The following is a 117,172-nucleotide window of genomic DNA, read 5'->3' as shown; positions in this document are numbered from 1 at the left end:
AGGCCGAGGCGGGTGGATCACCTGAGGTCAGGAGTTCGAGACCAGCCTGACCAGTATGGTGAAACCCCTACTCTACTAAAACTACAAAAATTAGCCAGGCATGGTGGCAGGTGCCTATAGTCCCAGCTACTCGGGAGGCTGAGGCTGGAGAATTGCTTGAACCCAGGAGGCGGAGGTTGCAGTTAGCCAAGATCGTGCCACTGCACTCCAGCCTGGGCGACAGAGGGAGATTCCATCTCACAAAAGAAAAAAGAAAAAACAAAAGGGGCCAGGCGCGGTGGCCCACGCCTGTAATCCCAGCACTTTGGGAGGCCGAGGTGGGCAGATTACGAGGTCAGGAGATTCACCTGCCTAACATGGTGAAACCCCGTCTCTACTAAAAAATACAGAAAATTAGCTGAGCGTGGTGGCAGGCGCCTGTAGTCCCAGCTACTTGGGAGGCTGAGGCATGAGAATGGCGTGAACCTGGGAGGCAGAGCTTGCAGTGAGTCGAGATCGTGCCACTGCACGCCAGCCTGGGCGACAGAGCGAGACTCCGTCTCAAAAAAAAAAACAAAAAACAGTTAAGGAACAGTCCCAAAACTTGAATTTGCATCAGATTTGGAGTTACTTACATCAGATTTGGAGTCAGCCACCTGTGGACTGAAGTCCAACTACATTGTGTCTCAGGCTCTGACTCTACCTTTATGTAACCCAGGCAGGGATGAGACTTAATTCACTGTGGTCTTGCAGTGGCAAAGTAGAAGCATGGAGACCAAGCCTTTAAAACTTTCTGACTTTGGTGTTAACGTTCTGTTCCTCGTTTTCCCTTCTGTGATATAGTGATGATGCTGCATGCTCTAGTTATATTTTTATTTTTATTTTTTTGATACAGGGTCTCACTCTGTCACCCAGGCTGAGCGAGGTGGCGCGATCACAGCTCCCTACAGCCTCAAACTCCCGGGTTCAAGCAATCCTCCCACCTCAGCCTCCTGAATAGCTGGGACCACAGGCATGTGTCACCACGCCCGGCTAATTTTATGTTTTACTGCTCTTTGCAGAGCAGGGCTACCCCATAGGCAGCGTGCCTAGAGTGGCCAAACCTAGCTAAGTTTTGATTTTTTTTTTTTTCTAGAGACAGGGTCTCGCTAATGTTGCCCAGGATGGCCTCAAACTCCTGCACGCAAGCAAGCCTTGGCCTCCCAAAGTGCTGAGTTTACAGGCGTGAGCCACCGCGCCCGGCTTCTAGTTATCTTTACAGAATTATTTGCAGCATATATTAGTGACTCTAATTGCCTTGATATAAAAAGCACTTTTTTTTTCTCGAAACTCTGTTGCCCAAGCTGGAGTGCAGTGAGGCAATCTCGGCTCACTGCCACCTCCACCTCGCAGGTTCAAGCGATTCTCCTGCCTCAGCCTCTCGAGTAGCTGGGACTACCGGCACGCGCCACCACGCCCGGCTACTTTTTGTATTTTTAGTGGAGACGGGGTTTCCCCATGTTGGCCAAGCTGGTCTCAAACTCCTGACCTCAGGTATCCACCCGCCTCGGCCTCCCCAAGTGCTGGGATTACAGGCGTGAGCCACCGTGCCTGGCCAAAAAAGCACTTTTAAAAGGTAAAAGATGGCCGGGCACGGTGGCTCACGCCTGTAATCCCAGCACTTTGGAAGGCCGAGGCGGGTGGATACCTGAGGTCAGCAGTTTGAGACCAGCCTGGCCAACATGGTGAAACCCCGTCTCTACTAAAAATACAAAAATTAGCTGGGCATGGTGATGCACGTCTGTAATCCCAGCTACTTGGGAGGCTGAGGCAGGAGAATCGGTTGAACTCGGGAGGCAGAGGTTGCAGTGCGTCGAGATCGCGCCACTGCACTCCAGCCTGCGCGACAGAGCGAAACTCCGCCTCAAAAAAAAAAAAAGGGTAAAAGATGCCATTGAAATACGTATCAGTGGTTTGATTATTGTTAGACTTTTTTTTTTTTTTTTTTTTTTGAGACGGAGTATTGCTCTATCGCCCAGGCTGAAGTGCAGTGGCACGATCTCGGCTCACTGCAAGCTCCGCCTCCCGGGTTCACGCCATTCTCCTGCCTCAGCCTCCCGAGTAGCTGGGATTATAGGCGCCCACCGTGCGGGTTTCACCGTGTTAGCCAGGATGATAGTCTCGATCTCCTGACCTCTTGATCCGCCTACCTCGGCCTCCCAAAGTGTTGGGGTTACAGGCGTGAGCCACTGCGCCCGGCCTATTAGACTCTTAATCAAGCCTGACTTTTGGGTTTAGCTCTGGCTCCAGCAGAGCAACTCTGGCGGTTGGTTCTTTATTTCTCTTTCTCATCTCCTTGTCCCCAAGCATCCACCAGAGGACGCAGCTCCCCCAAAACTTTCCACCCAGTGCTTGGCTGGAGGAACTCAGTCCACGCTTCTCTGCTAGTCTAGGCCCGCGGTTAAGTCAATGCAACCCGAGACCCGGCTGCCCGTTGCCATGGGGACGGAAAGCTATGATGTCACCACCGTCCGGGTGGGTGTGCTGGGGTTCACCCTCCCATTTCCCCAAGACCCCCTGCCAGGACACGGGCGGAGGCGGGAGAGAAAACCAAAAAGGCTCCCTCCTTCCCCTTAGCATCTCTCTCCCGCCGTGTTCAGGAAGTGGATGGCTGCCCCAGCTCTTGTCCGCACTGGTACACCTGCGTGCACGCGTGGATACACAGCAGGCCTGAGCTTCGCGCTTGTGCCGCTCACATTCTACCCCTAAGAACTTCGCTTGAACTCTGCCCTGCCCTTATCTCCGAGAAAGTCAAATAAGCCCGGTTCGGCCTGTCCCAAACCGGCAGGGGCCCCTCAGACCACACCGGCGTGCTGGACTCCGGCTCTGGGGCCTCTGTTCCCAGGGCTCCGCCCAGATCTGCTGGGCCCCGCCCCCCGGCTGCGCGGGTGGGAGGCGGGGCCGGGGGGCGCGGCCGCCTGGCTGGGGGCGGGGCGGAGGGGGGGGCCGCGGCCCCGGGGCGGGGGCTCGGCGCGGGCCCGCGAGATGCCGGTGTTGGCGGCCCGAGCGGCTGCAGCTGCAGCGGCGGGGGAGGCGGAGGCAGAGGCGGCGGCGGGACCCGGGAGGGGGGTGGCGTGGGGGACCGGCGCGTAGCCGGGACCATGGAGGGGCAGAGCGGCCGCTGCAAGATCGTGGTGGTGGGAGACGCAGAGTGCGGCAAGACGGCGCTGCTGCAGGTGTTCGCCAAGGACGCCTATCCCGGGGTGAGGGACCTGCGTCTTGGGAAGGGGACGCTAAGGCTGCTGGGGGGTGGGTGACAGGGGCCCTGGGGACGGATGGGAATGGGTACTCGGGTAACCAGGGACAAGAGACAGGGGGTCGGAGGACGCGGGGAGGCCTTGAGGGCTCAGGAAGGACTGCAGAGGATTGGGGTGGGAGGAATTAGGGAGCAGGGTGAGATGGATGGGGTTTGGGAGAACCAGAGCATCCGGGAGGGAGGGCGAGGGGAATGTTGGAGGTCCTGGGCAATGGAGAGGGGAAGAACTAGGGGGCTGAAGGGACCAGAAGGGAACAGGAGGAGGTCTGGGAGCCTAGCAGAGATTCTGCGGGGGGGCAGGAGCTCCCGGGATCTCCCCTTTGCCCAATCCCAGACCAACTTGTGTCCAGGGGCTGGGCTGGACGGGGTGTGGGAGTGAGGAGGGCATTTATCTGGGGTGAGGACTTGGAGAAAGGGTCTCATCTGGATCCATCCGTGTCTGCAGAGTTATGTCCCCACCGTGTTTGAGAACTACACCGCGAGCTTTGAGATCGACAAGCGCCGCATTGAGCTCAACATGTGGGACACTTCAGGTAGCCAAGTCCCTGGGGGTCACCCTGACTTCCAAGGCGGCCCACTCTGTCCCGTCCCTTGGCTAGACCCTTAGGTTCCAGGTCAGCCCAGCCCATCCATCCAATTCCAACAGGAAGGAAAAATCAATTTTCTGCTAAAAGCCAGGGAAACTGAGGCAGAACTTGCAGAGTGTGACAGAAACCATGTCCTGAAGGAGAAAGCCTAGGATCTGAGCCCCTCAGCTGGGTCCTGCCTACCTGGGAAAGTTGGGAAGGAATGGCTTTTAATTTGGAACATGTTTCTTCCGAGATAAGACTGGGTTTAGAAAAGACATTTAGAGGCCTGGCACGGTGGCTCACGCCTGTAATCCTAGCACTTTGGGAGGCTGGGGTGGGCAGATCACCTGAGGTCAGGAGTTTGAGACCAGCTTGGCCAATATGGTTGAAACTCCGTCTCTACTAAAAATACAAAAATTAGTCAGGCGTGTGGCACGCGGCTGTAATCTCAGCTACCAGGAGGCTGAGGCAAGAGAATCGCTGGAACCTGGGAGGCGGAGGCTGCAGTGAGCCGAGATCATGCTGCTGCACTCCAGCCTGAGCGATAGAGCAAGACTCCGTCTCAAAAAATAAAAAAAAAAAAAGAAAAGACATTTAGAATGTCTTGAGTGAGGGGTGGTCAGGGGGCTGTTTCTCTCCATTGAACTAGAGAAATCTGAGGTCAAGTCCCAGGAGAATGGGAGAGTGCTCTCCCTGCCACTGCTCTTTTCCTCCTCCCAACATAAGGAGGGTTTTTATTTTTACAAGAGTTCCCTTCGGGGCTTTAGACTGCCAAAGCCCAGAAAGCACATGCAACATTTTAAGAGAATGTCTGTAGATTTTATGAGCTTCTCAAAGGGGTCTAAACCTCAGTCAAGAATAAAAATTATTACTTTTTAAACCACTAGGGAAGCAGAGAGCTGTTTCCCACCATCTGACCTCCCTTCTGCCCGCTCCCCCACTTGGAAAACCCAGACTCCATGATGGGTATTAATGATGGGTATTAATGGTTGCTCTTTTCCATTCTCTGTTCCCAGCATCCCTTGACCAGGATCTGTAAGGTCTCCCATTCCCTTCCAGGCCTCCCATCCACTCAGGACCCTCATGCCCTGTCTTCCTTCAGGTTCCTCTTACTATGATAATGTCCGGCCTCTGGCCTATCCTGATTCTGATGCTGTGCTCATCTGCTTCGACATTAGCCGACCAGAAACACTGGACAGTGTTCTCAAGAAGGTGGGAGCCTGGGGAAATAGGGCAGCTAGACTGAGGGGGACCAGACACCATGGTCCTGACATAACATGGGCCAGGAGGAGGGAGTGATGGCTGGGGTATGGCCATCAGCTGGTTAGCGAGTGAAGCTCTCATTCCTGCCACCCCTGCCTCCAGCCCCCATCCCTCCCAGCCACCCGTTCCTGAAAGTCCTCAGAGCTGGATACAGCAGCTAGGGGAGGTGGGGGAGTGAAGGGAGAAGCACTCACAGGATTCCTTCTCTGCTCTTCCAACTCTTTTGGCAGTGGGAGTCCCAGATGGAGGGGATGGGATGGGAAGGCTGATCCTGGAGCTCAGGAAAGCCCTGTGGCCTCCTCTCCAGGCCCCAGTTTCCATGAGAAAAGCCAGGGGTGAATGGACAGAAGTCAGCTAGGGCAGTCCCAGTTCCTAGGTGGGGGAGGGGAGGGTGGGATAAATTTGTTCCCAGGAGAGAGTATGGGAAAGGTGAGTGGGAATGGGAAGTTTCCAGGCTGGCAGACCCTTCATAGCCACTGAGGGAGAAGAGTCCGCAGGCCCACGCTAGCCCTCTCCTCCCTGCTGCTTCTCTCTCACCCCATCCTGCTCTCAACCCAAGCCTAACATTCTCACCTCCTTCCTCATGTGGGAGAGTCCTGAGGGATACATGGTTTCTGCATGCTGTGAGGAAGAGAGGGCACACTGCTGGCATGGTGCAAAGGCTCACGCTGTGCCTCCCTCCACCCCTCCACAATTCTCTTTTCTTCTCCTACATAGTGGCAAGGAGAGACTCAAGAGTTCTGCCCCAATGCCAAGGTTGTGCTGGTTGGCTGTAAACTGGACATGCGGACTGACCTGGCCACATTGAGGGAGCTGTCCAAGCAGAGGCTTATCCCTGTTACACATGAGCAGGTGGGACCCTTGACGTCTGACCTCATCCCAGCCTAGACCTGTCACCTCTGCCCCTTCAGTCTCTGATTTGAGAACACCTTACCTGGCTCATCCTTTGTTCTGGCCTGTGACCTCTGACCTGATCCCTTGACTGCCCCCAGCCTTGACATTCAACCCCAGCCCACAGCCTCCATGCCCCTTTCTAAGCTGCAGGCTAAGACCTATAACTTTCTCCCATGCACTCCTTCCTTTTCCAGGGCACTGTGCTGGCCAAGCAGGTGGGGGCTGTGTCCTACGTTGAGTGCTCCTCCCGGTCCTCTGAGCGCAGCGTCAGGGATGTCTTCCATGTGGCTACAGTGGCCTCCCTTGGCCGTGGCCATAGGCAGCTGCGCCGAACTGACTCACGCCGGGGAATGCAGCGATCCGCTCAGCTGTCAGGACGGCCAGACCGGGGGAATGAGGGCGAGATACACAAGGATCGAGCCAAGAGCTGCAACCTCATGTGAGGGGCTAGGAGAGGGCAGAGTGTGAAGAGGGATGGTGAGGGACACAATTGTTCCCCTGCCTGCGCCCGGGCTTCCTGACCTCCTGATCCTGGCTGGGAAGTCAGGGCAGGCAGAGCGAGCAATTCTTCTGGGCAGGGGAGCTGGAGGGCAGAAGGGTATTATCATTTCTCATCTCCTCCTCCCTCCTCTTCTCCAGTGGATGTTGAGGGAGCTAACAGGGCTGGCATCTGAGGCATGAACTGGGATGGGGCAGGTGGGGGTTAGGGAAGCTGGTATCAAATAGTGACCTTCGTGGAGTCTCCTATGTGAAGAGTACCCTCCCTCTCCACCCCCAGTCCCCATATCCTGGTTCTGGCCCAAGGAAAATGTCCATTCTATGACCTTCTCTTTTCCTCTCCTCTCACTTCTGCAGCTATTCTCACACATCTAACCTCTAGGCAACATGCACTAAACTCAAAAGCAAGGAGAAGCCCCTGCCCCCCATCAATCCACCAGCCCTAGAACCTCCCTTGCCTCAACAGTCACCCAATAAAGCCCACGTCCATGGAAAACGGCTGTGGCTATAGTTTTATTGCTTTTTTAAAAAATCAATCTACCAATCTCTAGCAGTAAGAGGGAAACTGGAGAACTTTCCTGTCCATGTCCACAGATAGAGCAGAGGACAAAGCCATAGGTTGGATCAGAAGTGTCCTTTTAGGAGTCAGAGTTGGGAGAAGGAGACATCCTGGGACTGTTCACCCTAGTTAATGAAGTGGGCAATTCTCAGGCCATTAGGGGGTTTTAGAGCAGACTGACATGCAATTAGTCAGCATTTCTCAGCCCAGCCAGGCCTGCTGCTAGTGTGGGAGGGGTCCTGCTCACCATCCGTACCCCTGGCTTGGAGCCTGCTGGTGCCCTGGGGGTTGTGGGGATAAGGAGGCATCAGGTCGGGCGCGGTGGCTCATGCCTGTAATCCCAGCACTTTGGGAGGCCGAGGCGGGCAGATCACAAGGTCAGGAGATCGAGACCATCCTGGCTAACACGGTGAAACCCCCGTCTCTACTAAAAATACAAAAAATTAGCTGGGCATGGTGGCAGTGCCTGTAGTCCCAGCTACTCAGGAGGCTGAGGCAGGAGAATAGCATGAACCCGGGAGGCGGAGCTTGCAGTGAGCTGAGATTGCGCCACTGCACTCTAGCCTGGGTGACAGAGGGAGACTCCGTCTCCAAAAAAAAAAAAAAAAAAGAAGGCATCAAAAGCTTCCACATCACAGAAGCTACCCCTGTACAGCGTGAAGTTTCCTGAGAGGTCAGTAGTTTGATTCTGGGGTCTCCTTAGAGGCTCAGGCCAGGGACCTTTCTCTCCTTCCATGCTGAGTTCCGTCATGACTTTCAGGGGAGCATCAGCTGTTAGAGTCACCCCTACCCTGTCCCTTAAAGGAAAGATAGTGGAGAGGACGGCTCAGCGCCTGTTGTCAGGAAAGACAGTGCTGGTCTGTTTTCTCGGGAGTCTGGTTTCAGATTGTCCTGTATTCCCTCCCTGGCTCTGGTCCCACTGGCCTCTTTTCGGTGACATTCTCCCCCAGGAACCATCCCTGGCCCTTCCCTCCCCGAGCCCCAGCCCTAGCCAGTTCTCCCAGACACACTGGAAGAGAACACTGACCTTACCCAACTATCTGCTGGGATCCCACCCAAATTTATAGCCCATTCCTCCCTCATTCATTCATTCATTCATTCAGCAAGTATGTACTAACACCAACTGTGTGGCATACACTGGCTTGGGAGATTGCAAGGACCAGTCTCTAAGCTTCTGGAGGCCAGCCCAGTGTGGAAGAGAGGTACCCCAGGTGTGAGGGTGCCATGGCTGAGGGATATTTGTACATGTATGGGGTGCTATGGGAGCTCCTTGCAGCCTGAGAAGCCAGTCCTGTGAGCCAAGTCCTGAGGGTTGAAGAGTTTTCCAGGCAGGGAAGGGGTAGTAAAGACACTCTGGGCAGAGGGTACAGCATGTGTAAACACGTGGAGATGAGAACGAGCATAGCACTGTTGGGGCTCCCATGGCTGGGAGAATAGAAGACAAGGCTAGGAAGGTACACTGAGGCTACTGCAGGGTCCACAGAGGAACCAGGATTTCATTCTGAGGATGAATGAAGTCATCCTCAGAGGATGAAACCACCAGGAATTTCAGGCAGAGTGAAGTGATCAGAGTTGTTTTTTGGATAGATGGTTATCTGGATGTGGTGCTGGGGCTGGGAGATTTGCCTCTGAGGTGTGTCATTTAAAATAGCTTCTCGGCAGTGGCTCACACCTATAATCCCAGTCAAGATTCCTCCTTTGGAAGGCCAAGCTGGGAGGATTGCTTGAGGCCAGGAGTTCGAGACTACAGTGAGCTATGATCATGCCATTGTCTTCCAGCCTGAGTGTCAGAGTGAGACCCTGTCTCTAAAATAAATAAATAAATAAATAAATAAATAAATAAAAAATAGCTTCTCCTTTCCCTTATGCCAGGTTCCAGTCTTGAGAGGAAAGGAATCCCCACCCACCACTCCCTGGCTCATCAGATATCCCTATTCCAACCTCTCCTATGGGACTAGTTCATCTCAGCCAGTCTCAAAAGATTCTAGGATAACTTCAATGGCATTTGAAATTATCTAAGTGCCCTTGGATAACCACCCCCTCAAACTGAGACCTGGTTAGGGACTGACTCAAGGACCCTGAGTCCTCAGCTAAGGGTATAGGAGAGGGTAGGGGCTCCAGGCCCAGCTAGGTGGATCTCCATCTGTCTCTGAGTACTGACCCTTTCCCCACAAGGACCTGCCATAAAAATCGACTTGCGATTTTTAGCTGAGTGGCTTCTCTTTTCCACTTTGGACTTCTCAGTGCATAGCAGGTTCAAGCCTGCAACCACCAAAGTGTAGAGTGTGGAGTGTTTGTGCCCCCTCTTTCCTCCGACCTTCATCTCCTGCCATGTGAGCTCAGGGAATGCAAACGCATTTAAATATCCATCTAAAGCAAACATAATTAGAAAAATCAATCAGCTGGAGGACCCCCCAAAGTTTAATACATTTTCAATACCACCAGGAATGGATTTTTGGTCCCTTTCTGCAGGTCTGGGTTGCCAGACATTTTGTTTCTGGGGAGGAGGGCTCTGGACTGAGGAGCTCAGTGGGCGGGAGGAGGGAATGGGACAGTTTCTGATCCTCAAAGGCCTCTGTAGGATGGAGGGAGGGGACCTTACTCCCTTCCCCACCCCAGATGCAGGAGTCACCCAGCTTCCTTCTCTGCAGCTGTTTCCCTCACAAATTAGACACTGGTTTGGGAAACAACGTAGCCTCGTTAAACATTTAATGAAATAAACAACTAATCACACTGTGATGGCTGCCAGTGTTTCTGTTTTTTTTTTTTTGAGACTGAGTTTCACTCTGTCATTCAGGCTGGAGTGCAGTGGCACCATCTCGGCTCACTGCAACCTCCGCCTTCTGGGTTCAAGCGATTCTCCTGCCTCAGCCTCCTGAGTAGCTGGGACTACAGGCACGTGCCACCATGCGCAGCTAATTTTAGTGTTTTTTTTTTTTTTGAAACAGAGTTTCACTCTTATTACCCAGGCTGGAGTGCACTGGCACAATCTCGGCTCACAGCAACCTCACCTCCTGGGTTCAAGTGATTCTCCTGCCTCAGCCTCCTGAAGTAGCTGGGATTACAGCCATGTGCCACCATGCCTGGCTAATTTTGTATTTTTAGTAGAGACGGGGGTTTCTCCATGTTGGTCAGGCTAGTCTTGAACTCCCAGCCTCAGGTGATCCACCCACCTCGGCCTCCCAAAGTGCTGGGACTATAGGCATGAGCCACCGTGCCCAGCCATTTTTGTATTTTTAGTAGAGACAGGGTTTCACCATGTGGGCCAGGATGGTCTCGATCTCTTGACCTCATGATCTGTCTGCTTCAGTCTCCCAAAGTGCTGGGATTACAGGCATGAGCCATCGCGCCTGACCTAATTTTTGTATTTTTAGTAGAGATGGGGTTTCACCATGTTGGCCAGGCTGGTCTCGAACTCCTGACCTCAGGTGATCCACCCACCTTGGCCTCCCAAAGTGTTGGGATTACAGGCATGAGCCACCGCGCCCAGACTAGTGTTTCTTTTTTTTTTTGAGAGTCTCGCTCTATTGCCCAGGCTGGAGTGCAGTGGCCCAATCTTGGCTCACTGCAAGCTCCGCCTCCCGGGTTCACGCCATTCTCCTGCCTCAGCCGCCCCAGTAACTGGGACCACAGGCGCCCACCACCACGCCTGGCTAATTTTTTTTTTTTTTGAGACGGAGTCTCGCTCTGTCGCCCAGGCTGGAGTGCAGTGGCGTGATCTCGGCTCACTGCAAGCTCCGCCTCCTGGATTCATGCCATTCTCCTGCCTCAGCCCCCGAGTAGCTGGGACTACAGGCACCTGCCACCACGTCCGACTAATTTTTTGTATTTTTAGTAGAGATGGGGTTTCACTGTGTTACCCAGGATGGTCTTGATCTCCTGACCTCGTGGTCCGCCTGTCTTGGCCTCCCAAAGTGCTGGGATTACATGCATAAGCCACTGCGCCCGGCCTAATTTTTTGTATTTTTAGTAGAGACGAGGTTTCACCGTGTTAGCCAGGATGGTCTCAATCTCCTGACCTAGTGATCCGCCTGCCTCGGCCTCCCAAAGTGCTGGGATTACAGGCGTGAGCCACCTCGCCCAGACTAGTGTTTCTTAACCTAGGCAATCAGCCTGCCTAGGAGGGAGGAGGGGGAAGGACAGGGTGGATGGGAAGAGAGGACTCAATCAACTCCTGAAACACTTCAGCTGACAAGGGTCCTCCCCTTGTGACTCTGGCCCTCCCAGGAGGTACAGTCCGTGGGAGGAGCTTCAGGTTCTGAGGCAGAAGTCCCAGGGCCTGGGTTGAACTCTGATGCTTCTTCCCTGGGGAGTCTTTGGTGAGGCCCAGCACCTCTCCGAACCTCAGTTTTTGCACCTAGAAAAGGGGGCTGATCACCACATCTACCTCATTGTGTTGCTGAGCTGATGTCAACTTTTATTCTTTACAACCAAGACACCAAGGCTTAAGTGCTTCTAAGCTGGGCCTGAGGCAGTCGGGAAAGGCTTCTTGGAGGGGTATTTTCTGCTGGGACTTGAAGACTGGATGAAGACAGAAGACAGAAAGCAGGAGGTAGTTATGTCTTGTTCCCACACCTATCCTGGGGCCTGAAGAGAGCTTTAGTGACTCCTCCAAAGATTGAGGTCCCTTGGTCTCCATTTTCCTGAACTCCTCTTATTACTTTTTCTGCAGTCTCTGGGTGAGGACTTCATGTTGCCATAGTGACCCTCCCCCTGCTTCAGATGCACTCAGACTTGTCCTGCAGGCTGAGGAAGGTGTGGGGGGAGGGGTCATGTCCCTGAGATTCCCAGTGGGGCAGGCACTCTTGGCACAGCTCTCTCCCCCAACTCCACATTCTCTTCCCCAGGAAAGGGTTTAGCGTTTTGCTCTGAGTTTGTTCTACACAAGGCAGCTCCTCTTCTGCTTCCTTCCTTCCAGCCAGGTTCCCAGATATCCCTCCATCTCTGTCTGGTCAATCCCTTACTTGCTGTCCTCAAAGCTGTGAGTGAGGGTCAGAGAGATGGGAGGCTCCAGGTCGGGAGGTGTGGGATGATTCCTGAGTAGCTACCCCCTAGCAGCGGAGAGACAAGAGAGCCATGTACACTAGTGCCCCTCCCCACAAGAAAATGCCTCTGCTGTTGACTCCTAAATAACAGATGTCTGTCTGCATATTAATGAGATTGGATGAATAATTGGTGAGTTTTTCATTCAGTGTCAGAATGAACCCGGAGGCCTTATGTTCATGCACACAGACACCCACTCACCCCTGACTCTCCCCTTCCCCCACAGCACAATGAAACAGACACAGACGCCAGCAGGCTTGACCCATAAAGGGGAGGGGCAGATGGGGAACCACCGGGAGGGCTGTTAGGGAGGAGTGTTAACAGGAGGGAGACCCCCATGGTTGGTCTGGGTTTGTCAGGTTTCTTTCTTGATCACTGCCTCCCCACCTCCCCGGGGGCAAAAGCTTGCATTTGTGAGATTTCGCCACCCTGCAGAAGGGGCTCAGAGAAGGAGGGGGCTCTGGGGGGACGCAGTCGCTGCCTAGAGGGCAGCAACAAAACAGTGGTCTCCTTCAGTGACTTTGTGCCTCCCTTGAGCCTGGAATCAATGAGCCCCTTACCCTGCATTAGACCCTGTGCCAGGGTGTGAGATGGAAGAACAGAGGTTTTGGAGTCAGGTAACTACAATTTGCTAGCTGGGTGCCCTTGCACAAGTTACTTAACCTCTCTGAGCCTCACCCTTTTTGTCTCTAAGAACACCTACCTTGCAAGATTGAAAGGATGAAATGAGATAAAGTGTGTTATGTGTCTGTCTTAGTGCCTGGTTTATAACAGGCCCCAACACATATTTTTCTCTCCCCACCTATCCCCAAAACAAACCAAGGCACTTGCTAAATTGCTGCCTCTTATGCCAGACCCACCTTTGTTAGGGCAGGGGTTAATTAAAAGTCTAGTAATTATCCTAGCTGCCTAGAAACCAAGAGGAAAAGATACAAAGAGGAACAGAAACAGAGAAAAAGAAATAGACACAGGAGACAGAATGATGGAAACGAAGGCCCCGGGAACAGGAGACCACAGAGATGGGAATGGGGGCACAGAGAAGGTATTGTGGGGAAACGAAGTGAACCCTCAAATGACAGTTTAGAATCCAGGCCTGGTGCAGTGGCTCACACTTGTAATCCCAGCTATTCAGGAGGCTGAGGTGGGAGGATCACTTGAACCCAGGTGAGACCAGCCTGGGCAACATAGGGAAACACTGTTTCTAGAAAAAATAAAAAGAAATAAAAATTAGCTAAGCGTGGTGGCACATACTTGTAGTCCTATCTACTCAGGAGGCTGAGGTGGGAGGATCACTTGAACCAGGAGTGCGAGGCTGTAGTGAGCAGTGATCATACCACTGCACTCTAGCCTGGATGACAGAGTGGAACCCTATCTCAAAAAAACAAAACAAAACAAAAACCAAACAGGCCCAGTGCTGTGGATCACACCTGTAATCCTAGCACTTTGGGAGGCCAAGGCTGGTGGATCACTTGAGCCCAGGAGTTCGAGAAAAATGTGGGCAACACAGTGAGACCTTGTCTCTACAAAAAATTAGCCAGGTGTCGTGGCCCACAGAAAGTTGAGGTGGGGGGATCACTTGAGCTTGGAAGGTAGAGGTTGCAGTGAGCTGAGATCGTGCCACTGTACTTACTCCAGCCTGGGTGACAGAGCAAGACCTTGTCTCAAAGAAAAAGGATCCAGAGGTTAGAGTTTAAAGTGCTTAGTTTTGCTATGTTCTCACTGTTTGACCACAGCAAGTCTCACCTCCTCTCAGCACCTGTCTCTTCTATAAAGTGAAGCGGTGATTTGCTCTCTAAGGTCCCTTCTCATTGTGTGAAAACAAGAGTCCCAGTGGCCTGGGAGCACACGGGAGGGGAGGCGGCTGCCCACCCTTCGACACTATTACCCATCGGTCACTTGTGCTCTGTCTCCTCTCTCCCTTGGTAAATGGATCTGCTGCGCCAGCAAACAACTGTCCATTGTGTCCTAATGAGGGACGAGCAGGGAAAACCAATCACTTATGATGCAAATGAGCCGACGGCTGCAGCCTCCTCACATTCACTGAGTGCTTCTCTTCTGCCCAGAGCCCGGCGCTGCCCCAGTTGGGCCTTTCTCCCTAGCCCCAGTTCCCATCTGGTCCTGGAGGAGGAGTGGGGAGGCCCAGACTGGCCTCCCCATTGTCGTTCGTTGCACTCCCTGCAAGGAGTTTCAACCCTCAAATCCTCAGAGCCTGGCCCAGCTCTTCTCCCCACCCCAAAGGTGGCTCAGTTTGATTTTTTAAAAAAATCGATTGAAATTCACATAACGTACAATTAGCCATTTTAAAATGTACAATTCAGGGGCATTTAGTGCATTCACAATGTTGTGCAACCACCACCTCTGGGCTCAGGTTTTATGCCCTCTGCCCGTTCTTTCTTTTTTTTTTTTTTTGAGATGGAGTTTTGCTCTGTCGCCCAGGCTGAGGTGCAGTGGCAGGATCTCGGCTCACTGCAAGCTCCGCCTCCCGGGTTCACGCCATTCTCCTGCCTCAGCCTCCTGAGTAGCTGGGACTACAGGCACCTACCACCGCGCCTGGCTAATTTTTTGTATTTTTAGTAGAGACGGGGTTTCACCGTGTTAGCCAGGATGGTCTTGATCTCCTGACCTCGTGATCCACCCGCCTCGGCCTCCCAAAGTGCTGGGGTTACAGGCTTAAGCCACCACGCCCGGCCTGCCCTCTGCCCATTCTATGCCTCACAGCCTTCAGTGGGACTCGGAAGCTGCTGAGGCCTCAGCAGAGCTGAGGACTAATGGAGGCTGATGAATAGGCTGAGAAAAGCCCAGAGCTGGCCTGAGATGAAGAGGTGATTCCCACACTTTAGGATGACGTTAGAAGGTTTGGGCTTTGGTGGGAGGGGGACGTCACTGCCTTAGCCAGCACAGACCTGTGGCCACGTTGTAGAACTTTTTTTTTTTTTTTTTGAGATGGAGTTTTGCTCTTGTTGCCTGGGCTGGAGTGCAATGGCATGATCTCAGCTCGCTGCAACCTCCCGCTCCCGGGTTCAAGTGATTCTCTGGCCTCAGCCTCCTGAGTAGCTGGGATTACAGGTGCACGCCACCACGCCCGGCTAATTTTCTATTTTTAGTAGAGACGGGGTTTCACCATGTTGACCAGGCTGGTCTTGAACTTCTGACCTTAGGTGATTGGCCTTCCAAAGTGCTGGGATTACAGGTATGAGCCACCGTGCCCGGCCCCAGAACATTCTTGCATTCTTGAATTTCCATGGGAATTTTTTTTTTCCATCTTAATTTCTTAGGCATTAGAAACCAGAAGTGGCTCCTGTACAGATCTTGGTTTCCATAGCTTTCAGAGCTTCTGTGGGCTTAGGGATGATCCCGTCGGCAGGCTTCTCAGCAGCTGCAGAAGGCCCTGAGACAGCCCCACAGTCCTTTGCCTCCAGGAAAGACCTCCCGCCACCAGGCTCTAGGAACAATCCTAGACTTTCTACCTAATTTGTACTAGCTTATTCCAGAGTTATATAGCCTAACAGTTGGGAAGAGCCTCCTAAGTTGAGTTTCTCCTGCTGATATACACTGTCATTTGGTTTTATATGACTTTCAAGAGAAGATGGCAAACATCTGCTTACCTGTGTGTCTGTGTTACCTTGGATTCACCCTCTCTTCCCTCATCTAGGATGTGCGATAATGCTTTAAACACACACAGACACACGCACACACACACACACACCCTCTGGAATTAACCAGTGCCAACTGCTGCAGCATTGCAGAGAAAAACACTCTATAGTCACAAACTTATCTTCCAGTGCATATCTCCATTTAACTGGAGTCCAGTTAGTTGACTCTCACGCAGACATAGCCCAGACAGCATAATGAGGGCATTTCCATCTGTGGCCTAATGAATAGGGACTCCTAGGCTAGTTATTTCCAGGTCTGCCACCAGCTCACTGAGTGACCTTTGACAAGGCCCTGGACCTGTTTTAGCACCTATAAAGTGGGGTTAGCAATTTTATCCTAGTGAAGTGGGAGAGATAATGGCTGGGGTAGTGCTTTTTTTTTTTTTTTTTTTTTTTTTTTGAGACGGAGTCTCGCTCTCTCACCCAGGCTGGAGTGCCGTGGCGCGCTCTCGGCTCGCTGCAAGCTCTGCCTCCCGGGTTCACACCATTCTCCTGCCTCAGCCTCTCCGAGTAGCTGGGACTACAGGCGCCCGCCACCACGCCTGGCTAATTTTTTTGTACTTTTAGTAGAGACGGGGTTTCACCGTGGTCTCGATCTCCTGACATCGTGATCCGCCCACCTCGGCCTCCCAAAGTGCTGGGATTACAAGCGTGAGCCACCGCGCCCGGCCTGGGCTAGTGCTTTGAACCTGCAAAGAAATCATCATGAACACCACAATTATTTCCCCAGTTATTGCAGCAGCAGTCTCTCTGTCTGCCTTGAATGTCCATCATGGAGAAGACCTCGCTGATGGATAGGGGAAAATGTTATTCTTTCTGGGTGGACATTGGTCTAATTAATTACAAAGGGGTAGACTTCATAATAGGCAAAAGAGAATCAAAAAGGTCGGGTGCGGTGGCTCATGCCTGTAATCCCAGCACTTTGGGAGGCCAAGGTGGGTGGATCACCTGAGGTCAGGAGTTCGAGACCAGCCTGGCCAACGTGGTGAAACCCTGTCTCTACTAAAAATACAAAAATTAGCTGGGTGTGGTGGCAGGCGCCTGTAATCTCAGCTACTTGGGAGGGTGAGACAGGGAGAATAACTTGAACCCTGGAGGCGGAGGTTGCAGTGAGCTGAGATCACACCATTGCACTCCAGCCTGGGCAACGACAGTGAAACTCTGTCTCAAAAAAAAAAAAAAAAAAAAAGAGAGAGAGAGAGAAAATCCTTAGGTGTGTGTTTAGAAGGAGTCATTCTTGGACACTTAGATCCCTTATATTGTTTTTGGAGTAAATCAGGATCATAGAAAAATGGGCGAAAGGCATTGAAGGGAATTAGCATTCCAGAACATGGCTAGTTTTCCAAAGGTCTTCAGAGTGGAACCAGTAGTTGGATAAGCCCTTCAATGCACTGAGTCCGTTCATTCATCCTTTACTTCATTCATTTAGGAAAAACTCATTGGGTGCCTAACAAAGTATCTGCTAGTTACAGAGCTGGGTTATATCAAAGATAAAATAATTATGGTCATAAAGGATTATAAGGACCTTCTAGTCAAATAGAGAGGATAAAATACGCACACAAGTAACTTCAATTGAATAAAGTCTCACAAATAAAGCAAAACTTCTGGAGTATTCTAAGTGGGGAGAGATTCTGGCCTAGAAAACCTGGAGAAGGCTCTGTAGGGATGAGGGGGCAGGATTGGGGCCTGTGGAGATGACAGATCAGGACTTGCCTAGTAGAACATAGAGTATGAGCAAAATTTATGGGTTCCTACATTTGGTGGCCAGGGTGCCTGAAAAGGAGCAGCAGGTAAGGAATTGGAAAGGTTGTGTTTGGGCTTGGGATGGAAGGTCTGGGGAGACTGGGTGGGGACAAAGGGTCAGAGATATGTATCCTTTCAGGACTCTCTTGTCTTCTCTCATCTCTCTGAATCAGGTGCTCCTTCCTCCAATTCTAGCAGCTGGAGGCTCTCACCTGGGCCTGTGGAATCTCCAGCTTTCCTTTTCATCTGGCTAAATTTTACTTAAGGCCCAAGGCCCAGCTGAGATGTCTCCACCAGAAGTCTCCCACAACAGGCAGAGCCTGGCCCCACCACACGGCCCCAAAAGAACTTTTACACCAGAATTCTGCAAGTTTTCTTTGGCTTTCTTTTCTTGCGTTACTCATTGGATAGTAACCAATTTGAAGGTCAGAAATGGAGGTTTTCACCCTCTTTTCCAGTTACATACATACACACACACACAGACACACGCATGCCCAGAATACCACAGAACTGGGCACAAAGCGTCCCCTCATCATTAACCTTATCGTTTTGTTTTTTTGTTTTTTGAGACGGACTCTCACTCTGTCGCCTAGGTTGGAGTGCAGTAGCGCGATCATGGCTCACTGCAAGCTCTGCCTCCCAGGTTCATGCCATTCTCCTGCCTCAGCCTCCTGAGTAGCTGGGACTACAGGTGCCCGACACCATGCCCGGCTAATTTTTTTGTATTTTTAGTGCAGACAGGGTTTCACCATGTTAGCCAGGATGGTCTCGATCTCCTGACCTCGTGATCTGCCCGCCTCGGCCTCCCAAAGTGCTGGGATTACAGGCGTGAACCACTGTGCCCGGCCCATTAACCTTATTGTTATTCACTGCCTCCCTGGACTGGTTCCCAGCATAATGCACCGGAAAGTGCACAGGGCTTCAGCCTCACACAAATCGTTGTTTGAATCTGGGCTCTGCCCCCTCCTTTTGTTGTGTCCTTGGGTAAGTTGCTTGACCTCTCAAAGCTTCATTTTCCTCATTTGTATGTGGGGAATAGTGCATGGCACTTAGTAGGAGTGTGGCAAATGATAGTCATTAATGATTATTGTTGTTGCTGCTGAGAGCCAGCAAGATCAGATGGTCTACAGGACCCAGGGCTGGGTTTTCATTTTCCTTCCCTTTTAATTTAGTTGTCTTCTTCTCCCATCTGCCCGCTCTGTGGCTTTCCTGTCACCCGTCTATGGGTCAGCCTGCCTCTCCCTCCAGGCTAACTTTCTCGTCTCTCCTCAGAGAGCTCAGCTGTTGCTGACTCTCACAGGGTATGGGCTGTGCCTTGCGCACCATCAGTCAATAAAGATAAATTACAAAATCATTTGTTTTATTTGTTCTTGTTACCTTGAGGGCTGTCTGAAATTGCCTTTCTTTTGAAAGCCACATTTGCATATCTCTATGCGGAGTCAAAGGCTGCAGCTGTGGTTTCAGTACAATTTAAACATTAATAAAACCTCCTAAACCTTTAGCTGTTTTTTAAAAAAGCAGTCTTGCCCTTCTGCTCCTAGATTGCTAATATAATTTAATCTTTGTCCTTTGCATTGTACAGCAGTCCCCCCTTATCTGCGGGGCATATGTTCCAAGACCACAAGTGGATGCCTGAACCCTCGGATAGTACCAAACCCTATATATATTATGTTTTTCCCTATACATACATACCTATGATAAAATTTATAAATTGGGCACAGTAAGAGATTAACAACAATAACTAATAATAAAATAGAACAAGTCAAACAATACTTAGAATGGCGTACAATTTAAAACGTATGACTGGTTTCCGGAATTTTCCTTTTAATATTTTTGGACCATGGTTGACCATAAGTAATTGAAATCAAAACCATGGATGAGTGGGGGGACTACTGTCTTTGCTTTAAAGGGCCTTTTTGAAGTTAACTGAAGCCAGCTGTTGCAACCTTGTAGCGAAGAACCACTTAACAGCCCACAAACCTTATTTATCCTTAACAAGCCCAATATTCAGGCTGGGCGCGGTGGCTCACACTTGTAATCCCAGCACTTTGGGAGGCCGAGGCGGGCGGATCACGAGGTCAGGAGATCGAGACCACGGTGAAACCCCGTCTCTACTAAAAAATACAAAAAATTAGCTGGGCGTGGTGGCGGGCGCCTGTAGTCCCAGCTACTCGGAGAGGCTGAGGCAGGAGAATGGCGTGAACCCGGGAGGTGGAGCTTGCAGTGAGCCGAGATCGCGCCACTGCACTCCAGCCTGGGCGACAGAGCGAGACTCCGTCTCAAAAAAAAAAAATAAATAAAAAATAAAAAAATAACAAGCCCAATATTCACTACAGACAAAATAATAGACCACAGGTAACATTTTATACCAATTAGCAGCCCCTTACACTAAGTCATTTGTTCTCAAACTTGAGCCTGTTGCAGAATCACAGGTTGCTGGCCCCACCTAAGTCTGGGATTCAGTGGGTCTGGGAATTTGCATATCTAACAAATTCCTAGGTGATGGTGTTGCCCCCTCACACTCCTATCAGGGGATCATGCTTTGAGAGCCTCTGCACTGAACTGTAAATGTTAAGCTGTCATATAATTTTGAGTCCTTGAAACCATGTCTCCACAGTTCATATTCCCCAGCCACCAGAATCGGGAGGATCTCTCTCCAGATCTTGATTCCTTCCAGTCCCTTAAACAATTGCTTACATTTTCCTGATCCTCCAGACATTCAGGATCAGCCCCTCTACACCTCCCCAATCCCTGCTCTCCATAGGAGCTGTTTCTAATTTTCCTTTTCTTTTTTTTTTTTTGGAGACAGAGTGTCGCTCTGTCGCCCAGGCTGGAGTGCAGTGGCGCAATCTCGGCTTACTGCAAGCTCCACCTCCCGGGTTCACGCCATTCTCCTGCCTCAGCCTCTCTGAGTAGCTGGGACTACAGGCGCCCGCCACCACGCCCGGCTAATTTTTTGTATTTTTAGTAGAGACGGGGTTTCACCGTGGTCTCGATCTCCTGACCTCGTGATCCGCCCGCCTCGGCCTCCCAAAGTGCTGGGATTACAAGCGTGAGCCACCGCACCCAGCCAGTTTTCCTTAATTTTCTATTTGGCCAGATGTGTTGCTTTAATTTTCTCCTTGTTACAGGCAGAGTTACAGGCTGTTCAAGAGAACGAGGCATCACCGTAGTGGAGGGGGTTGCCGGCTCAGCCATTTTCCAGTAGTCTTTGATAAGTGAGCCCCCACATTCCCTGGGCAGCAGGCCCCATTCTCTGGGGCTTCTTTGCATAAATCTGCAGCTCCCCCTCATCCTGCCATTCTCTGTGTGCCGTCTGCCTCTGGGGCTGACCTTATTTGCCCCTCGCAGCCTTCAGAGGACACATTCTGGGCAGTTTGGCTCCTTCTGCTCCAACCACCCCAACACTGATTCCTTTCTTTTTCTCCTGCATGTTTTTGAGGCGATACTTTGTTGATGATTCTGGTTGCATTTTTTAAGAGGGACATAATCTGCCAGAGCTCTTCTCTAGGCCCCCTCCCTGTGCCTGCATGATGATCCTTTCTCCTCTTTCCTTTCCAGCTTCTTTGTAGAAGTTTGTTTTGTAAAATGAGATAAAGGCAGTACAGGAACTAGTTCCCAAGTGCTGCTGTGCCCAGAGAGGGCTAGAGATTGTGGGGTGGAAAAGTGGGAGGACATCTTAAAGTCAGAGGTCAAAGGAATGTGGATTAACTCCATCATCAGGTAGCACTCTTAACCTGGGCCAGGCACCATGAGGCCAGGGCCTGAACTTGACTTCTGGGAAAAGTTATGCAGAGCTTGAAACAGATGGGGTATATATTTGTTGGGAGACCTTAGAGACAATTACAGAAAACTTTAATGTATTTTAGTCATCTTTGCTTTCACTCACTATTCCTGAAAAGGCAGGCTGTACTAGATGGATACTGCTTTTCCTATTAACCCATCAGTGATGGGGTCAGAAGGCTGAGGCCTGGCTTACCCACAAGGTCCAGTAGCACTTCTGCTTGCTTCCCACCTGCCTTTACTGCTAACACTGAGACTCATCAACTCGCTGGCAGGTAGACAGGGAGCTGGCATGGGCCCTAGGGAAGTCAAGCTGTAGGTGAGGATGAACTGGAAGGCTTTGACAACTAAGATACACAGTCATAAGCTGGGAAGCCAGAGAGAAGTGGAAATAGCAGCCATGATCCACTCCTATAAGACCCTTTGCCTGATATGGGGTTGCTTTTACTGTCTCCTACTATGGCCCAAAAGGGAAGTGAGTGCGAGTTCCCCTCAAAATCTAGCTCTCTCTCCAAATTCCCTTAAGGCTTGAACCTTCTGTCCCGAGGTCAGTGACAGAGGCAGATGGAAAGCTGATGATGGGAACAGAAAGCTGGCTTTGGATCTCCATGTAGTCATTTATTAGCTGTGCAAATCTGAGTAAAATCTTACAAACAAGGAACTTGAGATTCAACTCCCATTTTTCCAATGAGGTAACAAATATCCACTTCATAGGGCTATGATGAAGACTGATATAAAATGTAATATTGGCAGTTAGCTCCATTTTCTCTATCTTCCTTCACTGTTTCCAGCAAATACAGCAGGACTGAATTATGTGATGACTTCATTCTCTTTGCTCAAAAAGGATTCCAATCTCTGAGCAGTGTGAGGACCAGGAAATAATGGTAGAGAGTGTCATCTGTGGATTAAGCATGTTAGATACAAGTGGTAGGCAGAATTCTAAAGATGTCCTCCCTTGATTGCTGTCTTCTGGTTATTCAATCCAACACTAATCTAGGTACTGCTGTGAAGGGACTTCGCAGCTATAATTAAGGCTATGGACCTTAAGATATGAAGATCACTTTGGATTACCAAGTGGGTGCAATCTAATCACTTGAGCCCTTAGAAACAGAGAAATGTCTCTGGCAGGAGTTAGAAAGATGCAACAGTCAGCAAGATTCAGTGTGAGAAAAACTTGACCACCCATTGCTGGTTTTGAAGATGGAGGCAGACAGGCCAGGAGCCTAGGAATGTGGGGAGCCTCAAGAAGCTGAGAATGATGCCCAGCCAACAGCCGGCGGGAAACAGGGATCTTAGTCCTAAAACTGCAAGGACCCAGAGCCTCTAGAAGGGAACACGCCCTGCGAACACCTTTATTTTGGCCTCATGAAACCTGAAACAAAGAAACAGTTGAGCCACCTCAGACTTCTGACCTTGCAACAATTTGTTTTGGCAGCAACAGGAAACACAAAAGGTATTTAAGCTGCCTCAATAAATCCTAGGAGGTAGATACTATCATTACCCCCATTTTACAGAGTGGGAGACTGAAGCACAGTGAAAAGGCTCTGAGAAAGTCGGCTGGCCTAAGTCTCAAGAACAGTCATTCATGGTGGAAGTGTTTGCTACCAAGTTTATTTGCAGTGTTAACAGCACAACATTTACAAAACGTATTTTGTACAATCAAGTCTTCACTGCCCTTGCACACTGAGGGGGCTAGGGAAGACCTAGTCCTTCCAACAGCTATAAACAGTCCTAGATAATGAGTTTATGAAAAACACTTTTTCTTCCTTCAGCAAGCAAAATTATTTATGAAGCTGTATGGTTCAGCAATAGGGAGCAAAGGGAAAAAAATCACCTCAAAGAAAGCAACAGCTTCCTTCCTGGCTCACCAGGAATAATCCATTTTATAGATATGAAATATTCATGCCAGAGGTCTCACATTTTAAGAGGAATGGGTTATATACCAGAGCTACAACAATAAACATTTTACTTATTACTAATGAGGAATTAGAAGACTGTCTTTGGAAACCGGTTCTTGAAAATCTTCTGCTGTTTTAGAACACATTCTTTAGAAATCTAGCAAATATATCTCGACTTTTAGAAATCTCTTCTAGTTTCATTTTCCTTTTTTTTTTTTTTTTGAGCCACAGTCTCACTGTCACCCAGGCTGGAGTGCCGTGGCATGATCTTGGCTCACTGCAACCCCCACCTCCCGGGCTGAAGCGATTCTCCTGCCTTAGCCACCCGAGTAGCTGGGATTACAGGCGTCCACCACCATGCATGGCTAATTTCTGTATTTTTAGTAAAGATGGGGTTTCACCATGTTGGCCAGGCTGGTTTCGAACTCCTGACCTCCAGTGATCCGCCCACCTCGGCCTCCCAAAGTGCTGGGATTATAGGCGTGAGCCACCATGCCCAGCCTTCAAGTTTCCTTTTCATTTCTAATACCTGCCTCAGAATTTTCTCCCCAGTGTTCCACTCCAACATTTGAGAACTGCCCAAGGACTATTCTGATTTTAAGTCACATAATCGACCCCAAGCCCTCTCCTTCCATTGAAGGGTCTGACTCTCTGCCTTTGTGAACATAGGGTTTTAGAGAAGCAAATTTAGGGAAACCAGCTATTCTCTTGAGGCCAAGCCACTCTGTGCTTCCAGCCCTAAGCCAACAGCCCGAATAGAAAGAATAGGGCTGATAAATAATGAATCACCATCTTGCTCAATTGGTGGCGTTTAAATGGTTTTAAAATCTTCTCAGGTGAAAAATTACCATAATTTTGTGCTCATGGCAGATTTCAAAGGGAGACTTCAAGCAGAAAATCTTTAAGGGACCCTTGCATAGCCAGAAGTCCTTTTAAGGCTGATGTACATAAAATATTTAGTAGCCAGGACAGTGGAAGGACTGAAGAGTGAGAGGAGCTCCCAGGGCCTGGAAAGGCCACTTTGTAAGCTCATTCTTGGGGTCCTGTGGCTCTGTACCTGTGGCTGGCTGCAGTCAGTAGTGGCTGTGGGGGATCTGGGGTATCAGGTAGGTATCCAGCTCCTGGCACTGGTAGAGTGCTACACTGTCCAACACCCACTCTCGGGTCACCACAGGTGCCTCACACATCTGCCCAATTGCTGGAGACAGAGAACACAAGCAGAGATTAGTGTCAATTCATTCTCCTGGACCAGGCTCTCATCAATCTACTCCAGGGTCCTGGTTTTATGAGTTCTTAGGATTAATGAGGTAGAAGCCAGTTTTTTCTTTTTTTTTTTTTTTTGAGACGGAGTCTTGCTCTGTCGCCCAGGCTAGAGCGCAATGGTGCAATCTCGGCTCATTCAACCTCTGCCTCCCGGGTTCAAGCAATTCTCCTGTCTCTGCCTCCTGAGTAGCTGGAATTACAGGCACATGCCATCACACCCAGCTAATTTTTGTATTTTTAGTAGAGACAGGGTTTCACCATGTTGGCCAGGCTGGTCTCCAAGTCCTGACCTCAGGTGATCCACCCACCTTGGCCTCCCAAAATGCTGGGATTACAGGCGTGAGCCACTGCGCCTGGCCTTTTTTTTTTTTTTGAGACGGAGTCTTGCTCTTGTTGCTCAGCCTGGAATGCAATGGCACGATCTCGGCTCACTGCAACCTCCACCTCCCGGGTTCAAGCAATTCTCCTGCCTCAGCCTCCCAAGTAGCAGGGATTACAGGTGCCTGCCACCACGCCAGGCTAATTGTTTTTTTCTTTTTTTTCAGATGGAGTCTTGCTCTGTCACTCAGGCTGGATTGTGATGGTGCAATCTCAGCTCACTGCAACCTCAACATCCTGGGTTCAAGCGATTATCCTGCCTCAGTCTCCCAAGTAGCTGGGACTACAGGTGCGTGCCACCATACCTGGCTAATTTTTTTTAGTACTTTTAGTAGAGATGGGGTTTCGCCATGTTGGCCAGGCTGGTCTCAAACTCCTGATGTCAGGTGATCTGCCCTGAGGCTGAGGCAGGAGAATCATTTAAACCCAGGAGGCGAAGGTTGCAGTGAGCCAAGACTGGGCCACTGCACTCCAGCCTGCTAGGTGACAGAGTGAGACTCCACCTCAAAAAAAAAAAAAAAAAAAAAAAAAAAAAAAAAAAAAAAAGGCAATGCTTCCGGACATAAGGCCTTGCTCTGAAGAGGCCATAGGAGTGACTGCTGGTGATGGTGAAAGCCCACAGCCTCTGGCAACTGTATTAACATGAACTTCAATCTGTTAAAGGAAAGCCACCAGGAAAACAGCATTGTAATTTAACAATGTGGAAAAATGTATGTAATATCTCAAGGAAAAAAGCAAAACAGTGTAATTATGATTACATTTTATAAAATACACATGTGTATATATACGCACATATGCCTGGTGGAATTTTATGGTGATCATCTCCAAGTGGTGGAATTACTGGGATTATTTTATTGTTTTTGTGTAAATTTGTACTTTCTTTTTTCTTTCTGAGACACGGTCTCGCTCTGTCGCCCAGGCTGGAATGCAGTGGTGTGATCGTGGCTCACTGAAGCATTGACTTCTTGAGCTCAAGTGATCCTCCCACCTCAGCTTCCCAAGTAGCTGTGACTACAGGCATCTGCCACCACACCCAGCTGCTTTTTAAATTTGTTGTACAGATGAAGTCTCCTTATGTTGCCCAGGCTGGTCTCGAACTTCTAGGCTCCCACCTTGGCCTCCATCTTGACCTCCCAAAGTGCTGGAATTATAGGCATGAGCCACCATGCTCGGCCTTGATTTATATTTTTGTGATGAACATTCATATCTTACTCCCACCCCATGGAAACAGTTCATGTATTACTTTTACAATATAAAATAAACAACAATAAAAATGTCAAAAAGACATTTTAGCCATTCATTCGACAAATATTTAAAATGTGCCAAGAACTGTGCTACTCAAGCACCAGGTAATGAGTGATAAACCAAACCCATGCAAAAGGACCCCATATAGCACAGGTACGTGCAGGCACCTTACCATGGAAGCCATTGTCCTCTGTCCAGGCATCTGGCTGCACAACCACAATTGGGTGGACACCCTGGATCCCCAGGAAGGAAAGAGCATTGAAAGTGTCAGAGGGGGACTACTGGAACTGTCACTTCATCATTTTTTTTTTTTGTTTTTGAGACAGGGTCTTGCTCTATCACCCAGGCTGGAGTGCAGTGGTGTGATCTTAGCTCACTGCAACCTCTGCCTCCTGGGCTCAAGCAATCCTTCCACCTCAGCCTCCCAAGTAGCTGGAACTACAGACGCGTACCACCACCTCTGGCTAATTTTTTTGTCTTTTTGGTAGAGACAGGGTTTTGCCATGTTGCCCAGGCTGGTCTCAAACTCCTGGGCTCAACTTCACCCCCGGGATTATAGGCATGATCCACCGCACCCGGCCTTGGCTAATTTTTCATAATTTTTTTGTAGACATGAGGTCCTACTGTATTGCCCAGGCTGGTCTTTAGCTCCCAGGCTCAAGCGATTCTCCCACCTTGGCTTCCCAGTGTTGTGATTACAGGGGTGAGGCACTAGGCCCAGCCCATCATTTCTCTTTTTTTTTTTTTGAGACGGAGTCTCGCTCTGTCGCCCGGGCTGGAGTACAGTGGCACGATCTTGGCTCATTGCAACCTCCACCTCCGGGGTTCAAGTGATTCTCCTGCCCCAGCCTCTCAAGTAGCTGGGACTACAGGCATGCACCACTACGCCCAGCTAATTTTTGTATTTTCAGTAGGGATGGGGTTTCACCATATTGGTTGGCCAGGATGGTCTCGATCTCTTGACCTCGTGATCTGCCCACCTCAGCCTCCCAAAGTGCTGAGATCACAGGCGTGAGCCACTGCGCCTAGCTTTTTTCTCTCTCTTTTTTTTTTTTAGACAAAGTCTTACTCTGTCACCCAGTCTGGAGTGCAGTGGTGAAATCTTGGCTCACTGCAACCTCTGCCTCTCAGGTTCAAGCGATGCTCACACCTCAACTTCCCAAGTAGCTGGCATTACAGGCATGCTCCACCAGGCCCGGCTACTTTTTGTTTTGGTTTGTTTTGTTTTTAGTAGAGATGGAGTTTCACCATGTTGGCCAGGCTGGTCTCAAACTCCTGACAAGTGATCCACCTGCCTCGGCCTCCCAAAGTGCTGGGATTACAGGCATGAGCCACCATGCCCAGCCTCCAGCCCATCATTTCTTGATGATTTGTTGAAACACAGTATGCTGGGGCAGTCACAGAGAGGAGGGGGAGGGACATATGGCAAAAAGAGAGGGAAAGAGTCTGCCCTCAGTATATTTAATATGTGCAGTTCTCAAATCCTTAACATCCCTTATAGGTGGAGTCTTCTGGCACAGGTATGTGGGCAGAGAAGGCTTCTGAGGCTACAGTAGGGGCATCCATAGGGACTGACAGGTGTCAGTCTTGCTCAATCACAGGAGAGAATATTGTGTCCTCCCTCTCTGACAGGGCACCCAATACTTACTGTGCCAAGGGTGAATGATGAAAGCTCCTTCACCACAGAAGCACCACACAGCTGTACCATCCACTCCAGTTGATCTAAACAGGATATTCAGATGTAAAATCACTGCAGTAATCTGCGTACTTAACCCAGGCCCTCTACCCTACACTCTCAGGATGAAGGCTTATAGCAAGACCTCTCAATGGGAGAGTCTGTCTCTCTGCTCCAAAGGACAATGGTCTTAAAATAGTAGGGGTATGGATTTTAAGTCAATTTGCCACTGATATGCCATGTACTCTGGTTATCAGTCTCCATAAGTCCACTTGGTATAAGCTTTGATAGTCTCTCAAATAAAATGCTTGAAAGAAAAAAAAAATCGAAGATCTAATTTCCATTAATTGCTAAATTGCTGGCTAAGACACTGTGTGAAAAAACACCCACCTTCCTTCCCTCCCTTCCTCCCTTCCTCCTAATTCTGTGTTGGTTGATAATCACAGCCACTGAAAATACCATACTTGGTGGTAATTACTGTAAATGTCAAGAGATGGGAATATAATTCATCCAGTCAAAAAAATACACGTTATCCTGGTTAGAGACTCAGCAGGGAAAGGCTACATGCTGAGCTGGAATCCATATACTCAGGGGAATAGAAATCAGAGGAGACTGTGGAGATGTTCTCTGTGTACCTGGAAAATCAGAACTGCCCAATGGGCTCTGTTGGATGTGTTCTTCAAGACATTCATGTATGTTGCTCTTTACCATCAGCCCGTTTCTGGGAATTGCTGAGGTGCTCCTGTCTGTCTGACTGAACGAAGGTTGACTAACTCACCCCCAAAATAATACTTCCTGGCAACCCTGGTTTCCACTATACCAAAGTAAAAAAACACTGAGAAATCCTTGAGTGGAACTTGGAAATTTCATAAAAATCCAATTGATAACTAATAGAGGATGGAAGCAAAATTACATTGCAGCCAGGTTTTCTTGCTGTCACTGATCTGCCTGTGACCAGACGCTAAGGCCTTCCTCTAAGGTGTAAGAGGACCTAAGTCCCTGGGCAGAAGCAGGCACAGGAGGCAAAGGTGGGTAGCTTTTGCTATGAAAAGAACAAACCAAATTTATATACACACCAAGGCCTTTGTGCTGCGCAACTCCAGAGGTGAGCTTTATAGCAGTCCTAAGCATAACATTGTATTCAGTGTCAAGTTTAATTAGAAAATGTTCACGGAGAGGGCTGGGCACAGTGGCTCACACCTGTAATCCTAGCACTTTGGGAGGCTGAGGAGGGTGGATCATGAGGTCAGGAGATCGGGACCATATTGGCTAACATGGTGAAACCCCGTCTCTACTAAAAAAAAAATACAAAAAATTAGCCAGGCGTGGTGGCACACGCCTGTAGTCTCAGCTATTTGGGAGGCTGAGGCAGGAGAATCACTTGAACCTGGGAGGTGGAGGTTGCAGTGAGCCGAGATCGCGCCACTGCACTCTAGCCTGGGCGATAGAGACTCGACCTCAAAAAAAAAAAGAAAAAGAAAAGAAAATGTTCACCGAGAATCTTCCCCTGCTCTGGGCCTGTTCATGGTGGGCCAGCTGCTGTGCTTTCTTCTATGTAAGTAAATGAAGATGGTTTAGGAAGAGGAGAACTCCTTCTTGATTTTTACCTATCCAAAGGTATTTTCTCACTAACATGTTGGCACTAACAGCAGCTAAACGCTATCTGAACACGTAACATACTGAATCCTAACTATTCACCACCTTCATGCTCTTGAGAAGGGGGCAAGGTATGGCTTTTTTTTTTGCCACAGGATAACATTTAGGTGCTGTTTTGTTTGGAGGGTGGTAGAGAAATAGAATAGCCTCTAGAACATCTCAGCAATCTGAGGAACCCCCATCGTGGGATCTTGCTTATAATACCACACTATGTAAGACAAAGGCTGGTGCTGGAACTCTGGAGTTCTCCCAGGCTCTTACCTGTGGGCATGTTGGTGAAGGGCCCATAGCAACAGATTTCTAGCCCTCTGAAGATCTGGAAGAAGAGAGGAAGAGTGAGGGACAGGGGAATGGAGAGAAGGAAAATCTAGTTATAAAAGAATATTGGCTTTTATTCAAAAAACACACTTTCAAAAAGGAAGAGCTTTTCTTTTTCTTCTGTTCACCACCTGATGATTTCTGCTGCTACTTCCCAGGGACAAGCAGTCCAATGTCCAGAACACTACAGGATTTCAGAAGATCTTTTTGAAGTGCATATGTAGTTGACCTGCACTCTACAGGCATTCTTTGTCATTCAAGGACTGAGCATCTCACTTTTGCCACCAATCAGGCCAAGGCTCCTCCCTAATGATCTCTGCAGGTGCTTTTACTTGTTAGATGCAAGGGAAAAAATGTCCTTCTGTATGTTTAATAAGAGGCTTGGATGGCTAGAAACTCAAAGTTATTGGCTGAAGTTTGATGTTTATCCAGACTTGGTACCTCAAGTACTCACCATGACCCCATCAACAGAGTGGTCTATGTTGATTTTAGGTGTACACGCTCCTTGTCTCCTCTGTTTTTTTTTTTTTTTTTTGAGACGGAGTCTTTCTCTGTCACCTAGGCTGGAGTGTAGTGGTGCGATCTGGGCTCACTGCAACCTCTGCCTCCAGGGTTCAAGCGATTCTCCTGCCTTAGCCTCCTAAGTAGCTAGGATTACAGGCGCACACAACCACGCCTGGCTAATTTTTGTATTTTTAGTAGAGACAGGGTTTCACCATGTTGGTCAGGCTGGTCTCGAACTCCTGACCTCGTGATCTGCCCGTCTCGGCCTTCCAAAGTGTTGGGATTACAGGCATGAGCCACTGCGCCCGGCCCTCTCTGACTTTCTTCTAGCCCCCTAAACATCTGTTCCTTCTTTCTCACTACTCTGAGAATGGCCATTGTATCTTTAGGCCACCTAAGCAGTTTTTAATCTAGAAGTGAAGCCAGGTTCTGCCTCTCCTCATTGAACTAGCCTGACTGCCTGGTTTCCTGAAGACACAGATCACACTGCACCGCTTCTTCCACTTACAGGGCTGGGCAACACTGTTCAAAACAACTTTCTGTGATAGTCACAATGTTCTATATCTATGCTAATAAGGTAGCCATGAGTTACATATAGTTATTGAGCATTGGAGATGTGGTTAGGGTGAATGAAGAACTAAACTTCATATTTTAATTTTTTTCTTTTTTTTTTTTGAAGAGATGAGGTCTCATTCTGTCACTCAGGCTGGAGTAAAGTGGCACGATCATAGCTTGCTGCAGTATTGAACTCCTGGGCTCAAGCGATCCTCTTGCCTCAGCCTCCTAAGTAGCTGGGATTACAGGTGCACACCACCACGACTGGCTAATTTGTAAAATTTAAATTTAAACAGTCCCATGTGGCTGGTGGCAACAGTGTGGGACAGTGCAAATTCTCATATACACACTGGCATAGGTTCTTAGCAAATAACTTGGGTATCACTTAAAAATAAACCCTAAAATTGTATCATTTGGATGGATATGTTTTAGGTGACTCTCAGTGTCTTGACCTTCCCATTGCAATAAAAAGAAAAGTGCCGAGGCCTAAAATTCACCTGGCTTCAAAGAGACTGCGATAGAGAAAAAAATCAGGAAACTAAAAATACACAGATGGCCTTTCAGAAAGTGGTCACCCTCCCCCTTGACAGACAGACTGACGGACGTACACACACACACACACACACACTCTTACTTTACCGCCAGAGGGAAAAGAAAGGGCAGCAGGACAAGTCTGTGTTTTTTTTTTTTTTTTTTTTTTTGAGACGGGGTCTCGCACTGTCGCCTGGGCTGGAGTGCAATGGCGCCATCTCGGCTCACTGCAACCTCCACCTCCTGGGTTCAAGCGATTCTCCTGCCTCAGCCTCCCCAGTAGCTGGGATTACAGGTGCACACCACCACACCCAGCTAATTTTTTGTATTTTTAGTAGAGACAGGGGTTTCACTATGTTGGCCAGGCTGGTCTTGAACTCCTGACCTCATGATCCACCCGCCTCGGCCTCCCAAAGACAAGTCTGCTTGTTTTAAGGGACAGCATCCATCTGTGCCACTCTCACTATCTGCATGAATAAACTGCACCCCCAACCTGTTGATAGGACCTACATGCTCATAATGCTAGAAGTTCTCCCCAGGCAGCCAGCTGGAGCCAAATGCGGACATGAAAAGTACAAAAGATTAGGAATGTTTATATCCAGGCTAACACTCAGTGATGAGGATGTCTAGTTATGAGATAAGAAATTTGAAGTTTCGGGCTTGGTGTAGTGGCTCACACCTATAATTCCAGCACTTTGGGAGGCTGAGGCAGGCGGATCACGAGGTCAAGAGATGGAGACCATCCTGTCTAACATGGTGAAAACCCATCTCTACTAAAAATACAAAAAATTAGCTGGGCATGGTGGCGGGCACCTGTAGTCCCAGCTACTCAGGAGGCTGAGGCAGGAGAATGGTGTGAACCCAGGAGGTGGAGCTGGTAGTGAGCCGAGACCGCGCCACTGCCCTCCAGCCTGGGTGACATAGCGAGACTCTGTCTCAAAAAACAAAAAAAAGAAATTTGAAGTTTTGGGCCGGGTGTGGTGGCCTGTAATCCCAGCACTTTGGGAGGCCGAAGTGGGTGGATCACTTGAGGTCGGGAGTTCAAGACCAGCCTGACCAACATGGAGAAACCCCATCTCTACTAAAAATACAAAATTAGCTGGGTGTGGTGGCACATGCCTGTAATCCTAGCTCCTTGGGAGGCTGAGGCAGGAGAATCACTTGAACCCAGGAGGCAGAGATTGCAGTGAGCTGAGATCCTGCCATTGTACTCCAGCCTGGGCAAGAAGAGCGAAACTTCATCTTAAAAAAAAAAAGAAATTTGAAGTTTCACCTGTACATATACATTTCTCTTCCAGAGAAAAATACTATGACATTTAGTATCTTCAGAATGTCATTACTTTGACCACATACTTTCCATTATTGCTATTCTGCATGGAGGAAAAAATCCAAAGCACTAGAATTTCTTTTTAAAGAGGGGAAGAATCTGGTGCTAATACTACCTAGCATACAGTGGAGGAAAAACAGAGGACTGGCTCACATGGCGCTCCCCTGTGGTAAAGGCAGAAGCAGAAATAAGGCCAGCAGCTTTTCTTGGCATCTGGAACAATTACTTGATAGGCTCAGAAGGTAAAAACAGGCTGACCTCAAGAGTTCAAAACTCCAGGCTTGATTTGTGATCATGTCCCAAAGCAGTTTTCCTTAGGAAATTACCTCTACTGGTTCCCTCTTAAGTTTCTATAAAGGGACAGAAAGTGCTCAGTAGAAGGATGTTTTGTTTTGTTTTGAGACAAGGTCTCATAATGTTGGCCAGGCTGGAGTGCAGTAGCACCATCATGGCTCACTGCAGCCTCGACCTCCCAGACTCAAGCATTCTTCTCACCTCAGCCTTCTGAGTAGCTGGGAATACAGGAGTGCGCTACAACACCCAATTAATTTTTAAATTTTTTTGCAGAGACAGGGTTTTACTATGTTGCCCAGGCTAGTCTTGAACTCCTGGGTTCAAGTGATCCTCCTGCCTTGGCCTCCTAAAGTGCTGGGATTACAGAAGTGAGCCGTTGCGCCCAGCTGGGATTTTTTTTTTTTTGAGATGAAGTCTCCCTCTTGTCCCCAGGCTGGAGTGCAGTGGTGCAATCTTGGCTCACTGCAACCTCCGCCTCCCAGGTTCAACCGATTCTCTAGCCTCAGCCTCCCGAGTAATCCCGAGCTGGGATTACAGGTGCCTACCACCATGCCCAGCTAATTTTTGTATTTTTAGTAGAGATGGGGTTTCACCATGTTGGCCAGGCTGGTCTTGAACTCCTGACCTCAGGTGATCCACCCGCCTTGGGCTCCCAAAGTGCTGGGATTAGAGGCATGAGCCACCGCGACCAGCCTGGGATGTTCTGAAATGCCTGGTAGTGCACACTTGAAAAAGGAAGAAAAGCAGACTGGGAACATAGCACTTAGGGAGCTGAGAAAGCAGCCAGCTCAGGCCTGACAGGTAGGTGTGAAATCTTGCAGAGTTCTCCCTGAGAGGTAGTCAGAGTTCTGGCTAAGTCATCTGCTACAATATGATCAGGAGAAAGTCATTGAGTCTTCTTGGGTCTCATCTGCAAAGTTGTTAGAATGCTCCATTTATTTTCCCTCCGTGAAGCCTTCAACAACTTTTCAAGAAACTATAGTATTGTTTTTAAGAGTTTAGACTTGGAGGCCGGGTGCAGTGGCTCATGCCTGTAATCCCAGCACTTTGGGAGGCCGAGGCGGGTGGATCACTGGAGGCCAGGAGATCAAGGCCAGCCTGGCCAACATGGCAAAACCTCATCTCTAATAAAAACATAAAAATTAAGGCTGGGCGTGGTGGCTCACCCCTGTAATCCCAGCACTTTGGGAGCCTGAGGCGGGCGGATCATCTGAGGTCAGGAATTTGAGACCAGCCTGGCCAACATGTTGAAACCCTGTTTCTACTAAAAATACAAAAAATTATCTGGGTGTGGTGGCATGTGCCTGTAATCCCAGCTATTTGGGAGGCTAAGGCACAAGAATCATTTGAACCTGGGAGCTGGAGGCTGCAGTGAGCTGAGATTGCGCCACTGCACTCCAGACTGGCCAACAGAATCAGACAAAAAATTAGCTAGTTGTTGTGCCACATGCCTGTAATCCTAGCCACGTGGGAGGCCAAGGCACAAGAATTGCTTGAACTTGGGAGGTGAAGGTCGCAGTGAGCAGAGATAGCGGCACTGCACTCCAGCCTGGATGACAGAATAAGACTCTGGCCCGAAAAATAAATTAACAAAGAATTTAGACTTGGAGCTAGACTTCCTGAGTTCAACTTCTAGTTCCATCACTTATTAGCTGTGTAACTTTGAGCAACTTATCCAACCTCTCTGAGCCTCAATTTTCACATCTGTAATATAGGCATAATTACAGTACATAACTCATAGAGTTGTCATAAAATTGTTAATTAGTTAAAACATGGTTGGGCCTTTAGAGCAGTCCCGGCATAGAGTGATCTTTTTTTTTTTTTTTTTGAGACCTTCTGTCTGTCGTCCAGGCTGGAGTGCAGTGGCGCAATCTCCGTTCACTGCAGTCCCCACCTCTTGGGCTCAAGAGATACTCTCAACTCAGCCTTCCGAGTAGCTGGAACTACAAGTACATGCCACCACGCCTGGCTAATTTTTGTATTTTTTTTTTGGTAGAGATGGGGTTTTTCCATGTTTCCCAGGCTGGTATCAAACTCCTTGGCTCAAGAGATCTGCCTGCCTCAGCCTCCCAAAGTTCTGGGATAACAGGAATGAGCCACTGTGCCTGGCCTAGTGAACATTATATAAATTTTAGCTATTATTGGCCGGGCACAGTGGCTCACGCCTATCCAGCACTTGAGGAGGCCAAGGCGGGTGGATCACAAGGTCAGGGGTTCAAGACCAGCCTGGGCAAGATGGTGAAACCCTGTCTCTACTAAAAACTACAAAAATTAGCTGGGCGTGGAGGCAGGTGCCTGTCATCCCAGCTACTCAGGAGGCTGAGGCAGGAGAATCGGTTGAACCTAGGCGGCAGAGGTTGCAGTGAGCTGAGATTGTGCCACTGCACTCCAGCCTGGGCGACTGAGACTTCGTCTCAACAACAACAACAACAAAAAATTTAGCTATTATTAATCACTTCCTCTTCTATGCTTCCACAGACAGCACTATGTATGGCCTGCTCACAGCATTTACCACAGTGCTTTAGAGAAAGACACCCTTGGCCGGGCGCGGTGGCTCACGCTTGTAATCCCAGCACTTTGGGAGGCCGAGGCGGGTGGATCACGAGGTCAGGAGATCGAGACCACCGTGAAACCCCGTCTCTACTAAAAAATACAAAAAATTAGCCGGGCGTGGTGGCGGGTGCCTGTAGTCCCAGCTACTCGGAGAGGCTGAGGCAGGAGAATGGCATGAACCCGGGAGGCGGAGCTTGCAGTGAGCCGAGACTGCGCCACTGCACTCCAGCCTGGGCCACAGAGCAAGACTCCATCTCAAAAAAAAAAAAAAGAGAGAGAGACACCCTAGGCTGGGCGTAGTGGCTAATGTCTATAATCCTAGCACTTTGGGAGGCTAAGTTGGGGGGGAATCACCTGAGGTCTGGAGTTCGAGACCAGCCTGGCCAACAAGGTGAAACCCTGTCTCTACTAACAATACAAAAAATGAGCCCAGTGTGGTGGCGCATGACTATATTCCCAGCTACTTGACATGCTGAGGCGGGAGAATCACTTGAACCCGGGAAGCGGAGTTTTCACTGAGCTGAGATTGCACCACTGCACTCTGGCCTGGGCAACGGAGTGAGACCCCATCTTGGAAAAAAAAAAAAGAGAGAGAGAGAGAAAGACACCCCAGTGAAGTGAAAAGAGCAAAGGCTTTAGATTCTCATCTGCTTAAAGTCCCAGCTCTTCCACTTATCAGCTGAGATCTGAACCCCATACAGGAATCCAAATTACTCAGCCTCTCTAAATCTCTTAGTTCTATCATTCATAAAGTAGAGACAATACTTATTTATGTGGTTGGGATGGAAGAGTGAAAAAAGAACCTGTGTGAAAGTATCTAGCATTGTGTATGTATGTAGTAAGTCTTACAAGATGAAGCGGCCCATCTCTGCAAAGGGGACTGGAATACAGAGTGGTGGGGTGAGATTTTTGTCAACTTGAGGGAGGGAGCTTTACCTTTCTGTCCTGGGATTCTCTTGCTCGCTTTGGACCTTGGTGGTTTCTTCCATTGACCACATCTCCTCTGACTTCAAAATCATGCTGAAAGAAACCAAACACAAACCATCAGGATCAGAGAAAGAGAAGCTTCCTTCAGTGGAAGTGGAGCAGACACGTCATATTTAAGGCATTCAGGCCGGGAGCAGTGGCTCACCCCTGTAATCCTAGCACTTTGGGAGACTGAGGCGGGCAGATCACTTGAGGTCAGGAGTTCGCCACCAGTCTGACCAACATGGTGAAACCTCATCTCTACTAAAAATACAAAAAATTAGTTGGGTGTGGTGGCAGGCGCCCGTAATCCCAGCTACTTGGGAGGCTGAGGCAGGAGAATCTTTTGAACCCAGGAGGTGGAGGTTGCAGTGAGCTGAGATGGTGCCACTGCACTCCAGCCTGGGTAATAGAGTGAGACTCCATTTTGCATCTCAAAAAATCAAAAATAAAATAAAATAAAAAAACAAAAACTAGGCCGGGCGCGGTGGCTCACGCCTGTAATCCCAGGGCTTTGGGAGGCCGAGACAGGCGGATCACGAGGTCAGGAGATTGAGACCATCCTGGCTAACACGGTGAAACCCCGTCTCTACTTAAAATACAAAAAAATTAGCCAGGCGTAGTGGCAGGCGCCTGTAGTCCCAGCTACTCGGGAGGCTGAGGCAGGAGAATGGCATGAACCCGGGAGGCGGAGCTTGCAGTGAGCCGAGATCGTGCCACTGTACTCCAGCCTGGGTGACTGAGTGAGACTCCGTCTCAAAAAAAAAAAAAAAAAACAAAAACAAAAACCAAACCCCGCCCCCCCACAAAAAAAAAAACAAAAATTAGCTGGGCATGGTGGCGTGCGCCTGTAGTCCTAGCTACTCGGGAGGCTGAGGCGTGAGAATTGCTTGAATCCGGGAGGTGGAGGTTGCAGTGAGCCAAGATCATGCCACTGCACTCCAGCCTGGGTGACAGAGTGAAACTCTGTCTCAAAAAAAAAAAAAAAAAAAAAAAAAATTTAAGGCATTCAGAATTGCCAGGCAGGCAGTAGCTGGGCACCAATGGCTCACACCTATAACCCTAGCACTTTGGGAGGCTGAGGCAGGATAGCTTGAGACCAGGAGCTCGAGACCCACCTGGGCAACACAGTGAGACCCCTTCTCTACAAAAAAGATACATAAAACTTCAGCCAGGCACAGTTGCATGTGCCTGCAGTCCCAATTTCTTGAAAAGGTGAAGCTGGAGGATCACTTGAGCCCAGGAGTTGGAGGCTGCAGTGAACTATGATCATACCACCACACTCCCGCCTGGGTGACAAAGTGAGACCCTACTAAAAAAAACACACACACACACACACAAAAAAAACAAAAGAAAGAAAGAAAAAAAAAGAATTGCTGGGCATAGGTTTGACCAAAAGCAAGTATAATCATTCTTTTTGGTAGACCAAGTGAAATGACTAGGATCTCAGCTGTTGAAATCAATTCACTGAAGCAAATCTTTTGTGTGCAGAAATTAACAATTGGCTTTTCACCTCACTGGGACTTAATGTATTTTAATTTTCAACATCTATCTCCTCTTAAAACATTCACTTAGCATTTAGATTAGACTGCTAATACTGTGCTGTTATAAAGGTAACTGAAAAATTCCCCATCTCCTAAATCAATTGTATATTATCATCTAAGGAAATAAAGGCTTTTCAGATTTCCACTGAGAGATTTACAGTTAACACACCAAAATGATAAAATATACATTCAATACACTAAAGAAAGAGGTTTTTCATAATTACTATTATGACTGGTCACGGACATGAGAATAAAAAATAATGAGACTGGGGAGAAATTTGAGGAAGAATGCTCAGAAACAATTCTGACTGAAACTCAGATTGTAGGAAAGGGTTATGCGTTGCCAAGAGTATTGTGAAGAAAAATAAAGGCAAGAGTATAACCACTGGCTATTACTAGGGGAAGAATATCTGACATTTCCTAGTTACTTGAATGAGGAGTCTAGTGATAAATTTGTCAGAAGACTCCCATGTTTATAGTCCTCCTTGTACCCCTGAGCTTCATACAATGTGTCCAACTGCCTACTTAACTTCTCTATCCAGATATCTAGTATACATCTCAAAATTCATGTATCTGGCTGGGCACAGTGGCTCATACCTGTAATCCCAGCACTTTGGGAGGCCGAGGTGGGTGGATCACCTGAGGTCAGGAGTTCAAGACCAGCCTGGCCAACATGGTGAAACCCCATCTCTACTAAAAATACAAGTATTAGCCAGGCATTGTGGCAGGTGCCTGTAATCCCAGCTACTCGGGAGGCTGAGGCAAGAAAATCACTTGAACCGGGAGGCGGAGGCTGCAGTGAACTGAGATCATGCTACCGCACTCCATGCACTCTAGCCTGGGCAACAGAACGAGAGGCTGTCTCAACAACAACAACAACAACAACAACAACAACAAATTCTCGCATCTAAAACAGAGTTCCTGGTTCCATTCCTGCTTCCTGCCTTTCCCACTCCCCTATATTCCCTACCATGCCTTCTTTATCTAATTTAATATTACTAACAAAATCTATTGTTCAAGCCAAAACCCAAGTGTCACTCCTTCAATTTCTCTTTACCTTATCCTCCAAATTTAATCCATTAGCAAGTCCTCTCTTCAAACACATCCCAAACCAACCTTGTTTTGTTTTTTTTTTAGATGGATTCTCGCTCTGTCGCCCAGGCTGGAATGCAGTGGCGCAGTCTCGGCTCACTGCAAGCTCCGCCTCCCGGGTTCACGCCATTCTCCTGCCTCAGTCTCTCGGAGTAGCTGGGACTACAGGCGCCCGCCACCACACCCGGCTAATTTTTTGTATTTTTTAGTAGAGACGGGGTTTCACCGTGGTCTCGATATCCTGACCTTGTGATCCGCCCGCCTCGGCCTCCCAAAGTGCTGGGATTACAAGCGTGAGCCACCGCGCCTGGCCCCAACCTTGTTTTTAACCATCTCCACACCACCAATTACCACAAGGATAAAATCTGAATTCCTTACCACCAAATACTATGTGATCTGGCCCTCATCTATGACCTTCTCCCATTCCTTGTCTAATCTCTGCCTCCACACATAATTTGCAAATTACTCCAGCTACACTGGCCTATATATTATTATTATTTTTTTTTTTTGAGACAGAGTCTTGCTCTGTCGCCCAGCCTGGAGTGCAGTGGCGCAATCTCGGCTCACTGCAATCTCCGCCTCCTGGGTTCAAACGATTCTCCTGCCCCAGCCTCCCAAGTAGCTGTGATTACAGGCACGTGCCACCATTCACAGCTAATTTTTTTGTTGTTGTTTTTGAGATGGAGTTTCACTTGTGTTGCCCAGGCTGGAGTGCAATGGTGTGATCTCGGCTCACCGCAACCTCCACCTCCCTGGTTGAAGTGATTCTCGTCTCAGCCTCCCGTGTAGCTGGGATTACAGGCACGCGCCACCACACCGGGCAAATTTTTGTATTTTTAGTAGAGACAGGGTTTCTACCTCAGGTGATCTGTCTTCCTTGGCCTCCCAAAGTGCTGGGATTACAGGCATGAGCCACCACACCCAGCCGTGCCCAGCTAATTTTTGCATTTTTTAGTAGAGATGGGGTTTTGCCATGTTGGCCAGGCTGGTCTCAAACTCCTGACCTCAGGGGATCCGCCTGCCTTGGCCTCCCAGAGTGCTGGAATTACAGATGTGAGCCACTGTGCCCGACCCTTTTATCATTATTATTTCTTGAGATGGGAGTCTTGCTCTGTTGTTCAGGCTGGAGTGCAGTGGTGCGATCTCAGCTCACTGTAACCCCAACCTTTCGGTTCAAGTGATTCTCCTGCCTCAGCCTCTGGAGTAGCTGGGATTACAGGTGCTGGGATTACAGGCACACACCACCACACTGCACTAGTTTTTTGTATTTTTAGTAGAGATGGGGTTTCACCATGTTGGCCAGGCTGATCTTGAACTCCTGACCTCAAGTAATTGGCCTGCCTTGGCCTCCCAAAGTGCTGGGATTACAGGCATGAGCCACCACACACAGCCAACATTGGCCTATCTTTTAAAAAATAAGCCAAGCTCTGGCTGGGCGCGGTGGCTCACACCTGTAATCCCAGCACTTTGGGAGGTTGAGGTGGGTGGATCACTTGAGTTCAGGAGTTTGAGACCAGCCTGGCCAACATGGTAAAACCCCATCTCTACTAAAAATAAAAACTAGTCTGGTGTGGTAGCATGCGTGCCTGCAATCCCGTCTACTCAGGAGGCCAAGGCAAGAGAATCGCTTGAACCCAGGAGACAGAGTTTGCAGTGAGCCAAGATTGTGCCACTGCACTCCAGCCTGGGGGATAGAGGGAGACACCATCTCAAAAAAACCAAAATACAGAAATCAAAAAACCACGCTCATTATTACCTCAAGACCTTTATGTTTGCTATTCCTCTGCCTATAAGATGCATTCCCTCCATTTTTCAAGGACAATTCTTTCCTGTTATTTAGGTCTCAGCTCAATTTTTTCAGAAAGGCTTTCCCTGGCCTCCTTAAACGAACGTAATCAACAACCTTTATTGCCGGCTAATACTATTCCACTGTTCTGTATATTTCTCCATAGCATTTTAATTTTTTTTTTTTTTTTTGGAGACGGAGTCTTGCTCTGTCGCCCAGGCTGGAGTGCTGTGGCGCAATCTCGGCTCACTGCAAGCTCTGCCTCCCGGGTTTGCGCCATTATCCTGCCTCAGCCTCCCAAGTAGCTGGGACTACAGGCACCCGCCACCACACTTGGCTAATTTTTTTTTGTATTTTTAGTAGAGATGGGGTTTCACCGTGTTAGCCAGGATGGTCTCAATCTCCTGACCTCGTGATCCGCCCGCCTCGGCCTCCCAAAGTGCTGGGATTACAAGTGTGAGCCACCGCGCCCAGCCTTTTTTTTCTTTTTTTTAAGACGGAGTCTCGCTCTGTCGCGAGGTTGGAGTGCAGTGGCGTGATCTTGGCTCATTGCAACCTCCGCCTCCCGGGTTCAAGCGATTCTTCTGCCTCAGCCTCCTGAGTAGCTGGGACGAAAGGCGCACGCCACCACGCCGAGTAATTTTTTGTATTTTAGTAGAGACGGGGTTTCACCATGTTGCCCAGGCTGATCTCGAACTCCTGAGCTCAGGCAATCTGCCTGTCTTGGCCTCCCACAGTGTTAGGATTACAGGCATGAGCTACTGCACCCGATTTTTTTTTTCTTTTGATGGAGTTTTGCTCTTGTTGCCCAGGTTAGAGTGCAATGACGCGATCTCAGCTCACTGCAAGCCCCGCCTCCCAGGTTCAAGTGATTCTCCTGCCTCAGCCTCCCGAGTAGCTGGGATTACAGGCATGTGCCACCAAGCCTGGCTAATTTTGTATTTTTAGTAGAAATGGGGTTTCTCCATGTTGGTCATGCTGGTCTTGAACTCCTGACCTCAGGTGATCCAAGCGCCTCAGCCTCCCAAAGTGCTGGGATTATAGGTGTGAGCCACCGTGCTGGCCTGCGTAATTCTTGATAATCCTCATTATCATGGAAAATTTGTGCATTGTTAAGGAAAGTGGTGCATTGATGGAAGGAAGCAAATACATTTTTTTTTTTTTTTTTTGAGACAGAGTCTCGCTCTGTCGCCCAGGCTGGAGTGCAGTGGCGCAATCTCGGCTCACTGCAAGCTCCGCCTCCCGGGTTCATGCCATTCTCCTGCCTCAGCCTCTCTGAGTAGCTGGGACTACAGGCGCCCGCCACCACGCCCGGCTAATTTTTTTGTATTTTTAGTAGAGACGGGGTTTCACCGTCTTAGCCAGGATGGTCTCGATCTCCTGACCTCGTGATCCGCCCGCCTCGGCCTCCCAAAGTGCTGGGATTACAAGCGTGAGCCACCGCGCCCGGCCACAAATACATTTTTAACTATATGACTGAATGAATATCTTTGGTTAGTTTGTAACATCAAGTACTTACCTCATTCAGCATTTTTCTTTCTTTAATAGACTGGGTCACCCCTAAGGAGATCATAGAAAAGACACGTTACATACAGCAGAAGAACATGCTCTTTTCATGGAGATGGAGAGGTCAGCGATTCACAAAAGAGCACAGGAAGAATGACAGAGGAGAGGTCCTTCCCTCTAAAGCCACAGCCCTTTAATAAGGCTTGTAGCAGCAGTTTCCTTCTGGAGACACAGTTGATGTTTAATTTAAACATTGTAAGTTTGCCTGCTGCGCATGGATTCCTGCCGACTATTAAATAAATCCCTAGCTCATATGCTAACATTGCTAGGAGCAGATTAGGTCTTATTAGTTATAAAAGAGACCCATTTTCCCAGCATCACCAGCTTATCTAACAAAGTGATATTAAAGATAAAGGTAGTTTAGTGTTACAATTAAAGACCTTTTGGTAACTCAGACTCAGCATCAGCAAAAACCTAGGGGTTATATGTTAGGTGTAAAAATGCAATTCTGAGGTGTTAAAGGGAGGAGGGGAGAAATAGTATTATACTTACAGAAATAGCTAACTACCCATTTTCCTCCCGCAATTCCTAGGAAATATTTCAGTGTCCGTTCACACACAAACTCAGCATCTGCAGAATGAAAAACATTCAAAGGATTAGAAGTTGAAAACAAAATCAGGAAGTGCTGTCCTAAGAAGCTAAAGAGCCTCAGTTTTTTACACTCCCAAGATCAATCTGGATTTATGATTCTAAAACCCCTGGTGACAGAATCAGAGGCTGAAAACACCACTGATTAGAACCAGCAGGTGTAGATATTTGGAAGTCTAGGGGAGGCTGATATGAAGTTAAGACCAGAGGAAATGTCTGTCCACTCCCTCTTCTCAACACCCATCTTCTAGATGCCAAGGCTAGCTATAGATTTCCATTACAGTGTTCAAGTAATTAGGAATTATCCATGTCAATAGTTTTGATTAATGTGGACGGAGAACATCTATATTACTAGATGGCAATATGTGAAAGAAGAAAACAGTATTGTTGAAAACCTAAATCTGAAATGTCAATGTAATGACAAATTTTCACCCCTAGAATGTCTACCTGGGGAGTTCTAACCCTCTAATATTCCCCTGAGAGGGATAGGAGAATACAATGCAGAGCTTTTATATAAGTATTTCAGAAAGCAGTAGCTAAAGAATCACTTGTTTATTTCCCAGTGTTTTAAAGGCCCTTCTGAAGAACTAAACAAACTAAGGAAAGACCATTTAGTTTTAAACAGGAGAAATGTATTTAACTAAATCCTAAACACAGCAGGCTATCTGCAAGCAGCAGCAGCAGCCATGATCCCTCACAGAATTCTTACAATTTTTGAAGTTTTTTGTTTAACTGCTACAAAAGCCAATTTAATAATATGCATTAAACTTAAAAACTTTGGTTCATTTGTACTTCAAAGCAAATGTACTGGCTTTGAGTTTAAAGACTGAACTACTTTAGATTTGATTTGCATTTTTTTTTTTTTTTGAGATGGAGTCTTGCTCTGTCGCCCAGGCTGGAGTGCAGTGGCTGGATCTCAGCTCACTGCAAGCTCCGCCTCCTGCGTTCATGCCATTCTCCTGCCTCAGCCTCCTGAGTAGCTGGGAGTACAGGCGCCCGCCACCATGCCCGGCTAATTTTTTGTATTTTTACTAGAGACGGGGTTTCACCGTGTTAGCCAGGATGGTCTCGATCTCCTGACCTCGTGATCTGCCCGTCTCGGCCTCCCAAAGTGCTGGGATTACAGGCCTGAGCCACCACGCTTGGCATCTTTTTACCTTTCATTAGCTTTGATGTAAACCTATAGCTTAAGGTATCTTAAACTTTAATGACATTTTTCTTTAAAATAGTAGTTTGTAATAACTTGTTCTGGCACCTGGCTCCAATGAGCACTACCCTCTGACCCTGTGGTATAATTTTCATGAGTAAATGGAAACCTAAGATCTTAGAAGTTCTATGGCAATGTGTCCAAGGGGTTTAGATCCTCTCCTCAAGTGCCTGTATCTCTGTGAAAAGAATCATCATGGGCTGGGCGTGATGGCTCATGCCTGTAATCCGAGCACTTTGGGAGGCTGAGGTGGGTGCATCACCTGAGGTCGGGAGTTCAAGACCAGCCTGACCGACATGGAAAAACCCTGCCTCTACTAAAAATACAAAATTAGGTATGGTGGTGCATGCCTATAATCTCAGCTACTCAGGAGGCTGAGGCAGGAGAATCGCTTGAACCCGGGAGGGGGAGGTTGCAGCAAGCCAAGATCGTGCCATTGCACTTCAGCAGCCTGGGCAACAAGAGTAAAACTCCACCTCAAAAAAAAAAAAAAAAAAAAAAAAAAAAAGAAGAATCATCATCAAGTGAACTGGAACACATCCAGATAACTAATTTTGTTACAAAGATTTTAGAGTTGAGCCACACAATCTGCATCTTCTGCATCCTCCATGCACTCGTCTGCTTTCTGGAGCCCCATGAGTGAGTCTTACTCCTGTTCCAGATAACAGTTCTCTTCTGGGTAACAGTTCTTCAGATACTTGAAGACAGTGTCTTATTTCCTTAAATCTTCTCATTTCTTCTTCAAAAGACATTATTTCAAGTTACTTTTCTGCATCTTTACCATCTACCTCTGGATAAACACTCTCCGGTTTGTCAGTGACCATGTTAAAAACCAAGCACGGTGCTTAAAACTGACATCATCTTTCAGGCAGTCACTCCATTGGAGAATACAGTGGGGCTCCGGATCTGTACTTCACTTGCTCCAGACCCTATGCTTGTGTTAATACGGGCCAGTTTCAAATAAGCATTTTTAGCAGCCCTGAAATGTTTACTCAGATTTAGTTTATAGTCAACTAAAAACTCCCAGAGGTCTCCCGTATTACACAAGTTATAATTAAAACCTTAAAAGAGAAAGGTATAGGACAAATGATCTGTCCCCTTCCTTTTTTGCTTTTTCATATGTTAAGACTATCTCGGAGCTGTTATCAGACTTTTTTCCTGAAAAACTCTCAACAATACTCAAACTAGGTGTTACAAGAAGCTGAGGTCTCCAGGTTTTGCCTCACTTGTTCTTTCTTTTGTTGTTGTTGAGACAGAGTCTCACTCTGTCACCAGGCTGGAGTGCAGTGGCACGATCTCAGCTCACTGCAACCTCAGCCTCCAGGGTTCAAGCAATTCTTCTGCGTCAGCCTCCCAAGTAGCTGGGATTACGGGTGCACACCACCACGCCCGGTCACTTTTTGTATTTTTAGTAGAGACTGGGTTTTACCATATTGGCCAGGCTGGTCTTGAACTCCTGACCTTGTAATCTGCCCGCCTCAGGCTCCCAAAGGGCTGGGATTACTGGCACGAGCCACCGTGTCTGGCTGCCTCACTTGTTGTTTTAGGACTTAGGCTCCACGTCACCAGTGTAGTCCAGGCAGGTAGATAGGAGTTAATAGTTGACTATTTCAGCTCACCACCCTCCAAACCTTTTTTTTTTGAGACAAAATCTCGCTCTTGTCCCCAGGCTGGAGTGCAATGGTGCGATCTTGGGTCACTGCAACCTCCACCTCCTGGGTTCAAGCGATTCTGCTGCCTCAGCCTCCTGAGTAGCTGGGATTACTCACCACGCCCACCTAATTTTTATATTTTTAGTAGAGACGGGGTTTCAACACGTTGGCCAGGCTGGTCTTGAACTCCTGACCTCAGGTGGTCTGCCCGCCCGCCTTGGCCTCCCAAAGTGCTGAGATTATAGGTGTGAGCCACTGCGCCTGGCCCAGACTCCAAATCTTTTTTTTTTTTTTTTTTTTTTTTTTTTTGAGACAGAGTCTTGCTCTGTCCCCCAGGCTGGAGGGCAGTGGCGCGATCTCGGCTCACTGCAAGCTCCGCCTCCCGGGTTCACACCATTCTCCTGCCTCAGCCTCCCGAGCAGCTGGGACTACAGGCGCCCGCCACCACGCCCGGCTAATTTTTTGTGTTTTTAGTAGAGACGGGGTTTCACCGTGTTAGCCAGGATGGTCTCGATCTCCTGACCTCGTAACCCGCCCGCCTCGGCCTCCCAAAGTGCTGGGATTACAGGCTTGAGCCACCGCGCTTGGCCCACACTCCAAATCTTAAACCAAAACAAAAGGAGGTAACAAAGCAGCAAAACTCTTATTTGTCTTTCATAAAGTAATTGATTGACTATTAGAAGACTATCATCCATGCTATGCTCAACAAATATTCTTATTTTTTCACGGTTTTTTTTTTTTTTTTTGAGACGGAGTCTTGCTCTGTTGCCAGGCTGGAGTGCAGTGGCATGATCTTGGCTCACTGCAACCTCCGTCTCCCTGGTTCAAGTGATTCTCCTGCCTTAGCCTCAAGAGTAGCTGGGACTACAGGTGCACGCGACCACACCCAGCTAATTTTTTTATTTTTTAGCAGAGACGGGGTTTCACCATGCTGGCCAGGATGGTCTCGATCTCCTAATCTCGTGATCTGCCCACCTTGGCCTCCCAAAGTGCTGCAATTACAGACATGCACCACCGTGCCTCACCTCATGTGGTTTTATGCAGCAGATGCAAAGTATTCTGTAAAGGTTTTTGGTATACCTGTTTTCATAACAACATGAGTAGTCTCTTCAGTAATTAGATTAGTTAAAGTGATGTGGTGTTTTCTGGCAAAGTTGTACACGAGCATCTGAAATTAAATCAAATATTCCATTATCATGAGTCACCTCTAGTACACAGCTCAGAATACTAGTTATCCCACCATGGCATACATTTACCTACGTAACAATCCTGCACGTTCTGCACATGTGTCCTGGAACTATTTAAAGTGAATTTTTTTTTTTTTTTTTAGAGAGTCTTTCTCTTTTACCCAGGCTGAAGGTAAAATTAAAAAAAAAAAAAAAAAAAAGAATAGCAGTTATCCTAGCTTTAAGTCTCTGTTTTTCTCAGAAAGGGTACATTTAAAAAATTCTAAGATACCTGAAGTCTCGGCTGGGCGCAGTGGCTCATGCCTGTAATCCCAGCACTTTCGGAGGCCGAGGCGGGCAGATCACAAGGTCAGGAGATCGAGACCATCCTGGCTAACATGGTGAAACCCCGTCTCTACTAAAAATACAAAAAATTAGCCAGGCATGGTGGCGGGCGCCTGTAGTCTCAGCTACTCGGGAGGCTGAGGCAGGAGAATGGTGTGAACCCAGGAGGCAGAGCTTGCAGTAAGCCGAGATGGCGCCACTGCACTCTAGCCTGGGCGAGAGTGCGAGACTCCGTCTCAAAAAAAAAAAAAAAAAAAGATACCTGAAGTCTCAAATACATAGTTTAATAAAAATTATGTACACATCAGCAGACATAGAATTACAACTAAGGATTCAAAATAATATTATACACCTATGACGTACCACAAAACTTAAAACTTAAAAAAATATATATTGGGCCAGACACGGCGGCTCATGCCTATGATCCCAGCACTTTGGGAAGCTGAGGTGGGAGGACTGCTTGAGCTCAAGAGTCTGAGACCAAGACCAGCCTGGGCAATACAGTGAGATCTCATGTCTTTAAAAAAAAAATAAATAAATAAAAGTAAAAAGAAAAAATATATATTAATTTTGCTTTAATAGCAGATATCATTTGATTCCCTAAGACAGTTTCTTTGCATAGTGACACTCTACTGTACTATAAATTTATCAGCCTACACTTTATAAGCTGAGAGGTAACTAGCTTACACAGAAAGTTATGCTACAGACATACATGGCTTAAAACCAAGACTCAACCCTCTGATAGTCACAAAACACTGAAATCTGGATGTTACTAAAGGTCAGTGCAAAAGCGATCAATTCTCTCGTAAGAAGGCTTAGAAGTGGTTCATATTCTTCCCCAAAGAAATTTAGAGTCATCTAGCTATTATCTATCAACCAAATAAAAATCAATAGGCAGCAAAAGAAATTAACCAGATCAATTATGGGCACAGTTGACCTAGCTGGTAGGTATTGTCTGATAAATAACTTTGTTTACCAAGGGCCATCATTTACTAGCCATAGCCACAGCCACCCACACCAGTATGTACGTGTTGCACAATACTGCCATGAAGGTCAGGCCATCTTTCTTTCATGTTGCCTCACTCCGTATTGCCACAGGGCACTGAAAAAAGGCAGGCTAGAGAAGCTAATGACATCCTCCCCTTTTTGCCACCACCCTCCACCAGGATCATTAGCAATTCTGAACTGATTAATTGCTGAAATCCCAGCCTTGAAACTGTTCAGTTAGAAGAGCAATGCTGAACTGCTGAAAAGATCATCTTAATATGGGCTTCAGAATTAACCATGTGTAATACAGTCAGTAGCTTTCATCATAAATTTACCACACTTCACCAAGTCTGAATAGAGCTCAAAGTTTTCCTCTTCGCTTGTTTAAAGACAACATGTACCCAAGCCATTTGTAGTCTAATCTGCAGCTCAGAACTGCCTTTGCCAAGAAAGATTAGACCATTTTAGCCATCTCTAAAAAGCTGAACTTGCAAAACAAAGGGATAAAGAACACTAATTTTCAATGAATAAATAAGGAATTCTGGATGTGCAGGCAAGTGATCAAGAGCCATTGAAACAGACACAGGTAAGAGCTTTCAGAGCAAATTGCTGGTCTGGACATGGGATTATGAGATGAAAACATTTATAGCCATCAATGTGCATGTACTCGTTGTATCTACCAGGGCAGCCACAGCTTACTTTGCCTTTTTAGTAGTGGGATACATCTGGCCACAGAGATGTTATGCTAAGTCACTACCTATGGAGAAGTTAGGATGAAAAATCCTACGAAGGATATATTAAGAAAGATATTTCAGAATGACTTGGTCATCTCTTAGTGTGCAATAAATGGCACACCCACTACTGAATCCATTTGATAATCTGGTATGCTATCTCATCATAGTTTTAAAGAAATATTCACGCAATTCTTCTTCTTATTATTACTATTATTATTTTGAGACAGAGTTTCGCTCTTGTTGGCCAGGCTGGAGTGCAATGGTACAATCTCGGCTCACCACAACCTCTGCCTCACGGATTCAAGCAATTCTCCTGCCTCAGCCTCCTGAGTAGCTGGTGTTAGGTAACAGGGGTACCTTAATGGCGCCGGTTCCGGGTTCTTCTCCCCTCCTTGACCGGGCACTGTCTGAACCCGCCAAAGGAGGGCCAATCAGAAAGAAGCATTTCCTGCCTTCCCTTGGGCCCGCCCGACGTAGGCCCAAGGGATATAAAACCCAGCACACCAGCAGCTCTCTCTCTTCTCTTCTCTCTCTCCCCCGCGCGACCTGACCTCTACCTCTCCAACAAAGATCTCTTGGCTGCCACCGGTGTCGTCTCTGACTAGCCTGTCGCCCTTCAGCTGGGATTATAGGCATGCACCACCACACCCGGCTAATTGTGTATTTTTAGTAAAGACGGGGTTTCTTCATGTTGGTCAGGCTGGTCTTGAACTCCCGACCTCAGGCGATCTGACCGCCTCAGCCTCCCAAAGTGCTGGGATCACAGGCTTGAGCCACCATGCCCGGCCATGCAATTATTTTTATTATGAAGTGATGACAATGACAATTAATTACAGGGGTGGTAAACTTCTCAGGATGTCTGAAATCTACAAATAGCCCAAGCAGAAACGAGGTTTTACTGGTCTTAATATTTTAATGGGTATTTTTCCACAGTGTGAAGCAATTCCCATTTCTGGCATTAAGGACCCAAGGTGATGCTAAAATCCTAATAGCAAGGGATGTTGCAGGGCAGAAGTGGCAGGGCAGTCTTACAAGCCAGGATGAAAACAAACACTAGAGAAATGCTACTGTCTGGCAGTATGTTTGGAACCAGTCTGAATTTAGTTAAATATGCTGGTAAATTCACCCATGCGAGACAAGGGGGGAAAAAAGATGCCTTCTGGGGAATAAAGCTATACCTACTTGCTTTTACAGATAGAAAGGAAAATTCAAATTCAAAAGTCCTATATCATACCCAAAGTATAGCTTTTCTGCTAATATTTAATAATTATTTTCTCAAGTAAATATATATAAAATAATCCACACTATAGCTTTATCTAGATCTAAATTTTCATAAATTAGTAATCGAAATTAAATTACACAGAACTGTGATTGTTTCCTAGATTTCTTCCTCTAGGTTATTAATACCTACATAAAACTCTTTCCAGAATGTTGTTAAGTCTTAGTCATTAGGGAGATACATATGGATATACTCACAAATTCTTCTGGGGTCAGGCCAGACACCACCATGGACATTCTTTTGTTGACCCTTTCTGTTGAAGCTGTCAATTCTGGCTTCTCCCTGCTCACACTTTCTTCCATTGCATTATACCCAGCAGTATTAGTAGTATGAGCAGCAGCTGGACTCTGGGCAGATTCAGCAACTTTCAACTGGGGTACTTTCAATGCAGAGGTTGAAGATGGTATATTGCCAACATGAGCTGACTCTGGGGCTCTGTCTGCCGAAGGATCAGATTCAGAGTCATCAGAGAAGAGGCTGATTCCAGATTCCAAGTAAGGGGTTCCCTCTGAAAGGAATGGGAGAAATTTAATTTTACACAACGATGAATGTTGAATTACAAAGTTCTGGTCTCTGTTAAGAAGTAAAAAGACCAATGAAGTTAGATTAAGAGAAAAATGGGTACATGAATACAGTGTTGGTGGAAATCCAAAGTAGCTTAGTTTCCTAAAAAGGAAATATGGCATTATGTAGCAAACACCTTAACACGTGTTTACACTTTCAGTCAACAATGCTAGTTTTAGAAATATATCCTAGGGAGATAAAAGATGTATGCAAAGGTTTAGTCATAGGAATGTTCACTGTAACAATGCTTGTAATAGTATAATTTTAGAAACAATGTAGTTGTCCAATAATAGGAGATTAAATTATGATATACGTAGTCCAACGGAGTACTCTTCACCCATTAATTTGAATATAAATGTTGATGTACAATAAAACAGAAATGTTACTAATATATTAAAGAAGACACCTAAGCAATATTATTTATCATGACATTATTTTAAAAATAAAAGTTTATGGGCCGAGCACGGTGGCTCACGCCTGTAATCCCAGCACTTTGGGAGGCCGAGACGGGTGGATCATGAGGTCAGGAGATCAAGACCGTCCTGGCTAACACAGTGAAACCCCGTCTCTACTGAAAATACAGAAAAAAAATTAGCTGGGCGTGGTGGCAGGCGCCTGTAGTCCCGGCTACTCGGGAGGCTGAGGCAGGGGAATGGCGTGAACCTGGGAGGCGGAGCTTGCAGTGAGCTGAGATTGCACCATTGCACTCCAGCCTGGGCGACAGAGCGAGACTCCGTCTCAAAAAATAAAAATAAAAATAAAAATTAAAATACATAAATAAATAAATAAAAGTTTATCTAAAATGACTAAAGAAACACAGAAATATTTTATTTTTAAGAAAAAGAGTACAGGCCGGGTGTGGTGGCTCAGGCCTGTAATCCCAGCACTTTGGGAGGCCGAGGTGGGCAGATCACCTGAGGTCAAGAGGTCGAGACCAGTCCGACCAACACGGAGAAACCCTGTCTCTACTAAAAATACAAAAAATTAGCCGGGCGTGGTGGTGCATGCCTGTAATCCCAGCTACTCGGGAGACTGAAGCAGGAGAATCGCTTGAACCCAGGAGGCGGAGGTTGCGCTGAGCCGAGATTGTGCCATTGCACTCCAGCCTGGGCAACAAGAGTGAAACTCCATCTCAAAAAAGAGCATGGGTAATATTTTTTTTTTGAGAAGGGTCTCGGTCTGTCATCCAGGCTGCAGTGCAGTGGCACAAACATGGCTCACCTGCAGCCTTGACCTCCCGGACTCAAGTGATCTTCCTGTCTCAGCCTCCTGAGTAGCTGGGACCACAGGTGTTTGCACCTTCCACCTAATTTTTTTTTTTTTTTTGAGATGGAGTTTCCCTCTTGTTGCCCAGGCTAGAGTGCAATGGCGTGATCTCGGCTCACTGAAACCTCTGCCTCCCAGGTTCAAGCGATTTTCCTGCCTCAGCCTCCTGAGTAGCTGGGACTATAGGCATGAGCCACCACGCCTGGCTAATTTTGTATTTTTAGTAGAGACAGGGTTTCTCCATATTGGTCAGGTTGGTCTTGAACTCCTGCCCTCAGGTGATCTGCCTGCCTCGGCCTCCCAAAGTGCTGAGATTACAGGCATGCACCACCACACCCAGCTAATTTTTGTATTTTTAGTAGAGACGGGGTTTCACCAGGCTGGTCTTGAACTCCCCACCTCAGGCCATCTGCCCGCCTCGGCCTCCCAAAGTGCTGGGATTACAGGCGTAAGCCACCACGCCTGGCCCCAGCTAGTTTTTTTTTTTTTTTTTTTTTACTTTTTGTAGAGATCAGGTCTTGCTACATTGCCCAGGCTGGTCTTGAACTCTTGGCCTCGAGCAATCCTCCCACCTTGGCCTCCCAAAGTACTGAGATTACAGGCATGAGCCACTGCACCTGTCCTTATTTTATCTTTTAAGAGGTGGCATCTCAGCTTGGTGAAGTGGCTCACACCTATAATCCCAGCACTTGGGGAGGCCAAGGCAGGAAGATTGCATGAAGCCAGGAGTTAGAGACCAGCCTGGGCAACATAACAAGACTCGTGTCTAACCCCACTCCAAATTATCTTTTTTATTCCCTATATTGTCCAATTTGGGGGCAATGAGCATATAGTAATTTTGTAAGAAAGGAAAAAAAAGTTGAAAAATGTAGCAAATGCTTTATTTTTGTTTCTTCATCCAAGGTAATGACACCATTACTTTTTTCACTTAATAAATCAGCAGATATCATTACCAAATTAAAAACAGCAGAGATGTCATCCTGGAAACATTTCAGAAAATGCCATGGTGTCAGGAATTAAGCATAGCTAAGTAGAATGTATGAGATTCCTAAAATGACTCTAATGAACATGGTCGAATACCACACTTGATGCCAAACAGTGTCTTTTATGATAATGTGTTTTTGAGGATTAAAAACTTTCTTTACTGATTAAAACTCTGATTTACAAGCCATAAAACACCATTCATTAAAAGTAATTTTTAAGGCATAAAATATGTAGTCATTTATATTCATTAACTCATAAAAAAAAAACTTGCTTTGGGATTTGACTCATTTTCTAATAAAGGATTGGCCTAAAACTTTATTCTTTGGCCTTCGGACTCTTGTCTAACAGTTGAAATAAAATATATGTGTGTGTGTATATATATATATATATATTTTTTTTTTTTTTTTTTTTTTTTTTGAGATGGAGTCTTGCTCTGTCACCCAGACTGGAGTGCAGTGGTGTGATCTTGGCTCACCGCAACCTCCGCCTCCCAGGTTCAAGCGATTCTGCTGCCTCAGCCTCCAGAGTAGCTAGGATTACAGGCATGCACTAGCACACCCAGTTAATGTTTTTGTATTGTTAGTAGAGACAGGGTTTCACCGTGTTGGCCAGACAGATCTTGAACTCCTGACCTCAGCTGATCCACCTGCCTCGGCCTCCTGGAGTACTGGGATTACAGGCGTGAGCCACCATGCCTGGCCTGAAATAATATACTTAGAGTACACCAAGACTCCCTCATCCTCAAAATCATTAGTTAAACCATTAATTAAAACATAGATGAACAGTTTCAATAATTTTCAAGTAAACCTTGATTAACACTTGAGCTATTTTTCTAAAATGGGCTTAATTAAGTATAACAAAAGTGTCCATGATAGACTAGTACATCTAAAAGTTGGTTAACCAGAATATCTTTATGTAGGATTGAGAGTAAAATCAAAGTGTTTGTTCCATTACAGCAGATGAAATATTACCTAGATCTTGCCTTGGCAAGTAAGATGGTTCCGTCAAATCGTGTGGCCCAGACTCTTCCAGCTGTTGCTCCTCCACATCAACAACCTTAATGAGCTCCTCTTGAGATGGGTAGTTTCCATTCTGAAGACTCCCAGAGCAACTGTGCATGTACCACCTATCATCTAATGACTGGCATTTAGAAGGGGATGACCTAGAAAGATAAATGGAAGGAGAAAACCATCGCCACCAATTGTGAAAGAACAAATCATACTTCCTGGGCAGCCAAAGCATAAATGAAACAGCTCATGTCAGAGAGATCAGAAATGACTGGCAAAAAAGAGCCCACATGACAGCCTAGAAGTCTGGATTCATGTTGCCTGCCAATATGTCGGGGTTGACATATAACATCTCCCCCAAGGGGTTGGGTTAGTCTGAGGCACCATATCTCCTAGCTGTTTAAAAGCAGGTCAGTAGCTGGGTGTGGTGGCTGGCGCCTGTAACCTCAGCTATTCCAGAGGCTGAGGCAGGAAAATTGCTTGAACTTGGGAGGCAGAGGTTGCCGTGAGCCAAGATCGTGCCACTGCACTCCAGCCTCAGTGACAGAGCAAGACTCTGTCAGGAAAGAAAGGAAAGGAAAGAAAGAAAGGAAAGGAAAGGAAGGAAAGGAAGGAAGGAAGGAAAGAAAGGAGGAAAGAAAGGAAAGAAAGAAGGAAAGAAGGAAGGAAGGACGAGAGGGAAGGGAAAGGAAAGGAAAGGATGGAAAGAAGGAAGGAAGGAAAGGAAGAAAGGAAGAAAGAATAAAAGCAGATCAGCAAATTTTTACCAAATTACTCACTGCCACTCACTCTATACACAATATTATACTTGAGTCTAAATGGATATGTTAGAATCAGATCTCTTATGAAGATAGAAAGTTGATCAATGTCGACATCTCTACACTCATTCTTTCTACTCAGTTTTAGCAGAATTCACAGAATCATCCCTATTGCCTGCCTTTTCAATGTCCAAATTCATTCTAAAAACAAAAGCCAGCTATAAAATATTGTTAGAAAAGTATACACACCCAGTAAATAGTTCCTCTACTCTTCCAAGTGCTTAGGACTTTGCAAAATAAGATACTTATCAATAGATTTAAAGGGCCTCAGAGGTTAATTAATTAATTTAAACAATTATTGGGTGCTTACTATGGGTCAAATACTAAGGCTAGGCCCCCTGGATTGAAGATGGGTGAGACCTGAATTACTGCTTTCTTTTTTTTTTTTTTTTTGAGACGGAGTCTTTTTTTTTTTTGAGACGGAGTCTCGCTCTGTCGCCCAGGCTGGAGTGCAGTGGTGCGATCTCGGCTCACTGCAAGCGCCGCCTCCCGGGTTCACGCCATTCTCCTGCCTCAGCCTCTCCGACTAGCTGGGACTACAGGTGCCCGCCACCACGCCCGGCTAATTTTTTGTATTTTTTTTTAGTAGAGACGGGGTTTCACCGTGGTCTCGATCTCCTGACCTCGTGATCCGCCCGCCTCGGCCTCCCAAAGTGCTGGGATTACAAGCGTGAGCCACCGCACCCGGCTGAGACGGAGTCTTGCTCTGTCGCCCAGGCTGGAGTGCAATGGCACGGTCTCGGCTCACTGCAACCTCTGCCTCCCAGGTTCAAACAATTCTCCTGCCTCAGCCTCCTGAGGAGCTGGGATTACAGGCACCTGCCACCACGCCTGGCCCTCCAGTAAGGAAAAGAATGGTACTGGACTACATAGTCCAGTACTGGACTGCTATACAGTCCTGTATTAATAGTGGTGTAAATACACATCTCTGAAAGATACTCTAAATGTTTTCTGGCTTTGGGAGGGCAAGGCGGGCGGACTACTTGAATCCAGGAATTTGAGACCCACCTGGGAAACAAGGTAAAACTCCATTTCTACCAAAAATACAAAAACTTAGTGGGTGTGGTGGCGCATGCTTGTGGACCCAGCTACTCAGGAGGCTAAGGTGGGAGGATTGCTCGAGCCTGAAAAACAGAGGATGCAGTGAGCTATGATTGCGCCACTGCAATCTAGGTGACAGAGGGAGACCCTGTCTCAAAAAAAAAAAAAAAATTATTATTATTATTTTCTGTGGTAAATCAACAGCTAGACTTTTTCTAGAAAGACAAGAATTTTAATTAGGGCAAGGGCTGCCTTGAAGAAGTCTACCATCAGTTTCCAAGCTTGTTCAGGTTTTACCTCCATTATATTTTTTTCTGACCTTCAGAAGGGACATATCTATCTAACTGCACATTTCTCATGTTGTAGCTTATGTTATAGGTTCAAAAAACCTACATAGGATTAAACAAAAGAAGTATCCTAGAGCAATAAAAGTTTATAAATGCCCGTATACAAAAAACTGGAGAAAGTATGGTGAAAAAAATTAACAGTAAGAGTTCAATATAAATAAAGATGTCAGATACCACAGCATCTTTACATTGATGTTTCTTACCTTTCCACTCCTGGTTCTTTATTTTTACTGGTAGAACTATCTGCAGACACCTCAAACTTGTCAGCAAAAAGGCCTTCTGGATTCTGGCTTATAGGGTATGCACTACTTTTCTGTGAAGTTAATACTGCTTTAAATGGAATGAGAAAACAAATCTACTTTACTGCTTTGTTCTGATAGTGATAATTCAGGTTAGAATACTGATTTTTTTCAAAAGCATCAATCTATGATACACAAATTGGTTTTTAAACAAGTATATCAGGCAGAATTTTATAAACACAAGTAATGCAACAGACAGATGCTAGCACCAAATGGAATTCAATGATTAAAAAATAATAATGATAATAAAAGGAACACTTTAAGACAGGGTAAATAAAGACACCCAGCTGAGACAAGGCTGAAAAAAAAATTTATATTCCTTGGTCCTGAATGATAAAAAAAATATATATAACAAATTTTTATCTCTGCAGCAAAATTATGCCCAAATCCCCTCAGACAATAGGAAAGAAAGAGTACCAGAAAGCACAAAGTACATTATTTTCTCCATCCCCACTGCCTCCACATTAAAGACTGTATGAAATGGGGATTTCAGCTTCTGCATGTCGGGGGTAAACAAGACATGAGTGTCAGACATGAAAGAAAAAACAGGTGACGTTTTGCTTCACATTTTCAATTACTGAAAAAAAAGAAAAAAACAAACCCCCTAAACCAACACATAAACAAAAAAATCCCAAGGTGCTGGTTGATAAGAAATCTTAAATAATACGTGGAACTAATGATGAAATGGCACAAGAAGGGAAAAATCACAAAACATACTGAAGGCAAAGTTCTGGCATGTTAGTTCATTTTTTTTTTTTTTTTTGAGACGGAGTCTCACTCTGTCGCACAAGCTGGAGTGCAATGGTGCAATCTCGGCTCACTGCAACCTCCACCTCCTGGGTTCAAGCGATTCTCCTGCCTCAGCCTTCCTAGTAGCTGAGATTACAGGTGCCTGCCACCACGCCCAGCTAGTTTTTTTGGTATTTTTAGTAGAGACAGGATTTTACTATATTGGTCAGGCTAGTCTCGAACTCCTGACCTCAAGTGATCCACCAACCTTGGCCTCCCAAAGTGTGGGGATTACAGACATGAGCCACTGCGCCCGGCCTAATTCATTTTGTAATATATTTATTCCTCCAAATGTATCACTTTGTGCCACTGCCTTCTAGGAAGTGGCTTAAAGGCAGAAGTGGCCGGGCCCGGTGGCTCACGCCTGTAATCCCAGAACTTTGGGAGGCCGAGGCGGGCGGATCATGAGGTCAGGAGATCGAGACCATCCTGGCTAACAAGGTGAAACCCCATCTCTACTAAAACTACAATACAAAAAAATTAGCCGGGCGTGGTAACGGGCGCCTGTAGTCCCAGCTACTCGGGAGGCTGAGGCAGAAGAATGAATGGCTTGAACCTGGGAGGCGGAGCTTGCAGCGAGCCGAGATCATGCCACTGAACTCCAGCCTGGGCAACAGAGCGAGACTCCAACTCAAAAAAAAAAAAAAAATACTTATTTATTTTTATTTATTTATTTATTTTGAGACGGAGTTTCGCTCTTGTTGCCCAGGCTGCAGTGCAATGGCGTGATCTTGGCTTCCCACAACCTCTGCCTCCCAGGTTCAAGCTATTCTCCTGCCTCAGCCTCCCAAGTAGCTGGGATTACAGGCATGCACCACCACGCCTGACTAATTTTGTATTTTAGTAGAGATGGGTTTCTCCATGTTGGTCAGGCTGGTCTCGAACTCCCGACCTCAGGTGATCTGCCTGCCTTGGCCTCCCAAAGTGCTGGGATTACAGGTGTGAGCCACCGTGCCCGACCGTTATTTAATTTTTCAAAGAGATGGGTGTCTTGCTGTGTTGACCAGGCTGGTTTCAAACTCTTTTTTTTGAGACAGAGTCTTGCTCTGTTACCCAGGCTGGAATACAGTGGCATGATCTCGGCTCACTGCAACCTCCGCCTCCAGGTTCAAGCGATTCTCCTGCCTTAGCCTCCCAAGAAGATGGGATTATAGGTGCCCGCCACCACCCCTTGGCTAATTTTTATATTTTTTGTAGAGATGGGGTTTTACCATGTTGGCCAGGCTGGTCCTAAATTCCTGACTTCAGGTGATCCGCCAACCTTGGCCTCACAAAGTGCTGGAATTATAGGCATGAGCCACCATACCCAGCCTGGTCTAGAACTCTTAAGCTGAAGTGATCCTCCTGCCTTGGCATCTCACAGTGCTGGGATTATAGGCATGAGCCACCATGCCCGGCCAAGGCAGAAATATTTAATAAGTAAAAACAAATGGTTAAAAATTGCAAATGTTGGCCGGGCGCGGTGGCTCACGCCTGTAATCCCAGCACTTTGGGAGGCTGAGGCGGGTGGATCACGAGGTCAGGAGATTGAGACCATCCTGGCTAGCACGGTGAAACCCCGTCTCTACTAAAAATACAAAAAATTAGCCGGGTCCGGTGGCGGGTGCCTGTAGTCCCAGCTACTCGGGAGGCTGAGGCAGGAGAATGGCGTGAACCCGGGAGGCGGAGCTTGCAGTGAGCGGAGATCGCGCCACTGCACTCCAGCCTGGGCGACAGAGCGAGACTCCGCCTCAAAAAAAAAAAAAAAAAAATTGCAAATGTCTTCTACTCATTAAAAAGTCACTGATGACTAATTCATTCTGAGCTTTTATTAGAAAAGCTAAAAGCCATAAATATAGGTAGAAAATTGAAACAAAAGATTGTATTAATTAAACTGTTTTTTTAAGACACTGGGTAGCCTGGGGGGAAATAATCATTGATTTCCTGAGTTAGTCTTCAAATGCATTATTTATAGTTTCCTTTATGCTTGTCTTTTCTGGACCTGTGAGTTTCTAGGATCGTTAAGAACTCTGTTGGCCGGGCGCGGTGGCTCACGCCTGTAATCCCAGCACTTTGGGAGGCCGAGGCGGGCAGATCACGAGGTCAGGAGATCGAGACCATCCTGCCTAACACGGTGAAACCCCGTCTCTACTAAAAAACACAAAAAATTAGCCGGGTGAGGTGGTGGGCGCCTGTAGTCCCAGCTACGCGGGAGGCTGAGGCAGGAGAATGGCGTGAACCCCGGGGGGCGGAGCGTGCAGTGAGCCGAAATCGCACCACTGCACTCCAGCCTGGGTGAAAGAGCGAGACTCCGTCTCAAAAAAAAAAAAAAAAAAAAAAAGGAACTCTGTTGAAAGTAAGCAGGATCTAACTATGAAGAGAGGTATCATCCTCCCCACCCCCAGTACACGGTGATAATTGATAAAGGGTAATATGCAAGCTCCAAGGAATCATATCAAACGGAATTAACCATTGGAAACAGTTAAAAAAAAAAAAAAAAAAAAAAAAAACGGCCGGGTGATGTGGCTCACGCCTATAATCCGAGCACTTTGAGAGGCCAAGGTAGGTGGATCACCTGAGGTCAGGAGTTTGAGACCAGGCTGGCCAACATGGTGAAACCCTGTCTCTACTAAAAATACAAAAATTAGCTGGGCGTGGTGGTGGGTGCCTGTAATCCCAGCTACTCGGGAGGCTGAGGCAGACATTGTAGTGAGCCGAAATCACGCCATTGCACTCCAGCCTGGGCAACAAGAGTGAAACTTCATCTCAAACAAAACAAAACAAAAAAAGTGAAAGGCAGAGGGAAGGCTCAGATACAAACACAGCTATTAAAAAGTCATTCCTCCTTTTGGCCAGAACCACCATCTTTCAGTAATTCGCCAAAATGACGAACACAAAGGGAAAGAGGAGAGGCACCAGATATATGTTCTCTAGGCCTTTTAGAAAACATGGAGTTGTTCCTTTGGCCACATATATGCGAGTCTATAAGAAAGGTGATATTGCAGACATCAAGGGAACGGGTACTGTTCAAAAAGGAATGCCCCACAAGTGTTACCATGGCAAAACTGGAAGAGTCTACAATGTGACCCAGCATGCTGTTGGTATTGCTGTAAACAAGTTAAGGGCAAGATTCTTGCCAAGAGAATTAATGTGCGTATTGAGCACATTAAACACTCTAAGAGCCGAGACAGCTTCCTGAAACGCGTGAAGGAAAATGATCAGAAAAAGAAAGAAGCCAAAGAGAAAGGTATGTGGGTTCGACTGAAGCACTAGGCTGCTCCACCCAGAGAAGCACACTTTGTGAGAACCAATGGGAAGGAGCCTGAGCAGCTGGAACCTATTCCCTATGAATTCATGGCATAATAGGTGTTAAAAAAAAAAAAGACCTTTGGACTGTAAAAAAAAAAGAAAAGTCATTCTATCACCAGAACATTTAGCAAATAAATTCCTCTTCTTACTACAATGGGCCTCACACAATGAAGCAAATAAGATAACTTGAGTTAGAAGTCAATAACTCAATACAACCTGAAAAACAGAGCAAAACCTTTCTGCTTTTTTTTCTCCTTAATCCTTAATTCATTCTCTGAACAGCAAGCCCAACCTAGGCCTTGTGACATGATGATCTACTTGCTGGCTGGTTTAGGAAAGTCTAAATGCCAAGATCCAGAGCCCAAGTTTCAGAATATTATTGTAGTTCCTCTTAAATCATTCCCTCATCTAGATGTCTTAACATGTTACATTCTTCGTGGATAGGAAGTATGGGCCACATCAAACATTTAATAAACTTACAGACTGCCCACTGTGTGCTAAGCATTGTACAGGGTATTGTGAAGAACTAAGGAAGACACTGGAAGACAACAGATATTAAGAAATAATAAACTAGGCCGGGCACCATGGCTCCCAAGTAGCTGGGATTACAGGCATGTGCCACCACACCTGGCTAATTTTTTGTAGTTTTAGTAGAGATGCGGTTTCTCCATGTTGGTCAGGCTGGTCTCGAACTCCTGACCTCAGGTGATTCGCCTGCCTTGGCCTCCCAAAGTGCTGGGATTACAGGAGTGAGCCACCGCACCTGGAAACAATATTCTTTCTACTAGAAGTTCTGGCCAGGTGCCATGGCTCACACCTGTAACCCCAGCACTTTGGGAGGCTGAGGTGAGAGGACTGCTTGAGTCTAGGAGTTTGAGACCAACTTGGGCAACATAGGGAGACCTTGTCTCTACAAAAAATAAAAAAAAAAATTAGCTGGGTATGGTGGTGGACGCCTATAGTCCCAGCTACTTGGGAGGCTAAGGCAGGAGGATCGCTTGAGGAGGTCGAGAGGCTGCAGTGAGCTGTGATTATGCCACTGCCCTCCAGCTTGGGCAACAGAGCAAGACCCTCTCTAAAAAGGTGAGGCTGAGGTGTGGGAGGATTGCTCAAGATCAGGAGTTCAAGACCAGCCTAGTTAACAGTGCGTCCCAGTCTCTACTTAAAAAAAAGTTAAAGAAAAGAAAAAATTATTTTTAAAAAGTTCATTTGAGTTTCAGTTAGACTCACACCAGATTTAGGGAGGAAAAGGCTCAAAATTTATGTTGGTATTAAGTTGTGATATCCAAAACAATTCAGAAATTAAGCATTTCAGTTACAGATCTCTAGAAAAAAATAAACACATGTATACACCAAAGAGGAGATAGTAGATTTACACAGATATTCAAAGTCACACATAATAACATTTTATATCTTACACATTAGAATTGAAAGTCTAGTCTGTGTTTAGACTGAAGATGGTGAAAGTACCCCAAAGAAGAGTATTATACTGGGGATGGGACTCTGATCTGTCATTATCTGAGAGATGAACTAAATGAAGATAGTTGCAAAGAAAGCATTTAAGGAAATACATTTTGAAGCACTGCTATAGCAACAGAGTTTCTAGCTAGCTTCTTTATCCAAGAGCTACTGTTTCTTCCTGAACACAAAAATACTGCAAGGCACAACTGGGGACCAAAGCCACTGTTCTGTATAAGTAGCAGACTTGAGTTCCTAGAAAGACTCCAAGAAAGGTCTTAAAGTCCCCAGTTGGACTGTGGAACAGGGTGCTGAAGAAGGAACTTAAACACTCAGATAAGAATCACCGAGCTAGGAATGAAGTGTACTTTGGGAGCACTCACCACCCCTGCATGTTTCTAAGCAGCATCCTAGTGGGGACCCCATGCCTAGCATCTCCTATGTGTCTGTGTGTTTGCCCCTATTTAAAAACCTGCCTGATGTATTGTCTTTCCAATTAAAAACTCAAATTTCCATCTCACTTTCCTTCATTTATGCCATTATTCCTCAGCTCAGTGCTCACTTCTTATAGGAAGTCAGCTCTGATCAACTGCACCTGCCTGGTTACTCCAATGGCATCCTCTCAGAGGTCCATCTGGATTTTTTTTGATAACTGTAACATTGCTGTAAAGCACTTGACTCTATTGCATAATTAGGCTCTCTGTGTTGTTCTTTTCTTTTCCTTTTGAACTAACAGGAGCTCCATCACTAGGCTTTCTGTGGATCAAAGTGCAGTTCCTGAAGTATAGGATGTCTCTCCCTATAAATCAGAGCACATTAAATAGGTCTGTGATGTGACACCAGTGTTATAAGGAATATGTCTGAGTATTTTTTCATAGCTTTCTGAAATTATGGGGTTGCCTGTCACCAATTTCTCCCATTCCACTTAGCTTCCAATGGAGCAAGAGCTATGTTGTATACCATGTATCTTCCATGGGCTCCCCACAGCACCTACTTGTTGTAGGTACTCAAATGACAACATGAATGACTGCCTTGGGTCCCTCTGACTGGTATATTAGTTGTGAGCAGGGACAAGAACCAAGGTTCCATAATTACCCATGTGCTGAGCAAGGATCATAAAATGTTGGAGCTAGGTCCTTACTTTTCAGAAGGAGATAAAGGGGAAGGAAAGAATTTTGCTTAAGATATCAGTGTTTGGCCAACAATACACACCTTTTTCTGATGTGCTTTGTTCTGGATTTTGCAGGTCCTCAAGGGCAGAAGAGTCACTTATGATGGAAGGGTAGCTGTGAGAAGGCTGGCTCCCATGCTGTTCTAACACAGCTTCTAGTTCAGCCATTTCCTGCTGGAGCTTTATCAGGTTATCTTGCATGGTATCCCTCTGCTGCAAAAACGATAAATGGCACAAAGAAAATGAAATACTTTGAGAAGCTTTCCATTTAATGAAAATATGTCATACAAATTAATTTTAGCACAGGAATTGAAATCACCTAGTATGGAACTATAAGTTCTGGCTGAACACCTTTTAATCTAACCACATTCATGCAATTAATGCCCATGAAATTATTTCCAAATGATGTTAGTGAGGGAAAAAATCCTCAAACTCCCCCAAATAGACTTGATTTATTGTGATGCCCTTTTCAAGTTGGTTATTTTCTTTTAAAGCTAGGGAGTGAAAAGATAATTAAGGTATTTAAACACTATCGATATTTAAAATAAGCATGAATCTGTTAACATTTTATTTATACGGGCACATTTCAAAGACTTGGTGTTGTGAGATTCATCAGACATTTAGGTTAGTTCATATAAAAATGTGTGACTTTTAGACTGATGTAATGTTGAAAAAAGCCCTCTATCTATGGCATTTTATAAAAATACAACAAATATAAAAATACTATCAGTAATCCTGCCTAGATTACTGGCTTGTGAGGACTCTTCCTTTTCTGGGGTTTTTTGAACCTTTAGTTTCTTTTCTTTTTTTCTTTCTTTTTTTTTTTTAAGTCTCCCTCTGTCACCCAGGCTGGCACCATCTTGGCTTACTGCAACGCACTCCTCCTCCCAGGTTCAAGCGATTCTCCCACCTCAGCCTCTCAAGTAGCTGGCATTACAGGTGCTTGCCAGGATACCCGGTTAATTTTGGTAATTTTAGTAGAGACAGGGTTTTACCATGTTGGCCAGGCTGGTCTTGAACTCCTGACCTCAAGTGATCAGCCCGCCTCGGCCTCCCAAAGTGCTGGGATTACAGACATGAGCCATTGTGCCTGACCTGAACCTTTCTTTAGTTTCTAACAGAAAAAACAAAAAGCTAATTCATGAATCTATCTGTTTGCTCAGTTAATTAGACAACTATTTACTATCTATTAAGCACCAGGCGCTGTCCTAGTACTGAGGATATAGCCCTCATGGTGCTGCCATTCTAGACAGGGACATCTCATCTAGAATGTGTCCACCTAGAGATCATTAGCAAGGACCTGTGAGAGGGAAGGATCCAACAGAAAGAGCCCTGAGAAAGCCTGTAAGGATAGTTACTGTTTTTAAAATAATGGGTTCTTTTTGCTTATGGGCTCCTGTTTTTTATTGGTCCATTTCAAAGAAGAATGTGCTAAGCCCAAGTATTTGATAAAGAATTTAGGTATGTAAGGGGTTTTCCAAAATATCCTTTTTAAGAATTTATTTTATTTTATTTATTTATTTTTTTGAGACCGTCTTGCTCTGTTGCCCCAGGCTGGAGTGCAGTGGTGCGATCTTGGCTCACTGCAACCTCTGCCTACCTGGTTCAAGCAATTCTCCCTGCCTCAGCCTCCCAAGTAGCTGGGATTACAGGCACCTGTTACCATGCCCGACTAATTTTTTTTTTTTTTTTTGAGACGGAGTCTTACTTTGTTGCCCAGGCTGGAGTACAGTGGCACAATCTCGGTTCACTGCAAGCTCCACCTCCCAGGTTCAAGCCGTTCTTCTGCTTCAGCCTCCTGAGTAGCTGGGATTACAGGCGCCCGCCACCATGCCCAGCTAATTTTTTGTATTTTTAGTAGAAACGGTGTTTCACTGTGTTAGCCAGGATGGTCTGGATCTCCTGACCACATGATCCTCCTGCCTCGGCCTCCCAAAGTGCTGGGATTACAGGTGTGAGCCACCGCGCCTGGCCTAATTTTTGTATTTTTAGTAGAGACGGGGTTTCGCCATGTTGTCCAGGCTGGTCTTGAATTCCTGACCTCAGGTGATCTGTCCACCTCGGCCTCCCAAAGTGTGGGGATTACAGGTGTGAGCCACTGTGCCTGGCTTCAAAATATACATGTTTAAAAATCACTTTTAGAAGGAACATCAATGGTTGCCAAAAAGTCCAGTGGGGGAGTGGGGCAGGAACACATTGTTTCACTCTCCATTTCTTCTTCTGATCCTTAAAAATGACTTTGCCCTTTACTAAAAACAAGCCATCTTCTTTCTTCTGCTACACTGAGTTCACAATTTTCAGGAGGTTTTTATGACCAGAATATGTATTCCTAGCTTCACAAAGGTTTCCACTGCTACTCTAACACTGCTTTGCTGCTAAGGTCTGCAGCAACGCCATTGCCACCACGTGGTACTCATGAGTAGTTACATCACTGATCAAACCCTAGCCAAAGTCTTGCCTCAGTTAACCTGGAATGAAAGCACATAGATATCTGACCAAAGTGCTTCACAGGCTGTATTAGTCACTACTGTCATAACCATCACATCTAACCTCTACATGGCCATTACATAAATCAGAACAAGTAGTGGGGTAATTATTAATAGATAACTTTCCTTTGGGTTTCCCAAAGGAATTATTTTTTATAACTTAGACAAATTCCCCAGCAGGCAAGTGGCCAAATACATTAAGGAGAATAAAACCAACAGGTTTCTAAGACTTCTTGATTCTAATTCTGAAGTGCTCCTTCAATTAGCTCTAGTCTTCGTCTTCTACTATGCTGCTCTGATCTCTACTTTTAATACAGCTACATTACTGTAGAAGTTCCCTAAAAGCCCTGTTTATCATGTCTTTTTCTTCCATAAAGACCCTGAGTGCTCCATCTTGGCCATCACAGTGAAACCCTGGCTGAGGCAGGAGAATCACTTGAACCCGGGTGGCAGAGGTTGCAGTGAGCCGAGATCGTGCCACGGCACTCCAGCCTGGGCAATAGAGCAAGACTCTGTCTCAAAAAAAAAAAAAACCTTAGTGGTATACCACTGCTGAGTTATACTTTTTGAACACTGTATAATTGTTAGTCATTACTGCCATTAGGATAAAGTCCAAATTCCTAAACATAGCATTCAAAAGGCCCTTTACACCCTGGTATTATCTCTCATTTCTCCCAACACCCCTCACACAAGTTGTTTTCCTATAACACATGACAACTTTATGTTTCCTGGGAATTCCATGACTCTGTACCTTTACCTTACGTTCTGCCACTCCTCTTTTTCCACTTGGAAAAATTCTTATCTTTCAAGGCCTAGTTTGAATGTCTCCTTAAGTCCCCACCAGGAGGAGTTGTGAAATATGAGAAGTAAGGGCAAGTGGGCAGAATGTGGCTAATTCTAATAAGACTCCTGAAATGTGCAGCACAGCAGCCGGAACTGGTCTGGAGGGAAGCAGAGTGTATATCTGACCCTTGTTTGTTCACATTCATTACATATAAATATATATATAAAACCTTCCCATAAAACATGTGTATTTAATGAGTTAAAACTATTTCTAATGTTCCTACTACTACATAATAAGCCTAATCCAAATACAAGCTGAAGTCTTGGCACAAATAGTGGCTTTATCATGCTAGTTTTGTTGACATGTTGTGAATATTTTCAAATATACAGAAAACTTGAAGCAACTTTGCAATGAATGTTTATGTATCTACTACTTAGAATCTATAATTAACATTTCCTATATTTACTTTATCACACACACACACACACACACACACACACACACACACACACACACAGAAATCCCCACCAATAATCCATCTCCTATCGGGAACAGATGATCTCTCACTACTTGATTTACATTGCTAATGCATTAGTATACCCAAATGGAACACATGACCTTGATAGAAGGAATCTTCCCTTAATCACTTTTGTCTCCCTAATGCCTAGCAGACAGTAAGCACTCAGCAAGTGTTTATTAATGAGAAGATAAATTAATAAATAAGTATAGTTAATCAGTCTTCTGTAAAAACAAACAAAAACCCAGATATCAATGATATCAAATTAGGAATTCTCTATCATCTATATACTTTTTCTCGGTTCAGTACAAAAAGGGAAAAAAAATCCCACTTCAATAGTTTTTCCTGCCTGTGCTACTTTAGACATAAGATAGCCTGAAATCTGACTTCAACTGTTTTGGGTAGATGCTTAGTAAAAACACGTTGCAAAATGAATCCTGAACAAATAGACACATCTCTGGGAATAAGATTAGAAATACAGAAAAACAAGGACATTGTATATTGAATGTCAAATATAATATAGTATGGCTAAGGCAGATGTAATCAGAAATTGCAACCTTAAACTTTAAAACACAATGGACAGAATTAGATGATGGGTATATTGACAGAGTCCCAAACCCACATCCAAAAAGGATCATAGGAATTGCAAACAGAGAAAAGGCCTCCTAAATCTTTTCATCAATTTAGTTGCCATGGCAATCCTGAAGAAGTGGAGAATACTGGTGGCAGCTCAGATACAAAGTGGGGAGTCATCTCAAAGGTTTCTTGACTACTCCAAGGGGCTTCAGGTCTAGAGGGATTTGCTCTGTACAGAGAATGGGCAGTAGAAGATAAGCCCTCTCTAATTGTAGTTCTCATAGCAATGCAAGATTTAGATTTTAAAACTGGATATCACTCAGTGTTGGCAAGGTACAGGAAAATGGGAACTATCATACACCACAGGGGCTGGAAGAGCACAAACTGGTTTAATCTTTCTAAAAAACAATTTAGTAACATGTATCAAACACCATAATCCTAGTCCCAGTAATGTAGACTAAGGAAATAATCAGGGATGTAGGCAAATATTTAGCTACCAGGATGCCACTATAGTGATGTACGTAATAGCAAACTGTGCCTCTTACCCTCAAACCTCCAACATTCAGCAATAGGTCAAATAAATCAGGATACACTGGAAAGATAGAATCCCATACAGTAATTAAAAATGAAGTTGCTTAAGAATTTTAATAACCCAGGCTGAGTGCGGTGGCTCACGCCTGTAATCCCAGCACTTTGGGAGGCCGAGGCGGGTGGATCACTTGAGGTCAGGAGTTTGAGACCAGCCTGACCAACATGGAGAAACCCTGTCTCTACTAAAAATACAAAATTAGCTGGGCGTGGTGGCACATGCCTGTAATCCCAGCTACTCAGGGGGCTGAGGCAGGAGAATCGCTTGAACACAGGAGTCAGGAGGCAGAGGATGCAGTGAGCCGAGGTCGCACCATTGCACTCCAGCCTGGGCAACAAGAGTGAAACTCCATCTCAGAAAAAAAAAAAAAAAAAAGAAAAAAGAATTTTAATGATCCAGTAAAAGCTAGATTACAATGTACAGAATTATCTGGATTTCTTGTTTTTGAGACAGGGTCTCACCATATCACCCACGCTGGAGTGCCGTGGCACCATCATGGCTCACCACGGCCTCAACTTGCTGGGATCAAGCAATCCTACCCCAGCCTCTCAAGTAGCTGAGACTACAGGTGTGCACCACTAAGACTCACTAATTTTTTTTTTTTCAGACAGGGGTTGCCCAGAACGGAGTGCAGTAGTGTGATCACAACTCACTGCAGCCTTGACCTCCGGGGCTCAGGCAATCTTCCTGCCTCGGCCTCCCAAAGTGCTGGGATTACAGGTGTAAGCCACTGTGCCTGGCTTCCTGGATATATTTTAAAGATAAAGTATATACAAGCCCCCCTGTGCACATACAGGAATACTAAAAGAATATACACCAATAAATTGGTAACCATTTCTGGATAACACAAATTGCAATTAACTTACCATTTTAATCATTTTAAGTGTACAGCTCAGTGGCATTAAGCATTTTCACACTGTTGTGTTACCATTGCCACTATCTATCTCCAGAACTTTTTCATCATCCCAAACTGAAATCTGTACTCATCAAACAGTAACTCCCCATTTCCCCCTCCCCAAGTCCCTAGTAACCACTATTCTACCTTCTGTCCTATGAATTTATCTCTTTTTTTTTTTTTTTACTGCTCCTTGTGGAGCAAGGCTTATCTATAGGCAATGTACCCAGAGTAACCAAATGTAACTATTCTAGGTATCTCATATAAGTGGAAGCATATAACATGTGTCCTTTGGTGTCCAGTTTATTTCAGTTAACACAATGTCTTCAAGGTTCATCCATGGATGATTTTTGTTTATCTGTATTTCCTAAGTTTTCTATGATGCACATATATAACTTTATAAGAATATCAGGCTTTTCTCAACTTCATCTAATCTGACTTCAGAAAGTTCACAAAAAAACATCATTCACTTACTAGCAGCTAAAAGGGTATTTAAGACTTAGGTGGGAAAAAGAAGCCACAGCAGGATGATTCAAGGGGGTCTGAACAGCTTCATTTTAAGAACGTGCCTACGGCAGGTGAGAGAACATAAGCAAACTGTCTAAGATCATATAGCCCAGTACAGAACTCTCACCAATATTATTGCCAGCAATTGCTGTGTGTGTATTCTGCATAGAACCCTGTGCTAGGAATACAAAGAACCAACCTAATTATTAGAATTTGTCAATTTAGTGGGAGATAAATAAATGAAAAAAATTAACTTAGATGAGCCTGAATTTTTGCATGAGAACTTGGAAAATTTTGGTGCCACTTCTACAAATAAAAATTAGGAGGCCAGGCCTGGTGGCTCACGCCTGTAATCTCAGCACTTTGGGAGGCTGAGACGGGTGGATTATTTGAGTTCAGGAGTTCAAGACGAGCCTGGCCATGGTGAAACCCTCTCTCTACTAAAAAAATACAAAAAAATGAGCTGGGCATGGTGGCAGTCACCTGCAATCCCATTTACTTAGAAGGCTGAAGCACGAAAATCACTTGAACCTGAACCTGGGAGGCGAAGGTTGCAGTGAGCCAAGATTGTGCCACTGCACTCCAGCCTGGGTGACAGAGCAAAACTCCATCTCAAAAAAAAAAAAATTAGGAGACAGTGCCTGGTTCTGTAATGAAGATGATGTTAATTTTTAGATGTTGTGATACAGAATGTTTTTTCTAGACTATTCTGCCTTTAGTACATAAACATTTCACATTACCAAATGGTCATATATATGGTAACGCTTTTATTTACTTCATAGGTGACCAAATTATTGGCCTTGACCATTAGGTCCAGAAAGTAAGATTGTGTACTTTCTTTTTTTTTTTTTTTTTTGAGATGGAGTTTCACTCTTGTTGCCCAGGCTGGAGAGCAGCAGCATGATCTCAGCTGACTGCAACCTCCGCTTCCTGGGTTCAAGTGATTCTCCTGCTTTAGCCTCCCATCTTTCTTTTTTAAAGAAAAAAGATGATTAATGAGCAATTAAAAAAAACAGGCCAGGCGTGGTTGCACACGCCTGTAATCCCAGCATTTTGGGAGGCTGAGGTGGGATCACTTGACCCAGGAGTTTGAGACCAGCCTGGGCAACATAGTGAGATGTTGTCTCTAGTAAAAACTTAAAAATTAGCTGGAAGTGTTGGTGGGCGCATGTGGTCCCAGCTACTTGGGAAGCTGAGGTAGGAGGATCACTTGAGCCCAGGAAGTCAAAGCTACAGTGAACCATGATTGCACTACTCCATTCCAGCCTGGGTGACAGAGTAAGAGACCCTGTGTCAGAGAAACCAAAAAGAAAAAAATAACTAGATTTTAAAAGGAAAAAAAAAAAAGAAGAGAAAGAAGTATCCACAAAACAGTGAAAGGCTAGATGGTCTCTATTAGGAAGAGAACCCTATAGTCTCCAACTTGGTACCAAGAATAAACACCAAAATTGCAATTGCTGGCAATAATATTGGTCAGAGTTCTGTATCTGGCTGTGTGGCCTTAGGCAGTTTGCTTACCTTCTCTGACCTGCAGTAGGCATATTCTTAAAATGGAGCTATGCAGAGCCCCTTGAATCATCCTGCTGTGGCTCCTTTTTCTCACCTCTTTTGATACAGTAAGTGCTGTCATGTTTTTGCTATAGGGGAAATGATGTGTTTTTGTTTGTTTTTGAGATGGAGTCTCACTTTGTCACCCAGGCTGGAGTGCAGTGGTACAATCCTGGCTCAGTGCAACCTCCGCCTCCCAGGTTCAGGCGATTCTCCTGTCTCAGCCTCCAGAGTAGCTGGGATTACAAGGCATTGGCCACCACGCCCAGCTAATTTTTGTATTTTTAGTAGATGTGGGGTTTCACCATGTTGGCCAGGCTGGTCTCAAACTTCTGACCTGAGGTGATCCACCCACCTTGGCCTCCCAAAGTGCTGGGATTAGCAAATGGGTTTCGAAGGTTTAGCTTATTCATTAAAATCAGTATTTAGTATGCTACAATGAGCTAGGCAGTGTGTGTATGTGTGTGTGCGTGTGTGTGTGTGAAATAAAAGGTAGTATGAGTTCCATCAAGGTGCTTACAGTCTAATTTAAGGAGACAATGAATCACAAACTATTGTGCCATTAATTCAAAGAGATGATGTCAGCAAACCCAAGAATGTGGGATACATACTACTGAATGCAAAGGACACCACACACACGCGGGCGCGCGTGGGCACACACACACACACACACACTTTTTACCTGAGTGGTTAAAATGTCACTCTGAGAGGATAGCCCTGAGCAGTCTTCAGAGACGCTTGTTTCACTCGCATACCCAGATGCTGCTTCACCTAAAATAACAACAAAAACAGAGGTTCAGATGTACAAGCAGACTATAAACACTGCAACTTGCTGTGTCTTTTTCTTATTGGCAGGACTGGATTTACTTTCATGTCACACAAAATGATTAAATTCCTTGCTTTGGGACACTGGGATTTCCTTTTATAAAATGAAACCAGAAGTAAGTCCACAAGTAATTAGGATGTTAAAGCTCATTCAGTCAAAGATGACGTCCTAGCTATGTGAAGGACTTTTTTCTATGAAAAGCACCTTAGGAGGAACATGTTTCAAGTTTGAGAAGCAGTTCCTTTAACTATACTTGGAAATTTGTAAAATGTGCTCCCCAAAAGTATAAACATTTAGCTCATTTCTATAAATAGACTGGGGCAAACACAAAAACCTGGTTCCAATACCTAAGTTTGAATCCACGCTTTGCTCTTCTTGATTATTTTCTTCCAAGCCTGTTCCTCTTTCTTCATCACCTGAAACCAATTCCTTGTCACTCAGACCAACTCCCTGGCTTTCAGAATGATGCCTCATTTGTTTGGAAGAACCAATCAAGAAAGGATCCTGGGTGTTTGTATTTGCGGTCAAGTCTTCCAGTTCACTGCACTGTGAAGAAAACAAGCTACCAGAACATTTTGTTTCCTCACTAAGGTGATGTTCCTGGGATGCCTTTGCCAATATTACCTGGTTACTGCAGTCATTTAAGCTATTCTTCAGTGATAATAAATTCTCCTCTGTGTTCTTAGACAGACACTCGGTAGCAACGGTGCTATGCCTAGTAGACTGAGAAGGTATATTGCTTACTTTACCAAATAACAAGTGTTGGAAGCAGGGAAGCTCTTCATCCTCACTAGATAAGTTCTCTTCTGAGGACTCTAATTTCTTGGCCCCTCTTCGGTAACCCTGAGCCAAATGTGTGTGGGTGAAAGGGCTAGGACTCCTGCTAAGCTCTCCTCTCTGGACGCTTTTGCTAAAAACAGCAGAACTTTCCTTAATGTCATTTTCAGCAAAACTAGTATCTTCCTTTATTTCACCATCATCTAACAGGTCATCAGGTGTCTCAGAACAAACCTGAGATGCATGACTACTTCCCATAGGCTGTTCTAGGTTATCTGAAATCACACATGGAGAGAAGTCTGTATTAACAGTCTGAACTACTTCTTCATATTCTTGCCTTTTTATTTCAGGATGCTTACAATTACTTCTAGGAAGACTTTGTTTATAGACCTCAGGTTGCAAAACCCCTAATCTAAGCATAGCATTCAATTTTGGCCCTCTGTTTCTACCTAGTTCTGCCTGAATGTTTTCATCACTGGAACCTACTTCATTAATACTGGAGCCCACTTCATTAGTACTGGAACCTACTTCATTAATATTGCTTGAGCTGGCTTCTTTAAAAGCACTTTCTCTAATGTTATTACGGCTAATTGTGCTCACTGTACTTGGAATGTTCTCGTTTCCCATTTCTCTTTCAGGTGACATTGAATGTTCCTCAGAGTTTTCCTCTAGCAGGTTTTTCTTACATTTAGTTTTAACAATTGACTTGATGGGAAAAAGTGGTGGTATATGATATGGGTTTTGTAAAAGTCCATGTTTATTTGGAGTAATGAGTCCAGTTTTGTTGCCTCTGAACTGAGATGATAGACAAAACCTAGAGCCTCCTTTGATACTACATTTGGCATAATCAACTGGCTTATCTTTCTGACAAACCACAGGAAAGCCTGCAGAGATATTAACTGTCTGTACAGGCTTGATATTAGACTTATTCTTTCCTTGATTTTCTTCCTTTTGTTCACATTCAAAAGTGACTTTTGGATTTCGTTTCTTTAAGGACCTAGACTGGGCAGAGAATGTTGCATATTCCTCTTCTGGATTTCCTGGATTTGAAAACAGAGCAAATGACTGGCGCTTTGAAACCTTGAATGTATTCTGCAAATACTGAGTATCAAGTTCACTTTCTTCCATTTCTATGCTTGTTTCCTGACTGTGGTTAACTTCATGTCCCAATGGATACTTAAAGCCTTCTGTGTCATTTCTAGTATCTTTGGAACAACCATGAATTAGTTCCTTGGGGTTTTCAAATGCTGCACACTGACTCACACATTTATTTGGTTCTGTTTTTGCCTTCCCTAGAGTGCTAACTTCCAGCAACGAGATACTTTCCTGAGTGCCATAATCAGTACCAGGTACCAATGAAATACTGCTACTCTCTACAGATCTTTCAGTTTGCAAAACCCTTTCTCCACTTAACATGAGATCTTTGGGGTCTTTGGCATTATTAGACACTTTAACTGTTTCTAGTTTCTCTTCTTTTTCTTCTCTTGGAAGGCTAGGATTGACAAATTCTTTAAGTTCACTGGTATTTGAACAGTTAGTGAAAGAACCAGGTGCATTTGTTAACTTCAGCTCTGGGAAAGTATCGCTGTCAGGTCTTTTACTTGTCTGTTCATTTGGCTTGTTACTCTTCTTACCTCCAGTTGCAGGTTCTTTATCTTCCATGAGTTGTAGGTTTCTGCTGTGCCTGACTGGCATTTGGTTGTACTTTTTTTTCTTTTTCTCTTCACTGCTAGAACAACTATCAATTTGTAATTCAGTACAATTAGGTGGACTTAGATTTCTACTGACTACTAGTTCAAGCGCATGAATATGCCTGGTAGAAGACTTCCTCCTCAGCCTATTCTTTTTAGGTGCTTTTGAATTGTGGATATTTAATTCGAGTTCCATATTGCTTATACTGCTGCTTATAGGTTCAGTTTTCGCTTTGAAAGCAGATTCTTTTTCGAGTGATTCTATTGGGTTAGGATTTTTCTCATTCTGAATAGAATCACGTATTGTTTTATTCTCATGACCACTATTAGTAATATTCATCACTTGAACATTCTGCTCCATTTGGTTAGTTCCCTGATTTATCATTTCAGGAGTCTTTTGAACTGCCAAATCTGCTTTCTTGATAAAATCCTCAGGATGAAGGCCTGATGTAGCTCTCCTTTTATGCTTTAATTTATTTGTGAGGGGACGCTCTTGTATTATGTGTGGCTCAGTAACAAATGCTCCTATAATTAGATTTTCAGTTACATGGCTTAAGTTGGGGAGGCTTGCCTTCCTCCGATAGGTTTTCCCAAATATTTTGTCTTCAATATTACTCTCTACTGATTTGGAGTGAACTCTTTCACTTTTACATATTAAAGACTCATGAGGATCACTGGCCAGTAAGTCTATTTTCTCTGAAGAACCAGAATATTCGTCTACCTCATTTAGAACGTCCAATACATCAGCTACTTTGGCATTTGATTCAGACCCCCCATCATGTGAGTCATCAGAACTTAACAGTTCATCACTTCTGGAAAACCACTCATTAACTTTCTGAATGCTGCTATTTAGTGTTATCCAAGGAACATCTTCAGTATCTGTAGGATTCTCTGAGCATGGCAGTTTCTGCTTATTCCATTCTTTTCTCTCACACAGGGGATCAGCATTCAGATCTACCTTTTTCTCTGTGCTGGGAGTCTGCCTATCATTACATGTTTCCTTACTTCCAGCCCATCTGTTATGTTGGCTCCTTGCTAAGCCAGGCTGTTTGCTTTTATTACAGAATTCAGCCTTTTCTACATTCATTCTGTCTTTAGTGAGTAATAAACTGCTGTTCTCATGCTGTAATGAGCTGGCATGAGTATTTGTGCCACATAGCTCCACATGCAAGTTTGAAACAGAACTACCCTGATACTTTTCTGGATGCCTCTCAGTTGCACGCTTCTCAGTGGTGTTCAAATCGTTATTACTGGGTTGTTGATGTTCAGTATTTGTTACATCCGTCTCAGAAAATTCACAAGCAGCTGAAAATATACAAAAATAACAAGGTACTCAAAAACTGAATTGTCATTAAAAAAATACATACTTCATATACCTTGGAGGTGGAAATCAACCAACTGGCTATATTTAGAGAAACTAACCTCATAAACTACCAAGTATACTGAAGATGTAGCTCATACTCTTTCATTTAATTCCTATTTACCTAGATTATTTCCACTTAGGATCCATTAAATTTTTAATTTCAGAATTTTCCCTATGCAGAAACCATACCTCCTATTTCTCTAACGTCTAAGAGTGAATTCAAAGCAGATTGGCCATCAGAAAACCCGTTCTGATATACTCTAAAGATTACTGGCCATTAAGTCTACTTAATACTCTGTTCTATCTACAGACTTACCACTCCCTATATTAAAAAACCAGCAGGCAAAAGATGAAACACAAATACACCAATTAAAAGTAAAGGGCAGGCCAGGTACAGTGGCTCAAGCCTGTAACTGCAGCACTTTGGGAGGCTGAAGTAGGCAGACCGCTTGAGTCCAGGAGTTTGAGACCAGCCTCGGTAACATGGTGAAACCCCATCTCTATAAAACCACAAAAAACTAACCGGGTGTGGCTACTCAGGAGGCTGAAGTGGGAGGATAGCTTGAGCCTTGGAGGTGGAGGTTGCAGTGAGCCAAGATTGCATCACTGCACTCCAGCCTGGGCAACAAAGTGAGACCCCATCTCAAAAACAAAAAACAAAAAACGAAAGGGCAACAATCAGTTACAGAAGGTCTTATTATAGCTACATTAGTCTAGTACCATTTAAATCTATCAGACCACACCATGACATTTGACAAAGAATGATACTCTAACTCTGCCAAGAGATTTTGTGGATTGTAAAGGTCCCAAATGGTCTTCAGAATAATCTAATTACAGTACTGTATCTACCCACTCTCTCTTCAGTGCCTGTTAAGTTGGCAAACTTTGCCATTACCCTTTTTTGCAGAATCCAAACTGATTTCATCCCTGGTTCCTTGAGGGGTGATTTGTAACAATTCTTGATCTCCCACACTATAAAGAAAAGACAGAGTCCTAATGAGAAACACTAGTTATATGTATGCAGAACTGTCAAATGACCAAGATCAAATATTTTAGCTCTTTCAGTTACAGAAAGCTGACCAATCTTACTTAGTTAGTGAAAGCTGCTCTCTCCTTTAGAAACTTCTAGTTGAAATGAAATGGTTGCTGGGCATGGTGGCTCACGCCTGTAATTCCAGCACTTTGGGAGGCCGAGGCGGGTGGACCACTTGAGGTCATGAGTTCAAGACCAGCCTGGCCAACATGGTGAAACCCCGTCTCTACTAAAAATACAAAAATTAGCCGGGTGTGGTGGCGCACGCCTGTAGTCCCAGCTACTAGAGAGGCTGAGGCAGGAGTATGGCTTGAACCCCCGGGAGGCAGAGGTTGCAGAGAGGTGAGATCACACCTCTGTACTCCAGCCTGGGCAACAGAGCAAGACTCTGTCTCAAAAAAAAAAAAAAAAAAAAAAAAGAAAGAAATGGAATGGTCAAATAACCAGGCGTGGTGGTGTATACCTGTAGTCCCAGCTACTCATGAGGTTGAGACAGAAGAATTGCTTGAACCTGGGAGGCGGAGGTTGCAGTGAGCCGAGATCACACTACTGCACTCCAGCCTGGGGGCAACAGATTGAGCCTCCGCGTCTCAAAGAAAAAAAAAAAAAAAGAAAAGAAAAAAAAAAGAAACGGAATGGTCAAAGACTGAGGACACACAGCCACAAAAATCAGAGCAGGAGGCCGGGCGCGGTGGCTCACGCCTGTAATCCCAGCACTTTGGGAGGCCGAGGCGGGCGGATCACGAGGTCAGGAGATCGAGACCATCCTGGCTAACACGGTGAAACCCCGTCTCTACTAAAAATACAAAAAAAATTAGCCGGGCGAGGTGGCAGGCGCCTGTAGTCCCAGCTACGCGGGAGGCTGAGGCAGGAGAATGGCGTGAACCCCGGGGGGCGGAGCCTGCAGTGAGCCGAGATCGCGCCACTGCACTCCAGCCTGGGTGAAAGAGCGAGACTCCGTCTCAAAAAAAAAAAAAAAAAAAAAAAAAAAATCAGAGCAGGAACATTGCTTTATGGACATGCAAATGAAAGCCAACATTTAAATGACAGCCAAAAGTTAGTTTTTAAAAACATTTAAAAGCATATCTTAATGAGAAGGAAGGAGCAAGGATATCTAAACAAAGGAAACCCTAGGATTGCAGATAACCCAACAGAATACAAACCACCACTTTGCTACACTACTTTCTGTGCTGCTTTTCAGTCTAAAAATCACTTCCTTCCAATTGTGAAATGAGGGAAGTAATTTACAAACAAAAACTGACAATATCGCCATCATAGTTCAGACTAGATCTTAGGGTCGACCGGGCATGGTAGCTCATGCCTGTAATCCCAGCACTTTGGGAGGCCGAGGTGGGTGGATCACTTGAGCTCAGGAGTTTGAAACCAGGCTGGCCAACATGGCAAAACCCTGTCTCTACTAAAAATACAAAAATTAGCTGGGTGTGGTGGCGTGTGCCTGCAATCCAGCTACTTGGGAGGCTGAGGCAGGAGAATCACTTGAACCAGGGAGTTGGAGATTGCAGTGAGCTGAGATGGCGCCACTACACTCCATCCTGGCAACAGGGCAAGACCCCGTCTCCAAAAAAAAAAACAAAACTTGGGTCAAGCAATAATTCCTAAGGAAGGTAGGTAACATAGTTGGGGCTGCTTGTAGATTATTATATAACATACAGACAAAGCTTGAGAGATATGTGGAAATAAGGAACAGAGGAAAGAAAGAGTTGAAAATGAAGTCCTTGAACATTTTCATCAGTCACAATTACTGCTGTGTCAATATTACTGTATATGAGGAACTTAGAGAACAATCTGCTAGAAGCAAGCATGTGCAGAGTTCTACTGTTATCCTAAATTCCTTTGGACAGTGCTAATAACTAAATCGAACAAACAAAAAGGGTATTTCCGGCCGGGCGCGGTGGCTCAAGCCTGTAATCCCAGCACTTTGGGAGGCCGAGGCGGGCGGATCACGAGGTCAGGAGATCGAGACCATCCTGGCTAACACAGTGAAACCCCGTCTCTACTAAAAATACAAAAAATTAGCCGGGTGTGTTGGCGGGCGCCTGTAGTCCCAGCTACTCGGGAGGCTGAGGCAGGAGAATGGCGTGAACCTGGGAGGCGGAGCTTGCAGTGAGCCGAGATCGCGCCACTGCACTCCAGCCTGGGGCACAGAGCAAGACTCCGTCTCAAAAAAAAAAAAAAAAAAAAAAAAACAAAAAGGGTATTTCCTCCACTATAAAATGAGGGAACTAAACTAGATGATCTGTAAGGTTTCTTCCAATACCATGATTCTAGTCTGCAGAAACACCAGCCTACTTAAGGGAGGAAGGTGGGAAGAGGGAGAAATCCAGAAAGAAAGGAAACAAAAAACTGTGGGGTATGCTTAGTACCCAGATGATGAAAAAAATCTGTACACCAAATCCCAAGTCGTGTGTTTACCTATATAACAAACTGCACGTACATCCCTGAACCTAAAATAAGTTAAAATATTTTTAAAAAGAGACAAACATCAATCCTTAATATTAACTAAATAGGAAAATACCAGCTTCATAGACAAAGGTTCTCTTTGACTCACCTGCAATAAGTTGCCTTATTAACTGTATCTTCAGAAGAATCAGATCCTAAAAAATTTCCCCCCAAAAAATAAATCAGTAAAAGTTTTCTTAATTAAAAGGGTTAAACAAAAAATGTACTTGTTGAAAAACAGATATTCAACTAGAAATATTTACTGAGCATCTACTGTGGCAGGTACAATGCTAGTTAAGCTAGTATGTAATACAGAGAAGTGGTTAAAAGCACGGGCTTGGCCAGGCACAGTGGCTCTCACCTGTAATCCCAGCACTTGAGGAGGCCGAGATGGGTGGATTATTTGAGGTTAGAAGTTTGAGACCAGCCTGGCCAACAAAGTGAGACCCCGTTTCTACTGAAAACAAAAACAAAAAAAAAGCACAGGCTCTGACATCTAACTTCCTAGGTTTGAACCATGGCTCAGCCACTTACTAGGTTTAATACGTTGGAAAAATTTCATAACCTCTCTGTGCCTTAATTTTCTCATCTGTAAAATAAGTATAATAGGAACAATCTCAGAGGTCTGTCAAGCATCTAATGAGTTATACAAGAAAAGCACAATAGTGCCTGGAATATAGTTAAGTGCTCCTAAATATCAACTACTGTAACTATTTTTACAATGCCTGTTGTCTAGGAATTTATGATCGTAAGCGGGGAAAACAGTAAGTGTTATGATAAATAGATGGTGGTGCCTGGGAACTCAAAAGATGGCTACCCTTTTTAATTATAAATATATTCTAAAAAGAATCCAATTTGAGAGCCCAGTTTGAATTCTGAGCTCAGCAACTCTTTTTTTTTTTTTTTTGGAGATGAGGTCTTGCTCTGTCACCCAGGTTGGAGTGCAGTGGCATGATCATAGCTCACTACAGCCTCAAACCCCTGGGTTCAATCTATCCACTCACCTCTGCCTCCTGAGTAGCTGGGACTACAGATGCACACCACCACACCAAGATAATTTTTAAAAAAAATTTTTTGTACAGATGAGGTCTTGCTATGTTGCCCAGGCTGGTCTCAAACTCCTGGCTTCAAGCAATCCTCTGCCACTGCTGAGATTACAGATGTGCACTACTATGCTGGCCTCAACTCTTCTTTTTATAAGCTTAAAAAAATTTATTATTTTTAAAAATTATTATTTTTTTGAGATGGAGTCTCTCTCTATTGCCCAGGCTGGAGTGCAGTGGTGTAGTGTTGGCTCATTGTAACCTCCGCCTCCCTGGTTCAAGCTATTCTCCTGCCTCAGCCTCCCAAGTACTGGGATTACAAGCATGTGCCACCACACCCAGCTAATTTTTTTTTTGGTATTTTTAGTAAAGAGGGGTTTCTTCAGGTTATTCAGGCTGGTCTCGAACTCTGATCTCAGGTGATCTACCTGCTTCAGCCTCCCAAAGTGTTGGGATTACAGGCATGAGCCACCGTACCTGGCCAAAAATTTATTATTATTTAAAAAATAGAGACAGGGTTTCCCTATGTTGGCCAGGCTGGTCTTAAACTCATGGACTCAACCAATCCTTCTGCCTCGGCCTTCCAAAGTGTTAGGATTACAGGCATGAGCCATCCTGCCCAGCCAAGATTCAGCTCTTTTTTTTTTTTGAGACAGAGTTTCACTCTTGTTGCCTAGGCTGGAGTGTAATGGTGCGATCTCGGCTCACCGCAACCTCTGCCTCCTGGGTTCAAGCGATTCTCCTGCCTCAGCCTCCTGAGTAGCTGGGATTACAGGCATGAGCCACCACCCCAGCGAATTTTTTTTTTTTTTTTAGTTGAGATGGGGTTTCTCCATGCTGGTCAGGCTGGTCTTGAACTCCCGACCTCAGGTGATCCGCCCACCTCTGCCTCCCAAAGTGCTGGGATTACAGGCATGAGCCACTGCGCCTGGCGATTCAGCTCTTCTTAAAAGGCTTCCTCATCTAGTACAATTTATCTTGGAATTAAATACTGTAGCAGTCCATCATGTTTTTTCTTATTGCTACTCTCCATCTTTCCAAAACATATTTACACATATTTAAAACCAGATATTCTTTCTTTTGCTCTTTTTTTTTTAGATGGAGTTTCGCTCTTTTTGCCCAGGCTGGAGTGCAATGGTGCAATCTCGGCTCACTGCAACCTCCACCTCCCGGGTTCAAGTGATTCTCCTGCCTCAGCCTCCCAAGTAGCTGGGATTACAGGTATGTGCCACCACACCTGGCTGATTTTGTATTTTTTGGTAGAGACAGAGTTTCTCTATGTTGGCCAGGCTGGTCTCGAACTCCCGACCTCAGGTGATCCGCCCACTTTGGCTTCCCAAAGTGCTGGGATTACAGGTGTGAGCCACCGTGCCCGGCCTCTTTTGCTCCCTTTTTAAAGTAAAGATTCTTCAAGGTGGGAACTGCATCTTTTACATTATTTATAACTCACCATAGGGCTCATAAAATTCACTTCCCAAAGCTGCCTACCACAAATATAAATTATGACCAAGATTTTTGGCAAAACTATAAGATAAGCAATCCAGCAATTATTATTAAATACTTAAAAAACCTGAGACCCTTACCCAATTCAATGTAGACAGACTTCTTTTGAGGTTGTATCTGCTGCTTTGTCCTCAGAGTTCTCACAGTTCCAAGGTTAGAGAGTTGGACACTGAAACTGGTTTCCTGCTAAACAGTATGGTAAAGAACAGTCAAGCAATTGTTGGCCAGTTCTGTGTTTTTCCTCCTGAAGAGAAACTTGACACCATGGACAAAATAAATTGACCATCATCAGTCAGCTAACATGTATGATGCCTGGAAAAAATGCCCGGAAATTTACACACTAAAATGTCTGGGGCTGGGAGCGGTAGCTCATGCCTATAATCCCAGCACTCTGGAAGGCTGGGGCAAGACTGCTTGAGGCCAGGAGTTCAAGACCAGCATAAGCAACAGAGTGAGACCCAGTCTCTACAAAATAATAGTAGTAGTAATAATAAAATGTCTGGGATATGTGTGATTTGAATATTTTTTCTTTCAAACCTAATTATGTATTATTTGTGTAATTTTTGAAGTATTAATATAGCATATTTTGAAGCTGATACTTGATATACATTCCAATCACATCTGATAACATTTTTTTTTGCTTTGGGGGGGGTAGAGAGTCCTGCTCTGTCACCCAGACTGGAGTGCAGTGGCGCAATCTCAGCTCACTGCAACCTCTGCCTCCTAAGTTCAAGAGATTCTCCTGCCTCAGCCTCCTGAGTAGCTGGGATTACAAGCGCGTGCCACTATGCCTGGCTAATTTGTGTGTGTGTGTGTGTGTGTGTGTGTGTGTATACACGTATATATATATATACGTAATCCCAGCACTTTGGGATATATGTATATATATGTTTTTTTTTTTTTTTTTTTGAGACAGAGTCTTGCTCTGTTGCCAGGCTAGGGTGCAGTGGCGCGATCTTGGCACACTGCAACCTCCACCTCCCTGATTCAGTTGATTCTCCTGCCTTAGCCTCCCGAGTAGCTGCAACTACAGGCGCACGCCACCACACCTAGTTAATTTTTGTATTTTTAGTAGAGACAGGTTTCACCATGTTGGCCAGGCTGGTCTCACACTCCTGAACTCAGGTGATCTGCTTGCCTCGGCTTCCCAAAGTGCTAGGATTACAGCCATGAGCCACCGTGCCTGGCCAATAACATTTTTAAAAAGGATAAATGATGACAATAAAACCCCAGCACTCCTAAGAACATTTAGTATAGGAACGAGTATTTAAAAGCCCAACATTACTTTTTTTTTTCTTCCTTTTTAGCCTTTCTATATCTTTTGAAAAATGAATGCTGGTACTATAAGAACTACTTTTATTTTACTTGTTTTTTTTAGACAGAGTCTTGTTCTGTTGCCCAGGCTGGAGCGTGGTGGCATGATCTCGGTTCACTGCAACCTCTGTCTCCTGGGTTCAAGTGATCCTCCCACCTCAGCCTCCCAAGGAGCTGGGACTACATGCGCACGCCACCATGCCTGGCTAATTTTTGTATTTTTTGTAGAGATGGGGTTTCGCCACATTGCCCAGGCTGGCCTTGAACTCCAGGACTCAAGAGATCCACCCGCCTTGGCCTCCCAAAGTGCTGGGATTACAGGCAGGAGCCACTGCGCCCAGCTAGAACAATTACTTTTTTTTCTTTTTTGAGACAGAGTCTCACTCTACCGCCCAGGCTGGAGTGCAGTGGCACGATCTTGGCTCGTTGCAACCTCCGCGTCCTAGGTCCAAGCAATTCTTGTGCCTCAGCCTCCCGAGTAGCTGGGATTACAGGCACGTGCCATCACACCCAGCTAATTTTTGTATTTTTAGTAGAGATAGGGTTTCACCATGTTGGCCAGGCTGGTCTCAAACTCCTGACCTCAAATTATCTGCCTGCCTCAGCCTCCCAAAGTGCTGGGATTACAGGTGCAAGCTACTACGCCCAGCCCCAGAATGATTACTTTTTAAGATCTCCATCATTCATGCACATATAAGTAACAACAGAGCAAATCACTACATTTTCTTTAACAATTACACCTTTTAAGTTGAAGTAATTTTCCCTTTTTCTAAAAGATAGGGTCTCAGTCACCTGCACTGGAGTCCAGTGGCACAGTCATAGCTCAACTGCAGCCTTGACTTCCTATGTTAAAGCAATGCTCCAGCCTCAGCCTCCCAAGTAGCTAGGACCACAGGTGCATACCACCACACCAGCTAAGTTTTTTTTTTTTTTTTTTTTTTTTTTTGAGACAGAGTCTCACTCTGTCACCCAGGCTGGAGTGCAGTGGCGGGATCTCAGCTCACTGCAAGCTCCGCCTCCCAGGTTCACGCCATTCTCCTGCCTCAGCCTCCCGAGTAGCTGGGACTACAGGAGTCCGCCACCACACCCAGCTAATTTTTTGTATTTTTAGTAGAGACCGGGTTTTACCATGTTGGCCAGGGTGGTCTCAATCTCCTGACTTCATGATCCATTGGCCTCGGCCTCCCAAAGTGCTGGGATTACAGGTGTTAGCCACTGCGCCCGGCCAGTTCTTTTTTTTTTTTTGCAACTAGATCTTGCTTTGTTGCCCGCGCTGAAGTGTAGTGGAGTGATCATAGCTCACTGTAGTCTACATCTCCTGGACTCAAGTGATCCTTCTGTCTCAGCTTCCCAAGTAGCTGGGACTATAGGCACACACCACCATGCCCAGATAATTTAAAAAAACTTTTAATATAGACAAGGACTTGCTATGTTGCCCAAACTGGTCTTGAACTCCTGAGCTCAGGCAATCCTCAAGCCTCCTAGTGCTGGGATTACAGGCGTGAGCCACGGCACCCAACTAATTTTTTTTTTTTAATCGTAGAGACAGTGTCTCGCTGTGTTGCCCAAGCTGGGCTCAAAGGACCTCCTACCTCAGCCTCCCAAAGTGTTGGGATTATAGACATGAGCCATGGCACCCAGCTGAAGTATTTCCAAATGCTTAAAAATATCAGTGACCTTATGGCTATTTTAGATAAGCATCACAGTGCAGATAAAGCTCCAAAGCAAGGAAGGGCCTATAAAAGCTCTCTTTTTTTGGCCGGGCTTGATGGCTCACGCCTGTAATCCCAGCACTCTGGGAGGGTGGATCACCTGAGGTCAGGAGTTCGAGACCAGCCTGACCAATATGGTGAAACCCCGACTCTACTAAAATTACAAAAATTAGCCAGGTCTGGTGTCATACCCCTGTAGTTCCAACTACTCAGGAGGCTGAGGCAGGAGAATTGCTTGAACCTGGGAGGCGGAGGTTGCAGTGAGCTGACGTGTCACTGCGCTCCAGCCTGGGCGACAGAGCGAGACTCTGTCTCAAAAAAAAAAAAAATTTGTCTTTTTGGTGTATCTGATGGGGATCTTACTATGTTACCTGGGCTGGTCTCAAACCTGGACTCAAGTGATCCTCCCATTTCAGCCTCCTAAGTAGCTGGGATTATAGGTACATTCACCTCACCTGGCTGTAAGGTCTGTCTCTTGATTATATCAGGTACCCTGATGTTCTCTGAACTCTGATTAGAACACTTGTCTAACCACTTAATATACCATCTTTCCTTCTTCACTAACTTTTTATATAAATCTATGAGCATCTAGCACATTCACTAACATATTCACAATGCTCAATAAAGAGATGTTGCCAGAATAAATGAAAATGGTTTTACTGGCCGGGCACAGTGGCTCACACCTGTAATCCCAGCACTTTGGGAAGCCGAGGTGGGTGGATCACCTGAAGTTAGGAGTTCGAGACCAGCCTGGCCAACATGATGAAACCCCGTCTCTACTAAAAATACAAAAATTAGCCGGGCATGGTGGCGCGTGCCTGTAATCCCAGCTACTAAGGGGGCTAAGGCAGGAGGACTGCTTCTAGCCTGGGCCACAGAGCAAGACTCCATCTCAAAAAAAAAAAAAAAAAAAAAAGAAGAAGCAGAAGAAAACAAATGGTTTTACCAAGGAAGGATTTTCAGGTTCACTCTGTAGAAGTCTTTTGGCACGGTTTCTGTAGCCCATACTTTGGATGATAGAAACTTCATCTTTTAGATGTTCAGGAGAGTTATTTTCCTTTTTTGCAAAATTATAACTGTTTGCATCTGTAAAATACATGGGAAAACATTATGTTTGCAGTTAGAGAAAAATGTATGAATTATAATCAAAGAAACCAAGAGAAACCCTATGTATGCTCTTTGTTGTGTTAAGACAATGCATTGTTACCTGTGATTTTTTAAAAAATGAAATTTTAAAAAATCAACTGGAAATTTTACTCCTAGGAAACAAAAACAAATACGCAGACCATCAAAGTTATTTAGAGTCCTTGTTTTCTACCTTAACACTAAGAAATTTGCCTATCAATACTGTATTTCACTAAAGCTAAGACACCAACAATGTAAGTTGCACTATTATTTTCTGTATCACTAAGAAAGAAAGCACACAAATTAAACAAATGACACACCATCAATAGTAAAATGTTCCCAATTTCAGAGATGTTAAGATATGAAAAATGTGCACCTTACGATTGATAGAATAAGGTGTGAGACCAGTGGGAGTAATTTTTTAAAAGAGATTACAGATACAGAACTAAAATTAACCTCGACTAAAAGGTCTTATAACCACATCATAGAAAGTAATTGTGCAAACTTCCTGAATTTTCATGGACAGCACTTGAGTGTCATTCTTGGGATATTCAACACTTACACTGCAAACCTGTGTCAAGCTGAAAAGCACAAATGATTTTCAATAGCTCTTCAACAAGTTGACTAAATCTCGTACTTTCTTGTAGGCTTCTGAAATTAAATTGTTTGAGAAACACACTCAGCAAGTGATTATCATCGTTTTAAAGACAGTAAAATAAGAAAAGACATGTAAACAAATAAAAATAAGATGCAGCAACAGTAGAAAACCTCTATAATCAATACATCATCGACATCTGTATAAACCGTGTGACAGTAGTGATTTAGTAACTTTTTGTCATTCATTTAAGCCTACCAAATGCCTAAAATTATCTGATATAATACTGCCTTAAATCCACAGCAGATATAATGCATTGCATAGAAAACTAGAGTACTTTTTTTTTTTTTTTAATTTAGAGACAGAGTCTTGCTCTATTGCCCAGGCTAGCATTCAGTGCCACAATCATAGCTCACTGCAGCCTCAAACTTCTGTACTCAAGCTATCCTCCCACTATAGCCTCCCAAGTAGCTAGGACTATGGGCATATGCAACCATGTACATTTATTTATTTATTTTTGTTGGTAGTGATGGGGTCTCACTATGTTGCCCAGGCTGATCTCAAACTCCTGGTCTCAAGCAATCACCCCACCTCAGCCTCCTAGAGTGCTAGGGTTATAGGCATGAGCAATCACACCCTGCTGAGCTTACTGTTCTTAACATCTGAACCCTGCCCAATCCCTCACTGTTAGTTCTGCCTCTCGAGGATTTCTGTCAAATTATGATTACATTTCTTTGAAAACACATAGGTAACAATGTCCAAAGGGAGATTTGGGTTTAGTAAAGTGGAATTGAAACACAATTCATTCATTCCTTTAAGCATCTGAGTACCTACTATGTACCAAACTTAGGAAAAACAGTGTTGAAACAAAGTTACTACTCTAATAGAATTTACATTGTAGCAGAAGAGATACACAATATATAAATACATTGTGTTTGTGTAAATACTTAGATAGAAATAAACACACACCTGTAACTCCAGCACTTTGGGAGGCCAAAGTGGGCAGATCACCTGAGCTCAGGAGTTACCAGCCTGGGCAACATGGTAAAACCTCATCTCTACAAAAAATACAAAAATTGGCCGGGCATGGTAGCGTGTCCCTGTAGTCCCAGCTACTTGGGAGGCTAAGGCAGGAGGAGGCTGGGAGACAGAGGTTACAGTGAGCTGAGATCACGCCACTGCACTCCAGCCTCAGTGACAGAGCAGGACCCTGTCTTAAAAAAAAAAAAAAAGAAAAGGAAACACAATCAAAAACATAAAAACAAGATTAGCAGACAATGGGGGTACGGCGATACAGCCCCACTTTACATAAGTCAGCAAGTTTTTACACTAGAAGCATTAGAGAAAGGCAGTAAGTTTCTAATACCTGTATAAGGCAGATGTCCCATAAAACTTTCAGGAAAATAACTTTGGAAATAATTTACTGTCTGCTAAAAACTCTTTTATAAATTTTTCTACTGATGAATGGTTTTATTGGAATGCTAGCTATGTTATTAAATAATTTCTACTTTTTCCTACTGTTGTTGCTTTCAACCTAGCATCATTACCAAATTATATACCTTTTGGTTATATCATTCTTACATAAAGGACACTGTGAAGGCCCTTTCTTCTGGTTGAGAAGTTTCAGCATGCAAAATCTATAAATTATAAAGAAAGAAAGCACAATTTAATTTACTTCCTTTTGTAGAGAGAATACTCAAAAGGCAAATAGCCATGAAAAGATAATCTCACAACTGCCCTTAAGAGCCATTTAAAAAGTAATGGCAGGTGAATTACAAGCAATAGTTTCCTAATTGTTTTTGGATGCTGCATAAGCAAAAACCTAAACTACATAAGCAATGATCTATGAAAACTGAACTTACATGCATATGGCTTACTGTTATGATCACATAAAACTTAGTAAAAGTCAATATGGCATATTTAATGATATATTCATAATTATTTCATGCTGCATAATCAAATATAAATGGTAAGTAGTTCATGTAAGATGCTTATAATTAGTTTAAAATCTCAACACCTCACCCCAAAGCTATAGTAATCAAGAAAGTGTGGTAATAGCATAAGAATAGACACATACATCAATAAAATAGAATTGAGAGTACAGAAATAAACTCATACATACATCTGTGATCAAGTGATTTTCAACAATAAATACCAAGACGATTTTTCTTTTCTTTTCTTTTCTTTTCTTTTTTTTTTTTTTTTTTGAGACGGAGTCTCGCTCTGTCTCCCAGGCTGGAGTTCAGTGGCACGATCTTGGCTCACTGCAACCTCCACCTCCTGGGTTCACACCATTCTCCTGCCTCAGCCTCCCAAGCAGCTGGGACTACAGGCGCCCAGCACCACGCCCGGCTAATTTTTTTATTTTTAGTAGAGACGGGGTTTCACCAAGTTAGCCAGGATGGTCTCCATCTCCTGACCTCGTGATCTGCCCGCCTCGGCCTCCCAAAGTGCTGAGATTATCGGTGTGAGCCACCGTGCCTGGCCAACGACTTTTATTTTCTTAATTTTTTTTTTTTTTTTTTTTTTTTGAGACTGAGTCTCTCTCTTTCTCCCAGGCTGGAGGGTAGTGACACAATCTTGGCTCACTACAACCTCCACCTCCTAGGCTCAAGCAATTCTCGTGCCTCAGCCTCCCGAGTAGCTGGGATTACAGACATGCACGACCATATCCAGCTAATTTTTTGTATTTTTAGTTTCACCATGTTGGCCAGGCTAGTCTTGAACTCCTGGCCTCAAATTGATCCATCTGCCTTGGCCTCCCAGAGTGCTGTGATTACAGGCATGAGCCACCGCGCCCAGGCCAAAGATGATTAAATGGGAAAATAATACTTTTTGTGTTTTTAACAAATAGTGTTGGGACAAAAGTATACCCACATGTAAAAGAATGAAATTATACTCCTATCTCACACCAAATAACAAAAGTTAACTCAAAGTGGATCATAGACCAGAAGTAGAGAGAGCAATGGTGATGATAATTAAAAGCAGCAATTCACTTATACAACCAATATTTACTATGTCTAGTACTATTCTAGATGGAGGGGATTCAATAGAAAAGCAAAATGAGATCCTGCAAAATAAAACATAAAGGACATAATATACCGGTGAAAGGGGTGACTAGGTAGGGAGTAAATAGCAGACACTGACAATGAAGAGACCCAGGAAAGAAAAGATTAAGGGGCTAAAAAAAAAAAAAAAGCCACTGGGGCTGTGCACAGTGGTCCACACCTGTAATCCCAGCACTTAGGGAGGTGAGTGAATCACTTGAGGCCAGGAGTTCAAGACCAGCCTGGCCAACATGGTGAAACCCTGTCTCTACTAAATATATAAAAATTAGCTGGGTGTGGTGGTGGTGCACTGTAGTCCCAGTTACTCGGGAGGCTGAGGCATGAGAATAAGTTGAACCTGGGAGGCGGGGGTTACAGTGAGCCAATATCGCACCACTGCATTCCAGCCTGGGCAACAGAGTGAGATTGTGCCAAAAAAAAAAGAAAAAAAAAAAAGGCATTGGGAATTGTGAGAGAAGACACTTAGAGAATATTTACTAGCCAGGTAATTTAACATTTATTACCCTCTCTTGGCCGGGTGCAGTGGCTCATGTCTGCAATCCCAGCAGGCCAAGGCAGGCGGATCACTTGAGGCCAAGAGTTTGAGACCAGCCTGGCTAACATGGTGAAACCCTGTCTCTACTAAAAATACAACAAAATTAGCCAGGCGTGGTGGGCACATGCCTGAGTCCCAGCTACTTGGGAGGCTGAGGCATGAGAATCACTGAACCCAGGATGGCAGAGGTTGCAATGAGCTGAGAGAGCGCCACTGCACTCCACCCTGGGCAACAGAGGAAGACTCTGTCTCAAAAAAAAAAAAAAAAAATGGCCAGGCGCAGTGGCTCACGCCTGTAATCCCAACACTTTGGGAGAGGTCAGGAGTTCGAGACCAGCCTGACCAACAAGGAGAAACCCTGTCTCTACTAAAAATACAAAAATTAGCCGGGCGTGGTGGCATGTGCCTGTAATCCTGGCTACTCGGGAGGCTGAGGCAGGAGAATCTCTTGAACCCGGGAGGCGGAGGTTGCAGTAAGCTGAGATCGCACCATTGCACTCCAGCCTGGGCAACAAGAGCGAAACTCCATCTCAAAAAAAAAAAAAAAAAAAAAAAAAAAAAAAAAAAAAAAAAATAAAAACCCAACTATATCTGTATCTCTATTTATCTATCTATCTATCTATCTATCTATCTATCTATCTACCTACCTACCTATCTGTCTATAGTCTTGAACTCCTGACCTCAAGTGATCCGCCTGCTTCAGCCTCCCAAAGTGCTGGGATTACAGGTGTGAGCCATTGCGCCAGGCTACTTTTTATCTTTACTTTTGTACAGATGTGGTTTCACTATATTGCCCAGTCTGGTCTCGAACTCCTGGCCTCAAGTGATCCTCCCGCCTCGGCATCCCAACGTGCTGGGATTACAGGCATGAGCCATCAAGCCTGGCCTTATCTTCATTTTTATAGAGTAGAGGCTTGTCCCAGATCACAAGTAATTAAGCAATGAAGGTTATATTGGATCCAGAATTGGATTGTAGCAAAGCCCACAATCTTCCTTTTTTCTTTTTTGACAGGGAAACTAAGTCTGGAGAGAGGCACCCACAATCTTCCTACCAGAGAAAGTGAATGTAGGTAGGTAAGGTCAAGGAGACATGTGTCCTTCTTCGCTGATATAGATGCTTCAAGTACCACATTGCACTCAACAAAACAATGACTCTATAGTTTGGAAGATGAGGCTGTCAAAAAGCTACCTCCACTGTACATAAGTACCTTTAAAACTCAGAATAGAGGCTCCTGCTCCTTCAGAATCTACAAATACTACATATACTCTAGTATAATGGATCAAGGAGGCATCAAGCATTACTCTAGCAAATAGTACAATTGAACAATTCAGAGCAGCAGTAGGGAGGAAATTCCATGATAGTACTGCAATAATATAGTACAGTAGAGCTAAGCTGTCTCGTGCTGTAGTCTATACAATTATATAAATAATTCAGCGGAACTAGATACCCAAAAATCAACCAAGATAAGGATTCGAATCTTTTTTTTTTTTTTTTTTTTTTTTGAGACGGAGTCTCGCTTTGTCTCACAGGCTGGAGTGCAGTGGCACGATCTCGGCTCACTGCAAGCTCTGCCTCCTGGGTTCGCGCCATTCTCCTGCCTCAGCCTCCCGAGTAGCTGGGGCTACAGGTGCCCGCTACCACACCTGGCTAACTTTTTGTAATTTTAGTAGAGGCGGGGTTTCACTGTGTTAGCCAGGATGGTCTTGATCTCCTGACCTCGTGATCCGCCCATCTCGGCCTCCCAAAGTGCTGGGATTACAGGCGTGAGCCACCGCGCCCTGCCTCGAAGCCTCAAATCTTTCTTTATGCTAGAAAAAGAATACATGTATAAAGGTTGTTAACTAAACTCAAAAGAAAATTAACTTGTATATGACTTGAAAAGACTGAGCTAACTAAAATACTGGCCAGGCTTGATGACTCACACCTGTAATCCTAGCACTTTGGGATGCCGAGGTGGGCAGATGGGTTAAGCCCAAAGTTCGAGACCAGCCTGGGCAACATGGCGAAACCTTGTCTCTACAGAAAACACAAAATTTAGCTGGACATGGTGGTGTGCACTTATAGTCCCAGCTACTTGGGAGACTGAGGTGATAGGATCGCTTGAGCCTGGGAGGTCAAGGCTACAGTAAGCCTCGTGATCGCACCACTGTACTCCAGCTTGGACAACAGAGTGAGACCCTGTCTCAAAAAAAAAAAAAAAAGTAGCTGTTGAAAAATTTAAGTTACATTTATGGCTCACATTCTATCTCTTTGAACAATGTGGTTCTAGATCTTCAAAAAAGTATTACAGGCTGGGTGCGGTGGCTCATGCCTATAATCCCAGCATTTTGGGAGGTGGAGGTGGGCGGATCACTTGAGGTCAGCTCAAGACCAGCTCAGTCAACATGGTGAAACATGGTCACTACTAAAATAAAAGGCTGGGCGTGGTGGCTAATGCCTGTAATCTCAGCACTTTGGGAGGCTGAGGTGGGCAGATCACCTGAGGTCAGGAGTTCGAGACCAGCCTGGTCAACATGGTGAAACCCTGTCTCTACTAAAAATACAAAAATTAGCCATACATGGTGGTGCACGCCTGTAATCCCAGCTACTTGGGAGGCTGAGGCAGGAGAATTGCTTGAACCAGGGAGGCAGAGGCTGCAGTGAGCCGAGATTGTACCACTGCACTTCAGCCTGGGCAACAGAACAAGACCCCATCTCAAAAATGGAGTCTTATCTTTTTTTGTGGGCTTCATAAAAGAAATTTTTTCTAGATTGGTATTATTATCTTTTTTTGTAGGCTTCATAAAAGATTTCAGAACTGGCTGGGCAAGGTGGCTCATGCCTGTAATCCTGGCACTGTGGGAGGCCAAGGCGAGCAGATCACCTGAGGTCAGGAGTTCGGGACCAGCCTGGCCAACATAGTGAAACCCCGTCTCTACTAAAAATACAAAAATTAGCTGGGTGTGGTGGCACATGCCTGTAGTCCCAGCTACTCGGGAGGCTGAGGCAGGAGATTTGCTTGAACCCAGGAGGTGGAGGTGGCAGTGAGCTGAGATCATGCCACTGCGCTCCAGTCTGGGCAACACAGTGAGACTCCGTCTCAAAACAAAAAAAAAAACAGCCTGGTGCGGTGGCTCACACTTGTAATCCCAGAACTTTGGGAGGCCAAGGCGGGCGGATCACGAGGTCAGGAGATCAAGACCATCCTGGCTAACACGGTGAAACCCTGTCTCTACTAAAAATACAAAAAAATTAGCTGGGCGTGGTGGCAGGCACCTGTAGTCCCAGCTACTTGGGAGGCTGAGGCAGGAGAATGGTGTGAACCTGGGAGGTGGAGCTTGCAGTGAGCCGAGACTGCACCACTGCACTCCAGCCTGGGCGACAGAGCGAGACTCTGTCTCAAAACAAAAAAAAAACAAAAACAAAAAAACAAAACAAAACAAAAAGATTTCAGAACTTTAGGCTTGCTTGGGTCAATAAAGTTGTTTTATTTTTAGCAATTAGAGTTTATCCATAGAAAATACAATTAATACAATCAAAGCATGGGGGTATCGCTCCCAGGCTCCCAGCTTTCTCATCATATAGATCAAAGTGTTATTCAGATTATATTGATATTACAGAAGAGATTTCATGAAAAAGTCGATCTATCACATGGGCATTATACTGGATTTTTTTTTTTTTTTTTTTTTTTGAGACAGAATCTTGCTTTGTCACCCAGGCTAGAGTGCAGTGGCACGATCTCAACTCACTGCAGCCTCTGCCTCAGCCTCCCGAGTAGCTGGGACTACAGGTGTGTGCCCCCATACCCAGCTAATTTTTGTATTTTTAGTAGAGATGGGGTTACCATATTGGCCAGGCTGGTCTCGAACTCCTGACCTCGTGATCCGCCCACCTCGGCCTCCCAAAGTGCTGGGATTACAGGCGTGAGCCACCATGCCCGGCTTTGGACTTTTAATTCTAATATAACATTCAAAACACAATTTAAAATATGGCTGGCCCATCTCTACAAGAAACTTAAAAATAAGCTGGGCAAATGCCATGTACCTGTAGTCCTAGCTACTTGAGGGGCTGAGATGAGAGATTGCTTGAGCCCAGAGTGCAAGGTAAAAGTGAACTATGATCACACCACTGAACTCCAGCCTGGGTGTCAGAGGGAGACACTGTCTCAAACAAACAAACAAAAATATATATGTATCACACACACACATATATAACATTTATATTATATGTATACACACACATATATCTTTATGACTGGTTCTTTCCTGACTATCACAATCTTCATTAGTAGGGGTTTCAAGCTTCTCATTCTTCTCCAGTTGCCAACTCTAATCCTCTCAATCTCAACAGCTGTCTCTTTTTTTTTTTGAGACAGAGTTTTCACTCTTGTTGCCCAGGCTGGAGTGCAATGGCGCGATCTCGGCTCACTGCAACCTCCGCCTCCCAGGTTCAAGTGATTCTCCTGCCTCAGCCTCCCAAGTAACTGGGATTATAGGCATGCGCCTCCACACCCGTCTAATTTTGTATTTTTAGTAGAGATGGGGTTTCTCCATGTTGGTCAGGCTGGTCTTGAACTCCTGATCTCAGGTGATCCACCTGCCTTGGCCTCCAAAAGTGCTAGGATTAGAGGCGTGAGCCACCGTGCCCGGCCGAAACAGCTGTCCTTACCTCCAACTTCGCTGGGCTCAAAGCACCTCAGCATCTTCCTGTAGAATTACTCTCCTTTTCCTTCATTACTGTTTATGAGTAATAATCGACTCTTTCTTACATCCTTTTTCTATTTCCAATCCCTTCTGCCTCCTCTTGGACCTTCTCTTTCTTGCAAATGGCTTCCCATCTTTGAGGGCTTCTTCCTTTTCTAACACAACTCCTATACGCATATGCAAAGTTAGTTTATTTTTCCTGGATGTATTTTTTTTATTTCCTTTTCTTTCAGACGGAGTCTCACATTGTTGTCAGGGTGGAGTGCATTGGCATGATCTTGGCTCAGGGCAACCTCTGCCTCCCAGGTTCAAGTGATCCCCCTGCTGCAGCCTACCAAGTAGCTGGGACTACAGGTGCATGCCACCATGCCAGGCTAGTTTTTTGTGTGTTTTAGTAGAGACAGGGTTTCACCATTTTGGCCAGGATGGTCTTGATTTCCTGACCTCGTGATCCGCCCACCTCAACCTCCCAAAGTGCTGGTATTACAGGCATGAGCCACCGCGCCCGTCCTCTATTTTCTTTTATTTGTACATTTGCTCGTATTATTATCTCTGCCTATAAGCCTATAATTTCCTTCTTCCACAAGTTCTCAAAGCAACTATGTTCATAATTTAATCTCTCTTTTTTTGTTAAGAGACAGGGTCAGCCAGGCACGGTGGCTTATGCCTGTAATCCCAACACTTTTTAAGGCCAAGGTAGCTGAGGGAAGGAGTTTGAGAGCAGCCTGGCCAACATGGTGAAAACCTTGTCTCGACTAAAAATACAAAAATTAGCTGGGTGTGGTGGCAGATGCCTGTAATCCCAGCTACTCGAGAGGCTGAGGCAGGAGAATTGCTTGAATCCAGGAGGTGGACGTTGCAGTGAGCCAAGATCACACCACTGCACTCCAGCCTGGGCAATAGAGTGAAACACCATCTCAAAAAAAAAAAAAAAAGACAGGGTCTCACTCTGTCATCTAGGCTGGAGTGCAGTGGTGTGATCATAGCTCACTACAGCTTCGAACTCCTGGCCTCAAGTGATCTTCCTGCCTTGGCCTCCCAAAGTGCTGGGGTTATGGGCAGGAGCTACCACATTGGGCCCTTGATCTTTTCTTAAGTCACTGTAATAGTATAGTATGTTCAGCATTTGTTACTCAAGGTGACAAGAAAACATACAGTTCATTCCAGAAAGATTCTCATCCAGATAAATTGAAAGCCCCAGCGCTTTAAAGGTTAATCTTTAGCTATCTGTAGTAAATACTGGGACTTTTTTTTTTTTTTTTTGAGTCTCCCTCTTGTCGCCCAGGCTGGAATGCAGTGGCATGATCTCAGCTCACTACAACATCCACCTCCAGGGTTCAAGCGATTCTCCTGCCTCAGCCTCCTGAGTAGCTGTGATTATAGGCATGTGCCACCACGCCCAGCTACTTTTGTATTTTTAGTAAAGGGGTTTCACCATGTTGGCCAGGCTGGTCTTGAACTCCTGACCTCAGGTGATCCACCTGCCTCAGCCTCCCGAAGTGCTGGGATTACAGGCCTGAGCCATTGCGCCTGGCCAATACTGGCACTTTGTAACTTTATTTTTCCCCCAGGCTGGAGTGCAGTGGCACAATCTCGGCTCACTGCAACCTCCGTCTCCTGGGTTCCAGGGATTCTCCTGCCTCAGCCTCCCGAGTAGCTGGAACTACAGGTGCATACCACCACGCCCAGCTAATTTTTGTATTTTTAGTAGAAATGGGGTTTCACCATGTTAGCCAGGCTGGTGTCAAACTCCTGACCTCAAGTGATCTGTCCACCTCAATCCCTGAAAGTCCTGGGATTACAGGCTGGAGCCACCATGCCTGGCCTTCTTTTTCGAAAGTATTGACCTGTGAAGAAATTGGTCCTACACCATAGGCAGTTTGAGAACTACTGCTCTAGAGACTACAAAGTTATTAAACTAAAAAAAAATTTTTTTTTTTCTTTTTTTGAGATGGAGTCTCATTCTGTCGCCCAGGCTGGAGTGCAGTGGTGCCATCTCGGCTCACTGCAACCTCTGCATCCCGGGTTCAAGCGATTCTCCTGCCTCAGCCTCCCGAGTAGCTGGGATTACACGGCTGTGCCACCATGCCCTGCTAATTTTTGTATTTTTAGTAGAGAGAAGGTTTCACCATGTTGGTCAGGCTGGTCTCAAACTCCTGACCTCATAATCCGCCCGCCTCGGCCTCCCAGTGCTGGGATTACAGTCGTGAGCCACCGTGCCAGGCTATACTAAAAATTCCTGAAGTAGAGAGATAAAGCTGTGTTGTCTTGGCACATGTCCAGGGACCAGGTGCTGTGGAATCAGATGGAAACTGCTGGGAACAGATTTAGGCCAGCGGCGTGACATGGGACAGGGAAAAGACAGTGGAAATGAGCTTCTGAATTCTTACTGGGACAGAGGAATGGGAAGAAGACAGAATTCAGAGGAAGGCACCAGCCAGCTGGCAGACTTGTGTTCAGAGGGTCTCTCTCCAAAGGGAACAGGTTTCCTTCAGCTTCAGCCAGCCTTCATTATCCTTAGAGGAGCAGCTGTTCCCTTTTTTAGCTTATGGAAACATCCTAAGAATCTGATGAAAATTATGGACTATCTTCCCAGAAAAATGTACATAGCCATAGTTTTGAAAACAATTTAAATATAATTCTAGGAAATTCATAAAGACGATTCATAAACCCCAAGTTAAGAAGTCTGGAATTTAAAAATTCCTCAAAGGATACATAAGAAATTGATCATTGTGGTTGTCTGGGGAGGGAACAGGGAGGCAGGGGTTTTGGGTAAGAGGGAAATATACTTTGCATCATATACCTTTTTGTGCTAATAAACTTTTTACCAAGTACATAGTTTGTACCTGGTACCAGGTTATGTACCAGGTACATAAATACTTAAAAACAAATTAGTTGACATTTAAGGTAAGACGTGAGCCATAGCTTAACATAAAGAAAAGGAGAAAGCCCATTTGTTCTACTAAATTACCTACTCTACTTTTTCTGAAATTCTTTTATTAAGAAACAAAGATTTTCATTTCAAAGGGCAAGATCATCAAATACGTAAATATAACTTGAATCACTGCTATAAATGAATTTTGGCCTAAATAGAAACTGGTATCAAGTCCTTTCCTGTCTTCACAATGATTATAAAGCAGGCAAACACTGACCCTTAGAAGGGGGAATGCATAAGGATATGCAGAAATGAACAGAAAGGAGAAACTGGGAAGGCTCAAACACAATGTGCTTATTTCACAACTGCTTGCAGTTTGCTTTCACTGATGGACACAAAAAATACAAAACACTGTTCAAAATGATGTTACATCCTAATAGATAATATATGTCAGTCGGGCGTGGTGGCTCACGCCTGTAATCCCAGAACGTTGGGAGGCCGAGGCAGGTGGATCACAAGGTCAGGAGTTCAAGACCAGCCTGGCCAATATGGTGAAACCTTATCTCTACTAAAAGTACAAAAATTAGCCAAGCATGGTTGCGGGTGCCTGTAGTCCCAGCTACTTGGGAGGCTGAGGTAGGAGAATCGCTTGAACTTGGGGGGCAGAGGTTGCAGTGAGCCAAGATCGTGCCACTGCACTCCAGCCTGGGTGACAGAGCGAGACTTTGTCTCAAAAAAAAAAAAAAAAAAAAAAAAAAGATAATATATGTCAAAACTTTACCAGGAACTATGATTACAACCAACTTTTGATGACTATATACTCTCTGAGAAAGAATGAAATGGAGTTGGATTTTTCATTCTCACTTAATTGAAGAAAGTAAAGCTTCTAAAAAGTTAGGTGTTTCCTGGGTTATGAAGGACAAAAACAAGAGCTAACAATGGAGCCACATAACACATTCAAACTTACTTGCAAAATATGTGGTCACACTTTGTGGAGACAGGTTCCTTGATCAACTCCAGACTAGTAGGGTAGGGGGAAAAAAAAAGAAAATAAATGAGGCTCAATAATTTATTTAAAAATAAAGCTATTCTTAGTGAATAAGTTCAACTTTGAGCTGTTATTACTGAGTCAACATAAGGCTTCAAGTTCATTCAATATTTATTAAATGTCTGCTGTGCCAGGAACTAAAAATACAGCAGAGAATACGATCCTTACCTTCAGTGAGCTTTCAGATATCAAAACAGAATTATATTGGTCCCTTCAATACTCTATACTATCATCAGCATTTAAAAGATTAGTTGATAATAGTTCGTACGAATTCATTTCCAGTGATATACTTTTCTGCACTATCACTGTGGGTGCACATCTCATATCTTAAATCTAAGCTCCATAAAGACAAAATTTTCTGATTATATTTCTTTTGAATTCCTTCCTAGCACTTTTTTTTTTTTTTTTTTTTTTACTGTAAATGCCTTTTAACTTAATACGGAAAATTTCAAGTATTTCAAAATTTCAAGTAAATAAAACAAAATGAACTATATGGACCATCACCCTGCTCCAACAACCATCAACTCATGGCCAAGCTGTTTCACCTATATCCACCCCTACCCCAGATTATTTTAATTATTATTACTTTTAAGATAAGGTCTCACTCTGTCACCTAGGCTGGAGTGCAGTGGTGCAAACATACCTCACTGCAGCCTTGAACTCCTGGGCTCAAGCAATCCTCCCAGCACTGGGTTTACAGGCATGAGCCAACACACACAACCCAAGTGTCTTCTTTTTGTTGAGATGGAGTTTCATTTTTGTAGCCCAGACTGGAATGCAATGGTGTGATCTCGGCTCACTGCAACCTCTGCCTCCCAGGTTCAAGTGATTCTCCTGCCTCAGCCTCCCAAGTAGTTGGAACTACAGGCGTGCACCACCACGACCAGCTAATTTTTTGTATTTTTAGTAGAGATGGGGTTTCACCATGTTGGCCGGCTGGTCTTGAACTCCTGACCTCAGGTGATCCACCTGCCTTGGCCTCCCAAAGTGCTGGGATTACAGGCATGAGCCACCATGCCCAGCCCCAAGTGTCTTCTAATCTATAGGTGTCCCTTACTTTTCCTCCCTTGTCATTTATTTTTAAAATTAGGTCATTTGACCTGTGGAGTTTCCCCCATTCTGGATTTTGCTGATTGTATAACCCCATGGTGAGGTTTAACTTGTTCCTCTAGCCTTATTTCCTGTAAACTAGACTTACAGGCTTAATCACATTCAGGTTCAACTTTTTGGCAAGAACACTTTACAGATGGTACTGTGTACTCAGATAACTTCAGAAGAGGCATGATGTTTGGTTTGTGATTACTTTGTAAAAACAGTGTAGTAAGTACTCACTAAAGGAAATTTAGAAAATAATAAGCTTAAGGCCGGGCATGGTGCCTCATGCTTGTAATCCTAGCACTTTGGGAGACTGAGGTGGGTGGATCACCTGAGCTCAGGAGTTCCAGATCATCCTGGACAACATGGTGAAACCCCGTCTACGCTAAAAATACAAACATTAGCCAGGCGTGGTGGCACATGCTTGTGGTCCCAGCTACTTTGGAGGCTAAGGTAGAAGGATCACTTGAATCCTGGAGGTGGAGGTTGCAGAGTGAGCCAATATCGTGCCACTGCACTCCAGCCTAGGTGACAGAGGAAGACTCTGTCTCAAAAAAAAAAGAAACTAAGGCCAGACACGGGGGCTCATGCTTGTAATCCCAGCACTTGGGAGGCCAAGGCGGGCGGATCACGAGGTCAGGATTTTGAGACCAGCCTGGCCAACACAGTGAAACGCTGTCTCTACTAAAAATACAAAAACTAACTGGGCATGGTGGCAGGCACCTGTAATCCCAGCTACTCAGGAGGCTGAGGCAGGAGAATTGCTTGAACCTGGGAGGCGCAGGTTGCAGTGAGCCAAGATTGTGCCACTGCACTCCAGCTTGGGTGACAGAGCTAGACTCTGTCTCAAAATAATAATAATAATATGCTTAAAAAAATAAAAACTTTAGAAAATACATCACCCCAGTTCCCATCCCTACCTGTCTATCCACAAAACCAAGGCATTCCTTAGAGTAATTCATGTATTATACTAATGTAACAAGTGCTTATTAAGTATCTACTACTATATTCAAGTACTATTCTAGGAGATAGAAATATAGCAGTTTACAAAATAAAGCCTGCACTCACATTCTAGTGTGGTAGATAGTTGATGCAGAATTAAAGAATACATGGGAATAAGTGTATTAAAGAGAAAAAATAAGCAGGGTAAGGGGAAACAGGTAGTGTAATATGTATAGAGGGTAGATGTACATGGGGAGAGTCAGGAAAGGTTTCACTGAGGTGAGACTAGAGGACAGCTTAATAATGTAAAGAAACACACTATGCAACAATTAGGGGAAGAGCATTCCAGGAAAGAGGGAGCAGAGAAGGCAAATCCTGAGCAGGACCATTCCTGTGTATGCAGGACATCGGATAGGTCATGGTGCTAAAATGTAATAATCCAGGAGGATATTGTAGGGAAAGACCATCAGAGAGGTAGCTGGTAACTTCTGGTAGGAACCTGCAGACTACTTTAAATCTTTAGCTTTATTCTGGTCTTTTTAATTTTCTTTTTTGAGACAGAGTCTCACTCTGTCACCCAGGCTGGAGTGCAGTGGCGTAATCTCAGCTCTCTGTAACCTCCGCCTCCTGGGTTCAAGTGATTCTCCTGCCTCAGCCTCCCGAGTAGCTGGGACTAAAGGCATGCACCACCATGCCTTGGCCTCCCAAAGTACTGGGATTACAGGAGTGAGCCACCATGCCCAGCTATATTTTTAATTTTTAATGTTAATTAATTTTTGTAGAGACAAGATCTCACTATGTTGCCCATGCTGGTCTTGAATGCCTGGCCTCAAGCAATCTTCCTGCTTCAGCTTCCCAAAGTGCTGGGATTACAGGTGTGAGCTACTATACCAGGCCTTTAGCTTTCTTCTGAATGTGAAGCTTTTTTTTTTTTTTTTTTTGGGAGATGGAGTCTCACTCACTCTGCAGCTCAGGCTGGAGTGCAGTGGTGTGGTCTTGGCTCACTGTGACCTCTGCCTCTAGGATTGAAGTGATACTTGTGCCTCAGCCTTCCAAGTAGCTGGGACTACAGGCGTGTGCTAATTTTTTTGTATTTTTGGTAAGGAAGGGGTTTCACCATATTGCCCAGGCTGGTCTTGAAGTCCTGACCTCAAGTGATCCACCTGCCTCGACCGGGATTACAGGCTGAGCCACTACACTTAGCCCTAAATGTGAATTTTTGAAACAGATTTTTTGGATAAAGTCCAGGCAAGACATCAAAGAATGACTAACTTGGCAGTGTGACAAGAATGTGGTTCTTTTCATTAAATATTTAACTTTTTAGAAAAGGATCACAAGGGCCAGATGCAGTGGCTTACACTGTAATCCCAGCATTTTGGGAGGCCAAGGCGGGCCAGCCTGGGCGACAGAGAATCCATCTCAAAAAAAGAAAAAAAAAAAGAAAAGGATCGGCCGGGCGCGGTGGCTTACGCTTGTAATCCCAGCACTTTGGGAGGCGAGGCGGGCGGATCACGAGGTCAGGAGATGAGACCACAGTGAAACCCCGTCTCTACTAAAAATACAAAAAAAATTGGCTGGGTGTGGTGGCGGGCGCCTGTAGTCCCAGCTACTCGGAGAGGCTGAGGCAGGAGAATGGCGTGAACCGGGGAGGCGGAGCTTGCAGTGAGCCGAGATTGCGCCACTGCACTCCAGCCTGGGCAACAGAGCGAGACTCCATCTCAAAAAAAAAAAAAAAAAGAAGAAAAGGATCACAAGAAAAGCTTGGGGACAGTAACCTTATTATGAAGGGTTGTAATACAACGCTTGTAATCATGGGGTTTCTGACGTAGCACAGGGCAGTGAAAAGAAAAACACTGAACTAAGTCAGAAGGCTGGGTTTCTACTACCAGTTGTGTATATAAGCAGAGCCACCTTGGGCTAACCACTCTACCTGAACCTCAGTTTCTTTCTCTGTCATTCACCCTGCCAGTCTCCTTGGGCTATTGCAAGAATAAAATTAAATGCAACTTGGGAAAATGCTTCACAACCTGAGATGACTTGGGAAAAATGCTTCACAACCTGAGATGACTTGTACCAACATTGGTATTATTACTGGGACCAAATGTGACTTTAAAAAGAAAAACAACCTTGACAAAGAAAACTCTGATTGGTTACTAAATCCCTATTTCTGAGATAAGCTACATTTCAAAGAAATTCTCCGTAAAAGAAAAATTGGATTCAGTTATCATACCAGATGGCTTTCATTCTCACCACTGACTCAATTCTGAAATAATTATATTTCAGTATGGTAATTATAATCTAAACTATATAAACACACTGTAAACACAAACTTTGAACAGATGAAAACTCCAATATGTAAAAAGGTAATGAATGTTGAAGGAAGAGTGTGAAAAGGGAAAAGGAAAAAAATTAAAATGTTCCCCTTCTAGGTCCCAATAAGAGTAAATGTTTACTATAAAAATGATTCAAATATTTTAAATACTTTTCAAACCAGGCAATATTTTAGGCCTACCGTATATTTGCATTTTGAGCTTCCAATACGGTTAAGTGACTGGAAAAAGCAGCTAGGTTTAGGTTGAAAAACAACAACCCACCGGGGAACACATTTTAGCAAATTCTTCTGAAAGTCAAAAATGTTATAGTCATAGGTAAAAAGTTACAAAGAACTACCAACTGTCAGAAATAGCTGCCAATAGTGACTTAGAAGCCAGCAGAAGGAATTTTAGTTCAAGAAACCTAAAACAGGGCCGGGCGTAGTGGCTCACGCCTGTAATCCTAGCACTTTGGGAGGCCGAGGCGGGCGGATTGCCTGAGTTCAGGAGTTCGAGAACAGCCTGGGCAACACGGTGAAACTCCGTCTCTACTAAAATACAAAAAATTAGCTGGGCATGGCAGTGTGCGCCTGTAGTCCCAGCCACTGCACTCCACCCTGGGCAACAGAGCGAGACTCTGTCTCAGAAAAAAAAAAAAAAAAAAAAAAGAAACCTAAAACAAGCTGAAAACCTTACCTACCCTATAGCTACCACAAATAACACATGATCAGGAATCACATATTAAGACATAACTGCAAATTGTGCTATACTGTACTGTATTAAAAGGAAGTGATCCCCATCTATATGATCCCCATCCTAGAGCTTTCCATACAAATGAATGTAAAACACCATTAAAAATTAATCTTAAGGCCGGGCGCGGTGGCTCACGCCTGTAATCCCAGCACTTTGGGAGGCAGAGGTGGGTGGATCACGAGGTCAGGAGATCGAGACCATCCTGGCTAACACGGTGAAACCCCGTCTCTACTAAAAAATACAAAAAATTAGCCGGGCGCGGTGGTGGACGCCTGTAGTCCCAGCTACTCGGGAGGCTGAGGCAGGAGAATGGCGTGAACCCGGGAGGTGGAGCTTGCAGTGAGCCGAGATCGCGCCACTGCACTCCGGCCTGGGTGAAAGAGCGAGACCCCGTCTCAAAAACAAAACAAACAAACAAATAAACAAAAATTAATCTTAAGCCAGGTGCAGTGGCTCACGCCAGCACTTTGGGAGGCCGAGGCGGGTGGATCACGAGGTCAGGACTTCAAGACCAGCCTGACCAACGTGATGAAACCCTATCTCTACTAAAAATACAAAATTAGCCGGCCATGGTGGCGTGCGCCTATAATCCCAGCTACTCAGGAACCTGGCAGGCGGAGGTTGCAGTGAGCCAATATGGCGCCACTGCACTCCAGCCTGGGCGACAGAGCCAGACTGCATCCCCCCCAAAAAAAAAAAAGTCCAGGACGTGCGCAGTGGCTCAGGACTGTAATCCCAGCACTTTGGGAGGCTGAGGCGGGTGGATCACGAGGTCAGGAGATCGAGACCATCTTGGCTAACATGGTGAAACCCCGTCTCTACTAAAAATACAAAAAATTAGCCGGGCATAGTGGTGGGCGCCTGTAGTCCCAGCTACTCGGGAGGCTGAGGCAGGAGAATGGCCTGAACCCAGGAGGCGGAGCTGGCAGTGAGCCAAGATCACGCCACTGCACTCCAGCCTAGGCAACAGAGGGAGACTCTGTCTCAAAAAATAAAAATAAAAATAAAAATAAAAAGTCTGGGTGCGGTGGCTCACGCCTGTAATCCCAGCACTTTGGGAGGCCGAGGCAGGAGGATCACCTGAGGTCAGGAGTTCGAGACCAACCTGACCAACATGGAGAAACCCTATCTCTCCTAAAAATACAAAATTAGCTGGCGTGATGGCACATGCCTGCAATCCCAGCTACTCCGGAGGCTGAAGCAGCAGAATTGCTTGAACCCGGGAGGTGGAGGTTGTGGTGAGCCGAGATCGTGCCATTGCACTCCCGCCTGGGCAACAAGAGCGAAACTCTGTCTCAAAAAAAAAAAAAAAAAAAAAAAAAAAGAAAAAGAAATTAATCTAACAGGAAACAGGAAAAAAGCAATGAAAAGCTAGAAAACATAATAGTTGACTGAAAATAAGAATTTAGCATTTTCATTCTTACATCTTTAATTTTTATGTATCTGAGTTTTTAATTGATGGTTTGATTTGCCAGAATGAGAAAGAACATCCTATTTTTATGACTCTCTCCCATGGAAATGTAATGATAAATGGATCCAAATGCCACACTATTGAGGATTTTTTTGATCACTGATTGTCATGAGTAAGTTTTGTGCTTTTTCAAAAGCAGTTTTTTCCTACAATGTCATTTCCTGCTTCTTTGGCTCTGATTTTCAATAAATTGATAAATTGTAAATCTTGTTTTCCTCTTATTTTTGTTTAGCTACAATGTTGAAGGGCAAGGGAGAGGATGGTTATTTATAAATCTTGTATCTCTCTGAAAACACAACATACATTTCCTTAATCTGATTAACTTGACTTCAAATATGAAAAACAACTTTCATAAAGCACAAAAGAAAATTTCCTTGAATTTACCCTTTTTTATTGTGGGTAAGAGGCAATGGTACAACTTTTCAACTTATTTTTTGAATGTTACTCACTACTAACCATCACCATATTTTAAAAAATTAAAGAACTAATTTAGTTTAGTTTATTATTTAATTTATTTGACAAATGTTTGAGTGGCAACTAGTCCCAAGTACCGTTCTAACTACTGAACATACAGATGTACGTAAACGAAACAAAAATCTCTCCCATCCTGGAGTTTACATTCTGTGGGACTAGAGATAAAAAATGGATACATTACATAGAATGTCAGCTAGTAATCAGTGTTATAGAGAAGCAGCAGGAATACAGGATAAAGTGTGTGTTGGGGGTGTTGTAATTTTAAATAGGGGTGTCTGGAAATGAAAAGGTGGTATTTCAATCAAGATTTTTAGACCATGGCTGGGTGCAATGGCTCACGCCTGTAATTCCAGCACCTTGAGAGGCCAAGGAGGGTAGATCACTTGAGGTCAGGAGTTTGAGACCAGCATCGCCAACATGGCAAAACCCTATCTCTACAAAAGAAAAATACAGAAATGGCCGGACACAGTGGCTTACGCCTGTAATCCCAGCACTTTGGGAGGCCCAGGCGGGCAGATCACAAGGTCAGGAGATCAAGACTACCCTGGCTAACACGGTGAAACCACACCTCTACTAAAAAAAAAAAAAAAAAATTAGCTGGGCGTGGTAGTGGGTGCCTGTAGTCCCAGCTATTCAGGAGGCTCAGGCAGGAGAACGGCGTGAACCTAGGAGGCGGAGCTTGCAGTGAGCAGAGATCGCGCCGCTGCACTCCAGCCTGGGTAACAAAGCGAGACTCCGTCTCAAAAAAAGAAAAAAAAAATACAAAAGTTAGCTGGGCATGGTGGTACACACCTATCGTCCCTGCTACTCTGGAGGCTGAGGTGGGAGGATCGCTTGAGCCTGACAAGGTTGAGGCTGCAGTGAGCTGTGATAGCACCACTGCACTCCAGCCTCTTGACAGAGATCCTATATAAAAAAAACCCTCTGCATTTCATTGTATGTAAATGAGTATGTAATTTCATTGTATGTACAGAGCCAGTTTCAAACAAAGGTTCTTCCAAATACCTATCCCCTCAACGACACCAATCATCCATGATGTTTTTTGTTTTTTTTTTTTTTGAGATGGAGTTTAGCTCTATCGCTGGAGTTCAGTGGTGCCATATTGGCTCACAGCAACATCCGCCTCCCGGTTCAAGTGATTCTCCTGCCTCAGCCTCCCGAGTAGCTGGGATTACAGGCATGTGCCACTACGCCCAACTAATTTTTGTATTTTTAGTGGAGAGGGGGTTTCACCATGTTGGCCAGGATGGTCTCGATCTCCTGACCTCGTGATCCTCCCACCTTGGCCTCCCAAAGTGCTGGGATTACAGGTGTGAGCCACCGCCCCCGGCCTCATCCATGATTTTATTTTGCCATTTCAAGTGATGGAGCTGGTTTTAAAGCTGGAAGAAAAGCCAAAATGCCAGTTAATCTAAACTAGATTCCTGCCCCAGTGCAGAACCAATCAAGACAGAGTCCCCGTCTTTCCCGGACCACAGGATTTGGTTGAAAAGAAGAGGAGTGGGAGAGGCAGAGTGGATGGAGAACAAGGAATCATTTTCTATATTTTTAAAGTTCTTCAGTTAAAAAAATCAGAAATTACAATAGCCTAATCTTACTAGACATGTCTTTTCTTCCCTAGTATGTAAGGTCAATTCTGTTCATTTGCATAGGAGACAATCATATAGGAATCCCAAATTAATACCTTCTTGTGCTGACTTACCAGATGGGACACTCTAAGATTTTCTGCATAGCATTAATGACATTTTGTACTTCTTCAACGCGAACAGCAGATAAATCCATTTCTTTCTGTTCCAATGAACTTTAACACATTAGAAAAACATATATATATATATATCTTTTTAAAGGTTTATAAAATGACAACTTCATTTTATCATTTTAAAATAAAGTAAATTTAAGATTTGGAAGGTTTTCGAATAATACAAACCAAAGAACTAATGACGACGTCCTTTATTTTTAAAGGTTCTAGAAGTTGCTTTTTGTAATTAGACAATATAAATTCTGTATTTTTTCACATATCGCTGCCAACCCCTTGGGTCTTTTCCTTTCTCCAACAAAGAGAAAGCTACAGAGGAGTGACTGACCGGATAGGTGGTGGTAGCCTTAGCTTTCTCCAATGTTTCTGGCTGTTTTCTTTTTCTTGCATAAATCCAAAATCAACAACGACCAAACCAACACCAATCAACGCCTCGCCGCCCCTAACCTTTCCCAGTGACCTGCTCTCATCTCAGGATCCTCCTCAAGCACATCCCTGCCGGCAGCATCTGTTACTACTGACGCTCCTCTACTTCCCTCTTGCGCTTTCTCAATAGCGCAAATGGATCCAGTTCTTAAGTTCTCCCTCCCACAAAATCCTGTCTCCTCCCCTTCCCAGACATATTCCTGGCACTTCTTCTTCCACAAGGTCCCATCCTCTCATACATACCAGCCGGTTTTTTTTTTTTTTTTTTTTTTTTTTTGAGACAGAGTCTCGCTCTGTCGCCCAGGCTGGAGTGCAATGGCGTGATCTCGGCTCACTGCAACCTCCGCCTCCTGGGTTCTAGCGATTCTCCTGCTTCAGCCTCCTGAGTAGCTGGAGCGGCACCACGCCTGGCTAATTTTTGTATTTTTAGTAGAGACGGAGTTTCACCATGTTGGTCAGGCTGGTCTGGAACTCCTGACCTCTTGACCAGCCGATGTTTTTATAGACATGGTGTCCCCCTCAAGGCATATTCCAGTTCCTATCACGAGGATTCCCCCTCCGACACACGGTGCTCCCTCCCTGATCCTCAGCGCTTCCCTCGCGACCTACAAACTGCTCCCCTACCCAGGGTTCACAACGCCTAACGCCTCTCAGGTTCCGCCCCTACCCCCCTCAAAGAATACCCATCTGTCAGCTTCGGAAATCCACTCTCCCACGCCAGTCCCCCAGAGCATCACTTGGGCCCCTGTCCCTTTCCCGGGACTCTACTACCTTTACCCAGAGCAGAAGGTGAAGGCCTCCTAAGCCCGGGGGCCCAGTTATCTGAGAAGCCCCACGGCCTGTACCCCGGCCAGAAAGTCTCAGCGAGCTCACGCCGCGCAGTCGCAGTTTTAATTTATCTGTAATTCCCGCGCTTTTCCGTTGCCACGGAAACCAGGGGGCTACCGCTAAGCAACAGCCTCTCAGAATACGAAATCAAGGTACAGTCAGAGGAAGGGAGGGACAGAAAGAGCCAAGCGTCTCTCGGGGCTCTGGATTGGCCACCCAGTCTGCCCCCGGATGACGTTAAAGGAAAGAGACGGAAGAGGAAGAATTCTACCTGAGTTTGCCATAAAGTGCCTGCCCTCTAGCCTCTACGCTTCCTTTTGCGGCTTATTACGTCACAGTAATTGCTGTACGAAGGTCAGAATCACTACCTATTGTCCAAAGCAGTCGTAAGAAGAGGTCCCAATCCCCCACTCTTTCCGCCCTAATGGAGGTCTCCAGTTTAGGTAAATATAAGGAATAAGGATTGTTGGGGGGTGGAGGGAAATAACTTTCCAGCATGCGTTGCGGAATGAAAGGTCTTCGCCACAGTGTTCTTAGAAACTGTAGTCTTATGGAGAGGAACATCCAACACCAAAGCGGGCACAATTCTTACGGAAATCCAGTGGATACATTGGAGACCTCTGCGCGCTTGTACATGTCAACAGTTATGGATTGGAGTGTTGTTATGTTTTCGCATCTTGAAAGCAGAAACTAGGCCTTAAAAAGATACCTACAACTCTTAGGGAGACTACAATTCCCATCCAGCCCCACGAGTCTGGGGCAAGTAGCCCTCTAAGGTCAGTGGCCTGCGGGGACGCAGTGAGCGCCGAATTTGCCTGGGGAAGGGGAAGTCCGCTCTGGCCCATGTCTGCATACTTGTAGTTCCGCCCCTCAGCCCCAGTGTTTGTTATTTTTCGGGTTCAGGTTGCTTTTGCCCTGTCTCCGTCGACGTGATCTCCACCAGTCAATGGGGTGGTCGTTTTGAGGGACCAATGGTAAGAGCCAATCATCTTGGCGAAAACGCGGAGAAACAGGGGACTAGTTACTGTCTTTATCCGCCATGTTAGATTCACCCCACAGAGATAGCGGCAGAGCTGGCAGCGGTCCTTGCATTGGCGCCTCCCGGGGGGGCGGGAAGCTGGTAAGGAAGCATCCTGGGTTACCTAGGGGTGGGGTCACGTCACACTAAGAGGGTTTGGAGAAGTTCAAGGGAGGAATCCTGCAAAGAAGAGGGGAGACTTTTTCCGTGTCTCGGGACAGCTAATCGTTTTAGTGACAGGATGAGAGAGCCCTTCGTGTTCTGAGGGACCGAGTGGGCGAAAAGCGCCGAAGAGCTGAAGAGTCTGTGGTTCAGGATGAGAGGTGACAACGTGCTAGCAGCCCTCGCTCGCTTGGCGCCTCCTCGGCCTTGGCGTCCATTCTGGCCATGCTGGAGGAGCCCTTCAGCCCGCCACTGCGCTGTGGGGACTCCTCTCTGGGCTGGCCGAGGCCGGAGCCGGCTCCCTCTGCTTGCGGGGAGGTGTGGAGGGCGAGGCGCGTACGGGAACCGGGGCTGCGCGCGGCGCTCGCGGGCCAGCGCGAGTTCCAGGTGGGCGCGGGTTCAGCGGGCCCCGCACTGCTGGCCCGGGGCAGTGAGGGGCGTAGCACCCGGGCCAGCAGCTGCAGAGGGTGCGCCGGGTTCCCCAGCACTGCCGGCACGCCTGCGCCGCGCTTGAATTCTCGCTGGGCCCCAGTCGCCCCGCACTGAGCAAGGCTCAGGACCTGCGGCCCGCCATGCCGGAGCCCCCTCCCAACCCCCGTGAGCTCCAGCGCGGCCTGAGCCTCCCCGACGGGCGCCACCCCCTGCTCCGCAGCGCCCAGTCCCATCGACTGCCCAAGGGCTGAGGAGTGCGGGCGCCCGGCAGGGCTCTGCACAGGATCCACTAGGTGAAGCCAGCTGGGCTCCTGAGTCAGGTGGGGACTTGGAGAACTTTTATGTCTAGCCGGAGGATTTTATATGCACCAATCAGCACTCTGTATCTAGCTAATCTGGTGGGGACTTGGAGAACTTCTATGTCTAGCTAAAGGATTGTAAATGCACCAATCAGTGCTCTGTGTCTAGCTCAAGTTTGTAAACACACCAATCAGCACTCTGTGTCTAGCTGAAGTTTGTAAACGCACCAATCAGCACTCTGTGTCTAGCTCAAGGTTTGTAAATGCACCAATCAGCATGTCTAGCTAAAGGTTTGTAAACGTACCAATCAGTGCTCTGTGTCTAGCAAATCTAGTGGGGACTTGGAGAACTTTTATGTCTAGCTAGAGGATTGTAAATGCACCAATCAGCAATCTGTGTCTAGCTCAGGGATTGTAAATGCACCCATCAGCACCCTGTCAAAATGGACCAATCAGCTCTCTGTAAAATGGACCCATCAGCAGGATGTGGGTGGGGTCAGATAAGGGAATAAAAGCAGGCTGCCCAGCTGGGCGTGGTGGCTCACGCCTGTAATCCCAGCACCTTGGGAGGCCTAGAGGGGTGGATCACGAGGTCAGGAGATTGAGACCATCCTGGCTAACATGGTGAAACCCCGACTCTACTAAAAGTACGAAATATTAGCTGGGTGTGGTGGCGGGTGCCTGTAATCCCCGCTACTCCGGAGGCTGAGGCAGGAGAATGGTGTGAACCCGGGAGGCAGAGCTTGCAGTGAGCCCAGATTGTGCCACTGCATTCCAGCCCGGTTGACAGAGGGAGACTCCGTCTCAAAAAAAAAAAAAAAAAAGGTAGGCTGCCCAAGTCAGCAGCGGCAACCCGCTCTGGTCCCCTTCCACGCTGTAGAAGCTTTGTTCTTGTGCTCTTTGCAATAAATCTTGCTGCTGCTCACTCTTTGGGTCCGCACAGCCTTCATCTACTGGTAACACCCGCTGCGAAGGTCTGCAGCTTCACTCCTGAAGCCAGCGACACCACGAACCCACCAGGAGGAATGAACAACTCCAGACGGGAGGAATGAACAAACTCCAGACCTGCCGCCTTAAGAGCTGTAACACTCACCACGAAGGTCTGCGGCTTCACTCCTGAAGCTAGCAAGACCAGGAATCCACCAGAAGAGGAAACCCTGAACACGTCCGAACATCAGAAGGAACAAACTCCGGACACATCATCTTTAAGAACTGTAACACTCACCGCGAGGATCTGCGGCTTCATTCTTGAAGTCAGTGAGACCAAGAACCCACCAATTTCAGACACAAGAACATCCAGCTTCTACTGATGGAAGGCCACGACTCCTCAGAAGAAAGAGGGCCCAGGCAAAGAAAATGAGAGAGAGTCCTCGGGGTGATGACACTGTCTTGGGAACATGGAGTGCTAGGAAACCATAACTGGAAGACTAGGATGAAGTCTGCAAGTAAAAAAATGATACTACCCATATATCCTTCTCATCGCATTCTCCTTTTTTCAAGACCCTGTTAAATAGATCTTGGTTAGGGACCTCTGGTTTTGGAAAGGCACTGTTTCTCCTTTTTGTCAAACACTCAGCTTTGGGCCACACTTTTTTTTTTTTTTTTTTTTTGAGACAGAGTCTCACTTTCTCAAAGACCAGACCAGCTGGTCTTGAACTCCTGAGCTCAAGCGATCCTCCTGCCTTGGCCTCCCAAAGTGCTGGGATTACAGGCATGAGCCACTGCTCCCGGCCTCAGGTCACACATTTTAAAGCTTGGATAACCTGGCTTGTACAGGCCTCTGGTGGAGACCGTAACCAAAGCTCAGGCTGCCAGGTCTGTTTCATTAAAGGGATTTTGTTGAGGCTGAAAGAAAAAAAAATCGACGTGGAGGAAAAGCTAACTTGTGCCAAGCTAAGGTGAGTCAGTGGCATGGACTTAACAATAATGCCAGTTATGAAAGCTGAAGGCCTAGGACCCAGCTATCTGACTATACTTGCTGTAGACCTAAGGGGCAGATAGGGTTAACCATAGCTTTGGTGTTTACACACGTTCAAGATTAATGCTCCTGCTGAAATAATTTTTTTACATGTCAGCCAAAGAGAGTTCCTTATGGAGACCTGGATATGGTCAAGCTAAGCTAGAATCTCCCACTTCCTGTTTTCTCTTAGTAGGCCTACCAACTGGAGGAGCTCCAGAGTATCTAAATTAATTTCCAGTTGTGTAATTTGAGAAAAAGAGACGAAGATTAATTTCCCTCACGGGTAGGGAAGTGTGTTTCTTTTTTTTTCTTTTTTTTGAGACGGAGTCTCGCTCTGTCGCCCAGCCTGGAGTGCAGTGGCACAATCACGTCTAGTGCACTGCAAGCGCCCTCTCCCGGGTTCACATCATTCTCCTGCCTCAGCCTCCCGAGTAGCTGGGACTACAGGCACCCGTGATCATGCCCAGCTAATTTTTGTGTTTTTAGTAGAGACGGGGGTTTCACTGTGTTAGCCAGGATGGCCTCGATCTCCTGACCACGTGATCTCCCCGCCGGCCTCCCAAAGTGCTGGGATTATAGGCGTGAGCCACCGCACCTGGCAGGAAGTGTTTCTTAAAGTTGGAAAGTGGTATTTCAGAATATGCGCTTTTGGCAGACTGAGTCAGTCACTTCATTTTCCTGATTTTTTGCCTAAGGTCCTGGGGAATTGACAAAGATTTTGCCCAAATTTTAAGGACCCCAGTAATTACATTTCATATGAATGAATACTTGATGTCAGCAGGACTGTATTTTGGTGGTGAACTTGGTTCTAGGTAGAAACAAAGAATGGAGAAAATTGGGGGATAATTGTCTTAGGGTTTCAAAAAAGTGCCTGATCTTCACAGACTTCAGGGTCCTTAAAATAACAGTCTTAATTGCAGTGTTTTACAGGGCAGTGCGTTACATTGTCAAAAACAGTACAGGTTTATGGTTCTAACGACTGGTTTATTATTTTTAAAAATGTTTAGTTGAACTTAATTTTTTTAAGGAGACGGGGTCTGGCTTTGTTGCCCAGGCTGGTCTTCAACTCCTAAGTTCACGATTCATCCACTTCAGCCTCCCAAAGTGCTAGGATTACAAGCATGAGCCACCACACTGGGCCAATTTTTTATTTTATTTTTGAGACAGAGTCTCACTCTGTCACCCAGGCAGGAGTGCAGTGGCATGATCTTGGCTCACTGCAACCTTGCCTCCCAGGTTCAAGCAATTCTCTTGCTTCAGCCTTCTGAGTAGCTGGGAATACAGGCCTGCGCCACTACACACAACTAATTTTTGTATTTTTAGTAGAGACGAAGTTTCACCATGTTGGGAAGGCTGGTCTCGAACTCCTGGACTCAAGCGATCTGCCTGCCTCTGCTTCCCAAAATCCTGGGATTACAGACATGAGCCACTGTGCCTGGCCTTTATTATAATATTTTTTATATTTGAATGACATTTTGAAAGAACTTGCATATACATTTTAAATTTGATCCTTATGGTAACACTGAGATCGGCAAAGCAGATATATTAGACCTATTTTTTTTTTTTTTTTGGTTGAGACAGAGTCTGGCTCTGTCACTCAGGCTGGAGTGCAGTGGCGCAATCTCGGCTTACTGCAAGCTCCGCCTCCTGGGTTCACGCCATTCTCCTGCCTCAGCCTCCTGAGTAGCTGGGACTACAGGTGCCCGCCACCACGTCCGGCCAATTTTTTGTATTTTTTATAGAGACAGGGTTTCACCATGTTACCCAGGATGGTCTCGATCTCCTGACCTTGTGATCCGCCCGCCTCGGCCTCCCAAAGTGCTGGGATTACAGGCGTGAGCCACCGCGCCCGGCCTATTAGACCTGTTTTACAGATTGAAGAACTGAAGCTCAAAGGTGAACTGACCTGCTCACAGTTTTATGTCTAGTAATGGGCCAGAGCTGTGTCTGGAACCCAAGTCTTCCCATTTTTTGTGCGTGCGCACACACACACACACACACACACACACACACAATTTGCTGTTCTGATAAGATGATATCTCATTGCTTTCAATCTGCATTGTTCTGACTACCAGAAAGTTTGAAAGTCTTCTGAGGTATTTGTTAGATGTTCTGATTTTTTCTTCTATGAATTTTATGTATACTTTTTCCTGGGTTAATTTTATCATTAGCAGTTTTGCTGATACTCTGGGTGTGTTGCAGATATTAACCCTTTGTTATGGGTTGTTATGGTTGTTTGTTGTTTGTCTTTTGATTTTGTGGATTTTTTTGACCATATAAATATTTAATATTTAATGAAATATGCCCAACTCATCCTTTGACTTCTGTGTACATTATAACCTGCCTTTAAATGTGTATTTCTTTTGTAGGTAAAAGTTTCATTTGATCTGAATACCTGGATGAGGAAAATGAAGAGGTAAAGTATATTATGGTACTTATTGCTAGGTGTTCAGAATAGGGATCTTATTTCTCCAGTGATATGGGCTTTAATAATTCAAAATAGTGTTTAGCTCATTTGTGTGGTGGTTTAAATATACTTGATAATTGAATATTCTAAGAAGACTTGCAGCATCTCAGATGGAATTGAGAAATGGAGAAGCAACACTGAAGAATATCTCCGAGATAACTTTTCACTTAAAAAAAAAAAAAAAAAAAGGAAACAGGTCTCACTATGTTGCTCAGGCCAGTCTTGAACTCCTGGGCCCAAGCAGTCCTCCCACCTCAGCCTCCCAAAATGCTGGGATTACAGGTGTGCGACACCATGTCTGGCCTGAGATAACTTTTTTTTTTCTTTTTTTTTTTTTTTGAGACGGAGCCTCACTCCATCGCCTAGGCTGGAGTGCAGTGGTGCAATTTCTGCTCACTGCAACCTCCAGCTCCTGGGTTCAAGCAATTCTTCTGTCTCAGCCTCCCGAGTAGCTCGGATTACAGGTGTACACCACCATGCCTGGCTAATTTTTGTATTTTTAGTAGAGACCGTATTTCACCATGTTGGCCAAGCTGGTCTTAAACTCCTGGGCTCAAGTGATCGGCCTGCCTCAGCCTCCCAAAGTGCTGGGATTACAGTCGTGAGCTACATCTGGCCAAGATAACTTTTAAAATTATATAGTGACCCTAAGTTCACATATAGCACAAGCTACCACTTAGTTTATAATAATACAAATATAATGGCTAGACTTTTTTTTTTTTTTTTTAAAGAGACAGAGTCTCACTCTGTTGCCCAGGCTGGAGTGCATTGGCATGATCATAGCTCACTGCTCCTGGGTTCAAGGAATCATCCCACTGCAGCCTTCTGGGTAGCTAGGACACGCCTTTGCATCTAGCAAAATTTTTTAATTCTTTGGAGGGATGGGATCTCACTTTGTTGCCCGGGCTAATGGCTAAGCTTTATTGAGTGGTTACAGTGTGTCAGACTAGCAACAATACCATCTATTCAGTACATTATTATCATCACTATTTTACCCATGAGGAAACGGAGGCATAGAGAGGTGAAATAACTTGCCTAAATGCACAAAAACTTGGAAGTAGTAAAGTAGGGGTTCAGTCCATACCCTTTGGCTATAGAACTCAAGCTCCTAACCATTATATTGCACTGCCTTTTAATGTATCTGAACTAAAGGAGGGCACAGTAGATAAGCAATAAAATTTCTTAAGTATTATTCATGACCAACAGGTGATACGGAAAAGCTGAACGCTTGGCCTGAGTTTTTGTCTGTCCTATGGGGCTAGTCCTAGTAACAGAAATGCTCAATTGATGAGACACATATAATTCACTATTGTTTTTTTTTTCTTTTATGGGTATCCATCAACAGTCAAGGTGAGTCCCTGAGAGAGTCTGTTCAGCCTTATTTAAAAGCCTTAATCTGCTCATTGAGGCATTTCTATTTATACTCAAACCTTATTGCAGTATTAATTTTAGAGTTTGGAATTTGGTATACTATAAATTGACATTGCACTGATGGACATTAGTTACCTAGGGGATTTTATCGTATAGCATTTTTTTTGTATATAGGATGATGCCTTTGAATGGACCCTAAGGACACCTTTATTGGGAAGTTCTCATATTTAACATGCCAGTCCTCTGAAATTAATATGCCTCCCAGTTCAACACATATAAGTATTCCCATGGTGTTGCATTTGTACAGTAGGTACAGTAAAAATGTGGCATTATAATCTTATGGGATCACCATCATACATGTGGTTGACCAAAATGTTACGTGGCAATGGTTAGTATAGTGAAAGAAATTAACATATCCATCATCTCATTATAG

The 117,172-nt window shown here is 45.3% G+C and overlaps 2 protein-coding genes and 1 long non-coding RNA gene across 5 annotated transcripts in view; 2 read left to right on the top strand and 1 right to left on the bottom strand.

The window, feature by feature from the left end:
* Positions 1-2,957: 2,957 nt before the first annotated feature.
* RND2 (Rho family GTPase 2) lies at positions 2,958-9,796 on the top strand. Its single transcript, XM_030808229.1, has 5 exons — positions 2,958-3,221; positions 3,720-3,807; positions 4,946-5,055; positions 5,824-5,958; positions 6,195-9,796. The coding sequence occupies exons 1-5, from the start codon at positions 3,120-3,122 to the stop codon at positions 6,441-6,443; spliced, it is 684 nt and encodes a 227-aa protein (XP_030664089.1). The 5' UTR covers positions 2,958-3,119; the 3' UTR covers positions 6,444-9,796.
* A 13,624-nt stretch (positions 9,797-23,420) lies between these two features.
* On the bottom strand, positions 23,421-107,818 carry BRCA1 (BRCA1 DNA repair associated). 3 transcript variants are annotated; one of them, XM_030808075.1, is made up of 22 exons: positions 107,723-107,818; positions 98,893-98,946; positions 88,324-88,401; positions 86,732-86,820; positions 85,991-86,130; positions 82,099-82,204; positions 79,582-79,627; positions 76,875-76,951; positions 72,496-75,921; positions 72,005-72,093; positions 63,462-63,633; positions 56,619-56,742; positions 54,174-54,364; positions 50,586-50,896; positions 46,958-47,045; positions 42,923-43,000; positions 42,384-42,424; positions 36,413-36,496; positions 29,656-29,710; positions 27,712-27,785; positions 26,236-26,296; positions 23,421-24,375 (listed from the first exon to the last, which is right to left on the bottom strand). In XM_030808075.1, exons 1-22 carry the CDS (start codon positions 107,800-107,802, stop codon positions 24,251-24,253), a joined length of 5,589 nt encoding a protein of 1,862 aa, XP_030663935.1. In that variant the 5' UTR covers positions 107,803-107,818; the 3' UTR covers positions 23,421-24,250.
* A 7,450-nt stretch (positions 107,819-115,268) lies between these two features.
* The window catches only part of LOC115833609, a 6,326-nt gene continuing 4,422 nt past the window's right edge, over positions 115,269-117,172 (top strand). Inside the window, exon 1 of the long non-coding RNA XR_004028993.1 lies at positions 115,269-115,317. This is a non-coding gene — a long non-coding RNA (uncharacterized LOC115833609). The remainder of the gene's footprint in view (positions 115,318-117,172) is intronic.

This window comes from Nomascus leucogenys, unplaced genomic scaffold, assembly GCF_006542625.1.
Source record: "Nomascus leucogenys isolate Asia unplaced genomic scaffold, Asia_NLE_v1 Super-Scaffold_285, whole genome shotgun sequence".
Classification (NCBI taxonomy): Eukaryota; Metazoa; Chordata; class Mammalia; order Primates; family Hylobatidae; genus Nomascus; species Nomascus leucogenys.
This window is presented reverse-complemented; position numbering and strand designations above follow the sequence as displayed.

What these genes read in the sequence shown, in the direction of transcription:
- RND2 (XM_030808229.1), top strand. Translation starts at nt 3,120, where the DNA reads ATGGAGGGGCAGAGCGGCCGCTGCAAGATCGTGGTGGTGGGAGACGCA. An exon ending in CAACATGTGGGACACTTCAG is followed by an intron (nt 3,808 to 4,945) that starts GTAGCCAAGTCC and finishes GTCTTCCTTCAG; the next exon opens with GTTCCTCTTACTATGATAAT. An exon ending in TCCCTGTTACACATGAGCAG is followed by an intron (nt 5,959 to 6,194) that starts GTGGGACCCTTG and finishes TTCCTTTTCCAG; the next exon opens with GGCACTGTGCTGGCCAAGCA.
- BRCA1 (XM_030808075.1), bottom strand. Translation starts at nt 107,802, where the DNA reads ATGGATTTATCTGCTGTTCGCGTTGAAGAAGTACAAAATGTCATTAAT. An exon ending in CTTGCCAAGGCAAGATCTAG is followed by an intron (nt 50,897 to 54,173) that starts GTAATATTTCAT and finishes CATTCCTTTCAG; the next exon opens with AGGGAACCCCTTACTTGGAA. An exon ending in CTTCACCAACATGCCCACAG is followed by an intron (nt 27,786 to 29,655) that starts GTAAGAGCCTGG and finishes TATCCTGTTTAG; the next exon opens with ATCAACTGGAGTGGATGGTA.